This window comes from Leiobunum rupestre, chromosome 6, assembly GCF_980474605.1.
Source record: "Leiobunum rupestre chromosome 6, qqLeiRupe1.1.hap1, whole genome shotgun sequence".
NCBI classification, from domain to species: Eukaryota; Metazoa; Arthropoda; class Arachnida; order Opiliones; family Sclerosomatidae; genus Leiobunum; species Leiobunum rupestre.
Genome location: NC_143389.1, coordinates 66,843,566 through 66,987,744, shown reverse-complemented (window position 1 = coordinate 66,987,744; position 144,179 = coordinate 66,843,566). Strand labels below are relative to the sequence as shown.

Genomic DNA, 144,179 nt, shown 5'->3' with positions numbered 1-144,179 from the left:
TTTACAACCGTGGGAATTGCGACCTTTTTCGCGCTTCCCTTTTAACGAAAGACTGTCTGCAGTTCATAATTCCCCTCTCTCGATGATATGATGTCTACCTTTTTACGCCTTGTCGCTGAGGCTCGCGACGATAGTACCCCCAAAGGGTCTCCGTCGGGAACCGTGGTGGACAGTGGACACAGATGATTTAATTAGGGAAAAGCGTGCCACGTTTAGAGCATTTCGTCTATCCCCGTCTGTTTTGACTAGGCACGCTTTCGCGACCAAACGGAACCTTCTTACCAATCACATTCGTTCTTCTATATTCCAGTACGAGGCTCAGTTAGTTAATGTCATTCCTAGCAACCCTAAGGCCCTATACGCTCACAATGCACGCTCCATTATGCCTAAAAAACCACTAATAGTGGTTGAGAACTCGGCTGGGACGGTCATCCGTGACTCGTCGGAAATTGTGGAGGCCCTGAACACACTGAGAGAAATTTCTGTACTTTCTACAGAGTTTTTGTATGGTATTAATGTGTGCGAAATTTTTGCAGAACGTTTCTGTAAGCAAGTAAAACAGTTCAGTCATTTTATTTCTGTACAATATCCTTATGTATATTTTAGTTACAGAACTGTTATTTGTACTAAGAACTGTAGAGATTACAGAACTATTATGGTTTTGGCTGTTAAAATGACCAAATATGTTTATTTGTGGCACTGTAATTTTCACCAAAAACTGAAAAAATTACAGATCTCGTCTTGTAATTTGCGCTACAATTATTTAATGTAAGTTTTACATGTATATCCGTAGTTGTAGTAGTAATATTTTATAGAAATGAAATTTTCTAAATTTCTGCGGTTATTACCATAAGCCTATGATAGCCACTCTCGCACCTAACGGAACGCCTCTTGCGACCGCGGTAAAGCACGGCTCCTATCTGTCAATTCAAAGGAATCCGGCGCCTGGCTGAACGCGCTTCCTTCTCCGTCTCTGGGTACTCATCTCGACGATGATTCTTTTAGAATCGCCATCGGTCTTCGCTTGGGTGCCCATATCTGCGTTCCGCGCATCTGCAACTGTGGTGCCTATGTCGACTCGTTCGGGACCCATGGTTAAGTTGCAAAAAAAGCGCTGGTCGTCTGTCCGGCCACGCCGCCGTCAACGACATCGTACGGCGCGCTCTCGTGACATGCCCCCCTGTGTGCCCTCCGTCCTCGAGCCCCCGCGTTTTGTCGCGGGACGACGGCAAACGCCCATATGGCATGACCCTTGTCCCTTGGTCCGGTGGTAAATCTTTAGTATGGGATTTCACATGCTCCGACCCCATACCGCCTTCGTATTTGGCTTCGTCTTCTACAGCCCCTCTCTGGGCCGTCATCCAGGCTGAATTGAAGAAAAACGCCAAATATATGTGGGCCTCGGTCTTCGCTTCCAGTTCTGTGCTTTGGCTGTTGAAACTCTTGGCTTGGCCCTGGAACACGCGACTGGCTGGAAAATTCGGAAAGTAACCGGGTAGCCGCGTTCCATGGAATACATCAGCCAATGCATAGCCATTGCCGTGCAGCGGGGCAACGCGGCCGCCGTCTTGAACACGTTCCCACCAGGCTCCTCTCTTGATGAATTTCTTTACAAACTCCACTATTTTTTACTGTTTCATTTTTGCAAACCAATTTTTTTTAAATAAATTAAAAAGTTAATTCTTGACGAGACAAGCGACTCTCACCTCTTTTATAACTCAAACATTTAGTGCAAAAATAAAAGAAATCGACAATGCCACGGCAAAGTATCAACCAAGCACGTGAGGTATCAGAAAAAGAGCGGTCAGTTATCACAATTTAAAATAAAATTGCGTTGTTTTTTCTCTACTCTAGACTGTGAGTAGACGAATTAGCAGACGGAAATCCAGTAGTTTAGCGAACTTCTCGCGTTGGCCGCTGGAAGGTTCTATGGTAACCGAATGTCTTATTTTTAAAATTACAGTTTAGCAACTTGCGCAAAAATTACCAAAATTAAAATAACGTAGACGACGAATTTTTCTAGTGCACAAGATTTATTTAAAACATAAATATTTAATCTTCGTCTAAATAACTGACTTACTAGAGTAGCATTACGACGACCGTCTCCGTAAAATAATTCTAGCATATGAGCGCGCTGATCTCGAGTGTAAAGAGGCATACTGGACAACAATCGGCCAAGCTGAGATATTGTTTTAACTTTGAAATGTAAACGCTTTAAATACTACTCGGACAATTGATATTTCACGTTAAAAAACGACAAAAGAAAAATAAGCGTAATTTTTGGTCTACAAATCTTTGTTTGATGATCTTACTCGTAACCACGTCGAAATGGAAGACGCGGTCTTTGTCTACTTTGTCTAAATAGGTGTTGAACGTAATAATTTTCTTTAACAATAACTTTTTGCAGATCTGATTATTAACTACATAGCTGAAAGCATAAGTTCCCTAAAATAAATGTACATGTGTGTTGTGATTATGTACGATTGTTTACATTAAAGGCTAGTACAACTTGTTTTTCCCCCGACCTCCAAACTCAGTGAAAAATAGGTCTTTTTCAACCGAACCAAAATTATTTAAACACTTTCGACTATGCCCTACAACTTTTCTATTGAAACATTTTGCGTGACACCTACCGGTGAAAAAAATAAATTTTCCAAAACGGCACAAAATCGTTCGATTTTTCTGAAATTTAGTAACCAAAGCCTTCCATACCTAACAAATAAACCCTGAAAATTTCAGAACCCTAGCATAAATACATTTTGATAAAAATGGCCTGATCGAGCAAACTGAGATACCCTGTATACGCGGTAATGAATGAGAACAGAAATGTTTCGATGCGAGTTTACAAAGCCCAGAAATTCCCGCGACCTGGGGGTGCCAGCAGCGTAAGTTAATGTTATACGATTTTAATGTTACAGTTTTGATGTTAAGGAATGTAAATAGTGACGTAGACTGGAGGCTCTAATTTAAAACTAAGCTTAATTAATTATTATTTATTATTTTATTGAAACACCTACGTAAAATACCTCCTTTCAATCTCCTCTCTCTGAAACGCGTACTTTGTGAAACTCCTCTCACGCTCCTCTCCTTTTGAAGTTTCGCTCATCTCACCTCTCAGATTCTCACACTGTTCTCACAGGGATAGAACAACGACCATCACTGGCCGATGATTTATTGCCTTTAACTTCTTTATAGCCTTCTAACATCAGCATATTATGTGCTCTTGTACCACTTCAAAAGAAGTTATGGTTTAACTTAAAATAATTTAATTGTAAGATTTGAACGTTATTTCATAAAAGTCGGTACCTTTGCCGCCCCTTAATACATAGAAATAGTTTTCAAAGCTAGTTTAAAATGGAGTATTGACCGTCGCTTCAGTTACCATGAAGTGAAAAGTGCCGCCCCCCTAGCTACGCTACTGATTGGTCCATGAAAATTGTGTTAGACTGTCAGGGAAAACCTGGGATAGTCGGGATATTTTAAAATGAAAACTTTATGGCAACATTTAGAGGGAATAATCTTTTCTTGTATAATAAGTCCTTTCTTTGAATGCGGGCTAACTCTACTACTAAACATAAATTATTGAGGGCAAGGTTTAACTAATTTTCTTTTCAATATTATAGAAACTAAGATGCATCACCAAGATAAATCCAGAGAATCCGAAAGAGGTTATAAACTTAAAGATACTTTTTTTTATAAACAAAATATCCCAATATGATTGGATATGAATTAAAAATAAAATCCTGTTGTAATTTTGGGAAATTGGTTCATGAATAAATGATTTTTTCGAAATTGTATCCGATATTTTGTAATATTTGCAGAATTTAGGTTTTTTATCACAACGGAATGTCCGTTTTTCAAAAGAAGTTTCCTTAAAAAATCGAATTCAAAGTATTTCAGAAAATCTGGGCTAAGTGTTTTTCACCGAAATTTTCTTGCAAAAACGTTTTATAAAAACATAAATTGTTCAGTTTCTCCTACAGAAATGTATGCCATATTTACAGAAGTACGTTTTATAAAAACACAAGTTTTTCAGTTGGTCCTACAGAACGGTATGCCATATTTACAGAAGTACGTTTTATATAAACCCAATTTGTTCAGTTTGTCCTACAGAACTGTATGCATATTTACAGAAGTACGTTTTATATAAACCCAATTTGTTCAGTTTGTCCTACAGAACTGTATGCATATTTACAGTTCTAAGTACGTTTTATAAAAATACAAGTTGTTCAGTTTGTCCTACAGAACTGTATGCCATATTTACTGAAGTACGTTTTATAAAAATACAAGTTGTTCAGTAGTTTGTCCTACAGAACGGTATGCAATATATACAGAATTCCGTTTTATAAAAATACAAGTTGTTCAGTTTGTCCTACAGAGCGGAGTGCCATATTTACAGAAGTACGTTTTATAAAAACACGAGTTGTTCAGTTTGTACTACAGAAATATATGCGATATTTACAGAAGTACGTTTTATATGAACACAAGTTGTTCAGTTTGTCCCACAGAATGGTATGCCATATTTACAGAAGTACGCTTTATAGAAACACAAGTTGTTCAGTTTTTAAAACCAAACATTCTTTAATATGTACAGAACAATGACTTTAAAAAAAATCGTAAAATTTTTATTTAACATATTTGTTCTGTGAAATTTACAATACAAATATCTGTAATTTTTACATAATTAATCTGTAAGTGAAAATTTTGTTTGTTACTGTAAAACTTTATTTCGGAAATGTCCGTAAAGAAATCAGAACATTTCTGGAATTATTGTTTGCCAGATATTTTCTGTAATTCATACACTATAAATTTATCTCAGTGCAGTTTCTTCCAATCTGTTTTTTCAGTTGAGTCTCATCCTGAAGCGGTCCTGTTGGGAGACTTTTTCTCGTCTATTGACTACAATCCCTCCACGTATGAAGTTTCTTGCCCCACAGACTTTGGTCTTTCTTATGCCACTGTCAAGCGTTATCTTAATCGATTATCCATTAGTAAATCCCCATGCAGGGCCGGATGATCTTCATCCCCGTCTTCTCAAAGAGGGTGCTGCCATTCTTGCATCCCCTCTGTTATCGATATTTACACTCTCCATTGCGTCGGGTCGGCTGCCGTCCATTTGGAAACAGGCAAATGTCACTGCCATCAAAAAGTCCCCTAATTCCTGCTCGGTAGACAATTTTCTAGCTATTAGTTTGACCTGTCTCCCCAGTAAAGAGCTCGAAACACATGTTCGCGACACTCTTGTTTCTTTCCTTTCAAAACCGTCATTCTTTTCTAATGACAAACATGGCTTTCTCCTCCGACGCTCCTGCTTCACGAATCTGGGGCCGTCACGCGCTGTCTTGATAATGGGGACACCGTTGACCTTATCTACATAGACCTACGGAAAGCATTTGACACAGTCCCCCACTCCCTACTTATTCGCAAATTGGAGCTCTTAGAGGTTCCCCCAATCGTTGTTAACTGGATTGCTGATTTCCTAAGTAATAGGTCTCAGCGTGTTGTTCTTCATGGCGTCACCTCGTCCTGGTGCTCGGTCACTAGTGTTGTTCCCCAGGGATCTGTTTTGGGCCCTACACTTTTTGTCATTTTTGTCAATGATCTCCCCCTTGTGGTCAAGGAGTCGTTTTTGAAACTTTTTGCTGATGACAGCAAGGTCGGCCGTGGAATAACCTCTGTGTCTGATGCTCTTTTACTTCAATCAGATGTCAATGCACTAGATTATTGGGTGGGCTCGAACGGTATGAGTTTCAACTCCACCAAATCATTAGTTCTGCATTGTGGGAGTAACAACCCCCTCTTCCAGTATCGTCTTGGTGGCAGACTAATCGAATCTCAAAATATCATTCGTGATTTGGGGGTGATGCTCTCGGGCAGAATGTTGGGGGACACTCACAGCAAAGCTGCTTCAGCCCGGGAAATGAGAGCCCTTTATCTATTAAAGCGATCTTTCTCTTTTTTTAGTGCTAAATCGTTGTATTATATCCGTCCTCATCTCGACTATTGCTCGAGCATTTGGTCTCCTCACCTTGTTAAAGACTTTGATAGATTGGAACGGGTGCAGAGGAAAGCCACGAAACTTGTCCCGTGTTTGCGTACCCTCCCTTATCCTAACCGCCTTAAGCGCCTGGGCCTTTTGTCCCTTTCTGATCGTCGCGCCGCCTTCGAACTGACCTCATTGAAACTTTTAAGATTGTCCATGGTTTCTATGACCTGATGGCCGACCAGTTCTTTACAATTAAATGGTCTGGTCGAAAAGCACCAACCCTGTACAAAACCAGGTGCAGCTGTTTATCCAGACGGGTCTTTTTCACTCAACGTATTATTAACCGCTGGAATGAGCTCCCCTCTTCCGTCAAAACTAAATCCTCGGTTGGTCCTTTTAAATCACGTTTGGGCAAGTTTCGGGGCTGGACCTTCTAGACATTACCCATTTCCCCCTTGTAAATATCTGAAATAGTTTTATATTATTGTATGGTGTGTTGTACTATTTACCGCTTAATCTCTTTAGCTTCCCCGATTCACCTGTTGTTGTCTGTACATAATAATTTATACTGTTCCGCTTAGTTATCTTATTATCCGTATTATTTCCCGTCTCATCAACCCCTTGCCCTCTTTTGTTTATTTTTTTATCTATATCTCTGTCTTGTGTTGGTAATCTTGTTTTGTATTATTTTGTTTTATGTTAATATGGTTTTTGAATGCTTGGTGTACGTAATATAAGTGCGTACTCAGGAGCCCAATAAGTGTATTTCACTTTATCTATCCTGACAATAAAGTATTATTATTATACCGAATCTCCACGTGTATTTAAAACAAGCCAGCGTGCGATTTATAAAAGGTCTATTGGTGATTAAACAAGCGGTAAGTAATTAAAAAACACTTTATTCCTTTATTAGAAACGCAAAATACAACGTTTGAATATTTCTCGAGTGAGCAGACAGTATTTTATTTATAATAGTTCCGAAATTTGCCAATAGATGGCAATAGTGTTTCTCGAGTGATCACTTCTCTTGCCCCTGAAAAGTTGGTTTTTACCCCCCGAACAAGTGTCTTCCCCCAGTGAGATAAATTTGCCCGGATACAAAAGTCAAACTTTGGAGATAGCGTGGTAGAAGGCAGCCCGTGAAGCGTCTTTCAGTAGTTCGCCCATGAACGGATTCAGTTATTATTTTTTTTTATCATCAGTTAACTGGGTAGGCCTAAGTTGTACTATATTCACGACAATCGATACGGACTTTAAAATTCAAACTCTAGCCTCCTGGGCTAAGTTCAGACCTTTTTATTCGGTCGAGTGGAAGATCTTTGTACGTCCCAACTCGAGTTATTTTGGTCTTACACGGACTCAAAAAAAATGTTCTGTGATTTTGTTCTAAGGGGACCGGAACGAAATTTGTTGGACGGGTTCCACCTGTCCTTTCGCGACTCGGGGGGGGGGGGAGTATTTTTTTTGGTTATAAGGAAGAATATTTCGTGGGTATATGTAGAGATCAAAAATTAAAATGAAAATTTTATATCTATAAAAAAATACTATGACAAGGTGAACGAAAGTTTGTGAGACGTTTTTGGTTTTGACAATTCATAGTTTGGCTCGTGCCTCGCGATCACGAAATTTGGTTTCCATGGTAACCTTTGCCGTAGCTTAAAAAATACGGCAATTTGGCATTTAAGGTCCCCTAATTGCATGTTTCGTGTGAAACAAGGTCTCATTCAATTTTTATTTATGAAAATGTTCTACTAAGGCACACTTATGAGTTATTAACTTACCTACGCTAATATGGACAATTAAGCTCAGTTAATTAATTGCTTGGACCAGCTTAAGTCACAGGCACCGAGGACCAGTTGAGAAAAATGTTTGTAGAAGCCTTTCAGTCGTCAAACCTCCCCAAATCAATAACTACCGCGTTGGTGTAAATCTGGTTGCCATGGCAACTTTATATCAACAGTCTATCTTTTTATTATTAGTATTTTCTGCTTTATATTAATTTAAAAACGGAACTATTAATTTATTTAAATGGATTCAATTGCGTGTAAGTATGCACTTAAAGTTTATTTTATTGGAACACCGTTAAATAATAAACAATTATCGACCTGAGGCACGCGCAGTTAGGTTAAAACGAAGGAATTGTGGGATTGAAGATATTATGATGACGCGATATCTACGTCTCCGACGACGTCATTCTAGACTTATACTTTGTCGTAAAACGTTACATCATCAATACCATGATTCATTTGTTAAATAGTTATATTTAAATATAATAGATGGCGGTGCGATTATATTTGGAATAACATACACACGAATTTTTGGAGTCATTTATTGTGTATGACATCAACTTTGAACTACGCCGATTATATAGATTATACTCAAAATTATAATTAATTAACTAGCTATTTGTTGTTTAATAAATTTCAAATTAAACAGCTGATAATAAATGAATTAATTAATTTAATGATATTAATAGATAAATTTCCAATTAATAATAATAATAATAAATTAATTCATTCATTCATTCAATAATGTTAATTGATACATTTCCAATTAAACAACTTATAAAAAGCTAATAAATTAACTAATTAACTAGTTATAGGTTGTTTAGTTGGAAACGTATCTATTAATTTTAATAATTATTTGGAAATTAAATAAATTGTGTTCCTATTTCGTAGTGAAGCAATTAATTGAAACTTTGGAAAGTTGTTCCGAGGAAATTATAACGTTGAAGTTGCCCCTCGTGGTTCAGTCCAGCTTGAGCTGCGCCGTTGGGTCGGCTGTCTCGTTTCAGACGCCATGGAAGCTTGTTAACAAGAAAAAGATAGCCGTTCAAATTTCTGAAAACAAACAGCATGAACTCTATAAACTTAGGAATTTATTAATGGTAGGTTTAAGTGCTATTCTAAATCCAAAATTACTAACAAAAATTACTAAGGTTAGCTTTTTTTAAATGTTTAAAAAAATTAAAACAATCGTATTTAATTTTAAATGGATTTTGTTTATTTTTATACAATTAATGACTCTTTTCATATCAAATTCATAAATATTTTGCTTTATTCTATCGTTTATACCAACTGAAATATAATTAAAATTCATTTTAATCAAAGTTAATTATTCTTAATAATATTGGTCGATCAGGTTTGCTTTGAATTGGAAATGATACCGAACCTTTTTTGCCATTTTTCCTTCCATCATTGATTTAAATCAATTACTTTTAAAAATTTATTTATTTTTCCCTAAAATTTCAATTTTTTTTAATTAATCCGAACCGTTTTTAAAATTTTTTATAGTGTGATGAAGTTATGTTACTGATAAATTAACGTATAGTTACAATTGTAGGTTTATACCGATGACGAGGTCCTCGTTATTTTGGTTGATGGCCCGACAGAAAACGCCACTGAACACGAGTTCTCTTTTGTTCTCAATAAATTGGCCAAAAATGCATTACTCACAATCATTCTACGCTATCAAGACGAAAAGTAAAGTACTTTATATCAGTTTATTAAGAACGCGTAGAAATAACTCTGAAAATATTAAATGCTGGCACCTAGGAACAACAAACACAAGGAGAACGCAGCTAGCCTTTAAACACGCTAACGAAGGGTTGTGTACGAATTTCATTGGACGAGCGTCACGAGCCTTTACGATGAACGTTTTACGGGCGGGGGGAAGACAATTTCCGAATTTTCCCCTTCCGACGGCAGCAGGCGCTAAAGCGTCTAGCCAATGAAAAACGTACACAAGAAAATCCACGACTTTTGACGGGTTGCGTTCTCCTTGTGTGGGGTGTTGTGTTTGTTGCTCCTAGCTGGCACCATGAAGCATGGACCAAGAATCTAAGGAGACTCGCGGGAATCACTTATTTCCAAGTTGTTTTCCCGATATTTTGACGTGGTAGGCGTGGCTTAAATCGGAAGGCTTACTGAGCTACACCAGCCGCTTTGATGCGCCTAAGGAATTCTGTTTAACTATCACTGCGAGAGTCTTATTCGGGGCTTAGGCAACAGTACGTGCCAGAAAGTTAGGTTAGGCTTAGTTCATTAATTTTCTTAAGCTTAGAAATGAAATGGATTCCAGATAATTTGATTTAAAATCCTCAGTTACTGGTTATTTTTACTTAACACAATGGATAATTACCATTACTTAAAATTTTAAAGAACCAATTTAAAAAATAAAAGGTCTAAAACTTACTAAGCCTCATCATTTAACCGACAAAAACGGCGTCATTTTGTCAAAAATGAAGGAGAATTCTCCAGCTTATCTAGGAAACTACGTCGGAAATCGATTTCAGCGACGCCAAATTTTTCCACATTGAACTAAAATTACCCAAGATTTTCCTATTCTCACTTTTCCCAGTATTAACGCGTGCTTTTTAAAACCTGAACAGTGAGTCCCCTTTGATTCTTGGTCCATGCATGAAGTTATTCTTCTTACGGATGGGCTCCGTGAGGTGCATCTCTAGTTACGTTCGAAATTTCATTCAATTCGGTAAATTGTTTCTATAGCTACGACGATGACAAACATTCAATCATTTAAGTCGGTGATAAGTAAGCTTCCAAGGTGCTACCCTAAAATTCAAACACCCTTCCGAGGCCGGGAAGCCTTTGTAATTTACTTTACCATAATATAGTTCTAATAAATTCCCGTCATCGCTTACTTTTAATGTTAACTTTTTAAATAAATGTAGGGATTTGGCTGAAAAAAGAAGCGAGGATTCAGATGGCGCTCCGTTTTGCTTTTCAAGAAATCTTGTTTTGGAATCTAAATCGATCAACGATAAACCAGAAGAGACTTCTACGAAAGTGCAAAGAAAGAAAATTAAAATGGTTTGTATAAGAGGGATATTCCGAGGCAACTATAACAGGAATGTATTTATTTATACCAGGAATCTATACCTCTACTTGGAATGCTTATCCTGCCGTATCGCGTATGGTAAGATCACCCTGACGGCTTTAGCCCCGCCTACGATAAAAAAATCCCCTTTGCGCGACGTCAAAAAAACCGTCAGCCACATCAAGACGAAAATCTGCCGCGATAAGCATTACCAGTAGAGGTATGGATTCCTGTTTATACTTAAAGAAATGTGGCTGCTCCAAAAAAACCCTTACATTATTTTCCGTTTGGCACCAAAAGATATCGCCCCCTGTCATTGCAACAGTGATAAATATTTTCATATAATCATGGACCAAGAATCCCAGTATTAACACATGCTTTTTAAATCTTAATAGGTGAATAATATTTATAGTAATTTTATTATAATTAATAAATCTATTACAATCTATGTTGATCACGAAAGGCTGAGCACTTACTGTAATCGGTGTACAAGCCTGTAGCTTTGGCTGTACTAAAGTGATTACGTACCTGATTACAGATTTAACATTGCCAAGGCTGTATTCACTTCTGTACTCCTGTAATCCATGTACAGATTTTTAGGTTAGCCCCTCGGTTGATCGCTATAATACTGGTGTGTACTGTGTAGTTGGTCATCTAATAGGTTTTATTAATTATAATTTACCGAATAAAATTGGGCGCTAAGCCTCGGTCAGACCTAATACAACTAGGTCGGACACACCCTCCGATAACGACATATCTATTGAGCCATCGAGGTACTAGAGGTGCCACTGGCGTTAAAGTGAATATGTTGAGACGATTTTTGGCGATGCTTTCTAGGTCTGTCAGTATTCTTCTCCCTTTAAAAGTCAATATAATAGGCCAAGGATCTCATTTGTTCCCTAAAATTAACGTGTTCCAACGAGGTTGAAACACGAATTATGTGTTTCTTAAACATTATTTCCCGCCACACATGGTGAATTAAAATAAAGACCAAGATACCCGCTGATCTCTCTAAGTATAAATAAATACATTTTTGATAACAGCAAAACTCATATTTTTATGCGTTTTCTGTCCAAAATAAAACAGTATGAAATATTTTTGAAGCTTGGCATTCACTCTGTGTCCGTCAATTTGAGCCATCGAGAAGCGAAGCGTTTCAGTGATTCCGGAAATGAAAACGTGTATCACGAATTTGTTCCGTCTGCGGCGAGTTCGGTACACGTTACTAAATCTTTCCACGAAAAGAGCGTTCAGGTATTATCAATGATCCGGTCAAAGTACAATTTTTTTAATTTTTAATTTTTTTATACCCTTGGTAAAATCAGAAGTTTATGATATATATGAAAATGAAACTTGTACCTTCGCAGGGGCTCGATTCTGAGATTATCGGTAAGGAAGTTAACGGGAGAAAATCCTCGTTAACTTTGATAATTGTCGCTAGCGAGAAAAAATGCAATTCTAAGGCTCTCGTTAAGAAAATTGTCGTCAGAAGAAACCTAAAATTGTCGTTAATTCTAACGACAAAAAAAAGTTTGAGTTAGAGCCACGGGCGACAATTGTTTTTAAAGATGGCGATATTTTTGAGATATGAAATTTGAGATTTAGCACTGGAAATTGAAAATAATCGTGATCTATAATTTCAAAAAGTTTTACGATATCGTGCTCAAGCATTTGAATCAGATGAGTATAGATTTAAGCGTTTATTTACGGTAAAAAAGAACTCACGTATACTCATTGTGATAGGTTTGGTGAGAGTTTATCAGAAACCAATACACTGCCACACCAGTGAATATTAAAAACTATTATTAACTTACTAGATTAATATATCTAAAAATACCATAATCAAGTAAATTATAACACTAATAAATTATTCCCCTCGGGTGTAATAACAACAAACAGTTACTTTTACCATTTGATTATGTTTTTAAAAGCATCGGTTCCAATGAATTTTGGTGAAGTATTTACCAAATACGCAACTAGGAACGTTGATTAACTATTATTTTATTATTCACAATGAACACTTTTTCTACTAAAGCACAACATAATGTATTTTTCTTTACGCGCCTGAAAACGTTATGTTTGTGTCAAAGCCGAGAAACGCGTCGTCGCGCGCGCTAGTGGTAACCAAGGCTTACAGCTTAAGCCTAGCCTCTGTAGAATAAAACATTAATACGGTCTGCTGCTATGAAGTATGAACGAAACAACTGATAAAACGACGCGTCGCTATTGGCTCTAGCTAGCTAGAACGAAAGCACGTGACTAAACATTTCGGTCGTTAGCGTCTCTCTCATAACACGAGACACGTCTTAGAATACCAATTTCATTCCCGTTAAGAAATTGTCGCTTACAGATTGTCGTTTCGCCTATCGCCCGAATTTTTGTCGCTAGCTTAACGATAGCCTCAGAATCGAGCCCCAGGTCCGACGCAGATTCTGTTGGGCGCGAACTTTGCGCCAATCAGGAAACCATGTCTAATATAGAGTATGGTGGCCTTGATGATTCTCCTAGAAACGGGTGTGGTTTACAGCATAGATTTCGTATTAAGCTAAACTTGGCAGAGAGCCTTGTCTCGAATAGAAGCTCCCTTATCTCCTTTGTTTTTTATAAGATATTAAGATGCGCGTTATCCAAAAGGCGCACTAGGGGGGCTTCAAAAATTACAGAGCAATAAAAATAATACCGTAATAATAATTACCGTAAGTAAAGGTCTACCATGGTAACGATGTTGTCCTGAAGAGAAGAAAATTAACGTTCGACGATAGGGCAGGAACAACATCTTCTTTTTCAAAATTTCTACATCTAAAATATTATTTTACTTGGTAGAGCAGCCACGCTATAGGGTTGAAAAATGCCACACAAAACACATCTAAATTTCCCATTTGAAATATAAACACCTTCAGAAACACAACTCTTATTTCTAATAGTCAGTTGTAGGTTAGGAAGAATCATTTTGCAAAGTTTTGAAGCTATAAAATTTTGAATAAGCCTTGGCTACGGTGTTATGGGCTCGCGGCAGAGATTTCTCCCTCGTAGTTCTAAGTTGAAAAACGTTAACGCACGGCTAGTGCGCATTCATAATACATTTAGCGAAATTTATTTCAGAAATGCATAGTTGAGGACGTAGCCAATAGAGGTGCAGATTTTGAATAACTACCTGATCGTCAAAAATTTGGCCTAGTACTTAGCTTACAGGGACCATGGATTGTTAATCCATGCGGGGACCTTATGATAGCAGGGTGACCATTCTTAATTTATTTTATAATTTTTCCTATATTTCAATGCTTCCTATATTTAGATATTATTTTGTATTTCGAGCGGTTTTTTCGAATTTCACGCTCACCTAGTTCGCTTTTCGTAATACAGCTGGCGCTCAATGTATTAAATCCCTTTCATAAAACTGCACTGATTCACTATATTAAAATAAATTAAAATTGTATTGATGCAAATTTTCCTATATGTTCCTATAATATCAAAGATAATACTCCTATATTTTCCTATAAATCGACTGTTAAATTTCCTATATTCCTATAAATATTTTGGATTTTTCAATGGTGATAGGCCTATGATAATAACAACTTTTATTTAAGAGGGCCTTATAATAAAATTTGGCCTATGACCTCAAAGGAAGATAATCCGCTACTGAAGATATTCAGTGTGATAACTTCATTTTCTGTTAAATCTATTTCCCGAGAAAATGTTCTTCATTTTGTATCCCCGGCGCTTCTTAACGAAGGCGGAAAACAAATGATTTCGTAAAAACACACTACCTCTTACAGTGAAAATTAGTTTAAGCTTAGCCCTGTTTCTCGAGCCACTTTCGCAGCACTCTGGCAATGGATACTTAGACATTTCAAATGTATACGTATATAGTTTGATGCATTGCTGATCAAAATTTACCCAGTTTATTAAAAAGTGGGGTGCAAGAGGAGCCTGCAGCGGTTGGATCCCAGCTCGTGGCACTGGGTGAAAAACTCGGAACAACGTTTTCTGCGTTGAGTTTGCAAGTTCTTCCCCCACTGGTTAGAGAGGTTTTTCCCGAGATCTTCATTACAACTTGTAGAGTTTAACGGTAATAGTTAGTGTACGGAGCATGAAGGGCTTTCCACCACCCTCGCATGATGACTTAGGCCTGTGGTGGTGCCTAGCTGATTATTATTACTTCGCACAAAGATGTAAAATGTTATAATTACACCGCGTAAGGATATTTAACTATTGATTAAACGTATTTTTCGATGAAATAGTATTAGAAAATTAATAAATGACTGGCTTTTAGGCTGTTCAGCAAACGCAACACAGCTGGTGTCAAACTGTCCGGCCTCTTTGCAGAAACACGTGGTGTCAATATGCTCCTCAAATTCTCGATCATTCGACTGTAGAAAAAATCGGAAATTCTACTGAAGTCGGGAGCGCCCTTGAAAAGATCTACACCAAGTAACTCTTAGACGATATCATAAGTAACATACTTTCTATTATTTGAATGCTAATTTTCTTACCGAACCTTTTTTCGGCGCTGATACTCTCGTCCAGCTCGGACTTGGACACGCCAGGGCCGTGCTGAGGGGCAGGGAGGGAAAATCCCCGGGCCCGGTACTAAAGGGGCCCATCCATAGGCTTGCCCTTCACCAGCACCCCCCCCCCCTTGAAAATTTCAGTTAGAAGGGCCTGTTATGAAATAATTTGCCCTGGGGCCCGAAATGTCCCTGCATGGCCCAGGGACTCGCTACCGAACTGAGTAGTATATTATCGTCGTTGGCAGTAATACCCGGCCACCGGAATTAATGGCTTTAAAGCAATTAGTCTCGGCTTTTTCAGAAAAAGACGAGGGGCTAACCACTCTTTGAAAATCTGTACACCGATTACATAAATGTGAAAATGAGTACAGCCTTTGGTAGTGCCAAATCTGTACTCACTTACGTAATCATTTTAGTGCAGTCAAAGCTACAGGCTTGTACACCGATTACGGGGAGTGATCAGCCCCTCGGAAAAAGATAAAAATACACTCCTAGTATGAGCTTCCATCTATTGGCATATATATAAACTAAATAATAGCTAGTATAACGCAATACTAAATGAGGGACCTGATTTCAAGACCCATTGTGGCTTGACTAACTTGCTTAGACTTTATTTTGGGTGACATCTATTGAGCGACATTCGAAATAAGTCGTAGACCTTCGCTGAGACTTGCTTTACAAGTCGCTTGATGACTTAGGCCTAAGGTGGGGCCTTTTGTATTAGTCTAGCTGATTATTATGATATTTTTCCTCTGGCATATTTAGACATTAGGGGGCTCAGTGCTGAACTAAACTCGGATGGCCTAGCCTAGCCTTGTAGGCACTATCTCTGTAGCATCATTCAGGAATCACTTAGTCATTGAAAAGTATAGGAACTGGCACACTTTCGCTAATTATGCCATTTTTGGTACAATAAAGATATCAGTACAATAAAAATATCGGTACAATAAAGATATCAGTAGAATAAAAATATCGGTACAATAAAGATATCGGTTCAATAAGAATATTTTTCAGTGTGAAGCCTGATCTGGAGAGAAATGTGTTTGATCTTTTTAAAGATGATTTTGAAGTCAATAGTGATACATTTGTCGAAGGACACTACAGTGACTTCAAAGGAAATGTCCAGGTATAAATTTTCTTTCCAAAAAGTTATCAAACTCAAATCTTTTGACTTAGTTCTTTTTGCGGGCCATAGCTATAGTACAGACTGTAAAATAAATGTGGGGGGAATTTTGGACCGTGGATACTTCTTCAAAACTGGGTTGCGTCTAGTTTGTCAGAATTCTAACTCAGAAGCTCAAACATTTTTGATTCTGAGAAACTAGACACTTCATCGGAACGGAAATAGAATTATAGAATCATTGGTTTTGATAATAGTTTCTAGGTACCTTTCCGACAAAAATCAATATGGCGGGGTGTAGTGCTGCTGATACTGATCGTTAAACCAAGAATGTATTGAAGTTACTAAGAATATTGGACTACAGGATTCTGATTCCCATGATCCCATCCTCGCGAACTTTGTAGCTTAAATTCGTCTGCTTTCCCATTCAAGTTTGCTAAATGGTATGGCTTTGAATGCCCCTTAAATGCAGACGAACTTTCTCCACAAAAGCTGTGAGGATGGTAATGCTATGCTGAAATATTCTTAGTAACTTCAATACATTCTTGCCGAAACAGATAGTAATTATATTTTACGTTTAAAACAGTGGGAGTACGAAAGAATGGTGAATGGTAATTAATATTTCGTCATTATTTGTCTTTGATTTTTAATATCTAACATCTATTAGTACCTACTCTTTTAAAATTGTGCTCTAAAGCCAAGGTCTAACCGCAACAAGTGCGTTTTGTTTTGAATTTTTTAGATGAAGTTCTTAGTAAACGAAACACGTCGTTTTCGAATCTTACGCTAGTAATTTATCGGACTCAGAAAAAATCTTTGGTTAGAACCGGTTTCTTGTGAGGAAACACCGGATTGGGTGATATTTGAGCATGCGCCATCTATATACCACTATACACTAACCGTTATATTTCGGAAATAAACTCTTGACAAAATTCTCATTTAACTCTAAATCATCATAGTGGTGAAAAATGGTAAAATTACCTGGGTGATCATGGAATGAGAGAAGCAGTGCAGTGTGGGTGGTAGTCATGCTGTCACGAATGCTTCCTTTTTTCCTAGCACCTACTTCAAAAAAGCTTCCGAGGCCGGTAAACCGTTGCAATTTATTTTACCGTCTATTATATATTATATTAATTTTTGAAATAAACTTTAACCTATAAAAAAAAATTAGTACAAAATATCTGAGAAGCATAAAATAAATAAATAAATTGCCCATTTACTAGAATCGCTTGAGGCTAATCGTTCTCCTGATTACGTTAATTCTACCAAACCTAATGCGAGTCTTTACAGACCGTGATTGACTTTTGTTGATTTCACCTCTTTCTCAATAATTTGGATCAGTTGGAAAAAAATTAAGTTTTAGACAACTTTGTTTTTAGGAACCATTTAATTCTCAAGAAAAATTCGAAAAACATTTCGCCATATGAGACGTAAAATTCTTGTACAGTTTCCAAAATCATGACTTCTCCCCGAATTCCCCCCTCGGTACGCCCCTAACTAACACTAGCTTTCACATAGGGTAGTGTCATCCACTTTTATGCTTTTCCTTTGAGACCTAACCATCATTCTTGTGCCATACACGATTTCACAAACCGTGATTCTTCCCGAAATCTTTGTTGTAATTATGTTAAAGTCGTTAAATTTACCTCGTTTGTTCCTCTAGATTATCGATTTTATTAGCGGAAACCCAGTTAATCAAGGAATGAAAATTAGAAATCTTGCTTTTAGTCCTTTTGATGAAGGTAAGCTTAAAAATACGGTTTTTTTGGTCGAAAATATACGCCTAAGTAAAACATCTTTACGAAATCGCCCAAAAATTATAATTTTCGGGAGCTAGGACCCGCAAGTTACTGTTTATATAGTGCTTGTTGAAAATTGAAATAATGGAAATTGTTCACCTGTACGGTATGCAACAAGTGTTTACTTTTAACCAGGTAGTTTTTTTGACATATTAAGGATTAGCAAAAACACGAAGTTTTGTTTACAAGTGAAAAGTTTCTATTATTTCTACAAGCACTATATAAACAGTAATTTGCGGGTTCTGGCTCTCAGAAATATTTCTTCTTGACGGTTTCCTTGAAGATAAGAGCCTATTGAATATTGACGTCTTCAAGAATATTGATTTTATTGCTTATAATATAAATAGTTTCAAAACCATATCAAACTACCAATGACACTTTAGGATACACACATAATTCTTGTGTAGCGTATTTAGTTATTAGTAAAAGTTGGGTGGTTGGGTTAGACCCAACCTAGCACTTCGACCAGAGGTCAGGCCCGACTGGGATATTTTTCGCCCGACCTGGCGTTCCTCAAACTAAATCTATAAAGACGGAACTGAATACTACTCGCCCCTCCTACATCTATAACCTGGCTACAGCCCTGCCAGAGGTCCATTGTGCAGAGGGTATTTAGTTAGTTCAAGCATTATCTCAAGAACAAGCGAATTTATGTCGTGCGAAATTGGGACCCACAAAAATTGAATAATAAGTTAATAACGTAATATTTGGTGGAAAGGTTTGCCCAATTAATTGCAATATCGTACACGAACAACTAATTTGACATAAATCAAATTGCGTAGTCTGAACGGTACTTAAAAGGGAATATATATTTTCGAAATAATAGTGGATGAACGAATTTGACCTTATAGGCACCAGGTGTAACGCTTGTTAGCAGACGATTTTTACTACTACCTTGGCGTCCCCTTAGGCCCAAGTCATCTAGCGACTTTAATGTCTTTAAACACGAATCTATTTAACCCATGAATATTCAACCCAAATACCCTAAGTCACCTCCGGAGACACGCGGGGCGGAGCCAATTTATTATGACGTAGTCAAAGTAGAACATAGCTGCTATTTATAAGCATGCGAAGCGTTAGTTCCTAAAATGGTGCATTATGGTTCCTTTTTGCAGTATTTATCATTAATCTATTTAATTAAATGGATTCAGGAATTTATTTTATATTATTATTAGTTATTATTATAATAAAATTATAACAGATCATTTATTATTTAATAATAATATGGAAAATACTGACTCAGGTTTTCCTCCAAAGTATCACCGAGGCTAAGCTTTTCAGAGATAGTTTTTATGTTTAAATGGTTTAAAACCTCACAGGCACTCGATAAAATCGCTTTCAAAAGATCTGAGTTCATTTTGTATTTCTATTCTAGAAAAATTTATAACTATAAACCTTATTTTTCACAAAATAACGCGAATCGTCCGTGGAGATAAAATGGCATCATTTCCAAATTCGTTCTTATTGGCTTAAAAAAGAAAATCACTCGTGTGACGCGAAAATAGGCTCAGCCCCACGTTCTCTCTGAGTATACCATGGCTAATGATAAAGTTGAATGTTCATGGGTTAAATATATTCATGCTTTAAATGATTTAGAGTTTCAAAACTTCTGAAATCCGATTGATTGTTTAATTTCAGATATTCTGTTTGCGTCATCTGTAGATAATTTATCTATCGAAGGTCAAATAAATAAATATTCGCAAATTCAACTGCGCATTAAATGTATTCTCGTTTGGAACTTGAAATCACCCGAGAAACCAAAAGTAAGACGTTTTACGTAATTTACGTTTTTTTTTTGTTTAGTGAATTTAGGATTGTTAAAGGTAATATGAAGTAAATTAAAAAAAATTGATAACAAGGGTTTTTAACGTAACTAGCGCCAATAATCTCTAGTTTCCGTTAAACCTGGTGGCACGATTGGCAAATCCGTTGATCCAGCAGAAACTCCCATCTTTTAAACAATAATTGTAATGCTATCAAAGTTCGACTAAAATGAAGAGTGCTTATTTAAAACCAATTTACACCATTAATTATTTAGCATCAAAATATTCATATACACCCCTAAGAAAATAGACCGTGCATAGATCGCCTAAATCTTTATTACGTTCTAAATGCTGCTCTCCAATTGGCCCGAGAATAGCCAATGAAGACTAGGTCTAGTTACGTAATCATCGGCGATATCTAACCACAACTAGATCGACTTGTCATTGGCTACTCTAGAGCTAATTGGAGAGCCTTTCCTCCTGTGCACGTGGTTTTATTATGGTATGCGATAATGACAAAGCCGTGCGGGGGGTAGCGTAAAACCCTACCTCCGTAACAGGCTGATGCCAGATTTATATTCATGGCTTCTATTAATAAATTCATGATTCAGATAATATTAGAAGCAAGGTCAAATGTGTCCAAAATCTTGTTCCATCCAAAAGAGCGGAATGTGGTGGTTGCCGGAGGATTGAACGGAGAAATTTACGTTTGGAGCCTTGAAAGATATGGGACATATATCTCTGGGAAGTCAGATGGTTCCGATCAAGTGAGATTATCATTTTAAAACTTTTATCTTACAATTTCCTCTTTTGGTTTTATCATATGTAACATAATCAGTTACAGTGGCGTAGCGAATTGATGTGGGGCCCAGGGTTGAACGCGAAAAAGGGGCCCCCACCCTACGTGTTTTTAAAACGCACCCATAGAGGTCAACTTATAACAAGTTCAGACTATTACTAAATTCTAAACGGTTCAGATTTGGTAATTTGGTTAAACTTATGACTGCAAATTTACCAATTCATAAAATTATGACGCAAAGTCCATGCAACATCACTTGCATATCCCTTTAATAATTATATACGTTGCCAGACGATGGGACGAAAGATACAAAATGTAGTTTTTTAAGATCAATTCTTACCCTCGACTTCACGTGACAAAGTGAGTTTAGTTCAGACACATTTTACATTTTCATGTGACCTGCTTTACCTAAAGCTTTAGTAATTTTTTCAAGGTCCAACCTAGGCCTAGAAACGTAAACACAATAACACAAACACACACCTAATTTAATTAAGGCAGCTGTTCTAGCTACGAGCTATAATTTGTACACTTATTAAATTCATGTATCCCACTTTACTTTAAATTTGAAGATATCTTATAAAACATAAAAACAATGACTTAAGTCTGAAGTGCAATAAGAAACAATTTTTGAAAACTATTTAATTGTGCAGGAAAAGCAGAATATTGCATTGTTTGTTATTGCTTTCTACTGTAATAATATCCAGCTTTGAAATAAAATAATATGTATAGAATAATATATAAATTTAGACTTTCAAATATACTAAAATAACATAAATAATATAGTATAAGTTTAAAAGTTTAGTAACAGTACAGTTCCTGTGAAAATTATTGAATTTAGGATTTGAGGCTAAATAAGCTAATATTTAGAAATGATTTAAAAAAAAACCTTATTGTCATTTAAGATTCAGAGCATCTTTTTTTGTTAGAGTAGATGGGACCCAAGGTTCGTAGAGAAAAATACACTCCATGGAAGAAGTAGAGAAGGAACGACTTCCTCATGTTAAAAAACCTGTCGCAAAAAGCTTTAGAAATTCCCCTTTTTGTTCATTCCCCCATACTTTTACCCGGCATCAAGTTTCGTTTGCGCAACCCTCACACGCATCCTACCTTATGTTATTGGTCTGAATGTCCGTATTCAATGCTCTTTAGTAAGTTACAACTTATTTGTTTGGTCATCTACTGCGTACTGTTTTTCAAATTTTAACGGATATTTTTCATGTGTAATGCTTAGGTAGTTTAGGGCAAATTAAATTGCTGATTTAACTTTTAATTATAATGGTTATTATATATATATATATAATCCATTGTTTACATTGCTCATATTTCGTTTTAGGTTTAGGGAATGTTAAAAAGGAAACGTTCTTCATATAAGTTTCTTTGTAAATCTTACTGCTAATTTTAAAACCCGTGTAACAACATTTTGTGTAGTTTACCATTGTAGATAATTATTTATAAGCTTAACTTAAAACTATTTAAAAAACTGTAAATCAATTAGGCTTTGCGCCTTGTGAAGCTCAACACAAACACACGGAAGACACTCTCTTTTCAGTGGCGGCCTAAGTTGGGGCGGTCCACCCCAGGTACCAGGGCAGTAGGGGGTGCCATCGGAGAAGTTCGAGGGGGGGGGGGGGTGCAAATCAGAACGATTAAACTTGAAGAAGACAGACCCGTGAAAACTTCTGCACGGTCCTGGGGGGTGTCACAAAGCACTGCCGCCGCCCCGGGGACCCAGCCTTCTTAAGCCGCCACTGACTCTTTTAAGTCTTTATCGTGGTCTTATCGACCCCTCTTTTTGGCCGCCCGCTAGTCGGCCACTACCTGGAACCACCGGTGGGGGGTCCGGGCTCGGGTCTTTGGTCCCAGGATATGGAGAATGGGGGTTAGGGGGTAAACTCAACATGAACGCGCCCAGCAAAATTCCCCAAAAAAGAGTGTCGCTGACTAGACTCCGCCTCGTGACGTGGTGCGCGTCGAAGAATGTGCATTAAGGACCGAGTGCCCTAACCAAAAGGGGGTGGAAATGAGGGAAGACAACAACATTTTCGATACAGGCTTTCCTATTCTGGCCGCCGTTCCTTCTATACTTCTTCCATGATGGGACGATACAGTCCGCTAACCGCTATGCGATTAATCAGCGGTGAGATATGTGTAAAGGCCACGCCAACGGGAGTACGCCACTACTCCCGGCCTCGGGCGCAATTAACCTGGTTGAAATTTTCATTTCACTATTAGTGTAGGTGATGCAGTGGCAATGGAAATTTGACGTCTGCTAAACCCATTGAGCTGGGAATATTAATCTAGAGGTCCAATCCGTACTTCGGATTTCGGTATTTCTCGAAACAAGTTTTGAAAAATACGAATGTATCGTGACTGCCGTCTGCTCTAAACTGACGTGAAAACTTTATCATTCTACCCGTGTGGCCATCTATCGCATCTGCCGGCAAAAAGATTTAAGATCACCACATTAAAAAGCGGATGGCGCCAAAAGTCAAATGATAAATGTTCTCGTCATTTTAGGGCAGTCAGCACATTCGTAATTTTAAAAAACTTGTTTCGCGGGGATCAGATTTGATTGGATCTCTAGATTAATATTCGCAGCTCAATGGCTAAACTACTGCTTTGAAGTTCATAGGCCATTGCATTGAAGCCATTTATTTTTTAATTATAAGCTTTTATTTAAGATGATATTATGGAATAGTTGAAATTATTCTTTTTACCTTAATGTTTTGTCACCTGCAGGGATTCCCATGCGGGCCACCTCTTCTGGTTCGCGATCGCGATGGGGCCCCCAATTAAACCGTCAGGGGCCCACGGTAACCTGTCTGGCAAACCCCGTGTACGCTACGCCACTGATCAGTTATAAGTATGCTCCTTTAAAACATTTTTTTAGAAAATTTTTCAATGTGATCTTGTTTCACACGGAACACGCAATTAGTTGACCGTAATTGGAAAACTATTATATTATTTATGCTATTGGAGAGGTTACTTTGGAAACAAAGTCACGTGATTGAGACGCACGTGCTAAATTGTAGACTGTTAAAGTCAGAAACATGCGACGAATTCCTCGTGTTTTGAGAAAATCCACTTCACTTATTTTCCTTTTTTCGTGACGGAGTTCGAAGTGTCCGAAGTGACGTAATATCCGGTGAATAAGGTTTCTTAAAAGAAAATACCTTTATGACATACTTATGAGTGATTATGTTCCATATGGTTTTATGAATATTAAGCCCTACGAAACATTAGTGGTAGAGTTTTGAAATGAAGGCTGTGAAGCAAAAGATTCAGAATTGACTAATTTGGTGTTTCTGCGTGAAATATTTATTAAAAAACTTAGTCTGTATTATGGTCTATAACTGATAGTATAAATAGTTACACGAACCTTTTCTGATTAAATATCTTTAACTACCTCGGTATAGTTTCAATTAGGTGAAACATCACTATTAGGCACTTAAAAAATCTTTCTATTAATCTTGAGGTAGTATAAACCCAAAAAGAAGGTTAGGAGTTATGTTAGTGGCATTCCTAACATTCTGCCACGACCTAATAGTGCTTGCGGTATAAACCTGTTTTTACAAGATGTGTCCTTTTAGTAATTTGGTAAGAAGCATCTTTGAAATTTTATACTGTCTTTTTTACGCCATAATTAAACGTTAATTTAAAAGTCCCCAGAATTATTTGAAAAATACGACCCCAATTTCAGCTAGCCGCCTTTACGTGCTGTGGGGCCCCTGCCACTCTTTATTTTCGGAGCCCCCTCCAGTGGCGTCGGAACTTCCCTAATTTTTGGGAAGGGCACCAAAACGCTCCCTTAAAATACTAAAAAGTAGGGAGAGCGCAAAATTAACCTTTTAAAGTGTACCCCCCAAAATCCAGAACGTTCCTACGCGCCCCTCTAGAAATCTTTTTGTGCGACGAATCGACGATTAGGCGGTTGACATTCGCTTAGTTTTGGTAACTTTCCGATGATATCTTTTTGGTGGGCTACTCTTTTCCTCTTCTCTGCACCGCTGGCATATGAGCGTTTTGACATGATTCCATAACCCTCATCTCTTGGACATTTACAATTATGACCTTTTTTTGGTGTTTATTTTCTTCGATTTCTATTGATAAATCAATTCAAAGCCCATTGGACATAATATGTGATGGCGCACACCTTTCTAATTGGAACCGAGTATCTAAGCCCAACAGTTCTCGAGATAGATTTTGAATGACCTTGAGGACATGGTTTAAATTTTTATTTATAATTTAGTAAATAATATTTTTAGTATTTATCTTATTATATTTTATCAGATATACCAAAATGTTTCTGATTTTACCTCTTTAATATAAAAAAATATTTATTTATATTTGATATAAATACGGTAAACAATTGCTATCAACGAGATTAGACAAGAAAATGTATCAAATAACCCCGAAATCATAAGAATATAAAAAACTAATAATGGAGATTAAAAGTACTAGCTAAAGACTTAGCAAACGGCAGTAAGCTTAAAATTTGACTGAAAAGAGATTATCGCTGTATACAGATTACCTAGGGGCGTCAATCGAATTCCAATTATTAGAATCTGTTTTGTATCTGAGTCTTTTCGTATTCGTGATACGTGGTTAAAAACTATTAAATCGAAGAAAAACCTAATGACCAATGATGTAAACTAGGCGTTACAAAACGTTAAAATATTTATTAACGAACATTTAACACCCGTAAAATAGAAATTTCTATTTGAAACTAAACAAGCAGCTAAGTTTTTGCGCGTAAAGAAGATAACATGCGTGGCAGCGATAAGAATTCGTTCGTTAGAGGACATAAAAAATATCAAATAATTCTAAAATGCTTAACGAGTAGAGCTTTCTTCTTCCGGTGTTAGGAATTATGCAAGATAATGATTTTTTAACGCCAAAATTTAAAATTTCTTCTAGTCATTTAAAAGATTTACAAACTAATAATACTAAGGTATTTACGTTATTTCACCTAAACATTCGAAGCCTAAATAAACATTTTGATGAACTGGTCATATTATTAGAAGATATCCAATTCCAAATTGATGTAATTGTGGTGACTGGTGACTTAAACCTTCAACATTTAAAATATCGAACAATACAAGCTAGCGGGTTATGATATCATTTGCTCTGATACCTACTTATATAGAAATGATAGTGTTGTTCTTTATATACGAAAAGATCTTAAAATTGAGAAAATGGACATCCAATTCTCCAATGCAACTACTATAAAATAAAAATAATTTTACCTAATAATCAAATACATAATGTTATTAACATATATAGATTCCCCAATAGCGAAGTTGTAGAATTTAATAAGGATCTCTCTAGTAAACTCCCAATTATTACCAGTACAACTAATTATATTTTGGTTGGTGACATTAATATAGATGTTATTTCTTACGATCCTATAGCGCTAGATTATTTGACGCTGTTATACGAAAATGGTTTTTCATCTATGGAAATAAAATCTGATGTTTGTATATATATATATATATATATATATATATATATATATATATATATATATTGGTTTGTTACCTTCTATGCACGCCCAAGATAATTGTCCGATTAGCACGAAATTTGATCTGTGGCATTAGGTTTTAGGGGCGTCTTGAGATTGCAAACATTCGTTGTTTTTGACCACGGGACCAATAACCGGTGACCGCAAGACCGAAACCCCTGACCTCGCGCTGTCAAGAGACGCTGGCATTCAGGCCAGTGTTGCCAATGTTTGAAAGTTGAAATTCCCATTGCTGGGTAGTAAATTTCCCACAAATTCCCACACCCCTATTTAGCCCCGCCCCCAACGAAAACTCAACGGAAAACATTTTCAAAATTTTTTAAAAATTTACTTTTTAAAATATTCCCACAAAATCAATTACGTTTTTGAAAAAAAATTACCTTTTTCCCACAGAGCCAAAATGAACCCCAAAAATTCCCACAATATGGGAAATTTCCCACGATATGGCAACACTGATTCAGGCGCTGTCAAGAACGAGACCCAGGAGTTTCTCCAAGGATTTTGTATCCTTGGTTTCTCTCTCTCTGTTTGCTGCTGCGTGGCACGACCTTCGACCCTTTTCGCTTACGTTCGTTCTCCTTTCTCAGCCCCCACCCCTCCCTCCCTCTATCTGTGTCACTTAAAACTGCGGGAATTAATTTAGAAAACCCATGCGAACGGAGAAACTAAAAATGTTTTGTGCCAAAAAGCTTTATCATAATTACCCAATTTACTCAACTAGCTGAAAGCCCGGCCGTATAGTGCATGTTGTTTCCGTTTTCAAAAAACCCAATTTACTCAACTAGCTGAAAGCCCGGCCGTATAGTGCATGTGTTTTCCGTTTTCTAAACCCCAATTTACTCAACTAGCTGAAAGCCTGGCCGTAGAGTGCATGTTGTTTCCGTTTTCTAAACCCCAATTTACTCAACTAGCTGAAGCCCGGCGTCCGGCCAGGCTTCTCAGCTAGTCTTGTATAGAAGTGAAGAGAAGCACATTGTGAAAAACTAAATGAAAGAGACTTAAAACGGTTTTAAAATTAACAATATATTTATTTAAAAATCCAACGTTTCGGAGGAACTGTTCCTCCTTCTTCAGGGATTTTTACAAGACTTGTAAAAATTTTAAAACCGTTTTAAGTCTCTTTTCATTTAGTCTTGTATAAATAACCCTACCAGAGATACGGATACAACTAGTACTTGTATCGATCACTTGTTTTAAAAAAAAAGAGATAATATTGATATCCTAACTGTAGTTTACGAAACTAAAATTACAGATCAATACCCGATTATGGCTAGTATACCTCTTGGGAGAATCTCTGATAATGAACGATCTACTTATAAAGAAATAGAGCGTATAGATTATGAAACCCTAGTGAGCAATGTTAAAAAAGAAAACTGGTCTACTGTTATCCAAGAAAGCGATACCTATTAAGCTGCTGAAGAATTTATAAACATTTTAAAAATCTATATTGAGTTAAGCACTAAGAAATTTTAAACTAACTTACCTCACAAAAAGTTTAAATTAAAACCATGGATTACCTTGGGTATTTAATTACCGCTATTATGAAAAGAGACAACATGGCTAAAATCGAAAATCTGAACCATTCAATCATGTACTAAGGAATAACAGTTTGTCAGAATTTATAGCCTGGTGTACATAGTAACAGAGACCATACCACCGGAGGCCTATCATCATAGTGCCCTACGCCAGCGTCCCCAAGCCCGGACAGGTGACAAATCCAGCATGGGTAGCAGAACCCTACTACTGATGGTCGCACCTTTGACGCAAGCCACTCAACCCAGCAGAAGGTGCAGCAACGGGTGGACCAATCCCCACTTCGCACACAGCAGTGGGATTAAGAGTGTTCTACTTGGAATTCTTATCGCGGCAGATTTTGGTCGGTTTTTTTGACGTCACTATGTTAACTTAAGGCGGGGCCAAAGCCGTCTGAGTGATCTTACCATACGCGATACGGCAAGATAAGCATTCCAAGTAGAGGTATGGATTCCTGGGAATAATTATAGAGTCTAAAGAAACAAAATAACATCCCTTATAAAAACCACAAAATATAATTATTTTAAAAACAAGATTGAAGAAAGTAACTGGAACCCCAAGAACATTTGGAAAACCATAAACGAGGCTACTGTTAATAATAAAATGCGAGATCTTATTGATAAACTAAATAAAGATGATAAAATAGTAATAGTAAAAGATAACCAAGAGGAAGCAGCCAAATTATTCAATAATTACTTTTCTTCGATTGGTCCAATCCTCGCTAAAAATATTAAAAAAAATCGATTAACTAATTATAATGTCAATAATAATGACACTATGAATAACATAAATGTTAACAGTCTCTTCCCTAAACCCTGTATGCCAATTGATGTCGAAAATATAATTACTACGCTAAATTATTATTCTACTGGTTGTGATGGTATTAATGTGAAAAATCTTAAATTATGTAAAAACTTGTTACTATTACTCTAAGTGTATAATATTCTTACATAAGTGTGACACTTCTAATTACGGGCTTCGTCGCAGTTTTGGGTCCGCTTGCTAACGCGTCACACGTAACCTTTGACAGCCCCCGCTAATTGGGAGTAAATATTCCCCAAAGTGACAAACTTACGGAAAACTATTATAGACTTATGCTATTACAACTCTCGCATATTATAAATTTATCTTTGACAAACGCAATTTTTTCCCGAAAGTATAAAAATAATATGTAAATGAACTATGTAATCTCGAAACTGAAGGCCGTATTTTATCGTTTGCTGATGACACTTTAATTTTGTGCCATGGCTACACCGGGGAGGAAGTTTTTACTGTTGCATAAAAAGTACTTAATAAAGTTTACGGCGCTCTAGATGAAAGACTACTCACCCTGAATACTGAAAAACTGAATACATATGTTTTTCTATTAGAACTCTACATAATTTAAACAAATTTAAAATAAAATACACGATCACTCTACTGACATTCTGTGCAATTGCATAGAAATAGAGAGAATAGAAAAGATAAAATATCTAGGTATTACAATTGATGGTAAATTAAAATGGAATATCCATATTAATAATCTAATAAAAACACTACGTCTTTGTTTATATTAATTCTATGAAATTCGAAACTTTCTACCCCTGCCATGGCTAAAAACGGTATATTTTGCTCTTGTTCAGTCAATTTTGACTTACGGAATAGTTGGCTGGGGAGGAACTTATAAAGTACATATGGAACCCTTGGATATTATCCAGAGAAATATTATAAGAATTTGTCTGAGACGAGGCCGTTAAGACCACCGCATAGACTTATATAATGATTTTGGTGTGTTTAGCGTTAGACAGTTGTTCGCTAAATCTAAATTGCTTTATACTTTTAATAATAGAAGAACGTTATTACCACAAAATGTTTATACCAAGCATGTATTTATTTATACTCAGGGAGAATGAATATGTCGAGATTATTTTTAGCGTTTCATCAATTCCACCATTTGGGGCCCCCGGTATGCTCCTCCGCTTTAATAAAATCAAATAATACTGCAATCTCATTGGTTCTCCAAAATTACGTTTTCGACGTGATTAACGCTGCTGCGAGGACGCAAAAAATAAGACCGCCTCCGTTTTTCCTCCCCCCCCCCCTTAGCTTGACGGGGTCAGGGCCGTGCAGAGGTATCCTGAGGCCCGGGGCAAACTTACTCGCGGGGGCCCCTTCGATTTGCACCCCCCCTTCCCTTGAGCCCTAAAAACTTCTCCCAAGTTATCTTGATTTGCACCCCCCCCCCCTTGAGCTTCTTCGATGGGCCCTACAGCTACGGGCCCCCTCGTGGGCCCTTTTCACCCGGGCCCCGGGTATTTTGCCCCCCCCCCTGCCCCCCCCTCTGCACGGCCCTGGACGGGGTTAGGGCCTCAACGTGTCCGTCGATAGTCTCGTCATATTCATTCTCCCTGAGTATAAATAAATACATTTTTGTTTATACTACATGTTTTATCTCGGGAGGATAATTAAACGCGGGAGGAGCGACCAAATATTTAGAACCAAACTATATAATATTTTAGAGCTTGAAATTAAAAATTGTACAAATATAAATAGGTTTAAAAATAAATTTTGTAAATGGCTAATATCGTATGGCAAAAGTGGTTTTACTCTAAGTACCCAAGACGCGCTGTTCTCTGGGACGTGAGGTGGTTCAGGGGGCCTTTGCGAGCGCGAAAAATCCCCGAGAGAATCGAAGAGAGAAAGATTTGAATTTTATTTCTGCTAGTGGCCCCCACTAGTGTGCCAAACGGGAATTAACGGGGCGGAGGAATCTCATTGGGTTAGGCCGTTTCACTTGTATAGGAGATTTTGGGGGAAAGAATATTCAAAACTATCCCCCTCTCCGCGAATCGAGCCTTGGTTGGCGTTATCTTATACCCGTGAGCCGTCCCTTATTTATTGGTCCAAGATCGAGCCGAGCCTCAGGAATCGAGAGGAAACTCGAGACGTTCGTTTTTGTTCTCCCTTCGGTTTTCTAGTAACCGAGCACTAAGGCGTAAGCCTACTGCGGCAATGGTTAGCATCCATTTAAGTAGCAGGTAGATTTAGTACTATTTTAGAGAGAGAGAGTTTGTCACACGGACAAGTGTAGCCCCCATAAAACCCGTTCGAAATTAAGAGAACGGTATTTTTCCTATGAACAGATAAAATAAAGTATTAATTTTTCGTATGAACCGAAATAAAAATAATTAATTTTTCTAGTAGCGAATTTTCGTTATAGAAAATTTTCTATACACCGAAATTTGTTAGCGACAAATAACAGGGTTCAATCCCTTAACTAGTGCCTGCACGATTTTATGAACCTTGAGTTCAATATTTGCCTACGTTATTATAGACAAATAATGAAATTAGTTAACATTAAGCCTTTTTTGTAATCTTTTAGTAGAATATTTGACCTTTAAAATAATAATTATGCCATACGTTAAAGGAAAAAAATAGATAAATTAACAAATTAAAAAACTAAATCAATATCAAATTGCTTTTCTTTACGATTGCTAGCATCAAAGCTTTCAAAGGAAAAAATTACCCAAGTTCCGCACATTGCAAAACGTGGTTCAATACCTTGCAAAATCGCCCGCGAAATATAACTTTTTAAACTATCAAGGCCGAGAATGAAGTGATGCGGAGCGCGCCAAGCGGTGAAACCTTGCGAACTAAAATGTCGGAAAAATAATCGGGGAAAAATAGGCCACACGGGCCTTGATAATAACCAAAGACTATATAAAGCTACGCTTACATAGACTGGCGTGGTCTATGGAGTATAAGTTGATGGCTTTTTTTCAAGCATCAGCGCCATCAAGTATTGAGGCAAAGAAATATTCATTTAAAAAAAGAAATTGGTTGTCAGTTACTTAGCTCTTCATGATTCAAAATTCTTCAACTTCAACGGTTTTCTTTTGCTAAGCTCCAAAATAATTTTTTTTGTTAAGTTTGAAATTAAAACTTAAAATAATCAATGGCTAAGTACTTTTTAGAACCCTATAGCAGTAGCTCTTTTTGCGCTTTTATAAGTTGTAAAAACGCCAGGAACAATAGGGAATCTTTGTCATTTTTTAAATTTCCTAAAGATGAACAAAGGTAAGCTTGTTATTTGTTGAGATAATAAATTGCTCTATTCAACCAAAAACTAAAGTAGCTGCTTTAATTTATAGATCTAAGTTTTGGGTGGCCAACTCTGTTCGTAGTGACTTAAAAGAGAAAAGTTATGTCTTGTTAAATAAGTCATATACTGTGTGTGCCAATCATTTTGAAACTACCTGTTTCATGAATGACTCTAAAAAAAGTCTTGTTTGGAACGCTGTTCCAACTTTAGTTGGAATTGTAATTCCTGTGTGTGCCAATTTGACAGGTATTTCTTCCGAAATAATTGAGTATAGAGTATATAGAACTAATTTATTATCTTTTTGTAACTTGGAAATGGTAATGAAGGGAGTTCAGCATCACTTGAAGTGAAAAGAACGTTAACTAAAGATTCTATGACCAAGTATTCACCAGCCAGTAAGGTTAAACTGGCCAATGGATTGAGTGGAAGAGATCTTTTCCCATTTGGTAATGACATGAATATCATATTAATGGAGGTATTATTATTCTAATCATTAAGTATCTTCCTTAGATAATAATTTAAGTGGCATTGGAAACCGACCAGTACACTCTCTGTCTGAGAGTTTGACAGGTATTTTTTGTAAATCATTGAGTATGTAGTATATAGAACTAATTAAATATCCCTTTATAATTTTTCAATAATATAGATAACATCCAGGAAATTTCTCAGGAAGAAATACCTATGTCATCTACACCTTTAAAATCATCCATTGATTTAACAAGTAACTTTCTTATGCATAAAAAACCAAATTATATTAATTAATGACTAATATATTGTATTTTAGGGCTAGTTAATCATATATTTATCAATGATAATGAAGGGAGTCCATTGACCAAGTATTCACCGGCCAGTAAGGTGAAACTGGACAATGAATTGAGTGAGGATCTCCGAATGGGTAATAACATTAATAACATACTAAAGAAGATATCATTATTATAATTATTAATTTTGTTCCTTAGATCATGGTTTAAGTGGCATCGAGTCATTTTCAAAACCATCCATTGATTTCGAAACCCTGAACCTGTCTAAAAGTTTAGTTCACGAATTCTTATTCAGTAATGGCATGCGTACAACAGCAAACCTGCTAATGGATGAGGATGAAGTAAAAACATGAGTTCTTCAGTAATTATTACTATATAACTAATTTATATTTACATTGTATTAGGAATATAAGTCGTGGTTAAATCTAAACGACATGGAGCACCGCCCACCTCCACTGGTAGACATTGTGGCCTATTACTTAAAAAGTAACAAGCCCAATAAAGACCAAGAGAACTGTAATGTCATCAATATTAACAATATAACTAGTATCATTTTTAATTAAATTTTTGCCTATAGTCTTGAGAAAACCTGAACAGTCATATCTCCTAGGTCGCAACATTTTGGCTAGAATTGACAATTCAAGTTTTAATTCAACACAAATTAGTGGTAAGTCAAACACTGATAGAGGTAATTTGAGGGCTTAGTGTATTTATTATAAATATTTTAGATGAGGCTGTTTCAACTGAAGTTAATCGAACTTCTTTTCAATCTCCATCTACAACCATGATTCCTACTGGTGGGTATTATTATTATACATTAAGTTATGAGACATTTGGATGTATCATTAATTAATTAACTTAAACCCCTTATTTTTAGATAAAATGGGACAGTCTTCGAAACCAATATCAGATGATACTCCTCGCAAAGCAAAATTGCAAAAGAAGCTTAGGGTGAAATCCACTTTACTAAGCCGGACCCGAAAATGAATAGTGGAGTTAAAGTCCAAACTCCCAAAAACTATACCAGCAAAAATCAAAAATTTTATTTCATCTGCCAAAGAATTTCTGACTAAAGAACAGGGAACCTTTTTTGAGTCTCAAATACTTAATAACCACCGCTTAAAAAAAGGCAGAAGATGGTCCGAAAATGACAAACAAATTGCTTTGGCCATTTTTTATCAGAGCCCGAGGACCTATCGTCTTTTGGCAAAACTGTTCATTTTACCGCATCCAAGAACTCTGAGAAAATAGTTAGAAGGTATCATTATTGAACCAGGCTTCAATGATAACATTTTTGAAGCTCTGAGAAAGAAAACTCAGAACATGCCATCAAGAAACCGAAATTGTGTTTTGCTTATTGATGAAGTTAGTCTCATGTCTGGTTTATCCTATGATCCAGCCAAGGACCAGGTTGAAGGCTTCATTGATAATGAAAATGGTGATCGAGAAAAGATTTTGGCAAACGAAGCATTTGTAATCATGATTCAAGGGATCTTTAAGCCTTGGAGACAAGTCCTGAGCTATTCGTTTGCCAGAGGCACAACAAACTCAGGAAAAATGGAAATATTTCTGAAAGAATGCTTATTAAGGTTGCAAAAAAATGGTATCAGTGTAAGAGCTGTTGTTGCTGATCAAGGTCCAGCGAATAGGTCCCTTTTTAACCCTGAAGCTATCCGAGGAACAACCTTTTTTCATGCACCATGGCCAAAAAATTTATGGACTTTATGATCCTCCCCATTTGCTCAAAAGCCTGAGAACCAACCTATTTGATGGAAGTGTTTGGCAAACCAGTGAGGTTCCATCATGTCGATCAGTTTTATCAGTACGACCGCACAAGACCTCTGCGCCTAGCTCCAAAACTAAAGAAAAGGCACATCCACCCTACATCATTTTCTAAGATGAGGGTGAAAGATGCTGCCCAAATTTTCTCCCACACTGTATCGGCAGGAATGTCAACTTGCATAGCATTTGGTACGTCAATTAAATTACTACCATAAATTTCAGCTGCTCAGATCAATCAAATTTATCTTGCCTAAACCAAGCATCAGGATTTTCTGTGTTGGTGGCTGGTTACTCACCATAGCAGCCGTTAAAGGGCTATGGAACGATCTCCATCAAGAAGGAGCAAATTTCTTGTTTACAAGGCGGTTTAACCAGGACCCTCTTGAAAACTATTTTTGCAGCATACGGCCAAAAGGAGGAAATCGCCAAAATCCAAATGCAATGCAATTCAGGGACGCTTTTAAGCAGTTGTTGACACAGTCTTTTCTGCTGAGCAGCGACGGTCAAAACTGTGAAGAAGACTTTGCTGACATTCTTCTCAGTTTAAAGTCGTTGAATAAACAACCAAATACGGTTTCAAGAGAGGATTTAGGAGAAGAGGAAGACACTGGCTCAAACCTTCAAAAGAAGAAAAGGGTTTCTGGTATTAAAGAAATTGATGGGAAGGCAGTGGCTGAGGCTTTTGGAACCACGGTGGACATGAATGCTTTGTCATACGTGACAGGCAGTGTTATAAAGAAAGTGAGAGATTCCCATAAGTGCGAATCTGAAAAAAACATTTGCCGCTTTTTTACCGAATCAGAGTTTTTGGAAATTCAAAGCCAAACATTCACCCATCTAAAGGCATACTCCTATAAAAAAGGAGATTTTGGAGGTTTGATTTCTCCCTCTGACGTTGTGACCGCTTTCATGTTACAAATTGAAATTTTTTTCATAAAAGTCTTTAATGAAAAAATGCATGAACCTGATATCCTAATAAAATTAATTCAAGAAACAGAAGGTGTTGATGGATATGATATTTGTCCAGGTTTCAAAAGAAAAATAATTTCTTGTTATTTAAGAATGATAATTTATTATGCGGTTATTTTCATCAATTGGGATATATCCGAGGAACGGGAAAAAAACAAGAAAAATAAAAAGGACAAAAAATCAAATACCAAATTGCTAAAAGTAGCACATTTAGGTTGTTGAAACTTTAGAGGTACACTTGCAACCTATTGTTATGGCCTTCAATCTTTGAATTGTTGCATCACTAGCAATTAATTACGCAACTAACAAAAACTCAGGATGTGATTGATTGCGGTAATTTCTTTTCAACCTTCAAGCTTGACTACTGACATTACAAATGACAATTTGTTAAAAGGAAGTTCCATCTTTCTAATTAGTTCAATCTTCGGCTTTCTCAAGGATGAAAAAAAAAATCAACTATTACAGAGGATGGATACAAAGGATCAAATGATTCGAGATCAAAAGAGGAACGCTCAATTACTTTAAAGATGGTGTGTGTACTGTGTTATGTCCATTATATTCTTGAATAATATTTTTTGTTTTGTTTATAACAGTCAAGGGTTCAGTGAGTTGTCCCTTATCAAGCTATTCTCCAATACCATGGTTTGAAACACCAGTATATACCAATAATGGGGATTCCTCCATCTCTAATGTTCTGGTTATTGTAAGTCCTTTCTTAATTTGGTTTATCTTTCTATTTGCATCATTTTATATTGTATACAATAAAATGTTTGCAAGGCTTTTGAAGAACATCAATTCAACACCGAATCTGGAACTGCTATGAAGCAACGCTTAGTTGACATGTTGTTGCAAATCATGGTTGTCAGTGAAGCCTTTTTGGTATTTATGTCGTGATAAAATGAAATATTTTCATAATTGCCAGTAATACAAATATTTTTTCATTAGCCTTCGGCTGTTGGAGCGCTCTTCACATTGCTAGCCAAACGGGACCATGCTATTATCGTGAATGGGATGTTATTCAAGCAGGTTCTCGAGTATCTAACAACACCAGATGATCTGTAATTTGTGTAGAAAACCTTTAACTACCGAATATAGACAAGTTGTGGCCTTTCAGTATAGACACGGCTTTCGCTTGTTTGGAAGAATTGAAGCAACCATGTGCTCCTAGTGACGCAATGTGCTCAACCAGAAATTGTTATTGTTAGAAATGCTAACCTACAGTATTGACCGTCACGTGTTTAAATAATTTTTTTGCATCGAATCTTTCAACGAACCACTAATAGACTCTCTCAGTCAACCAATTCCATGGACAACAAATCGGCGAATCAAGGAGTGTCGGGTTCTAAGTTTCAAGCCATTTCAACCACATTGGCCTCTATCGTAGGAATGAACCAGTTTCAAGTGCAAAAACAGCTTTTCAACGTAGAAGAGCTTTCACTAACAGTTACATTTCAGTCAAAATCTGAAGATAAAGCGGAGTTGATGTTTAACCAGAAATTTGACTTTGTAAAGGATCCCAGAGAACCTGACAAACTTCCTCCCTTGCATGACTGGTATAAAGATGAATTGTGGCAGCTTGTAAGTTTACAAAGATTGTTTGAGTGATAAAGAACCATCTGAATGGCAAGAGCAGAAATCCTTCACTCACATAACCAGTGGTGCAATACAAGCTTTAAGAGAACCAAGTCTGTAGTACAAATTCTATGAAATTTTCTGTAGCTTAAACGCTGGATATTTTTTTTACTCTTTTCATTGATGTGAAGCACCAGCAGCTTTTATCGTCTCATTAAACCATTATTTGAAGCTAAACTACAAAATGAATGTAAAATCGTGGAAATGGCTTGGAAATACACTTAATCCTTATTACGAGGGCAAAACTTCAGGAATTATTATCATGGATGACATATTTTTATTTCAAACCTTGGGTCATTGGAATTTTTGTCACTTCAACACTGGAGGCATAACTGATCCAAGATACATAGATGATATTTTAGAAGCTGTTGGAGGAACTGTTATTTATTTAATAACAGCTGATGGAAGTATTGAATGCCAAGACATACCCGAAGAACAAAGAGGACTGCTTACTATCTTAATTATGCTGAAATAGCTACTATTTTGCATATATTAGCAAAGAATGGCAGTATCTATATTGAAAAGGCTCTCTTCAAAGAAAATTGCATTCCAAACCACTTTAAGCAGCAAATATTGCAATGCCGTCAGTTTTTTAAAAAAATTACAGGAATTTTTTCCCTGACTGACAGTAAAATAGTTTTTGACAAACGATAAAAAATTAATCACTGATTTAAAATTTCATGGATCGTGGAGCGCATAGCCATGGCGAACTGTTGGAGATGAGCATCGCAAATATCATGATGTTCTTCAACATATGTTAAAATCATAAAGGCCAAGTTTCTAATTACACGTTCTGACTGATTGGATTGTGGGTGGTATACGGCAATAAACCGTTGCTTAACTTCTAATGTTTCTAACGTACTACTGGCTTCCATTATTGCTTAATACAACCCTTGGACTAACCTATCGACAATAAGCTTAGCGGTTGGATGCCTCGAAGGAAATACCTCCCCCCATTTAGTAATGTAATCCATGACCATCAAAATATATGTATGGCCTTTTCGACTTCTAGGGAAGGGCCTTTCAGATCAACATCTAAAACGTCCCACGGATCACCAGTCTTACTAGGTTGCATTAATACTAACGGTTTAGTGTTTGAAAAATTAAGGAAGACTTTGAACTCTATATCAACAGTAACAGCATGTTATAGGAAAAAGGACATCTTTATATATATGTTATATGTGTAACAGCAAACACATCTAAAGAAATAAATAATCGTTCGTTCTAATTTGGTGAGAGGATATCAGAAATGGGTCGTTCAAATTTATCCCACGATTAGTGTGTGTATTTATAAAGTCTTACAATCTCTTCCAGAAAATATTGTTTGTCTACAGTTGGTTAAAACAACTGGCAATAGTTTTTGGATCAGTCTCATTTGTTCAACTGTTCATAAGGCCAACTACTCATTCAGCACCTTGTCTCGAACAATTAATTTGTCGAACTGGTAACCCAACTACTCATTTGCCCCCTGCTCCTAAGCCCTACTGCTCATTCTGAAGCCTAATAACACTAACAATAGTATACCTACCATTACCTAATTTACTGAACCTAGCAAAACTAACCTAAACAACCGTAACTAACCTATTTAACCTAACCATGGACGAATTGACCTAACCAACTGTTCATAAACCCGACTATTCATTTGTCCACCTGAAATGAGAAGTCTGAAGTCAGTCATCTGAGTCAATTAATCTTTGCCAGTTGGAGAAATGATATATAATACAAATGAGTGTTTGCTACCCATAACCTCTTGGATTTATTTATTTATTTAGAGGTTATCTACAAAGCCTTACCCTGCCCATTTTAAACCATTGGAATAAAGTAAAGAAAACAACGAGAATGAAAAAACTTTGGACGGAATAAAATACACTCTCCAATACTGTAAAGATCAAAGAAAAAACTACCTATATAAATTCAACAAATATCATAATTTTGGCTTCGTCACATATACACTTTGCGTTTGGGAGTTTTTATGAAAGATTTTAGTGAAAAAATATTATTTAACTAAACAATTACCAAAAAAAAACTCCAATTATATAATTATAATCTCCTTTAAATAATTTATGTGTAAATTACATAAAAGTAATAAATTTATTTTGTACTTGCATTAAACCATAATGCAAAAAAATATATATGTTTTGAATAAAATAACTCTTTAAAAGTGGAAATATTTCTGATTTATATAATATAATTTAAACGAAATTTTACAAGGCCAATAACATAAATTCTATGATACTTATGATAATATTATAGTTTGCCGGAATGGTGTCAGAAATTTTTATTTTAGTTTCTTGCCTCGAAACTACGTGGAGCTGGCGTTTTAAAATTGTCAATAGCGACAGGATTTTTAGTTCTTTGCCTTGATACTAGGTGGCACTGGGGGTTAAAGTTGTCAACCTTTTTGAAGGCCTGAGAGTCCAGTCTATGTAGCGATAGCTTATATAGTCTTTGATAATAACGTAGGCAACGGTTCAATCTATGTTGCTCGCACTAGAGCAAGAATGTATTGAAGTTACTGGGAATATTTCAGCATAGCATTAACCCCTGGTACCATCCTCACAGCTTTTGTGGAGAAAGTTCGTCTGCATTTAAGGCGCATTCAAGGTCATACCATATAGCAAACTTGAATGGGAAAGCAGACAAATTTAAAGGGGCTCCAAAGTTTGGTGGTAAAATGTGTGTAAAGTCAGTAAAGTGCGAAATTTACGGTGGACTCTGCCCGCCTTTGCCAAGGCCAAGTGAGGGGTTGGGGGGAATGAAAAGCATGCCATGCTCAATTTTCTTTTTTTTGCCACCGAACTTTGGAGCCCCTTTAAGCTACAAAGGCTGCGAGGATGGGAATCAGAATCCTGTAGTCCAATATTCTTAGTAACTTCAATACATTCTTGCAGTGGCGTAACTAGGAACTCCGGGGGCCCCCAGGGAAAAACGACTCGAGGCCCTTTTTAAATAGCACCGATTTTAATCAAAAACGTTTGGGGCCCCCCCCGCGCCGCGGGGTTTGCGGGGGCGCTATTTACGCCACTCTTGACTAGAGTAGTAGCACTGCGTACCTCGTGATAGTCTGTAGATACGACCAATAATATTTTGACCTTTTTGTAGACCTATTTCCGGAGTTAAAACGATTCGGTGATCCTTTAATAATATGAATTTTCTGTAATTTATTTATAAGGTTGATTCAACGGAGGATACGCCAATTGTCCAACCGTCTTACGTATCAAACAATGCGAAATCTTCACCATTGGTATCCATGTTTTGGTCTAACAAAATTAAAGTTTCTGTAAGCGAATTATTCGACTTTGTATTATAAAATCATTTTCTGATTAATTTCTATTGCAGCGTGAAATTGAACATCCAGAAGCGTTTCGAAATAAAACAAATTCGCCGTTTTTGATGGCAATTAGAAGAAATGGGTCAGTGTTTTTAGGTTTATTATCAAGATTCAAAAGAGCAGATCACATTGTCGTAAAAGTGAATGTAAAGCGTAAAATGAACACCACCAATGTTTATATGATTACGCCGAGAAAGGCGTGGTTTTTCGTCCTGGAATCACGAGGCCCACATATTCTCTGTTTAGCTGAAATTTATTCTTGGAACCATTTTATTTCACTGGAATAACATTTGTCTAGAGCGAGATTTTTCGTATAGAGTACTTTTACAAAACACGAAGAAGTAAAAACTTTAATTGATTTGGGCCGAAGTAGCACGTTTTTTCCATAATCAAGCATTGTTTAACCCAAATCGTGGCTCTTATTAAATTAATTTTTCATACTTTTTATAATGGTTGTGAGGAATTTACACGGTTAAATGTTTTGTTCGTATGAGCATTTCCATTTCAATTGATTTCATCCACCACAATTCTATTTACAGAAGTCTTCAAGGATGGCCGTTTGACTCAAAGAATCTTCGGCTGACGAAGAGTGTCGATCAGAGCACTTCTGATGTGGCATTCACATTTCGCTGGAATCCAATTTTAACGGTGAAGTTCATTTTAGTATTAATTATTAGTATTAGTGAGAGCTGAGTAGCAAAATAATTTAAATTTAGCTATCGGAAAGTTAAGTAAACGATTATAGTAGCTCTATTGATTCTACTATAAATAAAATCAAATAAATTTTACTTATTTAAGGAACTATAGTAACAGAAATAAAAATTAATTGGATTATTTAAAGTGTACTATTGTCTGTCAAACGTATTAACGTTTGATATATTGTAGTGATGCGATACGTTGTGGGACAAACCCGTCCCATAACGATCTACTATGCCACAGTTATGTTCAGACAATCATTCATAGTAGAAGATATTAGTGCCTGGTACCGGCGGTGCACTATAAGATATATCTTTAAAAAAATGTATCAAAATAATTTGATTGTTAATTTTATCGTAGGGATAATGTTTTTTAGAATTAATATATTTATATATAACTAAGCTACTTAAATGATGGTACTTTTATTTTACTGAAAAAACCCTTCATTTTTCTAGTCCGTTTTGTCTGCCGCAAAAGAAAGAAAGATTTTGGTGACGTCCGCATGCATCATTAGAGGTAAAATGATACTTGAAGGTTCGAAAATGTCCACCCTTCCTGAAATTTTGATTAGGAACAAACTATGAAAACTTTCCGAGGTTAACGGTAATAGTAATTGTAGGGAGTTGTTGGCTCACTTGGCTTGAAGGTCTTGCCACCACCCTCCTACGCAATTTAACCCGGCCACCGGTAATTGGCTTCACAAGTCCCTAGTTGACTTAGGCCTGTGTGGTTCCTTGGGTATTAGCTTAGCTGATTATTATTATTACCTCGTTCTAATTAGGAAGATTTGAGTTCCGGCTATGCTGAAGACATAAGGAGGTTTATCACTGCTATTTAGTAACGGCGCGCTCAGTGTCACGTTTCAATTGGAACGTGTCAAACAAGCGTGCGTCTTACGCTGTTAATAAATAAACGAAGGCATTTTCTGTTGGTTGGTTCAAGGATCCTATATAGGATCCTTGGTTGGTTTGGGTCATGTTTCTAGAATCTTTCACTAGATGCTGTAACCTATCATTGATAGATTTGCCGTTCTCATTTCTTTAATATAAAAATACTTGTCTAGTCTAAAAATGAAAGCCGCTTGCGTATTGGTAAACAATATTATTATTAAAGTTAAATAGTTGTTTTATAGTGAACGAATTGTTTAATCATTGGGAAGTTAGCAGACTACCAGGAAATATTATATTACCAGAACTAGTATCTATTAGAATAGCTCATAACAAAGGCTGAGTTTCAACAACATAATAGCGAAATATTTGTAACAGTTTGCAATAAATTCAGATTAATTTCCATTGTGAATAATCAGGTTTGCATTAGGTGCTAGTGAAGCCTAAGCCTATGTTATTATTATTTCTATATTTTCAGCAGGGCCGTGCTTAGGGGGTGGCGAGCCGGGCGGTCGCCCAGGGCCGCTAAAATTTTACCATAGGGATGTATTTACCGGAGGGCCGCTACACTCGCATTTTGTCAGTTTCGCCCATGCAATTCGCCCGGGGCCGCAAAACCTCTAAGCACGGCCCTGATTTTCAGTATAACTAGTCCGATTTTATTAAAGTTCTATTTGGGTTGATATGCGCCAAATGGATAGTGTAACATGTAGTTATACTGTGCCGTTCTTATGTCATTACAGAGGTTTCAGGCGCTGCTAAATTCACAGATTCCACTAGTTCAGAGAAATGTTACATTGGATTAGAGGTAATGGACTTCTTTATTTTTTTGCGCCTTCCAACGGTAAAAACGAGGACAACTATTTTGTATGTTATTACATGACAACTTTGTCTTTGTTTGGTCAATTTCATACCAACATAAACCTTCCATATTTTTCAATTGGCAACGGTAATAGATTATTTAGCCGTGTTGCGCGAAGATTAGATCTTTTTTAATATAGTGCCTTCTTGATATTTTGAGACAGGTAATTTCACTGTGTAAACGGGGTATCTTGGTGTAATGTCTTACTTCAATTAAAAAGGTCTACGGTTCAACGATAAACAAATACTTTTTATTAGCTTGGTTACAAAAATACTACTTGGTTCGTTCCATAACCCGCACTCCGATTGCCATAGTGTACAGGTTGTATTTTGGAAGTCACATGGTCTAAATATTTGAAAGTAGAGGGCGCAAGTTAAGTTATACACGAAATTTAAATGTAACATGCCTCCCTTTTTAAAGATATAAAGTTCTACTAACATCGTGAAGAAGTATTATTTGATTAATAGTATACAATTAAAGTTCATCAATTAAATATCGCGGTGGGCGACGATTTTGTCGCTGCGGATATCGGCGTTCAGCATGGACTTGGGGTGCTTCAGCGAGTTGACGGTCGACTACTTGCTCGTCCCGTCCTTGTGGCATTGGAGGTGGTATTAACTGTGGAGGATGTGGTGCTTGAAGGTCATCAAAAACATCGTCGTCCCTCCCATTGAAAAGAGAAGGTCCCAGAAAATGTTTAAAGAAACGCTGATCGCGGGTAATGGTGCGATGTTCATTGGTCGCTGTAACCATGGAGCCTTTTGTTTTAGTCACAATCAGAGGATCTGGAGCAAATATAGGAGAGAGTTTCCCTTGCTTTTTAGTTTTCACGAGTACGCGATCACCGGTTGAGAACGGTACTTGTAGACTGGAGTAGATGTTTATCCGCGTGTTTCTTCATACGAGATTGCGCTTGTGCGACGTTAACTCGAACTTTCGCGAAGTTCAATGTGGTGTCAGCGTCAAAACATACTTGTGGTAATTTACTCTGTATGTCGCGACCGAAAAGGATAGTCGCCGGTGCAACTTTTGTCGAAGAGTGAGGCGTTGAGCGATAGTTCAGCAAAAATTGATGTACGGAGTCGCGCCAATCGGATTGGTCTATGGCAGATGTTTGGAGAGACTTTTTGAGTGTTCTATTGAGACGTTCTACGATGCCATTAGCCTGGGGCCACAAAGGAGTAACACGTCGGTGGCGAAATCCGAGTTCTGAGGCAAAGTCGGCAAACGCGTGTCCATTGAATGGTGGGCCATTATCACTTCGTACAATATGCGGAATTCCAAAGGTGCAAAACAATCGCTTCAAAATTGGGAAGACTTTTTCGCCGGAGGTAGAACGTACGATTTCGACTAATGGAAACTGGGAAAAATCGTCCACTAATACTAGAAGGTAGTCATTGGTCGGAAGGGGACCAGCGAAATCGATGGATATTTGGTGCCATGGAGAGTTGGGTAAAGGCAAAGGCGTCAAAGGGTTCCGTTCTCTAGAGGGGCCGTTGGTTTGGCACGAGAGACAGTCGTTAACCTTTCGTTCTACCATGTCATCCATGTTAGGAAACCATACCTTAGTCCTTAGAAGCTTCTTAGTCTTGGTCATTCCTTGATGACCTTCGTGCGCCAGGTCGACGGCTAGGGTACGCAGTGAGACGGGCAATATAATTCGAGAGCCACGCATAAGAACACTATCGATCATGGAGATTTCCTTCTTAACAGCTTTCATGGTTTGAAGGTCCTTGTTATGTGTTTGGGTCTTTGGAATACGCCATTCCGCAAACGGAAGTAGTCGTATGGTTTCCTGTAAAGTTGTATCCGCGGTGGTTGCTTTGACAACTTGTTCTAGGGTCATCGCTTTCGGTGCAGCCCGGTGCAGAGCGTGGAGAGCGTAAATGTCTCCTAACAATGACTCTTTATACGGAGTTGATGCAATTTCAGGCGATCGGGAGAGAAAATCAGCTGGATTATCTATTCCTTTTTCATACCGGGTGACGTAGTCATAACGTTGGAGACGCAAGCGCCAACGTTCGATTCGTGCTGGAGAATGTGGGTTAGTCGTGTTAAAGACAAATTCAAGCGGTTTATGGTCGGTGATAATAGTAAAAGGCTTCTCACATCCCCACACTACTCCAAGCGCTTCCTTTTCAATTTGGGAATATTTAACTTCGATAGATGATAGAGCGTGACTAGCGTACGCAATGACCTTTCGCTTTTGTGCGTTGTCAACTTGAACTAAAATTGCCGCTAGCCCAATGGGACTGGCATCAGTGTATATCTCCGTTGGCAAGTTAGGGTCAAAAAGTGCAAAACTCCTTTCAGCGCTAAGTTCGGTCTTGATCTGGTCGAAGGCGTCATCTTGTTCTTTGCCCCAAATAAACTGAGGGTCCGATTTGGTAAGACGCTGTAACGGTTCTGCGATGGTAGAGTAGTGAGGTAAGAACCTTGAACAAAACGTGACCATTCCTAAAAAACTGTGAACTTCTTTGGCCGACTGAGGTGGTTTGGCATTTTTCAGCGCAGAAACCTTGGATGGATCGATGGTTAAGCCTTTGCCGCTGATGATCATTCCAAAAAATGATAAGGAACTTCGGTTGAAATCACATTTCCCAGCGTTAAGTGTTAAGCCGCTCTCCGAGATAGCCTTGAGCGTTTTGTCTAAGGTTGCGTCGTGGTCCGCCTGAAGAACTCCTCCAACAATTATGTCGTCCGTGCAATTCAAGGTACGATCGATTCCACTTATGACCTCGCGTATGGCGTGTTGAAAAACTTCAGACGCTGACGATATACCAAAACTTAGACGTTTGTATCTGTACAGCCCTCTGTGGGAAGCGAACGTGGTGATGTAGCGAGATGATGGTTCAAGTTCAAGCTGGTGATAACCACTTCGAAGATCGAGCTTGGAGAAAATATTGCATCCATGTAATGTGGCGACAATATCATCTATGGTAGGGGAAGGTTGTCTTTCCCTAATAATAGCGGTATTTGCTGCGCGCATATCAACGCAAACACGAATATCTTGAGGCTCTGACGGGTTCGAGTGCGGTTTGGGTACCAGTACTAACGGCGAGATCCACGGTGTGGGACCGGAGGCTGTTTCAATGATTCCCAGCTGTTCCATCTTCTAAAGTTCCCGATCTAGGGGCGCTCGTAGATGAAACGGTACGCGACGAGCCGGTTGCGCAATAGGTTTGATTAAGGGGTTTATGTGTAGCTTTACAATTTTTTCCTTCAGCTTGCCAATACCGTGAAATAGATCTGGATAATTCAATATAATATTTTTGGTGGAACCCGTTAGAGAATTGACGATGATGACCAACCCAAGAGTCTCGCTGGAGTGACGGCTAAGTATAGGCTTCGTATGGCTACCTTGACTTGGTACAACTAAGATTGAAGCGGTGATTGTCTGGTCGCGATACGACAAGGTGGTTACAAAAGAACCTATACATTTTAGAGGATTCATAGATGAGAAAGGAAAAACACCTTTATCCGTTTGGGAAAGTTCTGGGCGTGGTTTGATGGTTTGGAACGTGTCTTGGTCAAGCACGTTCACCGAGGAGCCCGTATCTATAATCCAGGTGATTTTGGTAGACCCAATTGTGATGGTAACCTTGGGTGGTGCGTTATTCGATACTGTGGGAAAAATTGGCTTCTGACAATCGACGACGGTAAAGATAGTGTCATCTGATTCTTCGTAGTTCGGTGTAACGATACTGAAGATTGAGTCGTCCGAGGACGATTCCTTGGTGGTTTGTTCCACCTGATTTAGGTTACTCTTGCCTCCAAACTTGTTACCTTGGCCTTTGTAGTGGCTTTTCTGGTGGGTGTAGGCGCAATTGTGGTGCGACGTCTTGTTTGCGCCTTGTTGCTCGGTACTTGAGCGGCAGCATTTTGCAAAATGTCCCAATTTTCCGCATTTCAGACAAGTCTTTTTATATGCCGGACATCCTTGCCTTCCCTTGGGATGGGGATACCGTCCACCACATAAACCGCAAGTCTGGGATGATGAGGGATTCGATTTGTTCGGCAAAGATTTTTCAAGACCATGTTGCACGGTAAACAACGGCTTAGAAGATGTTGCAAGAGATCCTGAAGCGCTTTCAATTCCCTTCGCCTGAGCTGTCAATAATTCGTGAGAACGAGCTAGGTCAAGTATGGCACCGAGAGTAAGTTTAGAGTCACGTAAAAACTTAGTGCGAAGTGAAGAAGATAAGCAGCCATGAATGATTTGTATTTTAATTTCCTTGTCGGCATCCGAAAAACCACAAGTTGAGGACAAACGACGAAGTCGAGTGCAGTATTGATCCATGGTTTCTTCCACCCTTTGTTTGGCATCGCGAAAAACTAAAGTTTCGTAATCGGTATTACACGCAGGAGGAAAATGGTTACTTAGCTTTAATTTGGCGTGATCGTAGGTTTGCGGGTCGGTTAAAACGTTGATGTTTCCAAAAATTTCCTCTACATCAGCCCCAGCATAATATAGCAATAAAGCTTTTTTCCTGGCGTCGTCGGTGACAACCATAGCTCTTAATAGATTCTCAAAACGCCGCAACCTTTTTTTTTCAACGTGAGGCAGTTTCAGGTGATGCGCCATGAACAAGAAATGGCTCATAGTGCGGGAGAGAAACGAGCGACGTCGTAGCCATTGTTTTAAGCTAAGCCTCGGTCGAGCGCGATAGTTGTACAAATAAAATACGGTCAAAAGAAAACGGTCATTTCCAGAAACAAACGTGAGATCGGTTCACAAATCCGTCGCCATTAATGTAATGTCTTACTTCAATTAAAAAGGTCTACGGTTCAACGATAAACAAATACTTTTTATTAGCTTGGTTACAAAAATACTACTTGGTTCGTTCCATAACCCGCACTCCGATTGCCATAGTGTACAGGTTGTATTTTGGAAGTCACATGGTCTAAATATTTGAAAGTAGAGGGCGCAAGTTAAGTTATACACGAAATTTAAATGTAACACTTGGTGGAAAGCACTTTCGCTTCGCAGCAAGAGGAGGCGGGTTCGATCCCAGTTTGTGGCACGGGTTGAAAACTAGTAATGATTCCTCCTGCGTCAAGTTTGCAAGTTCTCTCCCGTTTGTTAAAGGGGTTTTCTTTCTACTTTCCTTAAAATCTTGTAGAGGTTAACGGTGATAGTAAGTGTAGGGAGCCGTTGGCTCGCGGAGCATTTTAACCCATCCACCTAAATTTGACAAAATATATCAATCTTCCGAGTAAAATAATTTTGTTGGTTGCAGAACGGAGAACTACTTTCGACTAATATGATTCAAATTAAAGACGAGTCTGACAAAAATGTTTGTAAGTTGAATATTTTTATATCTACTTTATGCAAAGGCAAGGAATTTTAGGACTGTTCCAACTTAATTGTAGCGTTCAGGAGCTTTCCAACTTTTGTGTAAAATTGAATCACTAACGGAAACCTCTCCTGAGCTAGAAACTTTCAACAGTTTGCGCTTTTGCGTACTGAATAGATGAATCATTTTCAGACTATGTGAAAACGACTAATACGGGGATCAAACTGGAAGGACCCGTCAGTGACGTGCAGCTCTGTCCCAATACAAGAAAAATAGTTGTCATTGCAGGTGCAACATTACTTCTTTTAGATACGACCAACGTAAGTAACGAATTCATGTATGTGACTTACGAGAAAGGCCTATTTTTCGAAAGTATGTCTAAAACTATACAGGGTGTCTCAATGCGATCGGCCAGGGCATTTTTCTCAAACACCATGTTATGTAGAGTTCTGCATTTTTCAGGGTATATTTTATTTGTAGGGGAAATTTTCAATTTGTAAATTTCAGAAAAATCGGAATAGAGTAATATCGGCGTGACGTATGTCGGCGTCACCGATGTTTTTTCCTATAGATAAAAAACTGCCCTTAAAATGGCGGTCATAGCCCAAAGCTACATAGCGATACTACTTTATAGATGTCGTAGTTTTCTAAAAAAAATTCTTTCATCGATAGGCGCTAGACAAAATGTTTCAATGAGAAAGTTGTAAAGCGTTCTCTCGAACCTACAAATACAATTTGCTCCATCGAAAAAAGTCCATTTACGTTATGAACCAAAACCATTTGGTACTACCTAAATTAGATTTACGGATCCATTTATATATTAAGTTATAAGCGTAAAACAATTCATTGTACCAAATAATAGGATTTTTATTCAATCAAACAATTAGACATTTAAGACCAACTATATACAACAAAAATGTTTTGGTGAATTTTAGTGCCTTGTTTTAATGCCTTTAATATTTAAAATCATTCTGAAAAGTCATTCATATAAGTTACGTAGGCCTCGTTATTCTTCGGAACAGCGCGTTTATGCTAATTTATTTTTTGGTGAAGGCAATCGTAAAGCTACTGGAGTTAGTAAATTGCTCAGTAGACCAAATAACCGCACTGTCCTACGAGTTGTTCGTCACTTTCAAATTTATGGTAATGACAATCGGAGGTTCCGAGGACTAGGTTATCATCCCATCAACATGGAAGATATCGTCCTTGCCTACTTTGCTGCTTACCCTCGAGCAAGCGTCAGGACCTCTAGCAACTACTTGGGATTGTCAAGCACTTCATGCTGGGGATCTAGCACGAAGATTTGACTTTTGCAACTGGCTCCTGAACATGGCACACGGATATCCGAATTTTCTACGTCTACTGCAAGGGGTTGATCACTATCTGTAATCGGTGGCTTTGACTGTACTAAAGTGATTACGTAATCGATTACAGACTTTGCATTACCAAAGGCTGTACTCGCTGTAATCGGTGTACATAATTTTAGGAAGTGGTTAGCCCCTCGGTCTACTGGTAGTTATTTGATCCTCCAGACGATTTGTCCTTTCAACCATCAGAGCTAACACATGTGTAGTGATGTTAGTCCTCACTGGGGATTTCATCATCACCATCAAGAGCAATTTGGTCTAAGCATCTAGGCCGGTCTGGTCGAAAATCGTCTTTTGTACCTTTTTTCTTCCACATCGTCTTAATGGGCAGAACTACTTGCCCTTCTAACAAAACGAAATTGCATACGAGTTGATAGAACTTCCAATGACTGATGTTCGAGGACTTTGGTTCCAGCACATCAACAGCGTTATGTTGTGTGATGATTGGCCGAAATGGTACCTTTCCTTGGCCTGTAAGATCGCCAGACTTAAACCCACTCGACTTTTTCCTGTGGGGTTTAATCTCGGATCAGGTTTATGAAACGCCTCTTACCACTGTTGATGACTGCGCCAGATAATCATCGACACTTGTCACCTCGTGACACCTGATTTGATTCAGAGATCTTTTCACAATATGGTTACTCGGGACTAAATCACTGAAAGACGAATTATTGAACCATATCTATAATTAATTATTTCAACCTTTTAACTCTTTTCCCTTAATATCTTTTGTTTTATGTCACTATAGCATGTCCTGATGTATCTAGTAGGTCTTAAATGTATAATTGTTTGATTATACTTTGACTATACTTAATTTAGAAACGGCTCCGTAAAAGCTATTTTAGATAGTAACCAATGGTTTTTGTTCATGACGTAAGTGAAAGTTGACTTTATACGTTGAAACAAATTTTATTTGTAGGTTCGAGAGTACGTTCTAAAACATTCTGATGGATATCGGTGAAAAAAAAATTAGAAATTGAAAAGTTCCTTTGTCCATAAATTTCAGAGCTCTAGATTAAATAGGTTTTGAGAAAAAGGCCCTGACCGATCCTCTTAAACGCCCTGTATAATATCCAAAGATAAATAATTTATTTTCATATACTGCTAATGGTACTTGCTTGAAGTATGTACCTTCGCTGGTTCCCGCTAACTTCTCAAAACACTTTTCGGAACAAAAAATAGTGCGGGGTAAAATAAATCACATTTCTAAACAATATAATTTTTACATTTTATATCGTGATGCGGTGTACCAGGGGCGGATTAACCCTTTCGGCGCCTTTAGGCACAGAAAAATTATTTAATAACTAAATAAATATCTTATAGTTTCCCCAAAACTTTTTGGCGTTATTTTGAGTAGGGGCAAGCCAAGTACAGGGACCGTGGGGCTTTATCAGAGTTTTGGCGCCCCTACAAAAATGGCGCCCTAGGCACGTGCCTACTTTGCCTAATGGTTAATACGCCCCTGCGGTGTACACATCCGCTGTTTGGCCCAACGGAATTTACATCGAGGTATATGATTCATTTTAGTGGCCTAAGCGATACTGTTCTCGTAAGAGATATGTTAATTATCAAGACAGTTTGTCTCTTATGGCCTGGGGTCTTAAACGTTTCAAAAAAAAATTAAACCTTTTAATTTGTTTCCGTCCAGGAGGTACAACTAATGTCGTCTTCAGTGTCATCAAATTCCATTACGAACTTGTGTTTCTCATGCTGTGGGTCCAGAGTGTACGTAGGAAGATCGAACGGAGTTTTGGAAATGTGGCAAACATTGAAATCCGCATTTCAGCCTGATATGACGAGGAAAATCTTCCAATCTGAAATAAGTGGCTTAGCAATGAATCCTCATGCCGTTAAAGGTAATTGTAGCGCTATGTCACGATCCACAAGTAAACTAGTTATTTTGGTACCAAACGTTTCCGTCAGTGTCGACGCCAGGGGTAGGCCTCGCAGACTAAAACCCACTTCATTTTCCTTGGGGGCCTACAAATCATCTTAAGGGTCCCCGGAAAGGTTTCCTCATATCGATGCCATTTTACCTTATGTAAATTCGTTTAGGTTTTGAGAAATAATGTTAGCCTACGCGTCTTAAAATCATGTTTTACGTGTGTTCTTCTATTTAGGTAAAAGATCATATTTGGCAGCATATTGTTCAGCCAGGGACGTATCTTGGGGAAGAATCGGCCGCGGCGCTAGGGCTATTTTGAACAATAGCTCCGCCACATTTTTTCCACTTTTTAGTTCCACCTTACCAACGTACTTATTAAGGAGAACTTAATGGTGCAAAATATGTTGCTGTAGTAGACGTGGGGTCTAAATATTAAAATGACGGTGCCCGAAACAAAGCTTTTGTTAAAGGATTATAATGAAGGTGGGCTACTATACAGATAGGAAAGAAACATTTCACAAACCGTATTCATTTTCCGCTAAACATGTCCGATACCGGGTCTTCGCGTAGTTCCGCAAGTTCGGAAGCTTCTAATTCTGTTAATTCTGGCGACGAGGAGAGTGATTATAAGCGTTATTTAACGCAATATATGTATAATAATGAAGTCTTTAATCAGTACGAAATCCATGATTTGGCCAAGGATCCGTTAAAATTAAGCCTCAACCTCATTGCGAAAGATGTAACGTGTCCCAAGTGCGACAACTTAATGGTTCTTACCAAACAGACGACGAAAAGTGCCGAAACAAAAGGAGTCCGTCAACTGTAAAACCGAAGTTTCAATTCTGAAATATTTTTTTCAAACCACCACCTCGATTTGCGGGGAATTCTTTTAATGGTGTACTTTTACGTATGCAACTTCGGTCTTCAGCGCCAAAGTGCGTGTTTCAGAAAAATTTGTGTCTTAGTTTAATAATTATTGCCGACAAGTAGCTGTGCAGGAGGTTTTACTTACTAGTCACAACATTTCGCTAGCTTTATCTTTTGTTTTTATTGCGAAACAATATTTTCCGGGAATTAATACTTAAGGAGATATTGTTAATGGGGTTTATATATGCACCCATGATGATTATAAGAACGGGGCTGAGGGGGCGCCGGTCTGGCCCCCCAGCGCTCGAGCGAAGCGAGTGCGCCCGCCCGTCAGGCGCCAATGTATATTTAGTCTTTGGGCAAATTGTAATTAACATTTTAAATAATGCTTTGCGGGGAATAATTTTGGCACGATTGGAATCTCCATAAAAAGTACTTTAAGGGGGGTCGGGAAAGGGGAACAAAGGGAGTGGCGGGGCTATTTTTCCAATTTACCGAAACATTAATGGCAAAATCAAGGTTGCTCCCTCCCTCCCCCCCCCCGAATCTGATACCCTTCGGTACGCCCCTACCTTCACCTTGCCTTGCATAATTTATCCCTTTCTCCGGTAAGGGGAAAAACTATTGAACGCTTCAGGCTCTCTTAATATGGCATAGAATATTTTTCGTAAATCATGAAATTATGAGGTTCTGTTAACCTCAATACATTCTTGTTTTCAGCAAAGACGTTCTAAACAGTATACCAACGTGCGTTTTAGCAATCGTAAATACTGGTTTATATGGAAATGTACGCAAGCCTCATATATTACAGGTGAAAACGGAGACACATTTAAAGTAAAGCAGGGTACACGAAAACAAATGTTTGTGATTAGGCAATGCTCACACCATTAATAAGGAGCATTTTAATATTGGTTAAACACTTTTTTATTTTCGTCATGTTCCCGGTTTAGCAAATATTTATAAAATGTGTTAAAATTCTATTGTATTGAACATGTTTTCTTTAGCAGTCAAAGTTAAAGCACGCTTAACTGATTTTAAAGCATTTAATTTCACGAACGTATAGATACTTCAGACTTTGTCGTTCAAAAACTTCAAACTTCTGCTTAACCTCTCTATTGTAGACGCTATACCGGTCCAGTAGAATTTCTCTGGCTGGCGTAAAACGTTTGGTAATGAAGCTCTAGCGGCAAAAAGTGCAAAACCAAACACAAACAGATTAATCTCGTGTCCCGGTTTTGGCACTTGCGTAGATATAGTTTTGCATTTTATGGCGCTAGAGCGCCTTTAAGCTGAGCCGGATTATCCCTTTGCGTTAATTAATACATGCTAATACACAGACTACTAACAAATCGTGGAGTTGTCAGTCCTTAGCGACATAATGATTTATATGGCGATTGACAAAACCATTGAGTTGATAATATAGTACTTCTAAAGTCAAAATTTGTATTTGATGGCTGGGGGCACTTTCTTGAAATCATGTACGAAGTGTTATTGAATGATGTGGCAAGTTACATTAAAGACACATTATTAAACATGGTTAAACTCTTTTATTTAAGGAATTAAATAAAATAATTAATATTACATTAGTATTACGTGACTAGCTGCATGGCGAACAAAACGACAATGAACTCTAATGGGGAAGTACTCTGGCATATCTCACTTACTAACAACGTTTTAGCAGACGACGTCATTCACATAGCAGGATTGCCAGCCTAAATTAATAGTTGCAAAGGATATGAATACAACACGAAGCATGGTGGCGTCATCTACCGCAAGTAAACGGTAATAATAATTTAAACTAGGTGTGCTATCTGTTACTAGCGTGACACGAATATAAGCTGACAACATTTAATATAATTATATTTTCTTTGAAAGATAGGTGACGCCACCGACTAATGATTACTGTTTCGGTTCGTACCTGATTTCAAGAAAGTGTTTCTCAAGACTCCAACAGATAAAAATTGTGGATCTAGAAGTACTATACTCTCAATTACTTAATGGGGAAAACACGCTATCATTAGTAAAATAGTGCGGTAGATTATAAAGTGTCATACGTTGTAAATTTATTACCATGAATATAATAATTTCAATCATGAATATCGTACTATATAACTCTGGAGCAATTATGGGCGGTACCTTTCTGAGTTTTAGGTAATAACTTAAGCCAATCAGGAGACAGCCGTTTATGGTTCACTCGATCCACACTTTCTCCATGATCCACAAAACGTTTCCGGGATTGCACGTTTGAAACGGTCAAGAAAATGGACGTTATGCCTATTTTCTCCACGTGGCGCATTTTGAAAGCTGATAAATAAAGTTGGGGCAGTTAATTGGTTCCATGGCTGGGAAAGCAGATGATATTTTAACATAAATCTACTAGAAATTAAATACCTCTTCTCCTTCAAAATCAGTTGATAATAAAAAAGCTTTTAATATTTTTTTCTATTTTCGTTCAAACAAAACGATGCCTTTTTAAAATTTACGAAATTCAAAACGTTGCCCATCAACACAATTTTTGAGCGGCGTCGCGTGACCAAGGTGATAATATCGAAGCCACTCCCATCCTAGTAACTGCTGGTTTTCTATTATGTTACTTATGGTTTCATACTTTAACAGTTACACTTCGGTTTTCCGTTATCTATTTTTTTATATTTTATTTTAGGTTTTGACTTTCTGGTGGCTGGTGACAAAGAAAGTAACATTGGAATTTTACTCGTCGACTACGCGAAAGAGTTACTACATTGTTAGCGTAAAATCGGTTATCCAAACGTAACATCATGTTGATCAAATTAAAATGAAATTTTTACGACTTTCAGATATGAATAAACCAATTTATCAAGACTGGTGTCTTTTATTTCCTTATGTTAATTTTTCCATAAGTATGTATGAGGCTAATTACTAAGATCAATTCTGCCACCCGTTTGCGGCCCTTATGGGGGTGACACCAGACCGTGAAAAAATTAATTAATTAATATCCGTGGTTTTTTCACATTTGTCTTTACGAGCCGAGTTATCGGCGGGATGACACTCGTCTCTTTGATGTCCGCACTCATCAAGAGTACAAAAGCCGCATCTTATATCCGCGGCATTAATTCCGCTTATTTGGCGAGGGGTACCGACTGCTACGCGGCATTCAACCGTAACCGCCGTACTACGTTCGACCTGGTCTGGTCTGTGGGTTTGAAATCCGCGAAATACGTTTCGATTGTGGGAAGCCACGTATTCCCACCTTTGGCGCCGTTCGTGGGTGTTATAAAAGTCATCCACAGGATAATCTCCATCGATGGTTATTTGGGCGGCAGCTTCTTGGGCGACTGGTTCGTTTCGGGGCGGGGTCAAACGAGGTGGCGCTGTTGCCAACGATCCTTGGTTTGACGGGTTGTGCAGGGAACTTCCGGATGCTTCTGTGGGAGCAGTCAGATTTTGTTGAAATCGGCGTTCGGGGGAGAAAACCCGTCGCACGGAGGCCCTTCTATTAAGATTATCCACCGCTCTATCGATGGCGGCCATCATTTCGGGATTATCCCTACGGATTCGGTTCATCCGGTCGCCGGAGGTTATTCTTGCAACATACAACGGTAGCCAAAAAAAACTATACACTGGCCGCTATTCGGTTAAATTATCTCCGGGGGAATATTGGACGAAAACAAGGACCGAGGAACAAACAACAAGCAAATGTTCGTTTAGTCTGAAATCCTGCCGACTGCGCCAATTTATAACCTCTTCTTCTCGTTTTCGTTATTGTTTAACCAATTAACGATCTCAACGATACTTTCTCCAAGGCTAAGGGAAGATGATGGTAATTGCAAGTCGTGGCCTTTGGTGGGGTGAAAGATATCGGAGCGAGAGAATGATTATAAAATAAGGGAAGGGGGAAAAAAGAGGGAGGTTCGGATTTCAGTCTGGTAACACTTTGCCTGCGATTAAATTCCAAAAATCTTTATTTACGTATTAAAATATATATACATACAATGAACAAATATCAGACTGTAAGGATATTATAGCGCGGGAATTAAAATGCAATACAGTAAATTAGGGCGTGGGTTAATATTATACACTCTACGGAACACAAAATAATAAATGAAAGGGAAATGGAAATTTAATTCTGATTTCCTGTCATTAGTGCGGGACATTCAAATGCTCTGACCACAATTTTTAACATTAAATATTTCGATTACTCACAATTATTTATGGGATCAGTCCCAATTTCTCGGGCGAAAGCCATCGGTTTGTTTAGGCGAGGGAAATGAAAATACTAAATACACTATTCTTAAATAAAACTACAATTAAAAATGCTACAATTAACTTCACTACAATTAAGACTTATATAACAAAAAGAAATACACCACACTACGAAAATGATTTATACATATATATGGGACAGAAAACTATTCGGAACGACCATGAAAATAGTGGGACCTCCTAAGGGATAATCTACGGATAAAATGAGCTCTCAAACTCGGGGCCTGATTTTATCCTCTTCGGACCATGGCGAGGGAAAAACCCTTTTTGCTTCTTTGTATTTTGGGAATTCTTCCAGTCTTACTGGCTACTACAGATTCTGACCCTAGGTATCTACGGGGGGAGGGAAGGAACGGAAAATTGTACTCATCACTGGTGATTTTCGGCTCGTCAGTTTGCTTTTCTCTGGGACGTTGTAGCACTTCGTTACGGTACGATTGGGGTCCGGATTGCGCAAGATGCTCACACACGTGGTTTTGGTTTCGCGGGCGTGGGATTTGACAGTTCGATTCGATTACGGCACGGGACACGGATTACGGCAAGACATGGACCGGATTACGGCAAGGACGTCCGGATTTCTACGTCGAACTTCAAGACGGGGGCGTTGGCGGGGATGTAGATACGTCAAAGTTTTTGATTCTGGAGTTTCCGGCTAGGCGTTGGAAAGGATCTTTGATGTCGGATGGCTTTGGATGGAATCAGCTGATTGGTTTTCATGGGCAATTTGGTTTATCGCCATGGAATTGCGAGGGCCTGGTCCGGTGAGGCGAGGGTGATCTGGGTCCCTTTCTTTCCGGACTTCTAGCGGCGGTACATCATGGGTCCCGCTGGACTTCCGGGTAGCTTATTCGTCTTGTTCCTTTTTCATTCCGGTTCGCAATGTCTTTTTTTCGGTCTTGTTCCTCGGTTTTGTTTAACGGATATGGGGCGGAGTTCAAATAAAAATAATTGGTGACTTCCCTTTTTCCAGTGGTCATTGGCTGGTTGGTTTCACGTGGTTGCGGGGGTTTCAGAGGTCTTTCCATTACTTTTGTTTTTGAAGAAAACATCCGGGGTTGAAATTCGGCCCTTGACAACGGATATAAGCGGGGGTATCGGTTTCTATCTTGGAGTAGGCCAAACTCGCTTCTCTGGTCTCTTTAGGGTTACCTGGAAGCCTGAACGGAGAATAGCCACTCGGAAATATCTCCATGGAGTCGCGGTCCGCTGAGGGTATTGAGAAGTTAAAGTAGACCTTGCCCGGGCGCACCTCGTGATTGTTGAAGGTCTTTTTTGCGTCCGCGCCAGCAAGTCTACGTACGTTGGGAAATACTGAGCCACGAAGAGGAAAGCTTTTAATTAGCACCACCTTGGCGACGGATTAAATATTAGCCTTGTGGAAGGCGGGGATTTAGTTTATAATTTATTTGACCTATACTATTTAAATGATCGACTTAATTTTATGTTTAAGGGCGAGGGTAGATCATTTGCTATGATCCGTATAAATTTCACTTAATTCCAACATATCGTTCCGAAGTTATTTAATTTTAAGTTTAATGTTAATTGTAAATTAATTTAGTCAATTTGGGATAATTTTTATCGGTTGGGGGTGACGATTTCCGTTCTTTTGATGTATCGAGCGTATTGATTAATTAACCATTACTATAAAAAAGGGGGCTTTTAACATAAATATTGTAACAAGATGGTCAAAACCAGTAATTTTCTAGAAGGCGGGGATTTTTATATATCAGAAATTATGCAGCGTAAGTAAATACCACTAGTAACAAAAGGAAATAAAAAAAATAGGTATGTCTGAGGAGAAGGTGAACCTGAAGGGTTACAATTGTTATTCGCAATGAACGTTATTGGACACGGTGCTAACTAACATGACCCTTGTTTTACTCACATAATATGTAAAGCTCGAGTTATGGCCCTAAAATTTAACTTAATGTTTATCCCTTGCCAAAAATATTTCTATACACTACCAATTACATTTTTTTTAAAAAGATCGGAAATACAAGAGATTAACCATACTACCCGATAATGTTCGCGGGATACGCAATGACGTTTGAGAAAAATACCAGCAATTTATCAGCAACTCGATACTGTTTGGTAATACTAAAAAATATTTGGAAATTCGCCATTGTAGTTGGTAATAGTAATCAGCTAGGCTAATACCTAAGCACAAGTCATCTAGCGACTTTTATTGCCTTTAAATTCGGGTGGCCGGGTTAAATTGCGTAGGAGGGTGGCGGCAAGCCCTTCATGCCACGTGAGCCAACAGCTCCCTACAGTTACTACATGTATTACCAGGAGACATGACTTAGAGTTGACAGCGGTTGCCGTGGTGAATGGGCCCCGGCGTCGTGAACACAAATCCCGTTTTTCGCAATAATTCCCGCTTTCTACCCACCCCTCGAATATTCGATATAATAAAGTAACGTGGCCTTCTTGTTTTGATGGGAAAGGCCACCTTCCACTATGCTTCCATTAGCTTTCCCACCAAAGAGTCTATGAATTCATCCGTAGGCTTTAACTGTACTATTTCGTTATCCCATTTGAACAAGTTGAGCAAGCATATCTGACTTTATAATATCGCCTAATAGGCGCCCTCTGAGATAAAAAAACCCTTCTCGCGGGCTCACGCTGGGTAGACTCTAAAACCCCGTCAGAACTGGTTTTTTCTTCAGCTGGAGAGCGTCACTAAAATATTTCATCTCGGGTCCGTCTCCCAGACTGGAGTTACCACGGTTTGGGGGGTTAAAGTTAGAGAAGGGAAAGATGCGCGTTTCGTTGACAGCGCCCGGCTGTGAACTCCTAGTCATGTCTCCTGGAGTCCTGGTATTATCGCTAACCTCTACATGTATAAGTTTTTATGGAAAGGGGGAAACCGAAGACCTTGGATATATTGTATAAATATACGCGGGCTGGTATGGAAGTGATAATCTTATTGACTAAGACAAATGCAGATAAATATTGCTAAGCCCGCGTGATTTTATTTTATTATGCGAATGAACACGTGCGACGAAAAAAGGCGCGATATCATCGAGACTCGCTCGTTTTCTATTTGAAAATCTTTTCTTTTGACGGTTTTTGTTTTAACGCGAATAATTTTTTTTAGCGTCTATTGGCTACGAGCGAATAAAGTGAGTCGGAAAACGATAATAACTTGCTCGAACCGCTGCTCTGTCGAAATCTTCAGATTGGTTTCGAATGATCTCTACTTCATATAACTATGATAATCTGAGCGGAGCCTCGGAGCACGCAAATGTAACGTAAAATGTCGATCAGAGCGATCTAGAGGGCTCAAATGAAGTCAAACGCTATTACCTGAAGTTTATAATATATCGTTATGAGAGAAGTATTCATTTATGACATAAAATTTAAACCATAGAGATAGAAAATAAGTAGAGGCCCAGACAGGGGGAAAAAAAGAGCTGCTTTCTGTTATGGAAATTTCATCCCCCCCCCCCCGTGGCATGCGTTATAGGGAAGAAGCACGTAGCGCCACCACACCGTTCTGGAGGAACTAGAAATCGTCGCATGAAAGCAAAATCCACGTAACTATATACACAAGTCTTAAGAAGTTACGTGGATTTTGCTTTCAGGCAACGAAATAGGCGTGAAAAAATAACTACAGCTTTTGAAAGCCAAACTTTTTAGGCTCTAAGGAAGTTTCAACTTTTAATAGGCTTTATTATCATAAATAAAGTAATTTTTTTTGAAGTTTGAAATATTACTTGTTTTACATACAATTTTGAATGAATTATAATAATTTAATTAGAGTACTTAGGCAAATTTAAATAAATCTGAAAATAGTTGAAGCTTGTGAAGTTCCATATTGTATTTTCCCTTGAGATTCAACAAAACTGGGAGAAAAGTATACAATTTTAAGGGTTTAATAATATTAGTGATATCGGTATATACAAAAACCACTTTAAAGCGGACTTACAGCTAACATATTGATTTGGTCAGTTCGGAGACACTCGAGATTAATAATATACATCTAGAACCTACTGTTGCACGGAAGCATTGCAACTCCCAAAAAGTCTTCGGATGTCCAATATGAAACATTCTATGGTCTCCACACTCCCGAGTTAGAAGTGTCATCCTCAGATAAAGAATATACAGAAGAAAATAGTTGCCCTAATAATTAATATTCCGTGATTTACCTTATTTAAAATTTGTAGTCAGAATGGATGGATTTTTAATCTACTGAAATGGACGAGATTGAAGATGATTCATCTTTAAAAAACTCTTCATGAAATGAGAAAACGAAAGCTTTTATTGAATTTAGACGAAAGATTTGGTCCAACTTCAATAGAACTGTTTAAATTTTTACACCAAACTGGATTGAAGAATAAAAAATCAGCAATAACCTCGATTACTACGAAGCTTAGTCCATGACAGTTCATTTTTATTCTCCGAAAGCATAGGTTTCTTGAGAAAACACCTTTGTTTACCACATCCCAACCCTCTACAAGAATGGATAAACAAAATCGTTCCAAGTTTTAACTACATTAAAAATGTGAGTGACAAATCAGATCATTAACTTTTAATAGCATTATCTATTGATGAAACGTAAATCAAGAAACATACTGAATGGACAGCAAATGAATTTTCCGGATTCGTAAACTCAAGACACATCAGCCCTTGTATTTATGGCTGTGGCTATCAACGGCCAGTGGAAAAGTCCCCATAGGATACTTGTATATATAAGATTAAGAAAAATCAGCAGATACCCAATGATATAGTTAAAAGAAGCAGTTCGAAGAAAACTTACCACTATAATCCTTTTCCAAGGACAATTGTATGCAATGCCAGTCTATCAGAAATATAATATTTGAATTGATAATTGTATTTAACCAAGGATACTGTATTTTAAAATACAGTATCCTTGTTTTTTCTCTCGAAGTATCGACGTTGTTTACATTCTGCAATGACGTCGTAGAGCCCAGCTGGTTGCCACAAAGGGAGTTTAGTTTCTTAGATGGCCGTTTGTGGCGCCACGTATTTCTTCCCTATAACGCATAGCTCGTGAAGGGGGATAGCAGCGCGGATCAAACCCTCAGATTTCATTGGGCCTCTACTTATTTTCTATCTCTATGATTTAAACATGTAACATTGCAGGATCTAGATAGTTTTCAATGCATGTGAGTTTCGACGCAAAAACCGCGGATGTGTACACCGCATCACGGCTCAAAATTTAAGTGTTTATTACTACACCTGGAAATGCCAAATGAAAAAAATTACATTTCATGGCGATATTTACCGGTTTGTAGGCCGTATTTTGCATTGCATCCCGCACTATTTTTTCGTCCGAAACGTATTTTGAAAAACCAGCTGGAGCCTACGCGAATAACTTAAAACAGACACGTTTCACAATAAAAATGGATAAAATAGGAATTTTTTGAGAATAGGGACCAATACTTCTTTATTTGAACTAATATGTGGTTTCTTTTTGCCTGTGCCCAGCTCGAATTAAAAGTGTATTCTTTTTAACCGAAGACGTTTTATTCGCTTGTTCCGGGGATGATAATTACTCCGCCCCATAAATTATTCGCTTGTTCCGGAGTATTAGGGCTACACTTTTTACTCCTTCTGAAAAGGAGGTGTAAAGAGCGTAAATCGGATATTGTTGTCTGCTAGCCAGAATTTATCTACTAAAAAGGCCATGGGCATACATTTTGGAAAAATGTTTTTACCCCGACTCAAACTATTCGCCACCACAGAATCGAAGTAAAATCAGAGATACTGACAATATAGAGATATGAAACTCCCTATACATCGCTGCGACCCCTTTTTTTCGTTAACGTCGGCGCCATCTATCAACCGGGAGAAAGCTTTTTCTTCCCGTGTTTATTTGTAGTAGGTTTACGTTTTGAATGAAATTCAATGAATCATATGTGCAGCTTTAATAAAGAAATACGATTGCTTAGAGGATTTTCAATACAATTTATTAAGATAAGATAAAAAGTAAGTTTTTAATTAATTATATTTAATTATTTTAAGAAAGTTCATATATTAACTATTTTTTATGTTATTTTAGACCTTTGTTACTTGAATCAGGGCCAGAGGTTAAATTAATGATCATTAATCCAAGGGTATTTCTGGGATAAATAATTGGAATATTATTAATCCAAGTATATGTTATCGAAATGGTTAACGACTAAAATGTTTGGTAAGTATTTGTTAATGTTGAACCTTAAGTAATTTGCGATCTAGATGTTTCTGGGCTTTGTCATACTTGTGGTTTAAATTATGTTTTTCCAATGTACTACGAATGGAAAGTTGTACAAAAAAATTAATTATTTCTTTCAAGTAATCAACACATGGAACATGCTGATGCATCTCATCTTTTGAAATAAACCAAGATTGATCTTGAAATAATTCTGGTAATCCTCTCTTTGACTTTATTCATTTGTATTACCATTGGGAAAAGTTTATCAAACTTGTCCTTGATCTCAGATACGTTGCTCTGGAATCTTTCAGTTGGTATTGTCAAGATACTGAATGTTGATGTATCACGAGACTTAAATGATGCTAATATATTTGACTGGTTGAGTGTTTGTTTTTCATCTACAAGTTTGGTTTTGCATTATTCACAATTGTGGTTTTTATTACAACGAGATAAGACATATCCTGAAATGTAAGATAGTTTGTTTTGTTTTCCAGGCCCTTGGCTTTCAAGTGAACTTTTACAAATTTGAAAGTCTTCCTCTGAACATGCCCTGGGATAATAATTATTTGCTGATGGAAGACTTTCATCATAATCATCTGGAATTATTATATGGGTCTTATATAAGTCAATGTTAAGAAGGAATTTGTCTCGATATTAGGTTTAGTAGCCTGCTGAATTTCAATTGTAGGAATTTCCACTGATAAAGAAAATCATGTTAAAATTTAATAGTTGTTTTGAATGAAACTGTTTACAATCCTGTTCTGTAGATATAGTTTCGCTGGAACTTGCTGCAACTGATAATATTGTTGCGCTCTTCAGGGGCGTAGGAACGTTCTAGAAGGTGGAGGGGGCAAAGTGAAACCAAAAGGGGTCTGGAGAATGGTTTTTAATTTTTAATGGAGTGTAGCTTTTCCGAATGCATTTGTACATTTTTCTACTATATACATTGGCGGGAAAAGACTGAAATTTAAACACAGTTGAGGTTCTATAAGCTTTCTATGCTTTTAAAATGATAATTTGAGCCTTGCGAAGATTTCAACTGAGAGGGGGGAATAACATTAGTTGCCCCTCCCAGTAAAATTCTAGGGAGGTGCATTGCAATCCTTGCCCCCCCCCCCCCTGGTTCCTATGCTCTTCCACCATTTCTACAGACAGTTTACTAGATTCTATTTGAAAATTGAGTTTTAACTTATGACCCCGTTACCAATGTATAAATTTCATCGTACCAGTTGTTTATGATAGTCCTTGATATCATTTTCTACTAAGTTCTCCGGAACCTTTACGTTTGAGCAACTAGCTAAATTATCATTCCCTTGGGAAATATGTTTCATTTAAATTAACTTATAAATAAACAATACTTAAAACTCAATTTTTACTTGTTGGCTTAAATTCATTTGAAAATATTGTTGGAATAGCGTTTGATGTCAGTCTGTTTTTGGTTTTACTATTCATAAAACAAGAATCCTCAATGTAGGGCGCATATTTTATTATGATGTAAATGTATCGCATCTTTCAAATAAAGATAGCTTCTTCCGACATTATCAGCCATTTCTCAGAGCTAAGTTTATTGAAAAACCACATATTAAAGGTAGGCCTAACAAAAGCTATTAATTAATTTTTCCCACCGTTCTTTCTCTTTTGGAAACTTAAACAAGGAGATCCTTTGCTTTACTTTGGAACTGTTACAAAATTTTACAGAACAATTACTTCCAGGCATATTTCTTTATTGATACAAACCCTCAAGATGATAATTTCTAAGCCAAAACGCGTATATACATTTTTGCGTCTGAAATCCGCTGTTTGGGATTTCGAAAAATACGCTTTCTCCCGGCCGTTAGGCGTCGCTCCGCTCAGGATTTTTTTAAAATTCCGGGGGTCGTTTTTCAGGCGGAGTTTAATATCTCTATATTGTCAGTATCTCTGGTAAAATGACGTCGTAGCTTCACTCTTCTTACCCTACTCCGGAAAACGCGAAAAGAAACCACCTAATGTATCACAAAAAGTAAAAACTGACTTATAAGGAGACTACCCGTGGTGGTTATCACCGATTTTGTTGAAACTCGGGGGTTAGGTAGACCTTATGGTAGTATGAAAATTCCCAAAGGGAAAAGTAGCAATGGGCTTTAGTTTTCCCATGGCAACCGAAAATATTTTCGACCTCTCAAAACAAAAAAATCTCCATTTAAAAAAGTATGGGATCAACTTTGGGTAAATTTTGGTAAATTTTCAATAAATAACATGAGTAAAGTAATATTGAGATAAATTTAAGTTAAATTGGGTAAAATCAAATAAAACTGTTAAACTGTTTGAAATCGACTAAATTTGGGTAAAAAATCAAATTTGGGTAAACCTAATAAAATTCGTTAAAAATTAGGTAAATGTGATTAAATTTCGATAAAATAGTTGATTTTATAAAATGTCTTTACGATTGCCCAACTTGTTGAAATGTTGCCCTGGAATAGTTCAGCCAATGCCTAAGAATGAGTTCATAAGCTCTTTAGTGGGAGAGAAAACGGATCCACAGCTGAAGCGGGGAGGCAACATTTCAACAAGATGGCCAAGGTTATTTTATAAAAAGAACTATTGGATAAACTACGGAAAATTGGGTAAACCTTATAAAGTTGGACGAAAATTGTTGGGTAAACGCAATAAAATTCGTTAAAAATTTGGTTCTTTACAATTTCGCTTTATATCGGAAAAAATCAGTATAGGTTTAAATTCGCCATATCGGTTAAAATATCTATATTGATATTTGATTAATCCCTATAATCGGTATCAGAATCGGTTAAAATTGCCATATTGGCCATCCCTAAATTAATTTAACTGCTATTTCTCGTTAACTCAAAGACATAAACTTACGTTTAATTTTTTATATGTTATTTTATATCATTATATGGTTTAAGGCTTTAATTTGTGTAAATTCTTTTACATTATAAAACTATAAAACTTTATTGTTTAAAAACGCATTTAGATTTTAAGGAGTTTTGTGTCACTTAAAAGATCGGTAAGCTTTTCACTTGAGGTTTATACTCAAAGTTTTCGTAAGGTTATCAATTTATCATGTATCCAATTAATGTTGTGCTTTCTTTAAAAGAGTTAGTACAAATTGAATTCGGCCGTGCCGATATAGCGAAATTGTAAACGATGCGCAGATGACGTGCATGGAATTTAATTACATTTACCTCATTTTTAACCAATTTTATTGCGTTTACTCAATTTTCGTCCAACTTTATAAGGTTTACCCAATTTTTGGCGGTGTATCCATTTTCATCGAAATTTAATCACATTTGCCTAATTTTTAACGAATTTTATTAGGTTTACCCAATTTTTGTGTTTTTACTCATTTTTGGTGTTTTTACACAATTTTGATATTTTACCCAACTTTGATATTTTTACCCAATTTTGATTTTTTACCCAATTTTAGTCGATTTCTAACAATTTTATTTGACTTTACCCAATTTAACTTAAAATTATCCCCTTTTCAGTCTCTAGCCTAGGGCCCCCAAAGGAGCCAGTCCGGGCCTGTCAACAGTGCTTTTACGCTCAAATTTTTAAAGTAGGTTATTTTAGTGTACTGTAGGGAGTGTAAAAACCAAGACTTTTAGGAATCCCATGGACCTGGTGGAATCCTGCTATAAGGGAAATATTCTTAGTTTTTCTGGTACATTGAGTATAGTGCAACGGGATAATGAGATTTTGGAAGATGACTATATGATCTGACGAATATCTTAATTTAATTATTTTCTTAGCATTAGCCCCGTCTTCGAAATTCATGTTCTTTTTCAATTTTTTAATATTATTATATATCTTTAAAAAGTAATGTTTGAATTTTTTTAGTGGCCCCAAATGCTACTTTGCACAGAACCCCCAATAGTATTACTTCAGCCATGGACTAATTAATTTGTTAATTTGTCCATGCTTCAGCCCTGGGTGATAGAGCCTATCCAATACTTCCGTGGTTAATGAAAGGGTTTTCTGCTTCCGCATCTCCAGAAAATTAGCCGTAAGAAACATTTTGCCAATGTTCGAGAATCAAAAATACCAGTTTCCGGCTATTCGACCGAAAACTATCGCAACGCCCCTTTGATTCGCCATTGAAACCTAGATAGGTAGCAGCTAAAGTAGACGCTATTAGTTTTTTCTCGTCGTTGTTCGTAAATTTGACTTTATAAATATATAGTGATATACCTCTCGATTCATGAAAACTCCTCGAAAAAAAAGGCACACATTTTTAGACTAAAAAAATACATATCCGAGCTACGCAGTTCCAAACGCCGAGGTGGTGGGTTTGAAATTGGAAATTTTCAATGGAAAATCCTATATAGCTTTTATTTCATTTCTCAAAAATAGCCACTGCTAAGAAGCTTTAGAATGGCTGCTTCTGGGTGGCTAAAGCTGAGGTGGAGGACGTTGGCCCAAGAATGGCTGACATAACGCAAGTCAGATGCCGCTGAAAAACCTAATGTTTTACTTGTGTAATTAAGAATACGGGATTATGAGGCTGAAAAGTTTCCCCTTAAGAAAAGGATCAACGACAAAGTTTAAATTACAACTTTTAAAATTGGCAAGGTGATGCTAGCGACCTTTGCGAGCCGTGTACATAGCCCAAGTTCCAAAAAAAATCTCGAACGAGACTTTTCGTACGAAGTAACAATGATTTTCGCCATTGATCATTCTGCCAACTTGGAGGAAAGAAGTATGGGAAAACTTTAGCCGCTATATATACCTATTTAGCTTTCAATGACGAACCAAAGGGGGCGTAGCTATAGTTTTCAGTTGCGAATCAGTAGAGAAGGGAAATCCGGTACAAATTACCGTGTTTGACAGTTTGAATTATTATTGTGGAGAAGAATTTAAACCTATTTGATAAGCTGGTGTTTTGGGTTCTTTTAGGCTTTCGGTGGATTTCTTGGGTTTTCTGCGCGCGAGCATTTTGGATGCGGCTTTCCCTCTGGCGTTTGACATTGCTTTGGTTTTGCTTCTTTCGAATTGTTTGCCAGTCTTAGTGTTGATTTGTAAATCAGCCTAGAAATCTTATTGGCTTAAGTACCGCCGTCATTCTAATAAGTTAACTATATCCTCGCCAAAGTTGATCTGTTTTACTATTTTGCGTTTTTTAATGTTCAGTATTTTACTAGAATAATAAGATCCATATGTATAGCCCTGAAGCAGCTATTTCATACAAAACTATCTGCCACACCGTCTGCTATGTATTTTAATGCGCTATGGCGGGAAAGAAGACGGTGAAAACTCAAGTGCCTTTACCTTTATCTATTTTGTTAATTAGATTATAGGTGTTCTTGTTAAACTAAAATTTAATTTAAAATGTAAAAATGAGTGGGCTAATATCACAAAATTCAATTTCGGATTTAAAATGTATAAAATCATTAGCAGAAACTGAAAAGTACAAAATATATAGCAGTCAGTGCATTTCAACGGTTTATGGAGCTGTTAAAGAATTAATAGAGAATGCCCTTGATGCTGGGGCAACATGCATTGAAATTAAAATGGTAAAGTTTATGAATTTTTATTACAAGCAGTAGTGGTTCCTCTGGTATCCGAGGCACAAAGGAACATAATTAAGGTTTCAAATTGAATAGTTTGAGCCAACGTTTATCATAGTTATATTTGTAATAAACCATAAAATAAAGTAACAGCAGAAGACGATGATCTAAATTTTTACTGGCAGCAAGAGTAGCCAGATTCGATCTCAGCTTGTGGCACTTGGTGAAAACTCATTACTACTCCTGAGTAGAGTTTGCAAGCTATCTCCCCACTGGTTAGATTGGTTTTCCCCTGAGTTCTTTGGTTTCCCCTTTCCATTAAAACTTATAGAGGTTAACGTTAAAAGTAACTGTATGGAGCTGTTGGTTCCACCTTTTCCAATTTTAGGAAATTGCAATGACATCACTTAAACTATCCCCTGGAAATTTCTGTAATTGCAGTAACAACTAGTCCCTGACATTGATGTTTTTGTACCCTCTAAATATAGTACCATGCAGGTAATTGAAGAAGTACCTAGTAAAAAACGAAATTAAAATTGCTAGAAATAATACCTAATAATAATATACTTCATAAATTAACTATTTTAGCTTGAATTCATCTTTTTAAACATTTTCAGGGGTTTCAATTAATCATATCTTATTAATAATTGCACTGAATAATTTTTTCACCAATAAATGCCTTAAAAGAGTACTAAAAGGAGGCTCAGGTTGAGGGTGGCTGGCCTTTTTTTGAAATAGTTAAATTAATAGAATGACTCTTGTATACCACAAAATTTCTTATCTATGATTTTCTTTGGTCCATGGTCTTAAAACAATAATTCTAAAATGAAAATAAAGACAAGGGAAACTTTTGGGCCATTGTGTTTCATCCCATTATTTGTTTAATTTTCAGATAGATTTTGGTTTAAAGAAAATCGAAGTGGCTGATAATGGGTGTGGAATTGATGAGGGAGACATCAGTGCATTTGCAAAACCACATTACACTTCTAAAATCTCTGAGCATGATGATTTAGCTAAGTTAAAAACATATGGATTTAGAGGTGAAGCTTTGGGAGCTTTGACTGGCCTATCCAAAATGTCAGTAAGAACAAGAACTGAGAGAATGCCACATGGTATTTTATGTTCATTCAACAATGAAGGAGATGTTGTTTCATGCAACCGATCATCAGAAGGAAAAGGTGAAGCTGCAATCTCATTTCTCAATACTTTTATTGCATGTGAAAAGAGACCCTAACTTTGTGTGAGATGACAAAAATTAAGTTATTTGGATGGACAAAATGTCGGTTATTCCAAGCTTGGAAGTGGAGAGGAAGCTTTGGCTTTGAAATCAAATTGTGGTTTTTGGCTGGGAACAGCAATTTAATCAGAAGGTCAAGAAAATACATTATCCGAAATGTGGTTCGCAATTTCATATAAAATGCGTTAAAATATCAGCAAAAACCCCATAAGACCCAAAAGTATGTCAGAAAGGTAAATTGTTCAGTGGGAGCTTGTTGAACTGAGGGGAATGAACTGGGATCGTGGGGTAAAAGTGACATACGAGCTACGTTATCAAAATTTGAAATTTTCTCCACTCGAGGGCTGCCAAGTGAGGCGTTTTAGAACGTATGTCTATGGGCGAGAGAGAAAATTGTGCCAGACCATAGACTAAATATAATGTTGCTATACTATTCCAACTAGTAGGTTATGTAGTCTATAGTGAGACTAGCTATTGCTAGATGTTTTAGCAGGTTCAAAGGAAGAATTGACACTCTTTTGGGTCTTGTGTTGTAGCCGTTTCTGGCCCTAGTTTTTGCTTCGGCGTGTTTGGCAGCATTGCTCCACAGTAGTGTTAGCGGATGCACATTGCCTCCGGCGGTCAGTCTCTGTTTTGGTCTTGAGTTAGTCGGTTAGTAAGAGTTGCGTTGTGTTATCTATATCATCACCTCTGTTATACCACAAGTATTGTATTGTTTTATATTGTCTCTTAAGCATATGTGTGGTTTGGGAGTGGTAATTTATTGTGTAGCTCGCTCTAAGGCCTCCTAAGGCATGTTACCCAACCTTCATAACTAAGGAGCGACTACAATGTCGCTTGAAGAAGATCATAGAATTCATTTTTCTGTCATTTGGGCAGTTGAGAAACCAATCTAGTACGGAGTCTGTTCAAAAACCACAGATGGACGAAGATTTCTTCTCGAGGATGGATGCCTTATTAGACAAAAAGCTCAGTGAGCACCAAAGATCTTTTAAGAGAGAAATGGATAAGGTTTTTAGATAGAGTAAATACATATGGTGAAAAAGCTTGAAGCTATGGAGAGCACTACAGAACTAAGGATGAGGGAGTTTGATTAGAAAATTTGAATGATTACGATGATTTGCGTGCTGAAACTGAGAAGAAAACTAAACCCAAATTTCAACCATTGGATCCTAAAATTGTCAATAAGTGGCGGAAAGTTGAGGTAAAAGCGGAGATAATAGAGAACTTGGTTGTACAAGAGTAGTTGGGGGATTAAGTCAAAGTTTTGTCATTATAGTGGTTTTAACTAATAGCCAAGGGGAGAGGAGAAGTAGGAACTCCCTACCACTAATTTTCGCTCTGGGCAGTGTCCACAGACTTGAGTTAATTAAAAGGGCCTAGTTGCGAGAAGAATTGAATAAGCAAAATGATGTTGGAGGTGAATGGATTATCCGAGGCAAGCAAGTAACTTGAAAAGTGCCAGAGAAGGTTGAAAGAACTGAGGCCACCCATCATAATGAGAACGGCTGTCCACTTAGAAGAAATCGCAGTCAATAGAAAGAGAAGGCGTTATAGGAAGAGGGGTCCGAGGAAGATGGTTTGTTGGTAGATTTTAGCTTTGGCCTACATATTTATTAATTTATTTATTTATTTAGGTTATAATTAACGCCCTAGTCACTAGGTGGCAACACCTGTCTAATCTGTTTAAGAAGTTGCCCAGCTGGTGAAGAAGGATGTTAGTTTTTGAGCTTATCTTTTTTGGAATAAATTCAATATAGTTTAACTAGTTTTTATAATGTATTAACTTGACTAGGAAAATTGTTGTAATTTAATTCATAAACACATAACAAGGTTGATACTTGTTTCATCGAAATATCTCTAAAATTTTGATTTTTAATTGTGGAAAGCGAAAATTATCCAAACTTTCTGATATTATGATTTCTCAAAAAATTTTATTTGGTGGCTGTTGCTGAAACACATTTACCTAGTAACTTGAATTGGATTTGTTTGAATCGAGTTAGTGACGAAAAAAAGGGGCTTTTTAACAATTAGGGCATTGGAAATCTTATGTGATAGAAAACCCACATGGCAGATAAAGGCTTACACTCTACTATTACTATGTATTACTAAGTGAAGATCTCAGCCTACTTTTCTCTCGATCTCTGTCGACTAAGAAGGCGTAAACAGCTTGCTATAGTGCCCTCCACTTTTTTACTACTTTTATCATATTAACAAAATCCGCGATAATTCCGACACAGAAATATAAAAATGTGGCTTCCATTGATAGCACTAGCTTTTTTTGTGATTTTTCTGATTTGTATAAGTTGTCTAAATATACTCAAGAAGCTGGAATCTTCATTGGGAGACAAGGGTCTTACACAGAGTTTGTAAGTGCGATTAAATCTTGCTGATGAAGCAAACATAGTTAAAAGAAATGTTTTAAAAGTTGGTGGGATGCTGAAGTGAAGATGGCTATATACGAGCGAAAGTTGGTGTGTGGAACACATAGAAGAGCGCAGGGAAATATTGCGAGTATAAAGGGGAAATGGGACTATTACATGAAAGCTAAACTAGACTAAAATTTTGACCCAGAGGAAGATGCATATCGTTAATAAAAAAAGTAGAGCAAGACATATTGGCCGCTTGAAAAGCTTGTGGCAAGGAATTTTTGAAATATTTGAATAAGTTACGAAAAACAGTGGCTGAAGAAAATGCGTAAAAGAAAACTAGTTCACTGCTATCACAATGGAGTGATATTGTAAATTGTTTAAAGCAATATGTCTCTGACCTCAAAAAAGACTGTTTGTTGACCGTATTGTCATTTAGCCAATCAAAAGATTCGGAAATAGGCCCAATATTGTGGATGAAATTTAAAAAAAAGGAATTACAGTTGCTATTACGGAACTTGCATTTGGGCTGGTTTGGATGCAAAGTACGTGGAATTTCTCATAAATTGTATAGACCAATAGCTGTTACTTTGGTGTTATACAAGATGAGCAGTACTGTGTAGGAACTCTGGCTATGTCCTCGGAAATCTGCCGATATCAGTAAAACTAAACATTCAGAGTGTCCTATGTGTGAGCAGGGTCCATTGCATCTTATAGTGAAGCCCAAGCGTAAAAGATATCTGCTGAATAGCGACGACCGCCATGCAATAATTGGTGAAGAATTACACTATAAGTTGCAATGGATTGCTCACATGTAGGGCACTCTGAATGTTTATGAACAGCTTAAACTAGTTGGAAAAGTGGTGCCGGATGACGAGTTAGCATACCAAATCATTAGTCATTTACCAAAAGAGTACGAGAATGTTGTTAGTACTGCTTATATGTTGGATGATACGAACTTTACCCTTTTAAAAGTTAAGGCAATGCTAGTCGCAGAATACGAAAGGAGAAAACGAATTGATACAGAAGAAAATATGTCCGAAAACACTCCTGGTTTTAGTTCCACAGTTTCTCATGATAGAAGTAAAAGAGGATATTCTCAAGCAAACAGATCAAGTAGAAATTGTTTTAAATGTGGAAAACCAGGACATTTCATTAAAGTTTGTAAGGCTAACGTCTACAACAATTATGGGAATAGTACTACTTCTAGCCAATGGGGAAATCCAAACGTCCAAAGCAGATGGAAAAATAATCAGAGAGGAAAACCAATTACGGATAAATCATATTTTGCTGCTGTAACGTCAACGACCGCAGCTGTTGATAAAGAAACTTGGACACTAGATAGTGGAGCTACGCATCATTTTACGAATAGGAAAGAATGGTTATACAACTATCGAGAGATAGAAACCCCTATTGATATAGCTTTGGGCCAAGCAAGAGCCATTGGTAACGGCGATATACTTCTAACTGTAAGAAGAGGAGATTAATTAGAAAAACGTTTTCTCCGAGATGTAATATATGTACCTAATTATAGTAGAAACCTTTTAGCAGTAAGGAAGATTAATCAGGCTGGTGATAAGATAGTATTTAAAAATGGGAAAGCGCACGTCTATTCTGAAGACCAGGGTTTGGTTATGACCGATTTTACAAGATAATATCCTTTACATTGTTGATGAATATGTTGTAACGAACTTATTTTGAATGAGCCGAGGACACGTTATTTAAGTAACTTCAACACTGTTTAACTTAATATATGTTTCACTATCTAAATTCTTTGAATTTTACACGAACTTAATAAAGCTTTTTGTATTAAAATTACCTAACCTGCTTAAATTTTATTCAATTTAAAGATCATCAAATACCAAATCAAATATTTGAAAAGTCAAATAATTTGGTCAAATAGTATTTGGTTAAAAATATTTGATCAATTACCAAATAGTATTCAAATATCAAATACTAGATCAAATATCAAATAATTTGGTTTTCAAATAGTGTCAAATAGTTGTCTACAACCAGTTTCAATTTAAATAAGTAAAATAACTTAACCTCCATTTCATTTATATTTAACAATAAGTCAATTACTCAATGAAACTATCTTAATTATCATTAATCAATTAATCATCAAACTATTCAGTTGAACTAGTTATAATTATAGATATTAAAATTACGATCCATGGTTTTAAAATTTAAGTAATAGAAATTAAAAAGACAGATACTTTATTACCCAGTCATAAAAAAGGTAGCTTTCGGCCCAAATGTTAACAATACTAGCACTTACAATATTTACAATTACATCGCTGACAATAAAAAATAATATGATCCCTTTTTTATATATTTTTTTATACAACCTATTTATAGTTTGTTAATTATAAAGTGATTCCATTGTAATATCCAATAACTAATTTTATAGGTTTAATTTCCTCCAACCAAATATGTTAACCGTGCCTCTATCTAGATTTATAAGTATTAAGTGACAATTAAGTCTAATAGAAATGGAATTTTAAATTGTTTCTTACCATTAGTGTAAGTTGTTCAAGTCTTAATCTTGAACTTTTCTAATTAACTTAAGTCTCAAACTATTTAAATAAAAGCATTTATTAATGCTGGTTTAACATAAATAAATTTAAATAATAATAAATTTAACTAAAACAATAGACTAACTAGTAGTAAAGAACCAAGTTTCTTTTACACTGGTCCAGCTTATAATGCTTCTTGCTTTGTGTTTTAGTTTCTCTTTCATATTTCCATTGTTCAGCCAATGGCCAAAGCGCGCGAGCTTTAAAATTTTTGGCGGGAAAACCCAGACAACTTCTAGTGGTTAATTGATTATTTGACTAATTTATCTAATTATAAATACTAAAATTTCCATGGTCGAATATCTTAATGTAAAATTTAATAAAAGTTCTGCTACTGCATGGAGATCAAATAAAAAATAAATAAATTTTATTTTATTTTATTTGACCTCCATGCAGTAGCAGAACTTTTATTAAATTTAAAATTATTACTCAAATTGAAATATTTATCCAAATTTAAATACCCAATTTTAAATATTTACCCAAATTTAGACATTTACCCAAATTAAGATAGTTACCGAAATTAAGATAGTTACCAAAAAAGATAGTTACCGAAATTAAGATAGTTACCAAAAAGATAGTTACCAAAATTAAGATAGTTACCAAAAAAGATAGTTACCGAAATTAAGATAGTTACCAAAAATTACACATTGACCAAAAATTACACATTGACCAAAAATTAGACATTGACCCAAAATTAGACATTGACCCAAAATTAGACATTGACCCAAAATTAGACAATTACTCAAAATTAGAGAATTACTCAAAATTAGACATTTACCCAAAATTAGACATTTACCCAAAATTATACATTTACCCAAAATTAGACATTTACCCAAAATTAGACATTTACCCAAAATTAGACATTTACCCAAAATTAGACATTTACCCAAAATTCGACATTTACCCAAAATTCGACATTTACTCAAAATTCGACATTTACCCAAAATTAGACATTTACCCAAAATTAGACATTTACCCAAAATTAGACATTTACCCAAAATTAGACATTTACCCAAAATTAGACATTTACCCAAAATTAGACATTTACTCAAAATTAGACATTTACTCAAAATTAGACATTTACTCAAAATTAGACATTTACTAAAAAATAGACATTTACTCAAAATTAGACATTTACTAAAAATTAGACATTTACTCAAAATTAGACATTTACTCAAAATTAGACATTTACTCAAAATTAGACATTTACTAAAAATTAGACATTTACTCAAAATTAGACATTTACTCAAAATTAGACATTTACTCAAAATTAGACATTTACTCAAAATTAGACATTTACTCAAAATTAGACATTTACTCAAAATTAGACATTTACTCAAAATTAGACATTTACTCAAAATTAGACATTTACTCAAAATTAGACATTTACTCAAAATTAGACATTTACTCAAAATTAGACATTTACTCAAAATTAGACATTTACTCAAAATTAGACATTTACTAAAAATTAGACATTTACTCAAAATTAGACATTTACTCAAAATTAGACATTTACTCAAAATTAGACATTTACTCAAAATTAGACATTTACTCAAAATTAGACATTTACTCAAAATTAGACATTTACTCAAAATTAGACATTTACTCAAAATTAGACATTTACTCAAAATTAGACATTTACTCAAAATTAGACATTTACTCAAAATTAGACATTTACTCAAAATTAGACATTTACTCAAAATTAGACATTTACTCAAAATTAGACATTTACTCAAAATTAGACATTTACTCAAAATTAGACATTTACTCAAAATTAGACATTTACTCAAAATTAGACATTTACTCAAAATTAGACATTTACTCAAAATTAGACATTTACTCAAAATTAGACATTTACTCAAAATTAGACATTTACTCAAAATTAGACATTTACTCAAAATTAGACATTTACTCAAAATTAGACATTTACTCAAAATTAGACATTTACTCAAAACTAGACATTTACTCAAAACTAGACATTTACTCAAAACTAGACATTTACTCAAAACTAGACATTTACTCAAAACTAGACATTTACTCAAAACTAGACATTTACTCAAAACTAGACATTTACTCAAAACTAGACATACCTTAGAATCTTCGATTTTGCCATGTTAATTTACATAGAGAAATATTAATATTTTAGTTGTCAATAACGTTTTCGGTTGCCATGGTAAAACTAAAGCCCATCACATTTTTCCCCTTTGTGGTTTTTTAAGGTACATGAAGGTCTACTTAATCCCTGAATTTAAACAAAATCGATGAGTTACACCTCGGGTAGTCATTGTAATTGATCCAAGATATTCTACAGTTTTACTGATATCGGCAGAATTCTTACACAGTACTGATGAGCCCCAAAAGGGTGTAACCGGTCTACTGTTGGAATCTCTGGCCTAATTTTTGACTTTTGATAACTATTTATTTGATATTAAATTTGATTGGATAAAGTGCCATATTAATGGTACCAATTCTTAAGGGATCCCTCACTCACAACAGGGGAAGGCATAGGGGTCACAAAAAAACTGGTTTTGAAGCACACTGCAAGTCTGGATTTTATGTTACCCCTATGCCTCCCCCTGTTGTGAGTGATGGATCCCTTTAAGAGGGTGCTATTTTTAGTTTATGAGTAATTTCAAGTCAACTCCCAAAAGATATATATTTTGATCACACTTACCTCTTTTGACCCTATTTCAATTGCCCAACACCGAAAAATGTACCTTTACATCGGATTCCTTGATATCACTAAAACCTATGATAGTTTGGACAGAAATAGCTTATATGGAGTTTCAAAGTTGAACAAGAAGCCCCACAGTAAGCTGAAATACTTGGGATGTTTGAAATTCATGGCTCCCAGTGGTTTAGCTAAAAAAGTCATAACGAGAAATTTTAGTAATTTTAATACCCGATTTACAAGACGAGAATTTTGTATTGGTTCACAAATAGCTAGAGCAACATCAGAAGCACTGGAAATGCTACGTTGACAGACATGCATAGTTCTCTTGAACTACGCCATGCACGTAAGAGTTTTACGATGGAAACTTCTCCACTGGACTACTGTTTCAAGTACTGACAGGTGCATTGTTGACTTGCGCAGAGATGTGGGCAGCTTTTTGGTTGATCACCTAGATTCGGTCAATGTGGAGTGGAAACAAAAACGTTAAAACATGTGTTTATAGAATGTTTGATTGTAGTTACTTAGGAGGAATATCTTAAATCCATTTTCTACCGTGTATTTTTACAGCCTACATCACCGAATTCAAATGCAAAGCTTATGTTCTGTAATTTTTTAATAGGTACAACTGTGATATTGGAAAATATTTTTAGTACTTTAAAAGTTAGAAAACACATGTACAAAGCAAACATTAAAAAGAAAGACTCTGAAATTAGGAAAGTAGAGACTTTTGTAAAGTATTTTGCAATGATTCATCCAGGTAGGTCACATTTACTTTGAAATTTTTTTTTACATTGTTTTCCCCCAGGAGTTCATCTTGATTTAAACTGCCTATTATACGTAACTTTGTATTTATGAAATATTTACTAAAGTAGGTTCTGTAGCAATGAAATATTTAGAGCAAGTAGTAATTAGATTTAATTAACATTAATCTAATATTAGTTAACATTGACGCTGCACGTAAATTATTAATACATTTTTGAAGAAAAAGATGCATAAAATGATTAAAAATAGATTAAAATCAGTAAAAATCTGATTTACATTAAAAAATTAACAACCCTGATTCAATACACTCATTGACTTGGGACTGTTATCTAAGATGTTCAATACAGTATAGAGTAAAATAGTTTCAAAGTAAGGGCTACCAGTAGTGTACAGTGGGTAAAGTTCATTAAAACTGAGTGGTTTGGTTTGAAGGTTAGGGATTTATTTTTGTTCATGGTTTTCTATTTTGCTCACTTTCACTAACAATAATCAGCTAAGATAATATCTGCCACTTAAAAAACTTGCTTTAATCCATTTTGTAAGTCAATGTTGACAAAATTCAATATGACTTTGTGCCAATAGTCTTGCTCTTGCCTTTAACATGCCAGCCAAACAAAATCTCAGTTTTGTGTCAGGGATTGGACTTTTCAAGTTTTAAGGTTCGGGGACTTCACAATGGACCTATAGTCGAAGTGCGCGATTGGGCCTATCTTATCCCATTCCCCGTTTCAATAATAATTTATCTTATCCCGCTAAAGTTGAAGCCAACCAGTAGGTACAAACAGTATTACATGGGTTATATTCCACTGCAAATAATAACACTGCAATGTAACTAAACCAAAATATCACAAAATTATAACAATTTTTTTCAAAATGAATCGTAATAGTGCAATTAGATTTGATATGATATATAACGTCGAAGAAAAATTTTAGTTACCATTACTGTTAGAGAAACAATTAAGCAGCATGTGGCCTCTGTGGGGGTTGGGTGGTTGAGCCAACTAAAGGCCTTTTCACACAAGCCAACTTTTTGATCCAACTAGATGAGTCAACTTGAGTTGAGACAACTAGTTGGTTTGTGTGAATAAAAGTTCGAAGAGTTGATCCACCAAAAATGTACGTGAGAAAAAAATGGATCACTGATCCATTTTTGCTGACTCAGCATTTTGATTTAAAAAGTTGGCTCGTGTGAAAAGGTCTTTAGCACTTCAACAACAGGTCCATTGTGTTGTAAGGTGTTCTCTTAGAAAGCTTAATTTCCTAAGACACATCAGCAATTTGTTTACTCTTATTTTGAGGGTGAAAAAATGCATTAATGAGAAACAAGACAAAATAATATTTATGATATTCACAATTTTTCAAAATATTAATTGAGATAATTAGATGTTCTCGCTATTTAATCATGTTCAATTGCCAACAGGTGTTGAATTTAAAAATATTAGTTATATTATGCATTCTTAGTGTGTTTAGTACAACCATTAGCATAAGGTTGTCTTCTTTTGAAGTGTTTTAAATTTAAAATCAGCAATAGAAAATTAAATAATAATAATAATAAAATATTATTGCACTTTTTGTGTTTAATTGTACTAATTATTATTAATGTTAGTGACTCCCATTTGGCACTGTTTGTTCACAAAATGTCATAAAACACAGTCAAAAGCAAGCTAGTACTAGACTTTTTGTTTGAAGTCATATTGACTTTGGTTAGTACAAAAATGTCGGATAGTAATAAAAAGGAAACTGAAATTAATTGAAAAATGTAATGCAATTAATGAATATAGAATTAAGATATGAAAATTTCAATTAGTGTTATGCCAAAATAAAAATACTGTAACTTTTTATGTACAATAATAACATTTTAGTTGACTGCAACAATCCTGTTTGCAACCATGTTTGTAAATGTCTATCAAATAATTTTTAGGAGTCAAATTTACTTTATACCATGAAGACTCTGTAATCTTCCAAAAACCAATTGTTAAAGACCTGAATTCCGCCATCTTGAGTGTTTGGGGAGCTAAAATTTTTTCTTCAATGGCTTATTCAATTTTTCATGATGAAAACAATCAGGTATAAATTATTTTTAATTATAATACTGAAGGGAAAATTTCGTTCCCACTTTTTGAATGATTATTGCCTAAGAAAATGAATATTTTTCACCTTTTGTATGTTGAACAGAAATATCATCTAAATGGCAACCTATGAAAAAGGCTTCATTGTTTAAACAATTCAGCTTTTAATCAGCGCTATTACAGTCCGTGAAAATATAAAACAATTATAAGTTATAGTTAATTTTTTATTTAACTGTTTATTTTAATAAAAGTTCTTAGGTTTTGTTTGTGAGCTTTTATAAAAGTTCTCACTTGTATTACTACGTTAATGACAATTAAACATTAAATTTTATTTATTAGCAATTTTTAATGTAATTTGGTTCTTTCAAAGGACTGTTCTTAAAATTTTAATGATGTCACAATTTAGTGAGGTAGCTTGCTAACGGGCCAACTGTTTTTTTGGTTGTCAAAATCATTTGATCATATGATAAATGATTGGCTTACATGTTGGAGAATTTACCATGTTTAGGTTTAGACAACTTTAATTATTTAACCAAACTTAAATACACTACTCAAGTTTAGCAAAGTAATTGAGTCACTTTTAAATGAATTGAAACATATTATTGCACTCTCTTTTCTAGATAATGGGCGAAGGCTTTTTTCCGAAATTGAATAATTCAAATTTAAATGAACTTACTAGTTGGACTTCAAATAGTATTTTTTTATATATTAACAAGAGACCAGCTGCCATAAAAGAAATTATCAAGGTAAACCTTGCTTTTTACTTGAAATAATTTCAAACAACAAAGCATAATAAGATTTTGCCCTGGAGAATCACTCTTTAAAGAACTGAAATTTTCAAGCAATCAATAGCTTACAGAAATAAATAAAACACTTTCAAGCATTTATTAACAGCATCAAGAAGAAAATTGAGCCAAATAAATTATATTGGCTGTCATATCTATAAGTATCAACGCACCTCACACTAGGGCAAGCATAACCTGTTTAAATGTCCATGAATATTCCCAGGGCTACTTTTACTTACCATTGGGCTATTATTATTATTAATGAAAGGGGAGAAGGGCTAAACAGTAGCGGCGCTAAGGGTTTTTCACAGATGGGCTAGTTATTTTGTTTCCCCTAAGAATTTTGTGGCCCTTAGCAGGAACCTTGGATTGACCATATAAGTGGTAAAATTGAAAAAACCCAAAATTTTCCAGGAAACGAGAAGAGTAAGGTCGTGTTTTATTGTTGCGGCTCTCGTCGCGTTTTCTGGACCCCCTACTGACCTTGTATCCGACCTGGAGGGGACACGTGCATTCCTGGGATATTTCCCTAAATACCCATAAGCCCCTTTCTTTTCAACTTTCTCTCAATTTCTGCTACTTTCCTCCCGAATCTATATGTTTATGGTCTACTACCAAGAATGTATTGAAGTGACTAAGAATTTTCAGCATAGCATTAACCATTGGTACCATCCTCACAGCTTTTGTGGAGAAAGTTCGTCTGCATTTAAGGGGCATTCAAAGTCATACCATATAGCAAACTTGAATGGGAAAGCAGACGAATTTAAGCTACAAAGTCTGCGAGGATGGGAATCAGAATCCTGTAGTCCAATATTCTTAGTAACTTAAATACATTCTTGCTACTACCTTTTTGAGTAAACAAATTGATTTTGAAAGATTTTTTCCAGAAAAACGTTTTTTGGCAATAAAACAAATTTCTAGAGATAATGAAAATTCATAAATTAAAATATGTGGCCTCTTAATTATGAATATGTGGCCCTTTTAATATAAATATGTGGCCACTCTCAGAAATGCAGGGGGGCTAAAGCCCACTTCAGCTCACCCATAGCGCCGCTACTGGGGCTAAAGACACAGCGCCAGCCCTAGCCCTTGGTCAGGGTAGAGCGAGATTGTGCAAATTAATTTTCTCCGCGGCGGCTCCGCCGTCTGCCACGCCGCCTCGCGCCTCTATGAAGGAATTTTGGCGCCATTTTCCACCTGGCGCCTAGAGCGACCGCTCCGCTTGCTCTACCCTAGGGCCGACGCTGTAAAGACATGCCCATTCGCGCACTTCGACCATTGGTCCATTGTGCAACCCCAAACCTTATGACTTAAAAAGCCCTATATCCGACACAAAACGGAGAATCCTCTTGGCCGGCATGTTATGGAAATCAGAGGTTTCCAACTGATGCATACCATGATGCTCGAATCTTTTTGCCGCGTAATAATCGCACCTACAAAGCACATGAGAGGCGGTTTCCTCCTCAACCTGACATGCCCTACAGATTTTATCATAATAATAATAATAATAATAATAATAATAAAATACTTTTTATTGATTCCAATCAAGTAAAGATGACTGTTAAGAAAGCAGTGACCTGTTAGTAGGCCAATGACTAACCTAATATTAGATTTTGAGAGCGAGAGCAATTCCTAAGCTCTGCCTAGAGGGGCCTGAGATAAAATTTTGCCTGCCTTTGGCCATCCATCTCAAGCCAAAGTATAGGGGATAGGAATGGCAGGTTCAGAACCAAAGAACCCAGCCTCTGCTCCCTTGTTGGCCAAGACATCGGCCTTCTCATTACCATAGAACCCCTGATGGCCAGGAACCCAATAGAGCTGAACTTTATTGTTGGTGCCTAGCTCCAAGAGGAGATTCAAACCGCTATAAACCAGTTTTGAAGAGATCTGAAACTGGTTAAAGAGATAGTGACAGAATTTTTTGCCCATATTTAATTTTCACATAAAATATATTAATATGCATTGACTATTATATATCATTTCTTAAATGGATGGGTAGGCTTTCTCTGACGTCACAAATGGGTTTTGAAATCTTTTGCTCAGCTCACGCGCGAGTAGGACCCTATAGCCGGCTTGACTTCTATTGAAAGTATGACATAGCTTGATTATCCGAATAAATTTGGATAACCTTACCATATAGCTTCTTTTTAAGACATAATTCAACACAGAAACAGATAGCGGCAATTTCCGCCTGAAAAACACTAGCATAGACACCAAGGCTTTCACAGAAGCCGATATTGCTAGTAAGACAATACATTCCCAAACCTGAGCCAGAGTGGGTCTTGGACCCATCGGTTAACCAGACAATTTCTCCTCTGGACCCGAGGGTTTTGTGATTGGACCACTCCGTACGGCTTGGAAAATAGGTATTGAAAGGCTTACTAAAATGTAATTTAGTAGCCATAATATCAGCACCCATTAGGAAGACAGGTAACTGACTCCAAATTTCCCGGTAGATCTTGGTGTGGCTATTATCCCAAATATTTGCCTTCCACCAACCATTCTGGTTGAGCCTATAGGCTCCCATAGCAGCAGCTTTCTCTATGAAAAGATTGAAAGGAAGAATGTTCAGGAGAATTTCTAGAGAAGCACTTGGGGCTGTTCTCATAGCTCCTGTGATGCTGACACAAGCCAGCCTTTGTAGGGTGCGCAGATAATAATAAGTTTTATTCATCAGGTAAAGAAAGCTATACACTTATTGAGACCTGACTACGCGAATACAATCGAATAGAAATGAGCACTGTTATAAATTGTTTTTGTTTTTATTTCTCCCCCCCCCTATGAGACCTTGTTAGCACCAACCACGACGCTAGTCCAAACGGGCCTTAAAGGCAGACACGGAATAATTTATTTTCACGGTGGAGGGAAGACCATTCAGTCGTTAATCACCCGTTGGGTAAAGAAGGTATGCCGAACCGTACTAAGGCAACGACGTTTAACAATGGTGGGGGCTGAGCCCTGAGGGACGCCACTAGTAACCTCAGACCAGGTGGAGTAGACTCCCCCAAGTACTACCCGTTGGCGCCGACCGCTCAGAAAGTTGGCAATCCAGTTGACTATAATATGTGGTACTTGGAGAATTTCCAATTTGCGGATAAGCAGTGAATGAGGGACAGTGTCAAAGCCAGGAGGTTCGTGAAGCAAGACCGTTTTAATAGAAAGCCATGTTGGTCATTGGTGAAGAATGAGCGTTTAGTAAGGAAGGAAACCACCTTATCACGAACGTTAATTTCAAGCTCCTTACATGAGAGGCAGTCTTTATTCGGACTCTAGGCCACCTGACCACTGCAGCATGAGAGAGCAATTGTCTGATGATCATGGTGTACAGCCAGAAGACCACTTTAGGGCTGAGCCCCCATGACCTGCTAACTGCACTTCTGGTTCTCCAAAGTAACATCTTAGCCTTCTTGTTGAAGAAAAAGAGCAATGAAGATATTTTTTATCAACGAAATCTTATCTTTCCGTTATCTCCTTTAGAGATAAGATTTCGACCGTATATAAAACCGCCTGCCATTTGACTAAGGTGTGTCATCTAGCTTCTGCAGTTCTTGCAGTAATGTCGCTCTAGTACTAATCAGTAATATTCGTTCATTGTATATAGTTTGTAAATATTCTTTTAATGCCATTATTAATAAATTATTAGTTCGTTATTTATAACGTCGTTCAGTTTGTTTACTCCTAAACCCTTAAGCGGCTATGCCCTGCGTGCATGTTGTAAACTTCAACAGGTTATGGGTCCAGCACGCTTCCACTGCGCAAGGCTGCTGAGAAGCCAATGAACAGTTGAGTCCTGGTTCCAGTATTCTAGTTCCTTATATACTCAACAACCTGATCCTGACCCACTGTATCCTGAAGAATGGATGGACTCCTTCGCGGAGCTGGAAGAGGCAGATCAACGATGTCCTGATCATTCGGGACATTCATGAGATTATCACGGTAGACTGGACAGAACCGATGAGAACCACGACGTCAGAAGCAACATTCCCGGCTGCTTTCAAGAAGTAACAAGTAGAGTTCAGTACCGCCCGCACCCTCATTTGGTCAGCACTTTCCGTCAAGGTCCAGAACATGATTGCAGACTGTTAGACGCCCAAAGAGATGTGGGATAAGCACCTCGAGATTTTCGAACAGAAGTCGTAAAATGGGCTGCGAAAGCTCCTTGCACAGTTAATGCGAGCTACAAAATCGCCATATGTCAACATGGCAACCCATCTCGCCCAATTACGTTCCTTATGGGCTGAAGTACTGACTACCCCTAAAAGAGAGAAAGATATCTCTTTTGATGACTGCATCCTGGTTGCTTGCATCTTCGAATCCTTGCCGAATGATGAATATCGAGAATTCAGTATGTTGTGGGACATGCTTCCCCAAGAAAAGCAAACTGTCGATGAACTGCAACGACTACTGATCGGCCATGCGACCCGAGACGGAGATGCTTTTACGGAATCAACCGGGCTGGTAGCTAGACGAGAAGGCCAACGGTAGCATTCAATCCTCGTCCAGGCAGAGTTCCCGAAAGCAACGCCCTAGGTGTTCCTACTGCAAACGATATGGGCATCTGACCCAAGACTGCAGAAACGCTAAAAGGACGTCTAGAAGCAAAGGCACCGTTGATGAAATCCCGACATCTCCTCGCTGCGTACGGCTTCGTGGCTGGTTCATCTGCGAAGGGGCTCTGGTATTTTGACTCCGGCGCAACTCAGCACGTGACGAACGACGTCTCTAATTTCACCAGTTTTCGCACTTTCGACAGTTCAGCCACGTTACAAGTCGGAAATAGAGCTCGAATGACTGCAGACGGAGAAGGGGGCATTAAAGTCCGCGTCAAAAATCGGTAAGGCAGTTGAACACATAGTCATCCACGAGGTCTGGTACATCAGAGACTTCGCGTGCAATGTTCTCTCCCTCAGGAGCGCCATGAACCGGAACCCAAAGTTGGAGTTTCTAGCTACGGCAACGGCCTGCAGACTGTATGAGAAGTATAACGGCAAGCGTCGACTACGTCTTCCAGGAAAAGTCGAGTCTATACCGTGTGGATATGCAGGTGGTCCAACCTTAAAACCCTGTCCATCTTGCCGCCGTTTCAAAGAACAAGCGAGACATAGTTCTTCATTCCCTAGATGTAAAATCCGATCCTGAGCGATGTTCCTTTGAAACTCCTATCCCTGCTCAAGATGATGTCACCAGACAGGGCGAGCAGATGTCAGAGTCCAGCAGCCGAGATGGGATAGTCAGATCCAATGAGGTATCCCGAGACGAGCCATCCAGAGCCGTTGACATCCCGAGAGACGAGACATCCAGATCCGTCGATGCATCCCGAGAGACGAGACATCCAGATCCGTCGATGCATCCCGAGACGTGCCCACTTAAACCATCGGTCTTCCTTATCGGCGATGTTCTTCTGAAGACGGCAGAATAAGCACGATCTATTCACGTAAAGGTCAACTTACCTCACGGGAAGAAAGGTTATTGGGAACCGTTGAAGCTTCAACAAAGATGGCCCGATGTGGTCCACAACCCCGCCAGAAACTGAGTCTTCATCACTCCTGCGATATCTTCATTAAGGGCGAGTGTTGAAGAAAAAGGGCAATAAAGATATTTTTTATCAATAAAATGTTATCTTTCCGTTATCTCCTTTAGAGATAAGATTTCAATCGTACATAAAACCGCCTGTCATTTGACTAAGGTGTGTCATCTAGCTTCTGCAGTTCTTGCAGTAATCTCGCTCTAGTACTAATCTAGTAATATTCGTTAATTGTATATAGTTTGTAAATATTCTTTAAATGCCATTATTAATAAATTACTAGTTCATTATTTATAACGTCGTTCAGTTTGCTTACTCCTAAACCCTCAAGTAGCTATTTCCTGCGTGCATGTTGTAAACTTCAACACTTCTTAACTTTAGAGTCAAGGTAAGGCTTCACGTTAGTTTGCTGTCTAGAATAACACCATGGTACTTCACCTCGGTTCTTTCGCTCAAGATAGTCCCATATAAGGAGACATCATTAAAAGAGTTTTGCACCATTTTACGAGTAAAAGGAACAAGAACCGTTTTATTAGGATTAACCGTAAGCTCAACTTCCCTGCACTAGCTTCCCTCCACTGATGGAAGAGCCCTTCTAACTAAATCGCTAATAGTGTTGGGGAACTTTCCCGTGAAGATGATGGCGATATCGTCAGCATAGCCGAAGCAGCGGCACCCATCCCTGTTTAGCCTCACCACAGCAAAGGTGATAGAACACCACCTTGCGGGCAGCCATGGCTGGTGGCGACCGTTAGGGATTAACTAAGCAGGGAGGATACCACCACAACGATTCGTCAGCATAGCTTTGATCCATATAGAGAGGTATTTGAGAAATAACCTCCCCCCTGATATAATTGTCTACAAATTTTTCCAAAATCTTTAGAAAAATGATTGGCCTTAAGGCCTTAGCCTCGAGATAGTTAGATTTCCCTGGCTTCGGAATAAAGTTTACTATTGGGCTAAATTATTTGCAAACCTTGCGTGCCAGCCACCTGAAAAAGAGATTTTAGATTTTTTTTAGTTAGAAATTATAGAAAAAGGGCGACTGTTATTGTTAGTCTAGGAGTGCTGTTTAAATGTTTAACAAAGATGATGAGTATTCAAAGTCATTTTCATAGTCTAGAGCCAAATACACCGACAGCTGTTGAATGGAAAGCAACCCTATATAGTCTGGGATACTCTTAACTACAGGATCCTTGGGCTCTGCTCTTCTCTATGCTGTTCTTGGTTTTGGGGCGCTTTCTGAGGAAACACCTTGGAACTGCCCTAAAGATGGATTTAACGAAACAAGAAAGCTCTCAGTTCTAAATCATGTTCTTTGTAGATTTCACCCTCTTTGTGTTTACATTATTTTGTTATGTATGACCTGGTATGATAGGCAATCTTTGCCAAGAAAATAAACTTGAAATCCCCGCCCCACCACCATTTAATAATTCTGAGAATAGGCAATAGCAAAAATTTTGTAAATTGTCTTGCATAGTCTAAAGACTTTTTGTGTTGTCATTATGTGTGGTGTGATTGATACTCCTGGATGACATCATTCTAAGTATTGGGTATGTGTAAAATCTAGATTACCCTAGTAAATATAAATTTCCAGTAATCTGCTAAATTTCTCTTTATCAGTGGAAAGAATTCAATTTAGGAGCTAATTAAATTTGCTCTCCTTAAGTGAGGTTGCACATTAGTTGGTACACCGTTGACTTTTTTAATTTTAAAAAGATTAAAATTCAATAAATTTTTAAATTGGTGTTTTCTATCCAAGTTACAGAACCATTCAAGACAATTGGGAAAAGGGGTATGCATTTGGAATTTTGGTTCTTAAAATATAATACCCAACTTATTATTTGTTGGGAAACAAATTTTCTTCACCCTTTTTTTAAATTTAATGGATTTTTGTTTCATTTAAACTTTTTAGTTCATGCATTTAGTCATGTACAGAATTGTTTGAAAAATATCTTTGGAGATAATACATATTCAAAGCCAACTCAATTATAACTATTAAATAAATATTAATATATTTAAATTTTAGTTTGTTACCAGCAAACAAAACCATCAATTTACCAAGAAAAAAAGCATGAAATGTAGAAAATTGATAAAATTTATTAATTTAAAAATCAAATTTAAATCAACTAGTTCTTATTTATTTTTAACAAAATCAAACCAGATCCAGTTAGTTGCTCCAAATCTGGAAGCTCTAAAAGAATTGATGGAACTGTTGAAATATGTTTAAGTTTTTAAGTCTCATTGTTTTTTCCATTATTTCTTAGGTGATCCGTGAATTTTACATAGATAAAGTATTGTCCAAGAAAACTACCTATCCATTATGTTTCATTTCAATAAATGTCCCATTGGATCAAGTAGATGTTAATCTAGAACCAATTAAAATGGATATGCATATACAGTGCTTGGTAATTAGTGTTATATAATACTTTGCTGGGTAAGGTTAGCATGTTTTTATGTATATCATGAATAATTATTAATATTAGTTGGGCCACATTTGGCTGTGATAAAAAATAAAATACACTGTAATATAATTTTTCAGTAGGTATGTTCAATCTGGAAGTTTATCTCTAAGATGATGCTGTTAGGCGTGAATTTCTCGGCAAAATTTTAAAATTATAATATTTTAATTTTGTCATTAGTAATTTATTCACAAACATTCTGGAATGTAGGTGGATAGTTTGGAATTTAGATGGTTATTTCTAGTATAGAATTTTTGCCCCTTTTTGAAAATTTTATTTTTACAAAATACATGCTATTATAAAATTTAACATTTCTTTTTTTTGCCAGGAAGCATAATTTTGTAATTGAGATGGTATTTTTGATTTTACAGGGTGAAGTAATGTCTGCGGTGAAAACTATTCTGACAAATTGTTTCCCTTCCACAAACCATTTACAAGACTCAACTACTGCTACCTTCACAGGAAATGATACTGACTTAAAAAATTCTTCTTCAAAATTTGTTCTTAAAGAAACTAAAAATTTCAATAATTCGCATCAAGGTATATCTCTTAAAGTACATGTAATATTTTCATAATTTCTTTCCACAAGCCATGCCAGAGGAAAGTATGTGCTCCCTCTGCCGATAACACCCACTAATAACTAGTGCTGGTAAGATTCCTTTTTAATTGCTTGGGCAAGAACGGTAGAGGACACATGTTTTTCCCCTTTTGTGACTGGTATAAGCCTTTAAAACATTTCATGAACCTTTTAGGTGAATTAGCAAATAAACAAGATGACATGTCTAAAGAAAAAACTTCGAGGTCTAGGCATTCTTCTATTTCATGTGAAGCAAAAAATGCTAAACATGTAGATGATGCAACATGGTCTAAGAAAATTGCCCCTGAAATTTTGCCACATTCAATTTCTAACTGCGAAAGCAATTCATTTAAAACTGATAAGTTTAAGTCAAGAAACTCAATGATATGTTCAGAATCAAATCTTGGTGAAAATATCAGTTTTAATGCAAATTCAAGAAATATAGTACCTGGAAATTTGTCTAAACCACAGAAGGAGTATTCTGTCCAGTTGGATGGAGTAGTAGACGATCCAGTAGATAGAAATGAAGAACTTGTTTCCAATAGTTCTTTTGATGAAAATAGAACTACAGCTAATTCCTCTAATGTATTTAACATTGTTAATGGTGTTAGTGGAAATGGATCAAATGGTAAATATGTAAGTATACAAAAGGTATTTTTTTATTTACTAATTTTTTTGCAGAATTAGGTAGTTCAAAGCAAAATTCTGATAAGGAAGTTGATAGGGACTTATCTAAACAGATTAATTATGGCAGCTCTAAGATAAAAGAAGGTAATCCCTTTAAGCTTTATTATAATTTAAATATAGTATTTTATTAAATCTATTTTTTGATGTTTTATGTTTAATTTATGAAATTTCAGCATCTTATGAAAATTATACTAATGGCAAAAATAGATTTAAAAGGTGCAAACTAGAAAATTTAAACATGACGCATCCAGCTGCTTCTAATTCTTGGTCAAGGGGAAAAATTATAGGATCTTCTGGTGAATTAATTCAGGTATACTTTTGAAAGTCCATTCTTGGCTGTGCTAAATTTAGTCCACCTGTTAACCTCCTGTAATTTTACCTACTTCAATTCCCTTTGACAAATTCCTGCTTAGGCTACTACTGTAAGTGATGTTTTTTCGTGATTGCTGGATGAAATTGTTGATTTTTATTCGTTTTTGATAAGCTTACCCTTACCAAAAAATAAGTTGGATTTTAGTTTGTATACACATTTTAGTTGATATTAACTTGGTTTTAAGTTGGCTCAAGTTGTCTGCATATTTCAATAAGCTACCCTTACCAAAAAATTAGTTGGATTTTAGTTGGTATTTAGTTGGTATACACATTTTAGTTGACGTTAAGTTGGTTTTAAATAGGTTTTAAGTTTGTATTTAGTTGTTTTTGTTCCAAATACCAACTTTCCTAGACCACTTATTTTTTGGTAAGGGTAGTTAAAGTGGTAATAAGTTGTTATTATGTTGGCAGGAAAAGTTTGTAATAAGTAATCAGAAAATTACATGTTGGTTTAAAGTTTCGTTTTAATTAATATTTAGTTTGTATTTGTCTCAAATACAAACTTAAAACCAAGTTTAAGTAGTAGTAGTTAACTTTTTTTTGGTAAGGGTTATATCCACTTTTCTGCAATTGTGATTTTAAGAGAATGCACATAATCCGCTATTTTTAAAATAAACCTTGATTTTTTATAGCATTTTGTTGAGAATAATAGCAATTACTCCGATTATCTTGGACATGTTAATCATAATTATATAAAAGTTAAGTGAAGAGAAGCACATTGTGAAAAACTAAATGAAAAGAGACTTCAAACGGTTTTTAAGTTCACAATTTATTTATTTAAAAATCCCTGAAGGAGGAACAGTTCCTCCAAAATGTAGGATTTTTTAAATAAATAAATTGAGAATTTTAAAACCGTTTTAAGTCCCTTTTAATTTATAATTATATAATATAATGTAATTAATTAATTGAGTGATGTTGTTAAACCAATTTAAATTAACCTATTGGGGTATTGCTATTATATGTCATGCGCATTGCTTATGTCACCGGTCCTACCTTGTTTTGTTTAGCTCTCTTAGGTTTTCTGGTTGTCTCATCACTCGCCATGCTGCTCTCAAACTAGTCTTTTCTAGCTTATGCTAGTTATTGTTAAACATGTAAATAGTTTTCATTAAATATAGTTCCAATTGTTATATTGTTTTAAATTTATTAGCTTACCCTTACTTAAAAATAAGTTGTCTAGGAACTACTTAAACTTGGTTTTAAGTTTGTATTTGAGACAAAAACTAACTAAATATTAATTAAAACCAAACTTTAAACCAACATGTAATTTTCTGACTACTAAAAACCAACTAATTACAACTTAATAACAACTTATTACCCCTTTAACTAGTTTATTGAAATATGCTGACAATTTGAGCCTACTTAAAACCAAGTTAATATCAACTAAAATGTGTATACAAACTAAAATCCAACTTATTTTTTGGTAAGAGATATTCTAATAGTATTTTTGATAATTTTTTATTGTATTAGGAATGTAAAGAACTAATAATAACTCTGCATTTTTATGTATCAGCCAACAAAGATTGTTCCTGAATTTAGTAATAAGGCAACACCAACTCGAGGAAAACTAACTAATCAGCCTAAACTTACATGTTTTATGGATATCAGAAAACATACAAAAAATCCCAGCCCATTTGAAGCATATACTAGATGTTACCAAGAAAATGGTAAAAATATGTTTTACATAAATATATGCTGTTAAATATTGAATATCTACACTGATTCCAATTTTAAACATTTTCAAGATCAAGATCTACTAGTTTTTTTATTATTAAATGTTAGTATTATTGTGTATTAAAGATTTTTGAAGTTCAGATCACTTTATGTTAAAGTAACCCTTACCAAAAATTAAGTGGTCTAGGAACTTGGTTTTAAGTTTGTATTTGGAACAAATACCAACTAAATACTAACTAAAACCATGCATAAAAACAACTTATTACCAACTAAAACCATACTGCCAACTTAATATCCACTTATTACCCCTTTAACTAGTTTATTGAAAAATGCTGAAAACTTAAAACCAACCTAATACCAACTAAAATGTGTATACCAACTAAATACAAACTAAAATCCAACTCATTTTTTGGTAAGGGAAGGCTTGACATTTGTTAATCATCAATATTTGAAAACTTTGTCTTCCCAAAATAATACCCAACTATCATATATAAAATTGCATAAAACTGATCACTCACAAAAGCAGTAACATTCTTATGAATTAGGCAATGTTCATTGAATTCAAATTAATCCTTAATCTATATATTTGTTATTCACATTGTAAAATTATTAAAATGTTTGATATTGAATTCTAAAAACTTAAGGTTTTGATAAATATGACCATATGTAATGTAAAATTCCATAAAAATAATTTCAGTGAGACATTGTTTCACACAATTCATACAATTCGTTAACCATAAATGGAAAATTCGTATATTCCTTTTGCTGTTTAAAAAGATTTCCACAGAAACCATCTCATGATCACAAGGTTAAACTATAGATTGTCAAAGCCAGAATTGTGCAAGGAATTGTTTCACTAATTTCCAATTATCAGGGTATCCACTAAAAAATGAACCAGGGCGAATATCTCAATCTGTTTTAGGTACGATTTTGAAATTTTCAAGTCGTGTACAAGATGTAGGGGAAAACCTAATGAGAAAATGTCGATGGCCTTGAACCATGTCTTCAAGGTCATCCAAAAACTAACCCGAGAACCGTAAGTGTTAGAAAGTAAGTTCCAATTAGAAAAGTGTTCCACGTGACTTTTTAAGTACAAGTAGGTTTGACCTGATCGGATTTGACCAATAGGAAGCCGAGAAATGCTAGATAAAAAACCAGAAAGTCGTTAAGTTGATAATGTGTCAAAAGCGAGGTTCGGGAGCTGACAACTCTAAAGATACTCGTGTTAGAGTACTAAAATTTGCTACACATACTCATCAGGATTGAGGTTCTTTAGTTTAAAAATTTCAATGACCTTGAACCATGTCTTCAATTAATGCGAGAACTGTAAGTGTTAGAGAGTTGGTTCCAATTAGAAAAGGGTTCCACGTCACATTGTAGCTTTTATTCGATCGAATTTGATCAAAAGGAAGTCGAGGAACTGTTTTTCAAAATCACAAAGGTCGTTAAAATGAAAATTGAAAGAAAACGCACATAACTCGAAACCAATTCGTGTTACATCGAAATTTGCTAGACAAACTCATTATGGTGGGAGTTTTTCAAGTTTGTAAAATTGGATGACCTGGAAGACGTGGTTTAAGATGATTCAGTTTCAAGTTATTTCTCAAGGTCATTTTTGAATGTCTTTGAAGACATGGTTCAAAACTACTTTGACGAAAAAGTGGTGATTAGCAAATTTCCTATTGAAACCTAGTTTCTAAACCCAATGGATCGCGAGATAATGTTTTCACACCTTAAACAACGTCTTCAAAGTCATCCTGTAACTGATATTCAGTCAAGGGAAAACCGAATCGGCTTCAATCGAAATAAAATAACCTTATTTCAATAAATAAAGTCCTTATTTGGGGGCCGAAAAGAATTACAACGTGAGGTTAGCTTAAACTATCAACGGATGCTTATTACATAGTCGAAAAACAGTGACAAAAATAAGAATTAACATTACCAGAGAGGAGAGAGCCATTTTTATTGCAGTTAAACTTGAGATCAGGCTTGTGATAACTAGTGGCAGGGGTAACTGCCACGGCAAAAAATATCTTAAAGAAAAGGAACAGTGCTGCCAAGAAAGGTCTGGCGAGCTACTCCGGCTGATTGCGGACTGACCGTAGAGGAGACCCCCTGGGTTCTAAGGCGGTTCTCTTCAAAACTGGTTTACAGCTGTTTGAACCTCCTCTCGGAGCTAGGCACCAATAATAAAGTTCAGCTCTATTGGGTTCCTGGCCATCGGGGGTACTATGGTAATGAGAGGGCCGATGTCTTAGCCAAGAAGGGGGCAGAGGCTGGGTTCTTTGGTTCTGAACCTGCCGTTCCTATCCCCTGTAGCATAGTTCGCGGCCTTATCTCTAACTCCATGACTGACCGTCAACTCAAGCTTTGGCTTGAGATGGATGGCCAAAGGCAGGCTTAAGAGTTTATCTCGGGCCCCTCTAGGCAGAGAGCTAAGGAGCTGCTCTCGCTTTCCAAATCTAATATCAGGTTGGTCATTGGCCTACTAACAGGTCACTGTCTCCTTAACAGACATCTTCACCTGATTGGAATCAGTGATGATCCAATCTGTAGGGCATGTCAGGCTGAGGAGGAAACCGCCTCTCATGTGCTTTGTAGGTGCGATTACTACGCGGCCCAAAGATTCGAGCATCTTGGTATGCATCAACTGGAAACTTCTGATTTCTATAATATGCCGGCCAAGAGGATTCTCCGTTTTGTGTCGGATATTGGACTTGTTAAGTCTTAAGGTTCGGGTTTTGCACAATGGACCTCTGGTTGACGTGCGCGAACGGGCATTTCCAAAGCCCTTCACCCCTTCATCAATAATAATAATAATAATAAGGCGGTTCTCGCCTCTCTGGCGCCATCTCTCTAGAGTGGCAATAAATAAAATACAGAACGAATAATGTAGGAATAGGAGTGTCAGGCTGTCCTAGTGGCAAAAGCCACTACGCCTAGGGTAAGTTGGGTTTTACACTTTTGGGGCATCCGTTGCAATCCAATTTTACAAACTTGAAAAACTCCCACCATAATGAGTTTGTCTAGCAAGTTTCGCTGTAACGCGAATTGGTTTCGAGTTATGTGCGTTTTCTTTCAATTTTCATATTAACGACCTTTGTGATTTTGAAAATCAGTTCCTCGACCTTCTATTGGTCAAATTCGATCGAATCAAAGCTAATTAAACCTACAATGTGACGTAGAACACTTTTCTAACACTTACGGTTCTCGCGTTAGTTTTTGGATGGCCTTGAAGACATAGTTCAAGGTCATTGAAATTTTTGCACTAAAGACCCTCAATCCTGATGAGTATGTGTAGCAAATTTCAGTACTCTGATACGAGTATCTTTAGAGTTGTCATATCCCGAACCTCGCTTTCGACACTTTATCAACTTAACAAACTTCTTGTTTTTCATCTAGCATTTCTCGGCTTGCTATTCGTCAAATCCAATCAGGTCAAACCTACTTGTACTTAAAAAGTCACGTGGAACACTTTTCTAATTGGAACTTACTTTCTAACACTTACGGTTCTCAGGTTAGTTTTTGGATCACCTTGAAGACATGGTTCAAGGTCATCGACATTTTCGCAGTAGGTTTCCCCCTACATCTTGTATACGACTTGAAAATTTCAAAATCGTACCTAAAACAGATTTTGAGACATTCGCCCTGGTTCATTTTTTAGTGGACATCCTGTATAAAGTTAATCCCATGAACAAGGGTTTACTAAAGAAAAAACCTTTATGGCATACTTATGAGTGGTTATGTTTTATACATGTATGTTATGACAAAACGTGACTAAGGAGGAATCTAAAATTTTTATAAAGTTTCATGAACAGATCTAGATTGTTTATCATGCTTAAACATTGGAGTGTTGAATAAAGATTTAAGAATTCTATAGATATTAATATCAGTTTGTAATTTAGTGATAGTTATTCAAACTAAAAGTTATCTTACTTGGATAGCAAATCCCTTTTGAGTAACGCTATTCATAATTTTGAGAATTAAGAAATAATGTCAAACAATCTTCTGAATTTCAAACATCATTATAGAAGATCCAAATTACAGTAAGAAGTTACTAGTAGAAATAATGAAATCTATTACATATTTTTTTACATAAAATCCTCTCTGAATCCAGGCACTTTTCTCTGTATTTCTGACCTCATTTGTGTTAAGCTTATTTTCTAAATTTCAGTGTCTTCTGAAAATCCGGGAGCCTCACCTCATAGAATTGCCGAAATTTTGTTAAATAAATGGAAAGCATCTTCTAATTTGGAAAAAGAGAGCTTCCATAACTCCCCTTGCCATGAAGATTCACCTCTTCATTTGGTGTATGTATGGTTTATCACAATTATGCTCTTTTGCTACATGTACTACTGTATTTCTATTATTCAAGAGTAATAATTTTTTTAATCTCTCTACATTGTAAATAGAAGAATTATGTAATCTGACTGAAATTTACCAGCAAAATACTTGATAGTGGGCCCCTGTCATAGTGGTCGCTTCATAGGCATGCCTGTTAACTCTTTTTCTGTTGTCAGTAACCTTTTAAAAGCCCAGTATATACCTAATGCCAGGTCATTAGTTTTAGTGTCAACTCCTTGTGTTAGATTAAAAATTTGTTTATTTGGCATTTTATTTTTAAAAATTTGGTAATTTTGTGAAAAATACGGCATTAATTATTATTTGTTACAGCCAAAAGTCTTCTACAACTACAAAATCTTCTAGGGACAAAGAGGTGTTTTCTACTAAGTCAACCAAAGTAGTAACAATGCCATTCTCTATGTCAAATTTAGTAAATTGCCTGAAAAAAACACCACGAAAAGACAGGTTGGTTTCATTCACTTGCATCCTTAATATTTATTTCATATATTCCTCCTCATTTAATAACTGGCCTTTAATATTTATTATTCTATGATAACGTTTTATCTGGTTATACTTTAGCTAACCAATAATATCTGAGGCCTTTTTCTGGTCAGACTCGTTTATGCAAGGGATACTCTAGGCGGTAGATGTTTTCTATACATATTAATGTTTAGAACACTATTGTTGTAGATAATTACATTTACTATTTATTTATATACAGGGGAATAAAATAATTGGGGTACCTAATTGAGTACCAAACTAAACATTTTATTTGGCAACCAAAAGAGCTGGAAAAGTCCTTTCATTTTCCCTGATTAATTTTTATAGATAGAAAATATTGGTTATTTCCTAATAGTTTCAAATAAAGGCAAGCATTTCTTATTGTTGAATTTCTAGTTAATATAGATAGGTGATAACTATTCGTAGTTCCGGAACCGGTTCTCAGATCTTTCGGAACTGTTCAAGCAGTACCTGCTCTAGAGCAGGTACCATCAACAACCCAAGGCTGAGCTCTGCTGTTACAATTAAATTCTTCCCGGGTGAAACGCGTATCATTCACTATTGGAGATAGCGTAGCTGCTGGTCTAGAAAATGGTAAGCTTACAACTATCATTAAATTTAGATTTAAATGTTTTTACCAGGGTTTAATAGTGCAAAACAAACAGTAATTAAACACTCAAACATAAATAAATAACGCAACATAAACAATTTCCCATACATCAATTCCCACAATGTTTACATTAAAAGTCTACAGTTTTTATACTTAGTCATCAGTCCCCTTGCATTGGTTCACTGCGGAAGCGCACTCATTGGAGATCTTGTTGGACACAGTTGTATCACTCACTCACTCACGCACCAGCGTTACCTGCCCGCACATCAGCGTGGGCCGACGCACGGTCGGATCGACAGACTCAGCGAGTTAGGTTTTTATGAGAGAGTCCGCAGCTAAGTTTAGCCGGAAACCGAGCACAACAGATATTAGACCACTTAGGACAAAGGTTCGTAGTAGGCAAGCTTTCAGCTCCGAGTAGAAGTCGAGTTCCAAGCTTGACTTAGGAATAACTCTTTTAGGGTTATCGGCTCTGCAGCTTAGTTTTGCTCGAGCCTCCTGTCCATCAACGGAGCGTCATTGTTTTCATTACCAAATCGTCGGCAAGGGGCTGACCTTTTATTACCCAATTGGTGAAGGGGTCACACCCCTTACACCTGGGACACACACGTGGAAAATCTCTTGGCATATGGGGAACACAGTACCATCGGTACACCTTCAACATTCGGGAAACATACGCGACACTTTTCAACATGTAGGATACATTTATAAATCCGCTGGCAAACAATATTTAGAAAAGTTAAAGAAAGAACAAGTATTCGCAGGGTTAAGGAAAGATAAGGAGATGGCCGCGTGTGACCTTCATTTTACAGTAGAAATACTTTAAAAATACAATGGCATTACGCAAGGGGGAAAGACAGCAGCAGCTATCGCTTTAAGCAGACAATAGGGTCATTCCATGTGAAATCGACCAACGTCCCCACGGCACTATCTCCGATTTTATTGAAACTCCATACACAATTAAAATGAACATATTTAGGAAGAAATTTGTATTATTTCTTCCAATCGTCTTTCAACTAACATCATGGGAAGATTGCATACCAGGGGTTTTCATTGCTTGTACCTATGATGAAGAGTGGTACGTTACGTAGGAAACGTTATCGAACGATCAGAAGAGCAGAAAGATGTCTCGGTAAACTGCATGAAACGGAAAGGGCTTTCCACGCAGAATGGATGTATGTTGGATACCGTCACAGAACATATTAGCAATTCTTGCTCCGCAAACGACTTCAGACTGTAAAAAATACGTTCTAAAAAAATTAGACTATGACAAAATAGTATCTTTGTACAAAAGCAACAAATAAATATCTGAGAAACGGTCAAAGTTGACGTTTAAATTTGGACCAGAAAAACCTTAATAGTCAACATTTTTATTTTTACATGTTGTAGATAGAAATCTTGCCTTTTTATTGGTATAAGATTTTGTGATTTTTAGTTTCCCAACAGTCTATATAGCACTAAACGTATTACCATGTTTTCACGTTTTTGGTAAAAACGTCTATATTGAAGGAGGTTAAATTGGAAAAGTTTTACTGAGATCCTGAATATTAATGTATTTTCCGGTGAAAGGCATCCTTTAGCAAAAATATTCAAAGTTTTATAGTAACCGTAAAGAAACAATTTGAAAATCTTGACCTTTTAGTTTATCTCATTTTGCAGTTTCGGTGAAAATTACGCCGACTTTGACATTTTTTTAAAAATTATATATATCCCACAGTACAAAACTAATATTTATAAGCGAATTTCCAACAAGTCTTTAAATGTTACAATTTTTTTCATAAATGTACTCCTTTATATTAATTAATTATAAAGGCTCAAACATCGCACTTTAAAACGGCGCAAAAAAAAGTTGCGTACACCATTTCTCCAAAAGTTATAAGAGTTTGGACCTAAAACTTTGGATTTCTTCCTAAATATGTTCATTTTAATTGTGTATGGAGTTTCAATAAAATCGGAGATAGTGCCGTGGGGACGTTGGTCGATTTCACATGGAATGACCCAATAGTGAACGACTTTGGTGCGAAGAAAGTAGGGAAGCGGGACCCCTAGGTCTACGGAGTCATCACTCTCCTACACACAATGGGAATCTTAGGGAATGGTCGAATATGGAGTCAATTACTCCACTTACGTGAGCTTCGTAAACTACCCCACATGCGGAAACACTCGCTGGAGAAAAATAAACTGAATTCCACGGAATAATAATTAGGGTTTTTGAAATATAATTAAAGAGCTAAGAACTTTTTAATGTAACGGCTAAATGCAACAAGTCCATTATTTTATGTTACATTCTCTTTAATTGTCTGCAATAGTTTTTTAGTCTAGTCAATGCGTGCTTTTGAGATGGAATTAAATTCTTTAGTTAAATTATTTTTGGAATAACATATCAACTCCTAAAAATATGAGTTGACATTAGAGTTTTCTGAGAGAAGGTAATTTTATAATATCTTAAAATATTCATTATCTTGAAATGAAATGCCATTTTTTTACGTAGATGGTGAAGTGTATCATATTCACTTGTTATACGAGAAGCTAAGAGTTGTGATAATTGTAATATTGACTCCTATTATCAAACCACTATAATAGAGAAGAACAAAGCTTATCTCCACAAAATAGACTAAAAAAATTATCAGACAGTGCTATTGTCAACACCTGAAATTGGACTGAAAGCATCTGAATATCTTGGGAAAAGTCAAAGAACTCGAAAGTCAGCTGTTTTTAAATTTGTGTCAAAAGTTTTATTTGAAAATGGCAGATTATCTGATCAAAAACTCTCCAATCTCCAAAAATATCTTTAGGAATTTGCAATTTCTTAAACCGAGTGAAATCAAGAAGCCTATTAGCTTAGAGAGATGTGGAAGAGGTGCAAAATCTCAACCCTGTAAAGTTTTCCAGTAATTTATTCGATGAATTTAAACTACTACAATTAGAAGGGTTAAAAATTGACAATTCTCAGCGTATCGACCACTTTGGTGTGAGATAGGAACACCAAAAATATGGCAGCATTTTAAAAGTGTTCCAGGCTGCTTTATGTATTCTGCATAATGCGTATTGTAGAGAGATAGCCAGTTTTAATGAATCGCAAAGATTTCTTACATCGGAGAGAAGTAATTTAACATTAGAGACCATAAATACTTGTTTAACCATTAAAGGTGGAATAACACCATATAGGAGACATTTACACCTCTTTTCCATTACCAAAGAATTAATCATCAGTGCTAAGGTAGCTCATTCTTCATACCAAGCTAGACTTCAAAAACAGAGACAGGAAGAAGAAAAGAAAATCCAAATGATAGCAAATAAGGAAAAAGAAGCTGCTGCCGAAGAAAAAAGCCATTTCATGTGCATAAGGAAGAAGAAATTTCAGATTTTGTGACGAAAGTGAAGGACCTAAAAGAAACAAAGGGAAAAGAAGTTTGCGATAGTCTGTGTGATCATGTGACTAATAAACTCAAAGATAAAATCATTGCTTAATGTCATAAAGGTTGAAGAGAAGAAACTTCCAAAACAGCAACACTGTTGGGTCATTCCACGAGAGAGTGACCCACCTTGTCCACCCTACTTTCTCCAATTATCGTGAAAACTTGTACATAGAATTATTTTGGCTGTAGAACCCAGATTTGAAATTTTTGTTGAGATCCGACGAGTGGTTTCTGAGATACGGCATAGGGGCATTTCGCGAAAGAGACCTTGACCCCTAAAACAACTCTTGGGTTTTCTCAGCTTCTGGTTGATGTAAAAAGGCATACAAGGTATCATTTTAAAGGTAACAGGCAGCCGAATACTCTGCTAAAACTATCAAAGGCACGCAAAGATATCATACGTTTATACCAGTTAACAAAACTACCTTGAAGCGGCCTTTCTTTTGGAAATTGAAGAGAAGAAATTAATTAAAATTTCTCGAAGTTTGGATTATTGTGAAATCGAAAACGAATCTGAAAAATTACATTTTACAAAAGGGGAGTTCTTGGCCTCTGTCTACGATGGAAAGTATTAGACAGTTCTACGGAATTTGACGATATTCTCGTTTTATTTATGTTAAATTTAAATAAATATGACCAAAGTTATTTTCATGGTTAAGAATCTAATCGTTTTAACACGGGAGGGGTTAGATAAATAATTTTTTTTCTCAAAAACAAAAAATATTACCCTCGATTTTTTTTTGTTTTTAACTGTATTGTGTGTGGAGAATTCCGAAAAAAATATTATAAAAAAAAATTAAAAATAGCTATTTTCAGGGTCAAGGGTCAATTATTGAAACCCTGTTTTGTTGTAGGTTAAATTACTTATGGTGTCAAACCGAGTATATTTTCGTATTTGGCTGCCCGTTACCTTTAAAATGATACCTTTTATGCCTTTTTACATCAACCAGAAGCTGAGAAAACCCAAGAGTTGTTTTAGGGGTCAAGGTCACTTTCGCGAAATGCCCCTATGCCGTATCTCAGAAACCGCTCGTCGGATCTCAACAAAACTTTCAAATCTGGGTTCTACGGCCAAAATAACCCTATGTACTAGTTTTCACGATAATTGGAGAAAGTAGGGTGGACAAGGTGGGTCACTCTGTCGTGGAATGACCCTGTTATTGATTCGTAATTTTCCAAAAAAGTTAAAATGTGATAGTTCTGTCAAAATTTTGTGATATTTTTTATTAAAGTTTAAGTATCCGTGAATTTTGATTCTATAAAAACCTATATTTTGATCATTTTAAACCAATATTTAACCTATAATTTAGGGATTTCAAACCTATAATACCTATAATTGTTCAGAGGATATTGGCTGGGAGCCCACATAAATCAGTTTTGTTCAGAAACTACCAAACTCTTGCTTAACACACGCATTACCTAAATCCATTGGAACTTCTTTATTAAACCTTCTTTATTTTTTCTGGCCCACGAATCACACTTGATGACGTATTGTCAAAAAACTTATTAACTCTTTTTAAAATGTTTCGAACGCCATTTTGTGTAATGTCAAATCTATCTACCTATCTAGGTGGGGTGGCGGAGTGGTTAGCATTTTCGCCTTGTAGCAAGAGGAGCTGGGTTCAAACCCAGATTGTGGCACTGGGTGAAAACTCTGAATAACTCCTTCTGCGTTGAGTTTGCAAGTTATCTCTCCCACTGGTTTATTGAGTTTTCCCCCGAGTTCTTAGGTTTCCCCTTCCATAAAAATTTGTGGAGGTTAACGGTAATAGTATGTGTGGCGTGAAGGGCTTGCCACCACCCTCCTACGCATTGTAAAGTAGCTTGATGACTTAGGCCTAAGGTGGTGCCTTGGGTATTAGCCTAACTAATTATTATTATTATTATTATTATTATTATTTTTATTATTATAAAGTGTCGTACAACACATTCCGGTGCCAAACAAACCACAAGAATATAATAAATGTTTTCCTCGTGAAGTCATACGAGCCTTACACCATTAGATGTGTAATTAATTATTAAAGTTTATGGAATTCTTTACCTTGCTGGGGCATCCTTAGAAGAAATTCAGATCTTTCAAATTTCTTGGCTATCTCTTCATAGACTTTAGGCTTAACTCTGAACATGCTTTTAAACTCTTTTTCATGATAGCTACTGACAATTGAGTATAATGTAAAACGTTTGTACAAACATTTCTCGCAGTGTCAAATACGTTCTACTGTTTCCATTTCATCATCTGAGGATTCAGAGCTCTAATCATCTGAATTTATAAATTCATCTATCACATTCATTACTTTTACATCTGGCATTTTGGTGAAATTAGAGCTCAGTTCGAATTAGTTCATTGAACGGTTCAGTGTAATGGGGGCCTTGGCGGTGGAATATAAAACCACGGCCTGGTGTTTATAGGGAGGACTTTGGCCACAAGAGGTCGCCACATGTCGGCCCAGTTTTGGTGGGAGCTACGCCATTATAAGGAGCAGCCAGGCTAAAACGAAGTCAGAATCGCTCCGACCTTAAATTATTTGATTTGTTTGTACTATAAGGTATAGTTGAATAAAAGCATGTGTTAGTTAAATCCTTAATTTTCATTGAACGTCATCAACACTTAAACCCTACTTCCCGCATGCACTTACATCCGGACTTACGAATATTTTTCACCTACTATTCAGGGTTCTCTATATGAGGTTTCCATATAGTAACAAATTATTCATCATTTTATGTGTTTGATTTGATTTTGGACAACCCTTGAAAAAATATTTGATATTCAATTCAATCCTAATAAAATGATATTTGCATAGCATTAATTTGGTTTCCTTTTAGTGGCACTATATTTTTCATCAGTTTGAACCTTTTCTTTTACATACTAAGTATTTTTTTACTATACATAAAAAATCTATGAGTCAACTCTTTTCTGTTACCTCTAGATGACCCCTTTTGACCTTAAAACTGTTTTGGTAAAATTGGTATTTGTTTCTATTTGTTATTTTTTAGAGAAAATATCACTATGGCAGAAACTTTGACTGTTATCGGAAATGTGGATGGAAATTGGTTTGGTTTATTTAACAAACAAGACGTAGTGTTGTTAAATGTCCTCAAACTCCAGTACATTGCTTTATATAACAGCTTACGTTCTTCTTATACGCTTCCAGTAGCAGTTCTACGTAGTCCAATCTGGTATTGTATTTACTTATTACAAAAAAAAATTGGTTAGCAAAATAAGACTTATTATTGGCAGCTCAGACGGGAACCTTCTGTACATGGTAAATTAATAAGAGCACAAACATCATTTCGTTAATCTTTAAATTTGATAATTCAATGTATTTTGTGTCATATTTTATTACCTATCAAAGGTGGTATGGAACTAGACTATAAAAATGGGTCTTATTTTCTCGCCAAAGTGTGGAAGTATACCATGTACGAAGTGACATGTATAAATTCAGGCCTGGCCCTAGGGAAGGGTTAAATAAGGCCAGAAACCACCAATATTGAACTCCAATTATGAGGTTACATCTCAGTCAAAAATCAGCTCCCCAATTATTTATAAGTTTTTTAAAGGGAATATTTTACAATACAACCATTTGCTTTTGACCCCACCTTCACTAATAATAATAATAATAATCTGCTAGGCTAATACCCAATGCCCAAGTCATTGAGTTACTTTTAATGCCATTAATTGACGTGGCTAGGGTGGTGACAAGCCCTTCATGACATGCGAACCAACAGCTCCTTATGCTTTGGGGCTCCCAGTTTTGGGGAAGAGTGGTACTGTGTTTCACTTAGGCAATTTTTGGAGAATGAAATTTAATGCTATTCAGGTTCTCTGTAAGATTATAGGAAATTAGTACCATTTGTCTTTCTTTTTTTTAGTGTGGATGAACCTTCAGTTGAACATGTTTTGAAAAAACTTCCAGTAGAAAAGCATGGAAATTTAGACCCATTTGAATATATCATTGATCCTAGATTGACATGGAATGGCTTTGTTGTTCGTCGTGTTGGTAAGTTGAATTCTACTCTAATGCATCACTCAAAAAAATTGCAATTTTTTTAAAATTTTTTAATAAAAACTCATTTTAAAATAGTATAAATAAATATTTTACTTTATTAAATTAGTAAAATGAACAAACAATATTATTATTTTAAACAATATAAGGTTTTAATTTTTAAAAAATTAAGGCTGTACAAGATTTTAAACTAAAAATAACTTTTTGAAATTGATATATCAATTAAGGCATGCACAATTTTCCATTTAAAATCTTGTAACATTAAGAAAAGAAAATTACTTGAACAAAAATGTTATATTACTAAAACAGTTATTGCAGTAGTGGACTGGGAATATTTTTGAAATGTCTATTAATAGAATAACTTGTCTGTTGTGTTTTTAATCTAAGTAATTAGGACCCATATTTATTATGTTATACAAATTATTATATTTAAAAAAAATTTGAAATCACCGTTGGATGCTGAACAGCTGCTATAAATTGGGGTAGAAATTGACCCCTTTCTCTTGAGAGCAGGCCTATTTTGCCATCTATACAACACTTAAACAATGTATTCGGTATGTTTAAAGGCAACGCAAGTGGCCATGCAGGGAGGTAAATTATCTTATAGATAAAAAGAACGACTGCGCATGCGCTATCTGCCATAGCCTTTCCATATTTGCCGAATTTAAAGGTTTCGTAAATATGTCTGCAACGTTATCTTTAGATCTAACATATTTTATATCAAAAACACCTGCATATTTTTCTCTAGTAAATTTATATCTTATATCTATATGTTTAGAATTATATTTTTCAATATTATTTTTAGTAAAATGTATAGCGGATTGGTTATCACAGAAAATTAATGTCTTGGGACAATTTATACCAAAAATGTGTAAATCATTGATTATGGGCATCAACCATAAAAGTTCTTTAACAGTCTCTGATATACCAATGAATTCTGCTTCCATCGTAGATAGTGTGACACTTTTCTGCTTCATAGCTCTCCAGATGACTGGTGATGTTCCGACATAGAATACATAACCGCTTATCGAATGTCTTGAATCTCGATCTGATGCATAGTCACTGTCTGTGTATGCGACTAATCTGGTATTCTGTTGTTTCTGATAATGTAATCCCCAATCTGCAGTTGATAATACGAATCTGGTGAGCTGGCATAGAAGTTTCCAGTGTTGAAACCTTGGATTACTGTTAAACTGCGATAGAACTATCACAGAAAACAGAATATCTGGCCTGGTTCTATGGGCTATAAATAATAAGCTTCCTATTAATGAACGATATGGAAATTTCTTCATATGTTCTTTCTCTGCCTCTTCAACTGGGAAATCTTCTTTCGTCAATATTACACTTGAATTCATAGGCTGGTTGACTGTTTTCTCCAGATGTATTCCATTTCTTTGATGTAAGTCGATTGGTGAAGTATCATTCCATTCTTTACATCTTCAAATTCAACACCTAAAAATTTCTTCAGAGGTCCCAGTCTTTTTAATTCATACTTTTCAGACAATCTTCGGTACGTATCTTCTAATATATTATTATTCTTCGCTAGTACTGCCAAGTCCCCTTACCGAAAAACGTTAGCCTAATAATCGTTAAAAAGTTGTTGCATTAAATCTTCCAAAAATTGCCTTCAAAGGTTGTTAAAAAGTTACCGAAATATTGCTCCACAGTTGCGCAACGGTTGCGCAACCGAGACCCAACGGTTGCGCAACTGAGGCCCAACGGTTGCCTGATTTTAAGTTATGTAAAAATTGTTTCCAAAAGTAGCTTGAAAATAGCGTTAAAATCAATGGGAAATTGCTTATGAATGTCAAAAAGTTGCCCAACTGTTGTAGTAATTGTAGTAAAATAATTAAAAAATGATATACAACCAAAATTAACTTTAATTATAATTAAACAAACTTTACAAGAGACTAGAATATTCGGACATGTCACTGTCACTAGTTTTTTCTCCTTGCAATGGGTTCATTTCACCACCACACTTTTCCTTGGCTTTTATCTTCCTCATTTGCCTCACGGCCACAGTCACTTTGTTGTTAATCTTTTTCACTAAATAGTTCTCCTTAAATTTAGAAGTCTTGAAATACTTTCCAATGAATGCTAAAAGATATAAATGTATAGTAACAGCAAACTTAATTTTGATCTTTAAAAAAAATTAATCCCTTATTTAAATAAGGATCTTAAAATATTAAATTTCAGGAGTAGATATATATTTTCCATTACATTTTACATGTAATTAAATTAAAACTGGGTTTGGACATGACCAGCCAACAGGACTGAGCGATATAATTAGTCTACACTAATAAGTCCTTCAGAAAAAAAACCTAAATAAACATGTTCTGGAAAATTATAGTTTTAAAATGAAATATATCTCATATCAAATTTATATTAATAATATATTAAAATGTTTACAAAAGATAAGATCAATTTAAGGAATTCGCAAATTTTTCTTTAAAAATAATTAGTTTAATATTTTAAAACCATCATAAAAACCATACACACCAGTGATTGCATCCCAAACAACCGGCTCTATCCCTTTTTTTGCCCCTTTTCCTTTAGCACTAAGTTTCGCCAATTCCCCGGTGGTGTACTTCGATCTTAAAATCGCACCAATTGCGGCTGATGCATTTTTCTCGTATGAGATGTAATATCAAGAATGTATTTATTTATACTCAGGGAGAATGAATATGTCGATTATTTTTAGCGTTTCTCCAATTCCACCCGTTGGGCCCCCCGGTATGCTCCTCCGCTTTAATAAAATCAAATAATACTGCAATCTCATTGGCTCTTATAAATTACGTTTTTCGACGCGATTAACGCTGCCGCTGCGAGGACGCAAAAAATAAGAACGCCTCCTCCCCCCCCCCTTAGCGTGACGGGGTTAAGGGCTCAACGTGTCCGTCGATAGTCTCGACATGTTCATTCTCCCTGAGTATAAATAAATACATTCTTGGTAATATAAATATCTGATATTACTTACTTTGCCTCTGTGGTTCCAAATAAAGCTTCTCGGAGAAGTTTGTTTTCCAGCTCTAACCGTTGATTATTGCTTTCTAAAACTAATCACATGCGAAAATTAAATGTTTGATTCGAGAAAAATAAGTAAATTAAGTGATTTATGATAATTACTTTCGTATTTCCTTTTCAAATCGTCCAAAATGGCATCGTTCTCCATGATATAAGTGAAAGAGCCCCACCGGTGTTTGGAAAATTCACCCAGAAAATCAGGTAGTGGACGACGCGTTGTAGCTTTCCCTATGTCTTCAATTCGCGCGGGAAACTGACGAAATTCAAACGCCATCTATTGCGCGCGAAGCCACTGATTTCTTATATTAATAGTCTTTGGCAACGTTTTGATAATTTTGTGGCAATTTTTGAAACTCGTCTTGTGTCACCCTGAGTAGTCCTTTTGCATATCCTATCCCTTTTTATCATTTACTATATTTTTTGCTGAATATTCAGCCTGCAATGTTTTAACAGCAACTTTAAGGCAATCTTTAGGAGACAACAGTTGAGCTGATTTTTGACAAACATTATAGCAACCTTTAAACCATTAATTTTCTTTATAAGTACTAGAAAATCTCAACAAATAAAGTTGTGTTTGGTTGCCTATTAGTTGCCCCAAAAAGTCGAAGTTTCTCTATAGTTGACAAAATATTGTCAATTGGTTGTGTGAAATTTTTGTAAGGGTCGTCAACATATACTAGGATTATGACATGATAAGGTATGTGATATATACAATTTGTTCCGGGAAATTTTTGAAAACCCAACTCTTTAAAAGATCGGTCAAGTTCCTTGAACCATTGCAGCCCACTTTGTTGCAATCCATACAAAGCCTTCTTCAATTTAATACAATGTGATAAAACGTTTGCCATTTCAAAACCAGGTACCATTGTCATATACGTCTCTTGATCTAGGGTTCCGTATAGGTATGCATTTTTTACGTCTAGATGGAAGTGTATCCATCCCATTGTGATTACAAAAATGGCAATAAACATTCGTATCAAAGAAAAATCAACTACAGGTGAAAATGACTCCTCATAATCAATTCCTTCTACTTGAGTATAGCCTTGTGCCACTAATCTGTCTTTGTAACGTAGGATTTGATTGTTGTTGTCTTTCTTAAGTGCGTATACCCATTTGCAACCTAGGATTTTCTTATGTTCTGGTCTTGGAACAACTTCTATTACATCTCTTTGGTTTAACGTTTTCATCTCTTCCTCCATTGCTTCTTGCCATTGTTGATGTTGAGGTGACTTGATTACTTGTTCATAATTCTTCGGTATTATAACCTCTGCATGATATGCTGCGTATTTATCTTCATCATTATCTTCCACACGTAGATCTGATAGGAAAATATCCAAATTCTTTTTCGAAAAATCGAATAGGTTGAGATCTAAATTTAAATTGTGCGCCTGGAGATATTTTGCCACATCAGGTTTCGATCTTAAGGTATTTCCTCCAAAAGGACCCTTATAATAAATATCAACATCTCCTTTCGTTTGCCCCTTCTTACGAACATGAACCTCCCGACTCCAGCAATCAGGTAATTCATCCTTAGATTTGTCAGGTAGTTCCGGAATAATTTTATACCCTTCCTCTGGGTTCTCTTTGACTACAGATGTCCCTTCATCTGATTTGGTAGGAATCTGAATCTCTTCTGGTGATTCCCAATGTATATCCTTATTTTCGTCTAGCGAAATTTCTACGCTCTTTACATTCGGCTCTGAGGTTGACCATAATGGGACTTGTATGATTCCATGTTCTTGCTTTTGGACTGTACCAGAATCTTGAATATGAAGGACCCCAATCATTTCTTCATCAAAAGTGACATGTTTAGTATCTCTTACAATCTTGTCTTCTGGATCCCAGACTCTATAACCTCTGGTGAAAAAAGAATAGCCCACAAGAACTCCTAGTTTTGCCCTCTGTTGTAATTTGTTTTTTCTTCGTTGTTTTGGAACATGTATTAATGATAGACATCCTATTCGTTTCAGGTGTTTTACGCTCGGTTTGTGACCTGTCCAAACGTTCCAGAGGTACTTGATTATCAAGCTTAGCCTGCTTCATTCTATTCTTCAGGTATGCAGCCGTGTAAACGAGTTCTGCCCAAAGATTACTTGGCAACTCATCTCCTGTCCATAAGTTCTGACCATATCAATTAAAGTTCGATTAATCCTCTCCGCCACTCCATTCATTTGAGGAGAGTAAACATTTGTTATTTCATGGCGTATTCCAATGTCTTCGCAGTACCTTTGAAAATATCCCGCGCAATATTCCATTCGGTTGTCTGTTCTCAGTGTTTTTATTTTCTTTCCGGTCTGTCGTTCAACAAGGTTTTTGTATTTTTCAAAACATTTGAAAACCTCATCCTTAGTCTTCATTGTATAGAGCTTTGCATGTCTACTGTAGTCATCTACAAATGATACATAATATTTTGCTCCCCCTATAGAGAGTTCAGGAGCAGGACCCCAGGCATCGGAATGTATAAGTTCCAGGATATCTTTACTCTTGATGCCATTATTATTTTGTGGATATGATTGACTTGTACTTTTGCTGATTTTGCATGAAATGTAGTTATCTAGCTTCCCTTTTACGCCTTCTAAACCATGTAACATTTCATGAGTCGCCATGTATTTAAGATCATTTTCATTTATGTGACCCAGTCTGCGATACCATATCTCGATAGCATTGGGAGTGTTTTTCGTTGCTGCAGTGTCATAAGATTCTCCCACTTCTTTTTGACAATCATAGTCATGTATGACGCTCCCATCCAGTACGTATAGATTATTCTGCAGCTTAGCTTGGAAAGCAAACTCTCCATCCGGAAAATATATGGTAAAAAATGATCTCTTCATTACACCCTTGAAACCAGCTTCATCGATTAATCTCCCTGACAGTAAATTTCGTCTCATACTGGGAGTATAAATAACGTTGTTTAGACGAAATCGTTGCTTGCGCCCATGGTTGTCAGTTTCAATCCAGATATCTCCAAACCCCTCGGACTTGATCTTCCCAACTCCAATCTTGACATCATCTTCCGCAGATGCAGTATATGTACTAAACCAGTCTCTTCGGTTGCAAAAATGATGCGTTGCCCCAGAGTCAATAATCCACTGGTCTGTGGCGTTGGATGTACAAAAAGCCATTGCCAAGAACCCCGTCTTGACATCATCTCATTTGAACGACCTCTCCGACCCCGAGTGCCTCTCCGGAGACTCCTCCCACGTCCGGGTTTTTCTAGTTGGCAACTTTCCGCCTTGTGTCCTCTATTTTGACAATTGTAACAAATTCCTTGAAATTTATCTTCTCGTTGCTTCAGTGAGTTATACCGGTTTTGTTATCTTCTCTTGAACCATTTAACTTTTTCTGGACAACTAATGCATTACCGTTTGATTCCTGAAAAACCGCTCGGCTTTGCCTCCCATACTCGGCCAGTAAAATGTTCTTGATCGCTTCCGACGTAAAAGCTGCATCATCTAATTGATACATATGTTGAACCAAAGGTTGATATGACTCAGGCAACGATCCAATGAGTTGGTACGCAACTTCATCATCATCGATCTTCTTCCCAGCGTTGTGCAACTGTCTCTTAACTGCCATAACTCTTCCTATAAACCCAGGCAAGGTTTAACCTACTTGAAATTCAAGGTTGTTAAATTCTTTTCTAAAGATAGCAATTCTTGCTCTTGACTCAGGCTCAAAAACATTTTGAAGAGCATCCCATATGCCTGCAGCAGTTTGTACACCCTCTATTATACTTCTTAAATCTTCATTAATGCTTAGTGCTAATATAGAATAAGCCTTGGCCTCTCTCTCTTTATATTTTTGTTTCAGTTCCTCTTTAGCCTCTGAGCCTGGCGCAGTTTCAGATTTATCTATTATTCCCCAAAGCAATCTTTCGTTTAGAATCATTTTAATTTCATATTGCCAACTTCTATAATTATTGCTTGAATGTAACTTAGTCATATGAGCAACCAAAGATATGCCTTCCGCCATTTTGTTATCTTGACTTATTTGGTTTGAAGTTCTTTAACTTGAAACATCTTGTTCAAAATACATTTCAACTGAAACAATACCTTGATACATCATGCAAACAGCAAACCCTTGGCCAAAAAACGTTTTCAAATACCAAGCATGTCCAATGAAGAAAATAGGCTCGTTTTTAAAATCGTCCTAAAATCGGCGCCACATTGAGGAAAGTAACCAAGCGTCTGCTACCACTTGTTGAGGTTTGGAAAATAAAGCACTAATATTTGGGTTAAACGAACATAGTTTATTTTGTTATATAATATTTAAACTCATATAATTACAAGCTATGTACAGTAAGTTAGGGAAAACATAATCTACGAAGTTATCACTAGATGAGCTAGTCCAGAAATGACTGATTAGAAAAAAAAATAAAATAACCTGCATGATGACGCCCCCTAGTGGTGGTAGGTCAAAGTGACTAAACGTTTACACATCACAATAACACCAAGGAGAATAGGGTTTCCACGCGGTATAAAATCCTCTGAATATCGTGACAGTAAGGGAAGGTAATACGAAAGAATAGGTTAAAACTATTTTATTTATGCTAATAAGTGGCTTATTTACATCGTTATAGTTTCAGATAGATCGGAATCGAAATCCAAAATTTACCACAATTGCTTTCGTTTATATACTGAACAATAATATAAAAACTCTTAAAAAACACTAATGTGATATATCAAACCTAAATTTCTTTAAGACTTTGCCATACGGCGTACCTTGTTGACTACCCCGTCTTACACTCTTACCACAAGGCAGCGTCTATGATGATGTAATAATGATGACGTCATCAATCAGTTAACAGCTAATCTCTCTCCCCCACTTCTAACTCTGAATGGCGTGGGTGCAGTTGTAATCTATTGTAATTTGTTGAATAATATTATTCCTTTTATATTTTGATTAAAACCAGTTATGTTAGTTATTTATTGATGTTCTTTCTCCACCTACAACTTAACAACTAATCAAAGAGAGATAACGTTTAAAGTCTGAACATCCACCCTAGAAAACCAATTTACGACTTGTAGAAGAAAACATAGTTCCAATCAAGCGCCCCCCTACATGGCCACTTGCGTTGCCCTTTAATCTTTTAAATTAATTTAATGCTAATGAAATGTTTGATTACTAGTTTAATTAAGCAGTTTTTTGGCCAAGAAGATGTTTTAATTTTAGTTTGGCAGTCTTTGTTAAGAAAATATACAAATAATTGGGAACAATTTTGAGTTAATCGTTAAAAAGAAAATTAAAACCACTTAGTTTAAACCATTGTTTAAACGTTTTTTGAACCATTGTTTAAACGTTCTTTTAAACCATTGTTTAATTACGTTTATTAAACATTTGTTTAAACGTTGGACTCTTGCCAATATCCTGCATACAATTTGGTAAAAATATAATCTTCTAGATTTGTCTCACTGTGGACTTATCATGGAAGACTCAAAAAAATAATCTATTTCCAAAAAACTCAGAATCCTGTAACTGAAAGTGAAATAAAATGTTTGACCCCTCTCGAAAATAACTTTTAACCATATAACATAAATATTGTGTATAGTTTCTATAAATAAAAAACTGTTAATTATTGTTTTCAGATACTCCTGCCGGTTTTAGATCAGAAATATGGCAAATGTCGCAAACATTATCAAGCTATGGTGTTACTGATCTGGTTGAAATTCTAGAAACTATTGACAGGAAAAGTGATGCAAAACTGGAAAAAGCAAGACCATTGAAAGTATTATTATATCTTCAGGTATGTTATTTCATTTCTGGATTGTTTATTCACCATTTAACTAACTAAGTGTCGATACTATGAAATTTAATTATTTCTGCTCTACTTAAAAGTCTAGCTATAAAAATGTGGAAAAACTAAAGTCCTTAGTTGCTTAGAACATGGGCCAATAAAAGCAGGACCTGACTGTCGTACAAAGTCTTTGGCCTGCTAAAAATCTGGGAGCTATGTGAGAGAAGGGTTAAAATGGATATGGCTACAAGTTCTCGGATAGCTCATTGCTGTATAGCGTTGCCCTTGAATGCAAAGGCTGCGTAAAATATTTTGTTAACACTCGGTGAGAACTAGGCCTGTGATTTCGTATTTAAAAAAATACTTCACATGGCTTGTTACCTACTGATGTAGTTCCTCTTTTAAAGTTTTTGCCGTTGAGTGGCTACAAAGTTTTGAGTCATTTTCTACTTTTTATTGGGTCATACTAAAAACATTTTTAGAATCCCATCCCCAAGCCTTAAAAATAATTTTAGAATCTTAGAATACAGACTTATTTCACTGCCCATATAGTGTGAAAACTTTTATCTTACACACTTTACAAATAGACAGGACTCTACTTTAAAAATAATTGAGCTTTATTCTAAGAGGACTACAATCAAGTGTATTAATTTTCTAACTTTACAACAACCTTAACATATGCCCAAACTATACAATTATTGTTAAAGAATTGTTTTGGAATTATGTTTAAAAAATTTCTAATAAAGAATGTATTAGAATCAAGTATATATTACTATTGTCTCAAATCATACTGTTTTGAGTATTGAATTGGATCTGAACTTTGTATTTTGGTACCAAATAATATAATTTCAATTAAAATGATCTTGAAAATTAATGAGGTGATCTAAAGTTCGATAAGCCTTTTGATATTTTCTTACTAAATTTCCTGACTTTTCTTTGTTTTCTATGATCATTTATTTTAGAAATTCCCTGACCTTTTTTAGGCTAAAACTAGACAATTTTATTAATATATTCTACTTTTGTCAGGTGTAATTGAATTAACTAATATTTTAGTAGAGAGGTGAGTAAAAAAACTATATTCATGGTTCAATATGAATAAATTCATGTTTAAATCAATAATAAGCTGGTTCATTTAATTTTATGATGAAAAGTCTTAGAATAAAATAAATTTTAATAGTTCTAGAAAATTCAATTTCTTTGAAATTCTAAAAGAAAAATTATAGGATTTAGGGAACGATTTGGGTATAACTATAAAGATAATAGACTAATACACTTTATTTTATTTTAAGTAATAGAATTTAAGTTAATTTTAATTTTTAGGTCTAGAATAATACATTTCATCAAAATACTAAAATTAAATCCCTAGAATCTGGAAAAATGTTATAGCTTAATTCTATTGAGACAGTAGTCCAAACACGATTCTTGCATAAAATATTAAAGTTTTTTATTGTAGTTTCAAAATATAAAGTTGTTGAATTTGGGTTATTGTACAGATAATTGAACATTTTGATTTACGTACATTACAGATTATAGACTGGATTCTATAATAAAAAGCATTATAATAAAATAAATTCAAAATTTGGTAGAGCGAGAGTATTCCATTTCATCAAAGTTCTAAAAAAAATGTGTAGAATTTAGTTAACTTTTTGGGTAACTGTAAAGATAATAGTATTAATATATTTAACAATGAATATACAACGGCAATAGGGTCGACTGGTAGAACCTAGAAATAAGGTTGGAGCTTATCTAGTGACGGCATTAGTCACGTGTCCGGAAATAGAAAAAAAAAGAAAGCAGTGACAAGGCTTAAGGCTACCGGGCCTACTGTTTTTACTTCTAGATTATCAAAAACGCTACATGTGGTTGTTAAAATTGCTTTTAACAATTGTATATCACTTACCGCGACTTCTGACATGTTTCAATACATTCATCTCTTAAACTTCATAAATCCCGAAACATTATTATAGCCCGTCGAAGCTAATTCCTGAACAAATAATACCGTCTGCTATGACCTATCGAGGACTTAAAAAACGTCTCTCCTGATTGGAGCTTAGAAACATGTAAATCGTGTCACTCGGCTCATAAGCTACCGCCCTTTTCAAAGCGACATCTTATACAGTTGTATATTCATTGTTAAATATATTCATGATAATAGGTTAAATATACTTGATTCTTTTATAAAAAATATTAGAATATCTTAAATTCTAAAGAAAAACTAGAATTTGTAGGATATTTTACTGTTATTAAATATATATCATAACAATACACTTGATTAATTCTAATTAAAAATGCTGAAAAATAAATGAAATTTATTTTTTACAGTTAGAAAATGTAACATACTTTAAATTTATAGAACGTAAGCAAAAAAGGAGAATTTTAGCAATATTTTGGGTTACTATAGAGACCATAATAAAATATACTTCATACTAATATGTTCTCTTAGACTTAAGTCAAATTATGAATTTGGGCTACTGTAGAGCTACTACACTAAAAATAAAATATTTAAGAATAAACCATTTTTTTAATGCTGATTGTAAAATTGAAAGAGGGAAAGTATGTCGTACTGGTTTTTGTTGACTTATCAAAAGCTTTTGATACAGTGGACCATCATATACTACTTAATATTCTAGAATGGTATGGTGTAAAGGGAAATGAAAGTAACTGGTTTAAATCTTATCTTACTCATAGAAGTCAGGCCGTAGCATTGGATGGTTACATATCACCTTCTCTAATTATTCACAGTGGAGTACCCCAAGGAAGTGTGTTGGGACCTTTACTTTTTAACATATACACTGCAGATATTCGTGGCATGCAGGGCTTGCCACCACCCTCCTACGCATTGTAACCCGGCCACCTGAATTAAGGGCTTCAAAAGTCGCATGATGACTTAGGCCTAAGGTGGTGCCTTGGGTATTAGCCTAGCTGATTATTATTATACCTGTCTAGCAACAAGTATCGCGTTTGAATATGCCAATGACAACTCGCTATTAAACGAATCAACTAACGTACCATCTTTAATGGATATGATACAGTCAGATATTACAAATCTTAAGGAAAAACAATTTATGCTGATCGCACCTCAGCTTAAATCGGTATACCCAGATATACAAGCGTTACAAAATCATAATATTGAAAGAGTCTCATCTTTTAAATACCTTGGGGTGATGATTGATGAATGAACATATCGAATACACCATTAATAAGGTGAAATCATGGCAGTGGCTTCTTAGGCCATTACCGAGATCATTAAATACGAAGACTCTAAATACTTTATATAAATCTCTAATCTTACCAATAATGACATACGGGATAATTTTCTACTTTTCAACTAGTTTAAAACAAATAAAAAAACTCAATTCAATCTATCATTATGGAGCTCGGTTTGTAAATAAAGTGACAAGGTTCTGCCCTTATATTGGTACAGACACTTCAAACAGGCTGCCTTTAGAGAGGATATACTTTCTAGCATTATTGCAATTTATGTATAAAGTTAATAACAATAGTCACCCAGGCTATATATTGATATTGTTCCCAAAGGGTAACACATTTCATAATCATAATACGCGGGGTAGTGGCAATAACTTCTATAGAAACTCAGAAAATTAAAAAAAAACTTTGAATAGTAAAAGTACCAAAGAAAATGGGATTAAACTCTGGCATTCTTTACCGAATGAAATTAAGAATTGTGGAAATTTAAAAATATTTAATAGAAGTGTGTTGGATTATTGGTCAAATAATGATTTAAATTAACTAATATTAAATTAATTTAACGTGTCAGACCCTTTTGTAAAGCAGTGTAACTGAAAAGGATATCTGAATAAAAAGCTTTTATTATTATTATTATTATTATTATTATTATTATTATTATTATTAATAGTTAAAAATATAAAGTTGGGATTGAGTTCTGTAAGCAATGAAGGATAATTCGGTAAAAATTTGGATGACAATAGATAATGTATCTAAAGTAAAAATTTAGGCCAGAGATTCGAACAGTAGACCGGTTTCGCCCTTTTGGGGCTCATCAGAGTTCCTACACAGTACTAATGAGCCCCAAAAGGGCGAAACCGGTCTACTGTTGGAATCTCTGGCCTAAATTTTGACTTTTGATATAAATATCTAATAATAATCAGCTAGGCTAATACCCAAGGCACCACCTTAGGCCTAAGTCATCAAGCGACTTTTGAAGCCTTTAATTCAGGTGGCCGGGTTACAATGCGTAGGAGGGTGGTGGCAAGCCCTGCATGCCACGCGAGCCAACAGCTCCCTACACTAACTATTACCGTTAACCTCAACAAGTTGGAATTCAACGGAAGCCCAAGCGTAAAAGATGTCTGCTGAATAACGACCGCCATGCAATAATTGGTGAAGAATTTCACTATAAATTGCAATGGACTGCTCACATATAGGGCACTCTGAATGTTTATTAATAGATAATATTTTTGGGCTCTAAATTTTAATTCCAATTAGATCCCATTTCAAGAAACCAATTTAGTAGAATATAGGTTACTATAGAGATAATAAACCATTGTATTCAATTCTCGTAACAAAATATAAGAAGAAGCTAATTTCTAATCTTTAAGCCTAGATATTTTCAAAATTCTAAGAAAACAATTTAGGTAATGTTTTGGGTATGTATAAATACAAAAGGGCAATATATGTGATTCTATAATTAAAAGTAATAGAATAAAATAAATTATAATCCATGTTAATTTTTTTAGATTTTCCTTCTTAAGGCCAACGATTTCATAGGAGTAAATGAATTTATACAGCTTATATTTTAGTATAAATGTGACTATAAAACGTTTTATTGCAACTTGCAACCAAAAGATTCGCGGAACTTTAGATCACCTTCATTAATCTTTCAACATCGTTTTAAATTCCCTGAATTTTTACAAATACTTTCAATTCCTGGACTTTTAATGCCTAATTTCCTGGAGCCGTGGCAACCCTTTATTGAGATAATATTACAATAAATTTGATTCTCATGCAAAATATTTTTTAATAAAGTTGAGGTCCAAAATAGTTAAATGTGAACACATGTTTTGGTTCCTTTAGAGATGATAGCCAACTTACTTAATTCTGTTTAAAAAAATAACAGAATAAATTGAATTAAGAAAAACTGTAGAATTTTGGGATATTTTATCTATACTTTTAGGACAATAATGCAATACAGGTGATTCGAATATAATATATAAATAAAGTGAATTTATTTTTATTTAGTTCCGAAATATTAAGTTTTAAGTCCAATTCAGTTCTCAAAATAGTAGGATTTGAGACAATCGCAATATTTCCCTGATTCTAATATATTCTTTATTAGAATTTGTGAAAATATATTTTTATATTCTCAAAACTTAATTCCGAAAACAATGCTACAAAAAGAATTCTAGAGTTTTAGCAAATGTTTGGATTGCTGTAAAGTTACTATACTTGTTTCGTTAAGTAAATATTTTTGATCAATTATTTAGTGTAGTCCTCTTAGAGTAAAGTAAAATCATTATATAACAGTTATATCAAATTTGGTGTTGTAGTGGTGTTTAAAATAGTATAGGGCATGTTTTTTTAAATATGTTTTTGTTAAGATAAATGTGTTCCCCTATGGGCAGCTAGTGGAATAGTCTGTATTCTAAGATTCAAAAATACTTCTTAGGCTTTGGGTATGGGCTCTAAGAATTCTAATTTCTTTTTGGTATGACCCCCTTTTATTGGCTCATGCTTGACCAGCAGTGGGAAAGTTTCAAAAACCTATCTTCTATGTTGACGCCCATAATTGTATCTATCTTAATTATGTATACAGGGTCTTTTAAATTGATAGATCCAAGCATTTTTTTCAAAAACGACGTGACGTTGTGAAATTTTCAGGGTATATACTACTCATAGTGTTCAATGCACCCATTATCCACAAACGTAAGTCGATCACTATATCCCCTTGGATCACCAACGATATTAAACACCTGATGCACACCCGCGACATGATAAAAAGGAAGTCTCACCAAAACCCCGACCTGGCAAAGCTATACCGCAGCCTACGAAATAGAGTTACTAGTTTAATCAAAGCCGGAAAAAATAACTATTTTAAGAAACAACTAAATGGTCCAGGAAACACGATAAATATGTGGAAAGTATTGAGAGCGCTTATAAAACCAAAAACCAACCTACTAACTGCCCTATAAATCAATGGCGTATTAATAAATATTCCATCGGACATCCCAAATGAGTACTTCATTAATCGTCAAGCACCAAGTCCATTAGGGTGCCATCAAGATCCACTGGCATTAACTGAGACCAGGAACTCTATATTCTATTTCCAGGAGGTAAGCACCGAAACTGTGTTCAAGGACTAGCAATTATTAGAGCTCTAGTCCTGACCCAAATCATAAATAAATCTTTCCAACTGGGGCAGTTTCCATCTAGGTGGAAGGGAGCTAAAGTTATAACAATTCATAAAGCCGGCGATCACAAGGATCCGGGAAACTACAGAGGCAAATCAATCCTGCAAGAATTATCCAAGACACCAGAACGATGTGCGTACAATCAGATTTTAGAGTACTGTATCAATAACGAGATATTCTACCACATGCAATCAGGCCATTCTACAATGACATGTACCCTGAATTTACATGAGCGCATCATACAGCAACTCTTAGTAGCATTCCTCGGCATGTCCAAGCATTTGATAGGGTCAAACACAACACTTTAATTGAGATATTAAAGAGGATTGGTCTAGAAAATGCATCACTGGATTGGTGAACGAACGCAAGTAGTATCAGTCAATGGGAACACCTCTAAACCACTATTGGTTAAAACCGGAATTCCCCAGGGTAGTGTGCTCGAACCCCTACTCTTTAACTTATACACTAGTGATAACCACAAAGCCTTAAATACATCAAAGTCAATTGAATACGCTGACGATGACACTGCTCAATTCAGATAAAAACCTAAATAATGCAATAGGAAATCTTGAGAATGCGTAATGTATTACTTTCTAGAGGGTTACACCTCAACATCAAAAAACTGCTTTTATGATCTTTTCACCAAATAAGGCCAAAAAACAAATCGCATCAATTATAACGGAGCTGCCGAAAATGGAAATTCGGAGGGTTAATACATTTAAATACCTGGGTTTAATCTTTGACGATGAGCTTAAATGGTCTTGTCACATTGACTTTACATTCACCAAAGTAAAGCAAAAGTTCTGGCTATTTAAAGCGTATATATCAAGCCTCAACCAAGAAACCTTCTGTATCTTGTATAATGCCCTAGTGCAATCAGTGTTTGACTATGGTGATATATTTTACAATGCTGCATCCAACACAAATCTGAAGAAAGTACAAACCTTGCAAAATAATGGAGCCAGAGCCATATTACATATACCCCTAAGATCTTCAGCATCAGAAGCAAGAAAGGAGCTAAGGTGGATGAGCTTACAGCAAAGAGCGAACTATCACACCTTACTACTAATGTACAAAATCCATAACAAAAAATGTCCCAGATATGTTTTAGAAATATTCGACTCGTCCCTCAATCAAAACCATAAGTATGTCACAAGAAACACGAATACTAACTTTAGTACTCAGAATTACCTTAATTCATTTAGTAATAAAAGCATAAGAGTAAATGGTATAAGGTTATGGAACTCACTAGAAGCAGTGCTAAAAAGTCAGAACTCTTTTAATATTTTTAAAAAAGTCCTAAAAAAATATCTAATTGAAAATTGGTGACAAAATTGTAGTATTTTAATTATCCATTCTTTGGTTTTGGATTTTAGATTTAATTTAAATTAATAACAAGGACTCCTATGTAAACCAGTATCTAACTGATAGGAATATTCTGAAATAAAGCTTTTTATTATTATTTTTATTATTATTATTATTATTATTAATTGAAATTGTAAATTCCAGAAATATCTTAGCATTTTTGTGCGTTTTCGAAAATTTATTTTTTCACCGGTAGGTTGCTAACAAAAAGTGTCAATATGAAAGTTGAAGAGCATATTGAAAAAAAATAAGAATACAATTGGTTCAGAAAGAAGACAAGATGATGAAAGGAAGCAATAGCTTCTTTTTAAACCAAAATAAGCAAATAACAAAAACGTACGTTTGTTGGAATTAACACTTCGGATTTTCGATAAAAAAACGTTCAAAATTCATTAAATAAAATGAAGAATAAGAGTAGATGATTTTAGGACGTAGTATATATTTTTAGACCTATAGGCATATCTACCACTATTTATGTGTTTTGTTAAACGTACAATGATTGGTTAACCATTTAGTATTTAAAGTGATACCACTGCCTAATAAAATAATTCTTCAAAGTTACTAAATCAAATTAAGTATGCCTTGTTATTCTTTACAACAGCATGCCCATATATGCTTGAGCTTTATCATGGTATAGGGAATCGGAACGCCCATTTACTAAGTTAGTTGTTTCGAAATAGTTATCCTAACAGTCGACCTAGTCACACAACTGTTCTCCGAGTAATCGACGACTTAATTAATACCGGAAACATCAACCCGGGGTTCCGTGGACAAGGTCGAAACAAAGTCGACATGGAAGATGTGATCTTGGGGTACTTCAATGCTTATCCTCTATCGAGTATCAGAACTGCGAGCATTGACCTTGGCTTATCAGATAACTATGTCTGGAGAGTTTTCAACTGTCATCGGAACAAATCCTTATGCGTTGAGTTGGCAAGTCCTCTCCCCACTGTTTTAAGGGGTTTTCCCTCGAGCTCTTCGGTTTCCCCTTCCATAAAAACTCGTTGAGGTTAACGGTAATAGTTAGTGTAGGGAGCTGTTGCCTCGCGTGGCATGAAGGTCTTGCCACCACCCTCCTACGCATTGTAACCCGCCCACTTGAATTAATGGCTTTTAGGGCTGTGCGAGTAGTGGTTTTAGGCATCGAGTCGGGTACCGAGTATCTGAAAACTTTTTCGTCGAGTGTCGAGTCGGGTAGTATTTTTAGCGAGTCGGGTAATCGAGTACTCGATTAAGCCAAAAATTTCTTTATTCGAGTAGTTAAGAAAAACGTTCGAGTACTCGATCGAGTTTTTTCGGGCAATTTTCTTTATTTATTAATAATGGTATTCTTGATTATTCATATCTATATTAAACTTGATAACGAATTTAAAACTTTAAAATTCATAGATAAGTTGACTGATTAACTCTATTATTAAACATTTAAACTACTAAATTGATACCTAAGTAACCTAAGCGCCGTAACCGCCAAAGCGTCATCCGAATTCAAGGAGACGAAAAGAAATATAGTAATATATTCGCGTTGAAATTATTGCGGCGGAAACACAAAATTTTGTAAAATACTCGTCGAATAGTCGAGTACCCGAACCTGATGGGGAAAATAAGGCAAAATTGAACTACAGCGGCCTTATGTAATTTTGCTTTTTTTTTGGTGGAGAATGTAGCACTTGACGCGTAGATTACGAAACTAATTTTTTTGGGCCGCAAATGATAATTTATTTAATTAACTTAATTTAAAAAAAGTAAGTCCTTTTAGGGGATTAGTAACGTTTTTCTAAAAAATAATTATGTCGTGTATCCGTCGACACCACTTTTTTGACGCGCCCCAGCATCATTCCGAGCATTGACGGTTGGCCTTCTGTAATCGTACCTAGTGGCATAGACGAAGAACGGGTAAACCCTGGACACGCGATGTACGCCTTCCACAGTAGAGAGATATATTTTGAAAATGGTTCGGAATTTGCTGGTGCGCGACGCTGGCGCCTCTAGTGGCCGTCATCAAAATAACGGCTACTGCGCAAACGCGAACTTTTGTTTCTCTCCAATTTCCGGTCTCGGGGTCATAGTCGAGGTTAGTTACGCCGTTTTGTAAATTGTAAGCCTTATCATGTGAGTTTAAATCAGTCTTGCATTTAGTGTGTTATTTGTAAATAGATTATTAGACATAATCGACAATTTACCGTGTGTTTTCCCTAAAGCAATAAAACATGAATTTATAATTTAAGTATGATTTTATATTTATCCTGTGTTGATAGTAGAAAGCGCTTATTTGTATAATCGCATGATTTTATATTAATAGGCCTTTGTCACCTACAATGCCTAAAGCCATCACAGTCTAAATTACAAAAAAAACTATAATATTGAGGCAGTTAGGAAGAGTGAAATACAGAAATAGTACTCACCATTAAACATTTCATCAATAAATTCATCGTTTATTCAACTCCAATTGCTAAGCCTTAGCTTAAACGTGTGGGATCTCCACGACCCACGTGATTCGAAACCGGAAATTGATAAAAGAGGAGGAGGAGGGTGGAGCGTGAGCTCACCAGCAAACAAACAAGCAGCGCCTCTGACGGCACTAACATTTTTTCGCGGATAGAGGCGTACGTCGCGTGTCCAGGGTTTACCCGTTCTTCGTCTATGCTAGTGGCATCGTAATTAGTGAAATGGTATCAACTTAAATAGTAACAAAAATGAGAACAGGTTTGCTTCCAAAACACGTAAAAGACGTTACTAAATTCCCCGTATTGGCGCCTGACGGCGCCGCACACTCACTTCGCTCAAGCGCTGGTGGCGCGTGGCGCCTCCCCAACCCCATACTATAAAAAGCGATGAGCCATATATAACGTGACCTAGAGGACAGTACCAAGCCTTACGCATCAAGTATATACTTTTAATATCAACCAGAAAAAAGCGTTTGTGGCCCAAAGATGCAAAACACCTAGAAAATGAACAAAACCTGTAATTGATTTTATAAAGTACGGGAATATCACGTGGAAATTATTAGGACAACAAAACTGAGGTGTCGGCGAACACACGACGGAAATAAGTACAACGAAACACGTGAAAATGTCAAAAAATAAAAATTTTTAAAATTACATTAACATATTAAATAATCATTTGCGGCCAAAATAAAAAATACCCTCGGCATCTACGTGACAAGGTCTATCAGTCGCAACCAAAATTAATATAAAATTCAATGAGGCCGCTGTAGTTCACTTCACCCGAAAAGAATAACCCAACGAATTCAGAAAGGTGGCTTATTCGAGTACCCGAATATGTAAATTTTTGATACTCGATAATCGACGAGTATGGCATTTTTCTTAGTCGAGTTACGAGTTCGGGTACCCGACATATAAATATGTCGCTTGATGACTTAGGCCTAAATTGGTGCCTTGGGTATTAGCCTAGCTGATTATTACTATTATTATTATAAAAACTTACCGAGCGACACTCCACCAAGCACTACGCGATGGGGACATGCAACGCCGTTACGAGTCTTGCAGCTGTTTCAATATCATGTCAGATGGAGACCAGGAATTTCTGCGTCATCTACTAGTGTCCGATGAGTGCTCGTTTGTGAGAGATGGGCCATTCAACCTCCATATGTGGAATGAAGTGAACCTCCACTGGGGATTTCCTCATCACCATCAAGAGCATTCCTAGCAATTATTATGCGTTGTATATACCCTGAAAATTTCGGTCACGTCGTTTTTGAGAAAAACGCTTGGATCGATCAATTTAAAAGACCCTGTATAGAGCATAACAACCTAAAAATTATAACAATGCAAATATGATTAAAGTAAATGATTTCCGTGCATAACTGAGAGCAGGTGTACTTTTACGATAATTTGGTTTTTACCTTTTCCTTGCTCTTTCATCAATTTGTTGAACAGTTTTTAGAAACATTAAAACATTTTATATTTTCCAAAGAATGAGGCTAGAAGAATTTCTCGCAACATGCCCCGAAAGGTTCCTTTGGCATCAATTGAAGATCTACTTAAAAATTATTTTGATACTTACGGAAAATTTTGCAATACTCAAGATTTGTGTATAATGTACAAAGTTTGTGTACTTAAATAAACCCTATCTATTTTTTTGAAATTTCTCAAACTTGTTTTGTACACTAATTATTTCAAAAGTTATATTCGAATTTTTTTAAACATTTGACCCATTGGTTTTAATTTCTATTCATATTGGAAAAGATTTCCACTTGATTTCTTACTGGGATTTAACTCATACAACTCCAATAGCCCTTTCGACAAATTTATTAAGAACCTATTGGAAAACAAATTTGATAGTTATTGGTGCCATATTTGCAATGCGTTTCCTTCGGCGCTGAAGATTATTCGGTAAGGTTAGAGAAGAATATTATACTAGTTAGTAGAAAAGAGACATTGACAAGTCGAGAATAAACTAAAACAACTTTTATTTACATATTTAAAAGTAGGTAATTCAACGGAGCTTTCTCGCGACATTACATTTCGAGTGAATCGTGGTCGCAACTGCCTTAGAGCAAATATCGGTTTAGCCCAACAAATTATATTTCGCACTCTTATCAATTGAACTAGCATCACAAAAGTCTAATTTCAAACGCCATTAAAAAAACTTGATTAACAAAAATAGAAAGGGAACTCCAATATCACTAACTTATTTAACAATAAAAATACAATTCCACAAACAGGCGTATATGTCATAATCGTCTTAAACATTTAGTGGAATAATGTTATATCTGAAACCAATTGTAAACATACTGGTTTCCAATATATTTCCGCATATTTTTTATTATTATTGAAAGGGGGCGGGGAGGCATGGATGCCCAACCATGCACTTCGACCTTAGGTCCATTGTGCACCCCTGACCTATGACTTAAAAAAGTCCTATCTCCGACACAAACCTTAAAATACTTTTGGCCGGTATATTAATGAAGTCGTTAGTTTCCAATTGATGCATCCCAAGATGCTCTAGCCTTTGAGCCGCATAAAAATCGCAGCTACAAAGAACGTGAGAGGCAGTTTCCTCCTCGGCCATACAGGCCCTTCATAGTGGGTCATCGCTGATACCAATAAGATTTAAATGTCTGTTGAGTTGGCAGTGACCTGTAAGCAGGCCAGTAACCAACCTTATACTAGATTTTGAGAGCGAAAGCCGTTCCTTCGCCCTTTGCCTAGAGGGGCCAGGGATAAACTCCTAAGCCGGTCTTTGACCATCCGTCTGGAGCCAAAGCTCAAGTTGACGGTTAGTCATGTACTTGGAGACCAGGCCACGGGGGATAGGGACAGCAGGTTCTGGTCCACAGAACCCAGCCGTCGCACCCTCCCTGGCCAAGATGTCAGCCTATTCATTCCCATGATACCCCTTATGTCCAGGGACTCAATAAAGCTGAACCTTATTAAGCGTCCCGAGATTGGAAAGGAGATCCAAGCAACCAAGAACCAGTCTGGAAGAAACACGACTGGTTCAGAGCTTTTAAAGCAGCCTGGCTATCCGAATAAATTTGGATAACTTTCCCCCGATAGTTCTTCTTGAGACAAAATTCAATACAGAAGCAGATAGCAGAAATCTCTGCCTGAAAGACACTTGCATAAATCCCAAGGCTCTCGTAAAAGCCGTACTTGGCCGTTAGGCAGTACATCCCTGCGCCCGCACCGAAAAGGCGGTCTCAGTAGATTTGCCTTTTTGATAGGCATACTGAGCAGTAGAGAGAGGCGTTTGAGAAATAACCTCTTCTCTTATATAATACCAGTTTCTCCAAAATTTTTAGGGGAAAAGAGGTGAGACTAATTGGCCTATATGTCTTTGCCTCAAGGTAATTTGACTTACCGGGCTTGGGGATAAAAATGGCCCTAGAGAGCTTCCAGGAGCTTGGAATATGCCCTAAGGCAATACAATTCCTGTAGATTCTGCAAAGCAATGGGCAGAGAGTATCGCTGCCCTCTTGCAGGAGAATGGGAAAAATCCCATCCGGACCTGAGGACTTATAGGGCTTAAAAGAATTTATCGCCAACATAAGCCTGGAGTGTGTGACAACCTGTTTTACCACAGGCCAATCTTCCCCACAGCCCAATCTTCCCTTTTGGTACGTTTTATCCAAAAAGGGAGACTATCAGTGCCACAGCTATCTGCGAAGTCCAGCACCGATGAGAGCCTTGGCTTCTCATCCTTAAGATAAATACCTAGGTCTTCCCTATAGCCAGACCAATTCGTACGTCCGGGATTACTAATCTCTGTGTCAAACCCAGTGGGTTTAACCAGGATATTAAAGCAAATGTGTCTGTGATCCGAAAGTGACGGTTCATTAGGCATATGCATTATGAATTACATCTGCGACATTATCTGTGCACAGCGTAAGATCAATGACCTCACTTCTTTTACTGGTAGCAAAAGTTGGTACATTGTGTTTATTGAGAATATGGAGTTTAGTACTAACCAAATATTGCATCGCATCCGATAATCAGATTCATTCCCTCTCTTTCACAGTGGTTGACCAGATTGGTCACCTCCTGTGATGGAAGGGACATAGCATCATCATACGGGAAGTATGCCGATGCTATAGTTAACTCTCCATCGCCTACCAGCCTAACTACAGTCGTGTCCCTAGAAAAATACATAGATAGCGGAAGATAATGAATACCCTAGGTGTATCGCAGTTATAATCATAAAAGACGTTACTAGCATTTTTAAAACCCTTAAGAGTCCAAGGATCCTGTATGAGTGCAACGTCTATGCCCTCCTGTGCAAACCTATGGCATAATACTGCTGAGGCTGCCTTACAGTGGTGCAGGTTTATCTGAACTACCTTGTAACCCATCTTCTGGGGTAGATAAAAGAGGAGTACCCGTCACTACTGATTATTCCCAGAGGTGGGTGTGATGACCACACCAATCCCTCCGGCTTCCTCAGAGTTCCTTGTCTCCTCTATAGCCCCTTTAGATGAGGCATCTACCTTTAAATTGGGTTCTGCACCCAGCAAGGTGTCCTCTATATCTTGAATAGAGATACCACCCATCCCATCTGTTAGTGCATCCTCTTCACCTAACAGAGCATTATCACCTTCTGCGCCAGATATATCTGACCCGGCCATAACCTCATCATCGGGTTTATCCGTACTTGGATCGTGTAGCACCTTAAAGATGCCGGTATCTGCCCTTAACTTGGCCTACCTGATAGCAGACATCGAGCCCCCATCTATCGGGAAAATCCAGCGAATGGAGGTCTTTCCTACAATGGAGTGTAACAATAAATATTCCAATTTATAAATATTCCGATTTGATTCCCCTTTACATATAATCCCTATTTATTTATAGTTTAAATAATTCTACTCCTAACTTTAATACCTACAGAATTTTCTTCAAAATATAATACAGTAACTTTTACATTCATTTTCTTCCCATGTTCGTTTAAAACCGATCAATCGTCAGGTATGGACGCTGGCCGTCCTTTCCCCTTTTTGTCGGTTGACGGTTTTTCTTCAAACGCTCTGCGAGTATTTCCCCCAGGTATATTCGCAAGGTCGTTCTTAAATTGGTTTAGAGGGTCTAATGGCCATAGCCCCCTATTCCCCGTATTGTCACTTTTGACCTTGTTCCGTATGTGCTCGCGAAGCTTCACTTTTGGTCTTTGTTAGGACCTACTCTCAAATCCTAAAATAGTTTTAATTTACAACCCCTTTTCTTTACCATACATACCAAAATAGTTTTAATTTACAACCCCTTTTCTTTACCATATGCCACGTCTTTCGCTGGATCATAAGTGGACTGGTGACATAGCTGTTGGAAATGACTAGACAGGCAATTACTTTTAACGAAATTTATTTTCTTAACTCTTTCATTGAGTTGTGTTGAAGATACAACATTTGTATGGAAAAATATGAGTGAATACTACAATTGAAACTGGGTTTATATACAGCTTATTAAAAAGTATTGAGTTCGACTTTATCTTATCAAGATAATACACATAAATTTTAACTAACGCTTATTTCTTTTAAATTAAACCTTTTTAGAGTTTTTCTATTTTTTTTGTTTGTTTACGTAATCGCAACACCATACTTTCGTTTTAAAGATGAGAATTGAGAATTGCCAAAAATGCCAGTAATAATCATATTTTCTGATATTTCTTATTTTTATTGTATTTTACTCTTCGGAGTTTCGCTATCTTTAACCGAAGGGTTTAAGATAATTTATAACTGTGTTATTGAAATATTGTGAAGTTAACCTTTGTCCGAAAGGGGGTCACCAATAACTGGTACCCCTGTGCCAAAAACCCTAGGTCCAACCCAACGTGACCGATTGGCTTAACTAAATGGGATGCCAAGAAGTGATTGGATCCTCTGGACATCACCAGCGACCCGGATTAAGAAAACCTCCTCTAACTCTTTGGTTTAAAACCAAGAGTCCGTCTAAAAGACAGAGAGATCCCTCATGTCCCACTAGGATCAACAACTCACCAATTTGCTCTGAATACTCAGAGATGTGCGGCTTCGGCGGCTTATTAAATTCGTGCGCGGAGCGTAAAACCACAGAAACATAGTTTCTATGGTAAAACTTAAAAAACAAAAGTAAATGAAAAAAGATCTAAATGATCCACCCGTTCTCGCGTTGCATCCTTCAACTTCGTTTTCACCATTCATCCATTTGAACTACTGGACTTTCGACTTTCATAGCAGCACATAAGTATTTTTAAAAATAACCTTTGCCTTTTGGCGACCATGTCTGTGTATATAATAACTCTTGTGTCCTTCGGACCAAATGTTTTTAACATTTAGATTTATGGAATACTTTAATTTAAAATATTGATATATTTCTTCTAAATAAATAATTTGGCAATTCTCAACCGTACTCATGATTTAGTATTTAAATTTAAACTTAGACGTCCACTAGACTCCTTTAAAATTAGTCATGCCCTCGCTAACACCAATAGTGAAGTTCAGCGAGTTATCCGGGACTAGATCAAATAGTGACGTTATTTATTATTGGCCTACTAATATATATTTTCAATTAAGGCCTACTGCGTTTTAGAATTAAATACGTCACAGGAGTTTACAACCCTCCAGCAGTGAGTGTTCAGCTCACTATTGTAGGCCCTCAGCCTCTTTAGAAGAACCACTGGGTCCTTCGTCCAGACATTTTTGGTTTTGAAGGCGACCTTAAAAGGTTTTGGAAGCGCACTGGCCTCGTGCCCTCCAACATCCTATCATTTTGGTCGAACTCCCTCTTCAACCATCTATCTGCTCAAGAATTCCGCACTGGATGGTGTTTAACTCCTCATACGATAGAGTAGAGACTGGAAAGCCCTGTTTGATGATGGCCATCTTAGTCGACCCAGCAACTTCACTATAAGGCCCAGACCTTTGCTGAGACTCGGAAGATAAAACCGAGTTGTCAGACCTTAGCCTTTTGCCAGAAGGAGGATTGACTTTGTCCCCTACCTGTAGACCATCTGTTCCCTTCTGCTTTTGAACCTTCCGGCGCTCTTTGCGCTTAAGGTTCTTGTTTTGACAGGGTACCACCAGAACCAGACCCTTGTCCAGGTTGGGTATCTCCTTGGGAGGACCCTAACCCTGTAGACCGGGTACTGAGAGAGATGGACCCTTGTCCTGAGCTACTTGAAGATTGGTTACCCAATCCCTGATGGCCGGGTACTGTCGAAGACAGACCCTTGCCCTGTGGGTTTTTGTTTTTGTTTGTTGAATAATGCATGCAGATCCCACGAATAAAGAGGAAAGTATACGGTCACCACCCTTAATCCTCTGTCTAGGTGGAAGGCTAGAATACAACGGGGTGTCACCTGGTTCCCCGAGGGGATCGTTCGAGATACCGTATTTGCGCTTCTCTGGTACCACTCAGCCCTCAGCACGATACCTTGCACCTTAGCTTAACGAAGAAGCAGGGCCTTGATTTGCCAGCATGGAGAGTTGCCTCTCCATCTGTTACTCCCTTCCACCACGAAGAGGTTCAAGGTTGCAGTTTATGGAAGGGTATTTCCGCATATGCTCAATCTTATTGGAAATTCAATCAAATAAATTTCCATGTAAGAACATTTGGTGTTATAATTCATATCAAACATTAATTGGGATAAATTTCATAATAATTGGTAGCCTATTGGATTGGTACCTAGATTTCTAAAAAATATATATTGCATAATAAATAGTATATCACACTTATAAGACTATAATATACCGATAGATCATCAATAGACAATTTTTTTAAATGAGTAAATATAGCCACTCAACGTCTATAAATATGTTTTATGGAAAATGAATTTGTAAATATTGTCAATTGCAAACCAATAAAAAATTGCTGTTTTTGGCTTCAAACTAGTAATAATTTGAAATTAAATTAAAATGCACACAGCCCAAACCATGACAGTAAATGCCAATTAAATACTAAATGAAAGACAATGCATACTTTATGTGGTTTTTCCTACTTTTAATTAGTACCATAGGTAAAAAATCAACATTAAAAATAAGTGTAATCTATTGGTTTCTAACTGGAATGAAACATTTTTACCCTATTGGAAAAAGATTTCGAATAACTTCAAGGAAATGTATAATGCACATTTTCCGATAGATATCTATAAATCCAAACCGTTCATCTATGGGGAATTTGTTCAATTTCCCAGCAGTTAGTTACTAATAAATTTCCGATTAATTATTTTCCAATTGGATTCCTATTCTTCTTAATGGTCAGAAGTACTGACGTTTAATACATAACGAAGTTGGGAACGAGTTGAAAGACCTTCCATTGGCCGATTTCCGACGACTTTGCTCTAACACATCAACAAGGTGATCATCTAAACGAATATGGATTGGCCTGTATGGTTCCGTTGATTGCCATGCAAGATCGCCAGACGTTAGCCCGTTCAACTCCGTCCTGTGAGGCTTCACCTCGCAGCACATATGACTTTTGATGACTTGCACCACAGACGCAATCCGTCTCGTAACTCAAATGTTCTAGAGGCTATTTCGCTAAATGGTTTTTCGTGGCGAGATCTGCATCGCAGCAGGAGGAATTACTGATCCATACTTGTGAATGTTTTTAATTCTCAATAAATCTTTAGAACCTTATTTCCTTAACTGTTTTGTGAAACGCAGATAACAGAAATTTTCACATTCATTGTTCGTGCCTCCCCGAAAAGTGAATTTAGATAGTACCAGAAATTCCTAATAAACCCCTTTGGGGGAAGTATTCCATTTCTCATTAAAATTATTTCCAAACCATATTTTGAAATACATTTTCCATTCACACTCTTTCCTATTTTAAAAGATATTAAATAGTGTTGTAAGTCGGAAAATTTTCCGGAAAATGACCGAGACCTTTTTTCCGGAAAATGTTCCGTATTTTTCCGAAAAAAATAATAAAAAGTTCTCATTCCATGATTAGTCTAATATATTGTTTGCAAATTGAAATAAAGCGGTATTTTCGCCTCATTTTTTCGAATCTGAAAGTAAAACTAAACCTCTAGACTAGTGTAAACTGATTAACAATGTAACGCTATTAATGTTTTGTAGTATGTTTACTGATATTAGACATTTTACATCGATAAAAAGTTAAAAACATTAAAAACCCTTAAAAGGTAATTTATGTTTCAAATTTTTATTTTTCCGATTTGGGGAAAATTTTCCGCAATTCGTAAAATTTTCCGGAAACTTTTCTGGAAAATTTTCCGCATTTTATTTTTCCGGAAAATTAACATCCCTAATATTAAATAATTTAATAAAATATTTTAACTTATTAAAAAGTATACCTTTCATAATTTTATCGGCAATGTTTAAACATCCTCCAAGACGCGTTATTTTAAAGATCTTGACGTATGCCGACCGCAGACAACGGGCGCCGAACACGCGAATGCTGTATGATTATCACCATCCGCGAGTTGGATGCGTTTGTATTCCACCACGTTTAAGTAGAGCCCGTGAGTGCCGCGGAATGATATATCATGAATAATCCGTAGTGGAATACCTCCTCCGAAAGGATTTATTATGAACTTCTGGTAGTACTAACTTGATTGATTATCAAAACGTAATATCAAAGTGAAAAATAGGCCAAATTGACCAAAAAATTGTATGTGTAGATTTTAGAATAAACCATACAACTTAGTTATTGAAACGGTTTGTATTCAGGGTCAATTAAGTTAACCCCCCACTTTCATAGAAGAAATCCAATAAGTGGAATTGATTGCGCTCCTATGCGCCACCATGTTTTATCCGTGCGCCGCTATGGTTCTTTCAAAAAGTTAAACGACGAACACCTAATAGCAATCGATTGCACACACCATGCGCTCTTATGCGCCACCATCAGTTTACTATGCACTTAATGTCATAATTCAATAAAAAAAATTGAGGTACAGAAAAGGTAGGGCACGTCATCCGCTCTTATGCGCCACCATATAATATATATATTAATGATTTTTGTAAAAGTAAGATGGCAGATGCTCTGTTCCTTTGCGGATGATACCGTACTAGTTTTTATTTATAATGTTAATCAATGGTTAATCTTCTAAGCCTAAATGTGGATAAAACCAAATATATAGCCTTTTCCGAAAGCGATAATTCTAGTTCTGGTGTGTTTTTACATAGTAAATTTGATTGTTGTAAAAATATAATAGGTAGTTGTAACTGTAAAGAAATAGAAAAAGTTAATTCTTGGAAATATCTTTTAATTTACGTTGACTTCAAACTGAACTGGAATATCCATATAAATTATTTAATAGGGTCCTTGAGATTTTGTCTGTTTAAATTGTTGTTTCTAAGACGTATCCTGAGTAATACGATGTTGAAAACGGTATATTATGCACTGGTTCAGTCGCTATTGTCCTATGGTATTTTAGGATTGGGAAACGAAACAAATACAGTTTTAAATCCACTAAATCGAAATAGGATAATTAAAACATGCACTTTTTAAGTATTAAACGTAAGACAAATATATACAGTAAATGTGTTAACAAATATCTATAAATATAAGTCGATACCAAACTTAATTTATAAACACTTGCATGACACAAGATCCTTAGATGCTTTTACATTTAAAATACCTAAATTTAATAAATCTAAAAGTCAAAAGCACGCGATGTACTATGGCCCATTAATATTTAACCAACTGAGTCTCGATTTGCGAAATGAGGTAGACTTTAAAACATATAAAACCAATATTAAAAAATGGACCGCTGATAATTATGATACCATCAGTAACATGTTCTAACTTAATATAAAAACCTAACATTCTGTTATAAAAATTAAATTGTCTTTTATTTTTTACCTGTACGGTGATTTAGTTGATCACTTTAACTATATATTAATTGTGCCCCCTACATACAAGCTTTGCTTTTGTAGAAGGGCAAGTGTACGTAAATATGAAGTATGTCTGTTTATGACCATGTAATAATTCTAATGTACACATTAAAGAATAATAATAATAACAATAATTAGTTTTGTTTGCGCCGACATAGTTCTTGATATAACAAAAATAGCGGAATATTAGATATCTAACTTATGGAATCAATTGCGCACAACGTGCGCTCTTATGCGTCGCCATTAGTTTTGTTTGCGCTGCATTCAATTGAAAGTTAAACACGAAAGCCATTGGGGAGGTTAACTTAATGACATAATTCAATAAAAAAATATTTGAGGTACGGAAAAGGTAGCGCACGTCATGCGCTCTTATGCGCCGCCATTAGTTTTGTTTGCGCCGACATAGTTCTTTATATAATAAAAATAGCGAAATATTATAAATCTAACTTATGAAATCAATGGCGCACAGCCTGCGCTCTTATGCACCGCATTAGTTTTGTTTGCGCTGCATTCATTTGAAAGTTAAACACGAAAACAAGTGGGGGGCTAACTTAATGTCATAATTCAATAAAAAAATCTTTGAGGAACGGAAATGGTTGCGCACGTCATGCGCTTTTATGCGCCGCCATTAGTTTTGTTTTCGCCGACATAGTTCTTGATATAATAAAAATAGCGGAATATTAGCAATCATACTTATGGAATCAATGGCGCACAGCGTGCGCTCTTATGCGCCCCCATTAGTTTTGTTTGCGCCATGGTATTTTTAGGAAATTCCGAATTTATAAATAAAAAAACGTATTTTATTGGAAATATAATGCATCTGATAATCCCATTTTAATTTATGACCTATTATTTTCCCCAAATATTTCATGTAATCTACTTTTTCTAATTCTAGACAATTCCTCGTACAGTTATTACAAACTTCTGTAGTGTTATTTCCATGTATTTTTAGTGTGGGAAGTAACTCTTTTATAGCCCGTGAGGAAAAGCAAATATACTTAGTTTTGCTAATGTTTAGTGTTAGTAATTTTTTTAAAGTTTTTTACAAACTTCATTTAAGCCTTTTTGCGCTTGGAGAAAACCTCAGTCCAAATATTACCTTGAAACAAAAGAGTAGTATCGTCTGCAAACGATAACAGTTTCCCATCCAATTCCATATCACATAAATCATTAATATAAATAAAAAAGAGGATATAGGGCCGATATTTGTTCCTTGGGGTATACCAAACTTCATATCACATGGATTACTTAAAGTTGTATTTATTTAACAACAGTGTCTCTTTCACAGAGGTAGCTTTTGAACAGGTCCAGTGAAATGCCACGTATACCGGCCCTATCCAATTTTTGAATTAATATAGTATGGGAAACTATCGAATGCCTTTTTTAGGTCTAGAAAAATTACGATTGATTTTATATTTTGGTCGATAGCTTTATAGAAAATATCTGTTATTTCCAAAATGGCGTTAGCGGTATTTAGTCCCGTTCTAAAACCGTATTGATTTTTCAATAGATATTTTGAGCTCTCCAAAAAATTTCTAAGTTGGTTTTTTTTATAACTTTTTCAAATGTTTTGGAAATGTTGCTCAAGAGGGCAATGGGCCTGTAATTTGCTAATTCTGTTTTATCAGCCCATTTAGAGATCGGGATAATTATGGCCCTCTTGAGTATACTAGGAAAGACTCCCAAAGTTAGCGATCTATTTATAATATAACGTTGAAACTGTTTTAACTTAGAAGCAACCATCAGTTAAAGAATGTTTTCATCTTTTAAATTTCCTGACCAATGAGTGGTAAATTTTTATTGTAATTAGTCCATGGTGGACTTAACATGTTCAAGACTAACTTTCAGACTGGAGGGGCTTTAATATCAGTAGGAATTAGTCTGAATTTAGCTTTTCCTTACGAATATTGAACCAGCCAGTAACAGGGCAAACTCTTATCCCTTTAATTCCCACTAAAGTAATAAGTCACGGAGACTTTTCACAGTTTTTAGAGAAAGTTGATTCTTTTCATTTGTGTTCTGGAACCCGATAAGAATTTACCACGAAATTGTCAAAGATAAAACTGTCTCAAAAGCTACTAATTGTTGGATAACTGATTCCATACGCCACAAGTCGTGTTGCATTTTATCGCAAATGAAAAGATGTGGTAACTGTGTAAAATTAAGTAGTCGATTTCGTGGCGAAATTTTTAGACTGAAAAGGGAGAAGAGAAGGATATCCTCCTTTAAAAGTCTAAATAATTCTCAACTTTTAGTTGAATTAACGAAAACTTAAAATAATGAAATCAAGTTGAAGAAGAAGCTGAACCGAAGAGAAAAAAAATCAGTTAATTAATTACGGAAGAGGGTGAACCAGATGGGAATAAAGCAGAAAGTTGGCTTATAGATGTTCTCAATACAAATTTCGAGGAGAAAGCTGAAGATGAGCTCAGCAACATAGACTTTCCAAAACTTTTCTTGGCAACGTAACTGAAGAGGATCCAGTTAAATAACAAAAAGTGTAGAAGGTGGCATCCGTTAGTAGTTCACTAGTGTCTTTTCATATAAAATCTAGCGAAAAATTTGTATGAATCAATCGAAACTTCAGGAATTTTGCATTTACCAGTTACCGAACGTTACAAAGACACGCCAGATGTTGCAAACCGAATTTTCACCCAGGGTTGGTTATTCAGCTAGCTGATGACCTAAAGTTCAAATCTCTGGAAGACAAGCAAAAATATTTATCTTTAATACTAGATGAAATGAAAATCAAAGAGGATCTTATATTCACCAAAAAACTGGAGATCTAATTGGATACACAAAAATTAAGGATCCGTACGATAAAACTGCGGAGATTTTTTCAAAACTCTTTGATCAAAAAGAGAAACCTATTGCTTTGGTATTCATGCTTAGAGGAGCGTCAACTAGACTAAAAGCTTCCATAGCTCACTTTCCAACGGATACAGTTACTGGTGATGAGCTCAACTTTATTGTTTGGCGAGCAATTGCTCTTTTAGAATTATAAGGGTTTAAAAACATTGGCGTAATCGGGGACGTTGCTTCCACAAACAGGAAAGTTTTTACAAAACACCAAGGTATAAATGTGCACGCTTCGGATGAAGAAAGATTCATTTATTTTGTGTTCGATCCTGTACATTTTTTGAAAACAGTTCGCAATTGCCTTCTTAGCAGTCGTGATGGTTTGCAAATACAGATTAATGTTTAAAAATGAACAGTATTTGTTTTGGGGCACAAGTATAGAATCGTATGAAATGGAACGTAGTAGGTCAACCTTAAGAAAAGTTTATAAGCTGACAGATAACCACGTATACCCCCAATCTCAACAAAAGATGAAATTCAAGTTTGTAACTCAGGTTCTGGGTAGTTCAGGTGCAAACAGTAGCGTTTATAAGAGCATTCAATAAGTGGTTCGATTGTATGAATGCAAGATGGTTATCACAGTCGCAATGTTGAACTCGTACAAGACCATAAACGATCATAGGCTAAAATTAATGTTTTATGTAAATGCAATTTTCAGTTATAAGAAATCTAAAGTAAAAAATTATTACAGTGACTACGAGAAGACTTAATAAAATATCTCAATGATTGGGAAAATGATGTTATAAAAAGACGAAAAGTAGACGGAACGCCTTATTCACCAGAGGAAAGGATAAATATATATATAATAATAATATCACAATTATATATATATATATATATATAATTGTGATATTATTTGCAGCGATGGCTATTACAGAAATTACAGTGTATCATTAAACTTATATACCGGTGCTCCAAGCGCAATCATGGCGGCCTACTACACCGGTGGTCTCATCATATCTGCTTACGCCAGCGTCCACAAGCTCGGAGAGGTTACAAAAACAGTCATGGGTAGTAGAACTCCACTACTGACTGTCGCACCCTCGACGCAAGCCACTCATCCCGACAAAAGGCGCAGCAAAGGGTCGACTAGCTCCCACTTCGCTCACAGCTGTGGGATAGATATTGGATGCTATAGCACCTCCCGCCGACACCCTACCTACGTAGGTAGAGAGCCATACCATTTCAGAAAGAGCTGTTGGAACAAAACGAGGTCGTGTAGCGATTATAACACGTTAAAACAATTATATACATTATTTACAAGAAACTAAACTAGCCAAGCTAAGAGGCTAAATCGATTCAGCCGGTTACATTTCCATTCCAATGAGATAGAAAAAACATGCCTGCCAGACCAAAGAAAAACTTCAACAAAGATAAGGTCACATGACCAACCCCCCCCCACCCCAAAAAAATAAATCCTTTCATATCTTATAATAATAATAATACTTTATTCAAAAACAATGTTAAACGTACAAAGTTTTTTATACTGAATAAGTGACCCCTCCAAATATGGAAGCTTGTGGGTAGAGGGGGATTTGATGTTTACACAATGTCGAGCGAAAAGGTATAAATATAAACAAAATAAATCTTAATAAAATAAAATACGTAGACAATGGATTAAATCAATAACTATATTACCAGCCTATATTATTTTTTATAGTTTGGTAGTTGGTTTTTACCCAGGAGCCAACTTTATACTTAAATATTTTCATTTTACCCTCAGCTTTCAAATCAATAGGTAATAAATTAAATAATTTTGGTCCCAAAATGTTTTATAGATTTTGTGCTCTTCGTATTATCATATTTATGGCCTTTGCATGTTTTGTATTATAGTTACAAGTATACATACTATTATGTTTAAACATTTCAATAAGGCCAAATTTAACATATAATTGGTTAAGTCTTAGCACTTGGAAATCATTAAAAGCACAAATAACTTGAATAACCCCAATTTTCATAAATACAAGTTTTTATCAACGGAGTAGTAACACCAGCTGATAAATATTAAACTAACGATATCTAAACTTATTAATGAAAAATATTATTAACATGCCATAGACTAACTAATATACTTAGCAACACAGACTAATTATATTACTCAACTAATATGCAACAGACTAAATATTATAATCAACACTTCGCCTTCTTTGGCATATCTAAAACGATTCCAAAGATACATAAACTCTTGAAAGACATGAACCCAAGCAAAACAATCTATTTTAAATTCAACAAAGTTAAATAATTCAGAAAATTACTCTTATTAACAATGTTGTTATATTAAATTTGCACTGAAAAAATTATAAATCAAATAAATCGCCATTGAATTCATCACGAACGAAATGATAACGAATGTCTGTATGGTTAGATTTCTGAGTTTCGATTGAGTTTTTAGCAAAATATATCGCAGATTCATTGTCACAAAATGTACTGGGCTTACTTAAATTCACTTCAAACATTTTGAGTTATTTAATTATCGGTGACAACCACAAAAGTTCTTTAACTGATTCTGACAAAGCAACATACTCTGCCTCCGTAGTGGATAATGAAACGAACTTCTGCTTAACGGATCTCCATGAGAATGGTGCCGACCCCATGAAAGCCACAGTTTGATATACAAGTATCCCGATCTGCTGCCCAGTCACTGTCGCTGAAGATACGTAGTACTGGATCTGCTGCTTCTCGTAGACAAGACCATGACTGGATGTAGTCATCAGGTACCTTACCAACTGACCAAGTCGCTGCCAATGAATAAGGCCAGGGTTACTGCTGAACCGCGACAAGGAGATTACCGGATACAAGATATCTGGCCTTGACCTCTGTGCCTCAAATAATAGGCATACAATTAAAGATTTAAATGGAAAACTGGACATCTGCTTCTGCCTTCTTGCCATCTTCAGTAGTAGGGCAATATTCATTACCGTTGTTGAACTTCTTTCTGATTGATGTAACTTGAGTGAACCATCTTTTTATTAGAGTAAATGCGATTCAAATTTACCGCCACCACAAGGTATCGCCACCTGTGAGCGCAATTCCGACCTTTACCATTTTTTTATTGGATGTGCTACGCAGTTACGAGGAGGAAAAACGAACGGCGCTGTCTATAATTGTTCTTGTTGTAAATATCTTTTGTAGTATGATCCTATTAAACAGTTTCTATTTTACCTTTTAACACGTGCTATTCATTACCAACCAACATCCGTAACAGGTTATGGGCCGCGCCACATTCCCACTGCGCGTTGTTAACTTTAATTACCCCATGAAAGAAGATTTGACAGTTAACAAGGCTTAGTGATTCTGCAGAGATGTCACAGACGTGTATGAACCAGATATATAAACAAAAAGAACAGCATTACAGCGGAACGTGATTGAAATCAGCCAAATTTGTTGTGTGATATATTTGCTCTATTATTATAGACGAAGAATTGAAGAAACTCTACAGCCAAACATGGGTGACGATTATAAAATAGAAAAGTTAAACGGGAACAATTATAGACACTGGGCGATGCGAGCGCAAGGATTATTGAAGATGAAAGGATGTTGGGGTGTCGTATCAGCGAACATGGGTGCTGCGCCAATAGCTGCACAAACGGCTCTAGATCAGAAAGCTAAGGGTATTTTTTACATGATCGTTAATGATGATAGTTTAGACGATATTGCTAGTTAGGACACTTCGGAAGAGATTTGGGACACTTTATAGAATATTCACACGAAATACGATACTTGGCATGGTTTATTGTTAATGAAAGAGTATGTGTCGACTATGAAAAATGAAGATGAAACTATCAGAGCATATTTAAGCAGACGAAACGCGCTTTATCATAAAGTAACACATGCCGGTTTTTCCTTTGATGAGAAGGTTCAAGCGGGATTCGCCGTCCTAGGATTGACTAAAGAATTTGAATTTGTAGCGAGTAGCCTTCAGCTTGATAAAGGTGACCTAACGTTGAGCGGTCTTAAAGCGAAACTAATTGAAGAAAGACGGTTTCAATTATCGAAGAATTAGAATAACGAAACCGTTAAGGCATTAACAATTAAACGATATCCACATGGCAGAGGACGCGGACAAAGTGGAGGACGCTACGTCCAAAATTCTGGACGAGATTATTCAAGGAGGCATTCTGAACGTGACGACTCATCTAAAAATAGAATAGAGACTCTGGCTACTGAAGATGAACGTGACTATAGATATAAAAAATGCTACAATTGTCTAGAGTTTGGACACATAGTTCGAGATTGCCCACATAAAAATGGAAATGAAAGGAAGAAGAATGAAAAGGAATCTGAGAACAAGAATGAGCTCAGTTGGTTACAGTTAAAAAGCACTATGCTGCATGTGCAATTAAATATTTACAATAAAACTTGAAGATGTGTATTTAGCCGTAATCTACAGAACTGGTGTAATAAGAGACGATTTTTTTACTATCCTGGAAAAAGCAATCCTTAAAATGGGCACCCGACAGAGTAAAAAAATTCTAGTTGGCGACTTCAACATAAATCTGTTAGAAAGCTCACATAATAGTAAACGTTTGCTTGATCTCACGTTAAGTTATGGTTTAAGACAATTAGTAACCCAGGCAACGAGACAAACCACCCTCATAGACCACTGTTTTTCCAACTGCGCTACGACCGCTACAATATTGCAAGACATAAAACCAGCTGATCATAGCGCGATCCATGTTAAATATAAGAATGAAGTCAACCTTAAACCCAAGATCCGTATAAGGAATTTTTCTAATTATAATATAAATCAATTTATAGGGGCTTTAAACAATGAAAAATGGTCCAATATGTTTAATAAGACAGATATAAATATGGCCTTTCTCGAGTTTCACAGTATCTTTGCTAATCTATATGAAAAACACTTCCCTTATTATGAGGTATTAAAAAGTAAATCGCATAACTGGATAACTCCAGACATTAAGCATATGATAAAACAGCGAAATAAACTTAGAGGTATCTCACGCAGGAACCCCACAGAGACTAATGTAAAGAATTATAAACTGACCCGTAATCGGTGCAACAATCTTATTCGAAACGCCAGGGTGAATTATTACAAATTACTTTTAGCCAACAGTAAACTCAACCCAAAAAAATCCTGGAAAATAATAAATGATCTACTAAACAGGAAAACAAACAAAAATAACCCCCCAACTACCTTAAGTGCGGAGACGTTCAACGATTTTTTCAACCTGACCTTGGATAACCCTTTGAATATCGCCGCCACAGAGAATTTGAACACCGTGGATCAGTCGCTTAATTCAATGGTCCTACTTGAAATAGACAACATTGAACTCTTACAAATAATACTTAGTCTAGACAATGACTCCGCTCCGGGCTGGGATGGCATCGCGGCGAAGATAGTAAAGTCTACCGCCCCACAATTACTAAAACCTCTACTTTTTTTGATTAATTTATCGTTCAACACAGGCACCTACCCAGATCTTCTAAAACAGGGTATTATTATTCCTATTTATAAAGCCTCTGATAAGAATGACCCGAGCAATTACAGACCAATAACTCTTCTCAGTATCTTTGCGAAAATATTCGACAAATGTTTTTACTCGCGCCTTTTAAACTTCTCAAACAAATTCAAATTAATTTCTAAGCACCAGTTTGGCTTTACTGAAAACTCGAATGTCGAATTAGCACAAATAAAAGTATATAAAGAAATAATCGACCACCTGGAAAATAGTAATTACGTCATCGGAGTGTTTCTGGACCTAAGAAAGGCCTTCGACACCGTTAATCACGAGAGACTTTTGGCTAAGTTGTATATTAAGGGAGTGAGGGGGCCTACCTATGAGTGGGTAAAATCATACATTTCAAATCGTGTCAGCCAAACCAAAGTTAATAATGACCTATCTACCAGGAGAATTATTACCCAAGGCGTTCCCCAGGGCTCTATCCTGTCCCCGCTGCTTTTTAATATCTTCATAAACGATATAACAGCCCTGAATATTTCAAACGCCCTCACGTTATACGCGGACGACACCCTTAACTTACTCGGAGGCCCGGACTTAGAAGAGTTAATTGACGAAACCAATGATAACCTCGACAAAATTGACCGCTGGCTACGAGACAATTTCTTAAAAATCAACAACAACAAAACAGTGTATATGATATTCTCGAATGTAAATAAAAATCGTAAACATACCAAAAAAATCACAATATCCAATACGCCATTAGAAGAGGTTACATCTTATAAGTATCTTGGACTTTGGTACGACCCTCATCTTAAATGGAGTGCACATATAAACATTATTTCGAAAAAAATTGCTTTTGCAATCTACCTTATAGGCCGTTGTCGCCATATCTTCGGGGTCAAAACTTCTAAACAACTTTATCATGCCTTCGTACATTCCCACCTTACCTTTTGTATTACTATTTGGGGTAATACATCGCTCCAAAACCTAAACCGCTTAGTGGTACTCCAGAAAAGAATTATTCGGCTCATCGAAAATAAACCTCCACTATCCCACACCGCCCCGCTTTTCCGACAAAACAATATTTTAACTGTTTCAAAAAATTTTTCTTTTCAATGTTTAATCACTGTATATAAATGTATAAATAATTACATCTATAACCCATTCAACTATAGCCGGCTTTCCGTATATTTTACTAGAAAACTGTACATATTAGAAGTCCCTTTCGCACGCACTGAATTAAAATTAAAATCTATATTT

At 36.2% G+C, this 144,179-nt stretch overlaps 3 protein-coding genes and 2 long non-coding RNA genes across 8 annotated transcripts in view; 3 read left to right on the top strand and 2 right to left on the bottom strand.

The window, feature by feature from the left end:
- The first annotated feature begins 31,802 nt into the window (after positions 1-31,802).
- LOC149943224 (uncharacterized) lies at positions 31,803-33,697 on the top strand. Its single transcript, XM_090177532.1, has 11 exons — positions 31,803-31,924; positions 31,999-32,195; positions 32,276-32,395; positions 32,460-32,519; positions 32,596-32,670; positions 32,734-32,844; positions 32,909-33,051; positions 33,115-33,226; positions 33,288-33,377; positions 33,439-33,507; positions 33,588-33,697. The coding sequence occupies exons 1-11, from the start codon at positions 31,803-31,805 to the stop codon at positions 33,695-33,697; spliced, it is 1,209 nt and encodes a 402-aa protein (XP_090033658.1).
- A 28,694-nt stretch (positions 33,698-62,391) lies between these two features.
- Positions 62,392-62,886, top strand: LOC149943223 (uncharacterized). The gene is made up of 3 exons (XR_016481122.1): positions 62,392-62,482; positions 62,556-62,687; positions 62,829-62,886. It is a non-coding gene; the product is annotated as an uncharacterized LOC149943223 (long non-coding RNA).
- Positions 62,887-67,767: 4,881 nt separating this feature from the next.
- LOC149943221 (PMS1 protein homolog 1-like) lies at positions 67,768-125,443 on the top strand. 3 transcript variants are annotated; one of them, XM_090177089.1, is made up of 17 exons: positions 67,771-68,197; positions 69,084-69,369; positions 77,667-77,804; positions 79,731-79,876; positions 80,499-80,624; positions 88,455-88,595; positions 89,021-89,189; positions 89,402-89,854; positions 89,908-89,997; positions 90,087-90,223; positions 91,799-91,952; positions 96,134-96,269; positions 96,634-96,768; positions 103,828-104,010; positions 104,704-104,831; positions 113,447-113,604; positions 125,283-125,443. In XM_090177089.1, the coding sequence occupies exons 1-17, from the start codon at positions 68,021-68,023 to the stop codon at positions 125,430-125,432; spliced, it is 2,907 nt and encodes a 968-aa protein (XP_090033215.1). In that variant the 5' UTR covers positions 67,771-68,020; the 3' UTR covers positions 125,433-125,443. The 3 variants fall into 3 exon arrangements, with proteins under 3 accessions (XP_090033217.1, XP_090033216.1, XP_090033215.1); XM_090177091.1 differs by lacking the exon at positions 103,828-104,010 and having other exon boundaries at positions 67,768-68,197; XM_090177090.1 differs by lacking the exon at positions 77,667-77,804 and having other exon boundaries at positions 67,770-68,197.
- On the bottom strand, positions 107,278-108,227 carry LOC149943222 (uncharacterized). Its single transcript, XM_090177119.1, has 3 exons — positions 107,964-108,227; positions 107,815-107,893; positions 107,278-107,431 (listed from the first exon to the last, which is right to left on the bottom strand). Exons 1-3 carry the CDS (start codon positions 108,133-108,135, stop codon positions 107,296-107,298), a joined length of 387 nt encoding a protein of 128 aa, XP_090033245.1. The 5' UTR covers positions 108,136-108,227; the 3' UTR covers positions 107,278-107,295.
- A 16,994-nt stretch (positions 125,444-142,437) lies between the features above and the next one.
- Positions 142,438-144,179, bottom strand: part of LOC149943220 (uncharacterized) — a 1,973-nt gene continuing 231 nt past the window's right edge. The window contains exons 1-3 of one of the 2 annotated variants that reach the window (XR_016481121.1): positions 143,787-144,179; positions 142,652-143,729; positions 142,438-142,591 (exon numbers count right to left, since the gene is read on the bottom strand). The exon at positions 143,787-144,179 is cut by the window's right edge and continues 231 nt beyond it. This is a non-coding gene — a long non-coding RNA (uncharacterized LOC149943220). Of the gene's footprint in view, positions 143,730-143,786 lie in introns of both variants that reach the window. The other variant, XR_016481120.1, reaches the window with a different exon arrangement.

Coding starts and splice junctions, on each gene's coding strand:
- LOC149943222 (XM_090177119.1), bottom strand. CDS start 108,135: ATGGCGTTTGAATTTCGTCAGTTTCCCGCGCGAATTGAAGACATAGGG. Junction 107,894..107,963: donor TTTGAAAAGGAAATACGAAA/GTAATTATCATA, acceptor GCATGTGATTAG/TTTTAGAAAGCAATAATCAA. Junction 107,432..107,814: donor TTTGGAACCACAGAGGCAAA/GTAAGTAATATC, acceptor TGCGATTTTAAG/ATCGAAGTACACCACCGGGG.
- LOC149943221 (XM_090177089.1), top strand. CDS start 68,021: ATGAGTGGGCTAATATCACAAAATTCAATTTCGGATTTAAAATGTATA. Junction 88,596..89,020: donor ATATGCATATACAGTGCTTG/GTAATTAGTGTT, acceptor TTGATTTTACAG/GGTGAAGTAATGTCTGCGGT. Junction 91,953..96,133: donor TAGATGTTACCAAGAAAATG/GTAAAAATATGT, acceptor TCTAAATTTCAG/TGTCTTCTGAAAATCCGGGA.
- LOC149943224 (XM_090177532.1), top strand. CDS start 31,803: ATGGCTAAGTACTTTTTAGAACCCTATAGCAGTAGCTCTTTTTGCGCT. Junction 32,396..32,459: donor AAGAGATCTTTTCCCATTTG/GTAATGACATGA, acceptor TATCTTCCTTAG/ATAATAATTTAAGTGGCATT. Junction 32,520..32,595: donor TCTGTCTGAGAGTTTGACAG/GTATTTTTTGTA, acceptor TCAATAATATAG/ATAACATCCAGGAAATTTCT.